This window comes from Tachyglossus aculeatus, chromosome X1 (assembly GCF_015852505.1).
Source record: "Tachyglossus aculeatus isolate mTacAcu1 chromosome X1, mTacAcu1.pri, whole genome shotgun sequence".
In the NCBI taxonomy this organism is placed as follows: domain Eukaryota; kingdom Metazoa; phylum Chordata; class Mammalia; order Monotremata; family Tachyglossidae; genus Tachyglossus; species Tachyglossus aculeatus.
In genome coordinates this window covers 117,358,134-117,500,336 of record NC_052101.1, presented here as the reverse complement: position 1 = coordinate 117,500,336, position 142,203 = coordinate 117,358,134, and the positions used below count along the sequence as shown (strand labels likewise).

Sequence of the window (142,203 nt, the reverse complement as noted above, 5' to 3'; positions counted from 1 at the left end):
GGCCCCAGCTTGAGTACGGGCACCCACTTCTAGGTTGCAGTGGCTGCTCCACTGGTAGAGACCCCTGTTTGACCCTCTGCAGGTGGCCAGAGGCACTGGGAGAGGGAGACCTGGGGACCGTAGCAGTGGTTTCCAGAGCAGCAGTGGCAGTCCTGCAGCCCTGGTTCCTTCTCTGCAAGCATGGCCATGCCAGTTTACCCCAGACATCCCTCCCTTTCCTCTTTGGTCTAGCATGGCAGCCCATTTTTGATTGCTGATGCAGTCCTAACCTTTTCTCACTGCCAAAGTGCCAGCTAGCTCCTCTCCCACAGAGGTCTGAGACTGGCTTGAGTCTACTCAAATGCTGATGTTGACAACTAACTGAAGGACCATGTGGAGAAACATAGGTCTCTTCACCTGTAGTGGTATTTCTGTGTAACTGTAGTTTACCAGATCATACCATGGAATGAGTTCCATCGTAGCCCTCATTCCCAGATCACCTCTAGCTCTCCTGCTGCCTGGGAACAGGGAGAGGGTGTTCCCATCCACGTATGTGGTCCTGCCCTTCTAATCAGCTGTGTCTCCTATGGTACAGGCCCCCATTTCATGATGCCAATGTCAGTCATGTCCAGAGAACACAAAGCCCAGGATTAATGGTACTGCAGTATTGGCTGCTGCTTGCCTGAACGGTCGGGGTGGTGGGTGGAAATTCTGTTCTAGTGCGATCCACACAACGTTTGAAAAGATTTCTCTAAAACTTACATTCCAAAAGCTCCTCCTTAGCTGTTTACTTGTTGGTATGTGAAGGAAACTCATGCCCTGTCTCTTAACATGGGTAATCAGCAGGGAGAAACCGATGGTTGGCCTGGTTAGTTGTTAAGGTCTCCCAGCCTGCTGGCTTTGCAAGGAGTAGGGTACAGTAGAGGGTGGGGTGTGGTCTATCCTATGTCCAGGTGAATAAAATATGAACTAACTAGATCCATTCGAGTAGACAAGAGAGATTAAATTGCTCTCAGCATATGGCCTTTGAGTTTGAGAAGGAGGGAGCGTTTTGGGAGAATGGGAGGAGAGCAGATTGAAGCCAGTGAGAAGGTAAAGGTCAGCTGCCAAGTGGGAGAGTGTAGTGGGTTTTCACTTGGTACTACTTATCAATACAGTGGTTCAAGAGCTTAAGTTCTGCAGTTCTTGATGCTGTGTAATGATTGTAGATTATTACTCTTTATTTTACTTGTACATATCTATTCTATTTTATTTTGTTAGTATGTTTGGTTTTGTTCTCTGTCTCCCCCTTCTAGACTGTGAGTCCACTGTTGGGTAGGGACTGTCTCTATATGTTGCCAACTTGTACTTCCCAAGCGCTTAGTACAGTGCTCTGCACACAGTAAGTGCTCAATAAATATGATTGATTGATTGATTAGACTTGTAACTTTGGTCTCTCCAATTAAGTTGTATGAGTTAGGTCTCCTTGAGTCAGTGCTTCTCTGCTGTGCCTCTCAAGAAGACATTTAAAGGGTCCCTGTCCAAATTATCCCTTGCAAGTGAATGTATACTTTTCTGTAGATTCAGAAAACAGTGAGTGTGCCCATTCACTTAATTTGGGTTATTCTGGTATTTGTTGTCTGGTACTCATTAAGTGCCTACTATGGGTCAAGCACTGTGCCAAGTGCTGGGATTGCTACAGATTGATCTGGTTGGATGCAGTCCCTGTCCCACATAAGGCGCACAGATAGTGGGTTCTCAGTGTCACACAGAGCTCTTTAGAGAGTTGAACTGGAGAATTTTTGAGCACCTCCCATCTCTCCCTTCCTTGATTCCTTGATTATGCTCCTTGTGGGCAGGGGTTGTATCTTCGAATGCTCTTGAATAATCCAAGCACTTAAGTACAGTCCTTTGTGCACAGATCCTCAGTGAATACTAATGAGTGGCTGTTTATTCATTAGCTGAGTACATGAAAGGTTTTCTCCCATTACCCCCACTGAAAGGGAAAGGACTGTGACCCCCTGTCCCCAGGTGCTTTCAGTAGTATTTATTGAGCAATTACTGAGTGCAGAGCACTGTACTAAGCACTTGGGAAAGTGTAACAGAAGCAAAACAAATCCTGTGCTCACAAGGAGCTTACATTCTAATGGGGAGTCAGATGTCCAAAATAATTTACAAATAGTGAGAGCTGGAGAAAGAACAAGGATAAAACTAGTAGCGTGACTGCGCCAGGATGAGATTGGGGGAGACCACCCAGCCTTACCATGGTAGAGCCACGGAATTGGAAACTGTGGGCAGGCCTCAGGAAAACAGTAAATAAATGAAAAGGCTGGGGCAGATAGACTATGCCTTGGGGAGCCAGGAATCCTGTGTTTCAGATGTCTCCAGTCAACAGGAAAGCTGATGGATTGGGATGGGATTTTGGGTGGCAATATGGAATCTGGACCAAAGTGGGAAAAACGTTTGAGGATGGGAGACCAGTGAGGAGACTGATTCAGTATGACAAGAGCCTGGACCAAGGGAGGTGGAGGCTTGGCAGGGGGCCGGGAAGGAGTGGATCTGGGAACTTGGGGGTGGGGGGGAGAATTGGCAAGGTTTGGCAGTTGATTGAATGGGAACACTCTAAGACAGGGCTCAAGGGTGGCGCTAAGGTTATGTGCTTCTGGGACATGAAGAATGATGGCGTTATCGACAGGTGAGAGTATTAGGAGAAAGAGAGGGTTTAGGAGGCATGCTGAAGATTTTAGACAGGTTGGGTTTTTTTGTTGTTTGTAGGGGAGGGAGGGTGCTAGCAGGACAGCCAAATAAAGATGTCCTGGGATTTTGAGCACTTGATTAGTCCTCTGGTGCTGCTTGTTACCCCCTTCACTGAGTGTTATTTCACCCGTGAACATGAAACTCCCTAAAGAAAGCCTTCAGGATGTACAGAAGATATTTACAGTGATTTTCTTGCCCTTCTTTGGCTTGAGAAATAAACTATTGAAGTTCTCCTCCGCCCCACCCCCCCTTTAGTAATTCTTTAACGTTTTCAAGAATTTTTACTTCCCCTAGTGTTGTTGATACTTAGATTTTAAACTATCGTAAGGGCTGCAATTCCCTCCTCATTGATTCTTGGTGATATCAAGCCGTGGGTGTAAATTGTGGATTTCTTGACCATTAAGCTTTTCCGAACTCTTTTAAAATTTGCCTGCAATAATTGAGACTCTACAAGGGTCTTTCCAGTTTCAAGAAAATGGTTCAGTCTTGTTTGACTTTGAATGCATAAGACTCCATTTTAAAGCTTGGCATGTGCAAAGTATTTGAGTGATACAAGATTGCCTAACTTTGAACAGTAATCAGCTGATACTCCTGTAATTGGATGCAAGTAAATCTGTTGTAGAATTACAGATTAAACAGTCCCATTTTTATGGATTGTTTTCCATCTCTTCTAGCCATATTTAGCAGTTATACTATGGTAGGAACTACAGCATAACGGTGAATGTGTGGCAGTTCCAAAGTTTCCTGCTGATTTTCATTGCTGATCACTGCTCACTAGAACCATACAGCAGGAATTTGATCCAAGTTGATTTATGGTAAAGGTGGAGGGGGGGAAGAGAAGGTGAGAATGGTATACAGGAGGGTAATAGTGAAGACTGAGGCAGCAGGTAATTTTAGATCAGGTGATTGGTTAGTTTCTCTGGACTCCCAGATCTCACATATAAGCACATCCCTATTTAAATATCAGAAAACAGACTAAGACCTACCTTGCTATTTTTTATATGAAATCACTCCTGGACAGCTTGCTGTGTTGTTCTGAAGTGTACCAAAAATGGTTCTTTGACAAAATGTTTCAGTTAATATAGGTTTGAGTGTTCATACCAGCTGGTGTGTGATCCTGCCATTCTAGGGATTTGTAGAAATTGAAAAACCTGGGATTGGAAGGCATCTGTTAGCTTGAAAATCCTTAATTTTTCATGTTTGGGTAAGTAGTGGAAGCATATTTATGGATATTTTAGAATTGCTTAGGAGTGAAGCCACAGATTATTAGGTAATTTGAGAGTAACTTCATGTGTGACTTCAGCAGGGTGCAAATTGCAAGATGTTGTCTGTCAGGTTTTGTAGACAGTGGGCTAAAAGCAAATAACTATGGCCACACAAGCCTTTGTCAGATGGTAGTGATTCTTGATACAGCAAGTTGCATTAAATTCATGCTAATGTCCTGGAGGCAGAAGCAGTTTTACCAGTTAGTCACTTTCTGTGCAGCAAATTGCATTTAAAAAATACAAGATAGCTTTTAAAGGAGTGTAAAGTTCTGTTCTCTTTGCCTCTATTTTTTTTTATGGTTGCTGCCAGAGCAGTTTCCCTTTTAATGAAGTCTTTACACTGGGGAGAGTTTCTAATATTGATGTTTTGTGGAGTGATTGTGTGTGTGTGTGTGTGTGTGTGTGTGTGTGTGTGTGTGAGAGAGAGAGAGAGAGAGAATTACTGAAGTGCTTGTCATTCCGAGCCATACTGAGTCAGACTAATGGTTCATCCAGCCCAGTAGTCTGTCTCCAACAATGGTACCAAAAGTTGCATGGAATGTGGTGTTATTGGTTGCTCTTCTTGACCCCCGTTCTTGTGGTTAGGGATCAGTGACCATTTCTCTGGATTTGCTGGAAATACATCACCAAAGAGGGGTGGCGGGGGGGACAACCGTAATTCATGCTTTTGTACATTCTCAAATTGCATAGAATTTAAATAGTTACATGTTCTCAAAAGTGCTCTTATACAAGTGACATTGGTAGAGGACTGCTCTGTGCCCATGCGTGGGTTTTGTGACTGAGCTCTCCTAGTCATCACTCGAGTTCCAGCTGTACGCATGCATGCCAGCACCAGTCATTGACCCACTTGAAGGCCATTTGATTACATTCCTAGCTCTGGCGGTCTGGTTACTGTGTTTATGCCAAGAGCAGGGAGGGAGCTAAGTTCTTGTCTCCTGCCCTGTTGTTGTGGGCTGGAGGCTCGGCACCTTTCCTGCTGGAACTCTGGGAGAGAGAGAAGCAGGTCCACACTTGAGAAACACCGGCCTCAAGGAAACTAGGAGTTCTGAGGAGTTGGTCATCAAAAATGACATTAAATACTAAGGCATCGATAACGGCTGAAATGGAGAGAGGCGTGCACTTCAAAAACGGACATTAATTCCAACATGGTGGCTTTCTGTAAGACAACACAGGCTCAGTATTTATCTTGTCTTTTATTGTTTGGTTACATTGGCATAGTCCTGTTTCATTACTCTACTTATGATCCTTGAGGTTGGGAACTGTGCATCTTCTGTTGTGTGTACAGTGCTCTCCACACAGAAGGGGCTCAGTAAATGCCATTAATAAGAGTAGAGGGATGGCAAAGGAGTATATGAATGTAGAAAGGTAAACATGAGTGTGGATTCCATTTCAGATTTAATGATGAAGCAGAGGAAACAAAACTTTGAGTTCAGCATTAGGGTGGAACACAAGAGAGGCAGAGATGAGCGGCACTGGGTGTGAGATATGAGGAAGCGAAGGGCCTGGGGCTGAGCTTTGATTAGGTCCCTATAGATAATAGGTGAAGACAGCTGAGAGGAGCCAGCAAAGGAGATTGATGTTTCTGATCCCAAACTGGGCATAGTACTAGCATGAAATGGGTAGAGATTTGAAGCTCTTTTGGGTGGCACAAGAGTGTACCTGCATACACCACCTGTTGCTTCAGGTTCTCTTCAAGGGTCTAGAGAGATGACATGGGTATTGAATTCAACACGGGGATAGAAATCTGAAAATTATCAGAGGGAAGGAGTGTGCCCTAGTGGAAAGAACCCAGGCCTGAGAGTCAGAGGACCTGGATTCTCATCCCAGCTCCACCACTTTTCTGCTACGTGACCTTGAGTGATTCTTTTAACTTTTCTGTGCCTCTCAGTTCCCTCATCTGCAAAATGGAAATTCAGTACCTGTTCTCCCTCTTACTTAGTCTGTGAGCCACATGTGGGGCGAGATGATCTTGTAGCTAGCCCAGCACTTAGTACAGTGCGTGGTATAAAGAAAGTAAGGATTTAACATTATTATTATTGGAGTATTAGCTAACCCTCTTTGTTTAGGGTGCTTGTGGATAGCCCCGTAGGAGAATTGTTTGGAGATGTCAGAAATTCACTCATTCATTCATCCCATTGTATTTATTGAATGCTTACCGTGTGCAGAGCACTGTACTAAGCACTTGGAAAGTACAATTCAGCAACAGACAATCCCTGTCCAAAATGGGCTGACAGTCTAGAAGTGGGGAGACAGGCATCAATAGCATCAGTATAAATGAATAGAATTATAGGTTCATTCATTCAATTGTATTTATTGAGCGCTTACTGTGTGCAGAGCTTAGTACACTAAATGCTTGGGAAGTACAAGTTGGCAACATATAGAGACAGTCCCTACTCAACAACGGGCTCATGGTCTAGAAGGGGGAGACAGACAACAAAACTATATACATCATTAATAGAATTATAAATATGTACATATACACATACAAGTGCTGTGTGGCGGGGAGGAGGGTAGAGCAGAGGGAGCAAGTGGGGTGATGGGGAAGGGAGGGGGAGCAGAGGAAAAGGGGGGCTAACTAGAAAGAAATGCTAACTGGCCCGCTGCTTTATCTAGTCCCCTTAAAATTCTTCTCCACTTCTCCTGTTAAACACATATATAAAGGTAAAATCCACTCACTAAGATTCCTGAATGGTGAAGCTGGGTGTGCCCATTAGCCAGGATGAGTTCTGGGGTTCTTCCAATAAAAAGCTGTATTGACGATTACTGGGAACCTGTATCTCACCCTGACATCACTGCAGCAGTAAATTAGAGAAAGTTGCCCTGCTCCCGGAGAGGACAAGGAGCACTAAGGAATAATAAATGACGCGATTACTCAGTATTGCACCATATGATCAGTCATGCTTTCTCAGGAGCAGCGTGGCCTAATGGAAAGAGCTAGGGCCTGAAAGTCACAGAACCTGGATTCTCATCCGGACTCTGCCCCCCCCCCCCCCCCCCCTTTGTTTTTAAAATGGTATTTAAGCACTTACTGTGTGCCAGGCACTGTTCTAAGCACTGGGGTAGATACAAAGTAATCAGGTCGGACACAGTTCCTGTCTTTCATGGGGCTCACAGTCTTAATCTGCATGCTACAGATGAGGGAACTGAGGCACAGAGAAGTTAGGTGACTTGCCCAAGGTCACAAAGCAGACAAGCAGCAGAGCTGGGATTAGAACCCAGGTCCTTCTGATCCCCAGCCCCGTGCTCTATCCACTAGGCCATGCCACTTCCCACTAGTCTAGGCCACTTCCCACTAGTCTGATCTGTGGCCATGGGCAGTTACTTCACTTCTCTGTACATCAAATTCCTTATCTGCAAAGTGGGGATTAAATCCTCCTCCCCCCAATTTAGACTGTGAGCCCCATGTGGGACAGGGACTGTGTCTAACTTGATACTCTTGTATCTACCACAGCCCTTAGTACAGTGTGTGGCACAGAGTAAGTGCTTAACAAGTATCATTAAAAAAAATGAGCAACTCTGGTTATTATGCAATATTACACCATATGATCATCATTTCTCGTGGTCAGTGGCATTGCTTGCCAAACCAAATTACCGGATTAGATTGAATAAGATGTTCCCATCATTGAATGTTCAGGCAGCCTTTCTTTAGGATGTGGTCTGACCCAGCCGCATGTGGATACAATGAAGTGAGAAAAATCCACTGAGAATTTGGACTTGTAGATAAAAAATTAGGAAAATTATTTCTATTAGAGTTGAAATGGGGTTACCTTAAAATTGCTATCCAACAGCTCCCTCACAGTTGGACTTCCTCAAATGTATATTCTTCTGCCTCTGTGATTCGCATCAGAACTGTGGTACCAATGCGGGTGCCAGAGGTGGACTTCAGGTGGGCTCTGAGGTCTTGAGCCACTCAACACCTCAAGAGCCCCACTGTCATCACCCCACTGCCAGTTGCAGGAGAGGAGAGTGATGGAAGAGGTGAATATTGGGGTAATTCTATTGGTTTAGCTGTTTATTGGAATGGGATCATCATCATCCTCCTCTGAAACATTTTGCCCAGTAACACTTATTTTCCAATGTGTCTTTTTATCCCTGCTCTCTTTCTTCCCCCACCAAGTACATAAATTCCCTGTAGTAATATTATGGTATTAAGTGCTTATTATATGCCAAGCACTGGAGTAGACAGAGGATAATCAGGTCCCACATGAGGCTCTCAGACTAACTTGGAGGGAGGACAGGTATTCAATCCCCATTTTACACACAGAGAAGTAAATTGACTTGCCTTAAGTCACCAAACAGGTAAGTGGCAGAGCTGGGATTAAAACCCAGAGCCTCTTTGACTTGGGCTCTTTCCACCAGTCCACGCTGCTTCTCACATGTCTTTCATTTTGTTTTTCTTGGTGTATTCTCAAACACCTAGCTCAGGGCCATCTCCTCTAATGTGGGAGTTGTGTAATTGAAGGAAAGAACCTCACGCTGTAGGAAACTTGTGTTGTAGTAACCATTGGTTAAGTAGGAAATAACGGCGTGGGGGAGCGGGGAGGAGGGCGGTTCACCAGTACCATACCATCAATACAAATTCCTGCACTGTCATTGAGTTCACATGTAGTAGAATGCTCTGCTCCTTTGCCGCTCACTGTTATTTAAGGCTGAAGCAGAGGCTGGGAAGCGTAGCAGTATCCCACCTTGACTGACCGCACACAACCGTTTCTTCCTACACCAGGTCTACTTCACATGAGTCTCCTTACACCAACTCGTGAATCGGGTTACACCAGAACAGACCCGTTTTGTGGGAAGGGCGGTACCTCATTCTTCCACCTTGTATCCCAGATGTGTAATGAAAGCCGATGGTTGTAGCAGAACTGAGGGTATGGTGTTATGTGTTTTATAGATGCTCATATATTTTTCATTTGCTGAAGTAATGTCTTGCTCTCTTACACTCTGCACTTGTTTTCCAAGTGGGGAGGGACATGACTTTCTGGAAGAGAAGAAATGGGAGTCACCGCTTCGGTGTGGATCACGACCCCTTGTTTCTCTTTTGGCAAGCAGGGCTTTCTATGGGAGGTGGTGGATAATGGCAGTCCTCACATGCTTCTGCAGACTGGGTCATTCCTGAACACAACCTCAGTGCCTAAAATCTCAACAAACCTTCCTTGTAGGATGAAAACTGATTGTGAGAGTGTAGGAGTTTTGAGTCAACGGTACCGATAATAGATGGCTGTGACTAGTGTGAGAAGTATCCAGCCTAGAGAATGGCTTACATGACTAATGGCTGTGTTAAAATAGAGCACCCATAATGCAATTGTGGTGACACGGACAGTTGAAATTTGCCAATTGATGTACAAGGATATCATTTTTATGTTGATAGCAACCTGAACTAAATACAATTTGAACAGCTATCCCCACGGTGAAAGAAGGTAGGTTAAGCAACTCACCCTCATAACAGACCTGAGGTAGGTACATTTTTCTTCCCAGTTCAGAAGATCCCTTTGGATTAAATGCCAATATGAATGAATAAATTAGTCATGGGTCTTGTTATTCCCTCCAGTGGCCTTTTAATTGACTATGTGAAAATCTTTTCACTGACACAAAATGAGGAACTGTATTTCTGTGATTTGGGGAGTTGAATTCGAAGGAGTCTCTCCCAGCCTGAGGGAACAACAAATGTTAGCTTAGTTTGCTTGTCAAACAAAAATAATCACCTCCTTGCTCAGTGAATGCCACAAGATTTACATGACCTTGGCAACTGCTTAGGGGAGGGACCCCCTTGAGAGTAGGGACAACTCTTCAAGGGGGCCTAAGGCAGAAAAACCAAAGTACCTGTGACCAGTCATTTATTCAACCGTATTTGAGTGCTGACTGTGTACAGAGCACTGTACTAAGCACTTGGGTAGTGGCTTAGTGGAAAGAGCACGGGCTTGGAAGTCAGATGTCATGGGTTTGAATCCTGATTGCCACTTAGCTGTGTGACTTTGGGCAAGTCACTTAACTTCTCTGTGCCTCAGTTACCTCATCTGTAAAATGGAGACTAAGATTATGAGCCCCACGTGGGACAACTTGATAACCTTGTATCTACCCCAGTGCTTAGAACAGTGCTTGGCACTTAGCACCTAACAAATACCATCATTATTATTAGTATTACAGTGTAATAGATGCATTCCCTGCCCACAACAAGCTTATAATCTAGAGACATCATTGCAGCAGAAACCAGTTACCCCCAACTTCAGTCACAACCTCACCCTGGGTGTAAAAACACACTTAGCCTTGCCATGGGAAGATTTTCATGTCTCCTTTGTAATTTTAGTTGATCCACCTTGCAGCTAACAGTGTGCTCAGTGGAGTCATGTAGCTAATTATCAGACAGTTTCTCTTAATATCTCTCTGAGCCAAAGCCAAGGTACAAGGGGTGGCTGCAGGGAAGAGCAAGTTGGGGCTGAAAGGGCAGCAGAGAAGACTCTTGGCTGGATGATGGTGATTATTTTAAGCGTTATCTCCTCCCTTGTGCGCCCCCCCACCCCCCCCCCCCAGTGTTTTTCTTTTTTTAATAATCACATAACCAGTGGTACTTACAGAGTGCTCACTGTGTGCAGAGCACTGTGCTAAGCACTTGGGAGGGTATAATACAAGAGAGTTGATAGACATGTTCCATATCCACAATGAGCTTACAATATAGAGCGGGTGATATTAGTGGAATAATAATTATGCTATTTGTTGAGTGCTTACTGTGTGCCAGGCACTGTACTAAGCGCTGAGGTGGATACAAGCAAATTGGGTTGGGCACAGTGCTTGTCCTACGTGGGGCTAGCAGCCTCAATCCCCATTTTGCAGATGAGGGAACTGAGACACAGAGAGGTTAGGTGATTTGCCCAAGGTCACACAGCAGACATGTAGCAGAGCCAGAATTAGAACCCACGAATGCCTGCCTCACAGGCCCGTGCTCTGTCCACTCCTCCAAGGCGCAGACATTACAGATTTAGGAGTTAAGAAACGGGCAACTTCTTTAGTGCTTTTCTGTTTTACGGAGATGCATTTCCTCTGTGAGATGCCATGCCTTCTGTTGAGCTAACTTGGCCTGCTTCATTGTTCATGCACTCTAATAATAATTGTGGTCTCTGTCTATCAATCAGCTGATTGATTGAGGGCTTACTCTGTGGCAGAGCACTGTAGTAAACATTTGAGGACAGTATGAGTCAATAGACATGTTCCCTATGTACTGAGTGCTACCACTCACGGTGAGGTGCAGCGAAGAGAACACAGAGACCCCAGATTTCTCTGTCAGGCATCTTTAATCTCCCTCCCAGGAGGGCTCAACACACAACCACCGTCCAGGCACTGAGCAGTCCAAGGACTGAGCGCAGGCCGCTTAACACAGGCCGGGTTTTAACGCATCCTCTCATTTGCGTCAGGTCGCCCCGCTGGCCCACACAGGCAGCTCCCCTCGGCCCTCGGGAAGATGCTCCCACCGGAGCAAACCTTCATCAGCCCCCTGGCTGGCTGTCGGGTTCCGCGGCTTCTCATTGGCGATTGAGCACCAGGTTGGCATCCCTCATTCTTCAATGGTACCCGTTCATCGCTCTTAATCCCTCCTCCAACGGTCTGTTGGTCTCCACCGGTCATCACCTTTAGTCCCTCCTCCAGTGGTCCGTCTTGGAGTCATGTGGCCTGGCCTGGGGGGAGCCGGGGGCGCCTCCCAAAATACCAAGGCGTTGGGGAAACATCAGGATCTGGGGTCAATCCTAAACTGTGATAAGGTGGGGGTCGGAGATACCCTGCAGCGGCTTCAGGAGCCACTACGGGCTGCACTCTGAAGGTTGGGGGACGTGCCGCGGCACCCTGATATTGGGGTGTGAGTGTGTGTGGGAAGAGGGTGACAGCCCTAGGCTTCTGGAGCTGGTCAGGCAGCAGAGCCGGGCCCTGGAACTGGTAGGGGATGGGAGGATCGCGGAGGTGCTCCAAAGTGGTGCCAGCTCAGGCTCTTGGCGGGCACCACAGACAAGAAGGGATGGGGGAAGGAAAGGGAGGGTCACTGTCAGCAGATCGGAGCCCCCTCTGTGTGCTGCGAGGCCACCTTGGATGACGGGAACAATAATGCTTGAATCTTCCTCCCCGCACAGCGGCAAGCTCAACCCAGCCCATGGTTTGGAGCCAGGGAGGAGAAAGAACCAGGGGGGAAAAACTGTCTCCCAGCCCCGGAGCCCAAGTCTGAGAAGGGCAAGGGGAATACTAAGCACCGATGGATTTGTCAATCAATCAGTGCTATTTATTGAGGGCTTACTCTCTGTGCAGAGCACTGTACTAAGCATTTGGGAAAGTACAGAATAGCAGAGTCAGTAGATATGTTCCCTATGCGCTAAGCACCAGGGTAGATATAAGATCATCAGGCCAGACACAGTCCCTGTCCTACATGGAGCTCACAGTCCTACTGGGAGGGAGAACAGGTATTGAATCCCCATTTTACTGATGGAAACTGAGGCCCAAAGAAGAGAAGCGCAGGTCACACAGCAGGCAAGTGGCAGAGCTTTGATTAGAACACAGGCCCTCGGACTCCCAGGCTTACGCCCTTTACTTCAAGCCTCGCTGCTTCTAGCACTGGATAGCAGAGTGAAGTGGAATAATGATTTAGATGTCTGTGGTGGATCAGTCAGCCATACTTAATGAAGCTCTCACCTGGTTAAATACAGACAAATAGCAGGTTACACCCACCCCACAGAGGTACATCATGTGCCAAGTGCTCCACACTGAAGTTCTGTCCAGTCACTGCTGGCCAATCAATTGTCTCTCCGCCCCTATCTCCCCTGAAGCCACTCCATTCCTGCTGTCCCTTTTTTGGAGCAGTTTTCCTCTTCTCTCTCCAGCTCCTGAACTCTCCCCTGCGCTCTTATAATAGTAATAATAATAATAATAATATTAAGTGCTTACTATGTGCAAAGCACTGTTCTAAGTGCTGGGAAGATACAAGGTAATCAGGTGAAGCAGCGTGGCTCAGTGGAAAGAGCCCGGGCTTGGGAGTCAGAAGTCATGGGTTCAAATACCGACTCTGCCAATTGTCAGCTGTGTGACTTTGGGCAAGTCACTTCACTTCTCTGGGCCTCAGTTACCTCATTTGGAAAATGGGGATGAAGACTGTGAGCCCCACGTGGGACAACCTGATCACCTTGTAACCTCCCCAGTGCTTAGAACAGTGTTTCAGCGCCTAGAACAGTGCTTTGCACATGGTAAGCGCTTAACAAATACCATCATTATTATTGTTATCAGGTTGTCCCACGTGGGGCTCACAGTCTTAATCCCCATTTTACAGATGAGGTAACTGAGGCCCAGAGAAGTTAAGTGACTTGTCCAAAGTCACACAGCTAAGTGGCGGAGCCGGGATTAGAACCCACCCCCTCTGACTCCCAAGCCCCGGGCTCTTTCCACGGAGCCATGCTACTTCTCGTCTCTCCAGGCCCCTATATCCCCTGTACCCAACCCAGTTTTTATTGATTTTTTTTTTTGTTGTTGGGGGAGTGGGGGGCTTGCTGCACTGCTCAAGACTCATATCGCTGCTGTCAGCAGGAAGAGGACAGGAAAATGTTGCAGGGGTCCTGGCTAGGACTCACCGGCTGGTCAGACGTTTGAATCCTTCCCTACCTTCTTGCCCCAAGTGGTGGGGAGCTGGCTCGGTTTTACCCGGTTGTCTCCCTTCTCATGGCTCTCCCCACACTGCTCCTCACCTTTCAACAGTTACACCCTAGAGCCTCCTTGGGCCGTTACAGCTACTCTTGCAACCCCTGGGTTCCCGAAAATCTCCAGTGCCTGGTGCAGCAGCCTGACATCACTTCTCCACCACCCCCCGCATGGAGTTTCCCCTTTGGCTGCTGCGAACTCTTGTGGGCTGATTCTGCTTCTGGTCTCCATGGCGATGGCATTGGCAGTTTGGCTCTGTTTTAGCAGGGAGTGTAGAGATGTGCATAGGGAAGGGAGCAGTAGGTGGGAGCTGGCCAGAGACTGGTGCAAGGAGCTCAGGAGCAGGCTAAATTCTCCCTGGGGCTTGGGGGAGGGAGTGGTGGCCAAAGCTTTGGGTGCCACTGCTGGGGCCTGCCCGGGGTCGGGGCTGGGAGGAAAGAAGCTTTGAAAGGGTAGAGCCTGGGTGTTCACGGTGGTGGCTAGCACAGGTCAGAGCTGATAGTGAACAGCGAGAGGGGAGGTAGCCGGACCACGCTGAACCCACTCCCTGCCTCTTGGCGCAAGGAAGCCAGGCCGGGACTAGGCATCTAGGCAGCAGTATTTTCCTGCTTCCTTTTTGCTGGTAGCAGCGGCATGGGGCCTTGGGGGCTCAGGTGGCTTACAGAACTCCCCCCAATACTGGGTGGGGTAAAGGGGAGCTGGGAAGACAGAGGTAGAGGATGCCATGTTTGGGGTGCATTGGGCAGTGGGGTTAGAATTTTTACTTAGCTGTAGGACTTGGTTGTTATGTGTCAGGGCTGGTTCTAGACTGTACGCGCGTTCTGAACTGTAAACTTATAGGCAGGGAACACGTTGGCCAACTCTGGTATTGTACTCTCTCGAGCACTTAGTACAGTGCTCTGCACAGAGTAAACATGGAATAAATACCATTGAGAGATTGCTTGATTGAAACCTAATTGCATGAAAGTCTATGGGAAGACATACCCCACGATACAGCCATCCTGGAATCTCAGGTCATAAGCTGGGATTGACATTAATTGTTACCTTGGGACAGTTTTTTCCGTAGTGCGTCACATAACCATTGACATATTTGAGTGCTTACTGTGTGCAGAACACTGTACTAAGCACTTGGGAGAATACAGTATCGCAATAAATAGATATTTCTTAACCATAACGAGTTTACAGTCTCATTTTCAGCGCTTAGAACAGTGCTTTGTACATAGTAAGTGCTTAACAAATGCCATTTATTATTATTATTATTATTATTATTAAAGTCCAGAGGGGGAGACAGACATTAATATAAATAGATTTCAGGTATGTACATAAGTGCTGTGGGGCTGGTAGGTGGGGATGAATGAAGAGAGCAAGTCAAGGTGATGCAGAAGGGAGAGGAGGAAGAGGAAAGAAGGACTTAGGGAAGGCCTCTTGGAGGGGATGTGGCTTCAATAAGACTTTGTAGGGGGGTAAGGAGGTCCAGGCCAGAGGTAGGACATGGGTAAGAGGTTGGCGGCGAGATAGGTGAGATTGAGGTACAGTTAGGTTAGCAGTAGAGGAGCGAAGTGTGTGGGCTGGGTTGTAGAAGGAGAGTAGTGAGGTGAGGTAGGAGGGGGCAAAGTGCTAGGGTGCATTAAAGACCAGAAATCTATATATATGGGCCCCAGGATTTTTTTTATTGATAATATTGGTGAAGTGCAGCATGTTAGCCATTCAAAGATATGTGTTTCTTTAGCAATAAAGTTTTTAATCAACTTCATAAGTGCAAAATCAGAGAGTTCTAAGCCTAGTGCTAGCCACTGATCAATTTGGATCATGAGTGAGAATGCTGGAATTCGACTGAAAAATTTTTGAACTATGGGTTGTATTCAGTCAGGTCACATCTCAATTCTGACCGGGTCCTATTGGCCTCATAGCTTGTTTATGCTAGCTAATTAGGTAAAGATAAAATTTACTTAAACTCTCAGGTGGGTCGTAGTCTGTAGGCTGTGAGTTGAATTCATTCATTCATTCAATTGTATTTATTGAGCGCTTACTGTGTGCAGAGCACTGTACTAAGCACTTGGGAAGTACAAATCGGCAACATGTAGAGATGGTCCTTACCCAACAGTGGGCTCACAGTCTAGAAGGGGGAGACAGACAACCAAACAAGTAGACAGGTGTCAATACCATCATAATAAATAGAAGTATAGTTATATACACATCATTGGTAAAATAAATTGAGTAATAAATATGTACAAATAAAACAGAGTAATATGTACAAATAAAATAGAGTAATAAATATGTACAAATATATATATGCTACTTGTATATATTTGTACATATATAAGTTGAATACTCCTGTCCTAGTAATAATAGTACTTATTAAGCACTTGTAAGCAGAGAACCTCTTTTTGTAATGGTATTTAAGGCACTGTTCAAAGCACTGGGCTAGACACAAGCTAATCAGGTTGGGCGCAGTCCCTATCCTACATGTGTCTCAGAGTCTTAACCCCCATTGTACAGTTAAGGTAAATGAGGCACAGTGAAGCAACTTGCCTAAGGTCACCCAGCAGACAAGTGGTGAAGCGTGGATTAGAACCCAGCACCTTTACCTAAACCCAGTGCTAGGAAAGAGTACACATAGGTGGGAATTAGACATGGACCCAGTCCCTTCCAGGGCTCACCATCTTTGAGCCCTAGAAGACTTGCTCCGCCAGGTTTCAATGAAAACTAAGTGTGGCTGATTCTGTTGTATTGTCGTCTCCCAAGTGTTTGGTACAGTGCTCTGCACATAGTAAGTGTTCAATAAATGCCATTTGATTGATTGACTACCACTCAATCTGCGCATCAGGCAGAAACTCCTCACCCTGGGCTTCAAGGCTCTCCATCACCTCGCCCCCTCCTACCTCACCTCCCTTCTCTCCTTCTACAGCCCAGCCCGCACCCTCCGCTCCTCCGCCGCTAATCTCCTCACTGTACCTCGCTCTCGCCTGTCCCGCCATCGACCCCCGGACCACGTCATCCCCCGGGCCTGGAATGCCCTCCCTCTGCCCATCTGCCAAGCTAGCTCTCTTCCTCCCTTCAAGGCCCTGCTGAGAGCTCACCTCCTCCAGGAGGCCTTCCCAGACTGAGCCCCTTCCCTCCTTTCCCCCTCGTCCCCCTCTCCATCCCCCCCATCTTACCTCCTTCCCTTCCCCACAGCACCTGTCTATATGTATATATGTTTGTACATATTTATTACTCTATTTATTTATTTTACTTGTACATATCTATTCTATTTATTTTATTTTGTTAGTATGTTTGGTTTTGTTCTCTGTCTCCCCCTTTTAGACTGTGAGCCCACTGTTGGGTAGGGACTGTCTCTATATGTTGCCAATTTGTACTTCCCAAGCGCTTAGTACAGTGCTCTGCACATAGTAAGTGCTCAATAAATACGATTGATGATGATGATTGACCCCCACCATTGAGCACCATGGGCCCAAACTGGATGAGGCTTGAAATTTTCCTGCAGATAGAATCATCGGTTGCTGGATTGCTTCATTGCCTGAACATCCTGATATGTTTATAAGGTGAGAGATATGCAGATTGAAGGGTTTCTTTCACGCTTTGGCCCAACTTTAATTTTACCATCTTTAATAATAATTGTGGTATTTGTTAAGCACTTTGTGCCAGGCACTGTACTATGCGCTAGAGTAGATAAATGCTAATCAGGTTGGACACGGTCCCTGTCCCACATGGGGCCTACAGTCTTAATCCCCATTTTATGGATGAGGGAACTGAGGCACAGAGAAGTGTAGTGACATGCCCAAAGTCATACAGCAGACAAGTGGCAGAGACAGGATTAGAACCCATGACCTGACTCCCAAGCCTGTGCTCTATCCACTACACCATGCTGCTGCTGTACTTTACTTCTTTACCAATGCGATAGAGTGTGGCAAGCAGTTCTCAATCAGGAGAAGACTATTATCATTATGCAGGTGGGAACAGAGTAGTGGCAGCTGCTGATCCCCTTACAGTTAGTGGGGTGGGTTTTTTTTTGTTGTTTTTTAAGGGGAGGCAGTGGAGCAAAGGAGGGGGGAGACTGGGGAGAAAAGAAATTGACTTTCCTATAATGCTTAGCTGTAACACCAGGGGCGGGGCTCAGGTATGCTGGAGTAAATCAGCAAATGGTGCATGACACATCCGTGAGTTGTACACAGTGGGGAGTGGCTGTTACTCAGGGTACGCCCGAAACTATATTTTGTCTGTCTTCTAGAGGGCAGTACGAGTCTATTACTGAGTGTGATATGGGGTTTACTGTTTTCAGCAGCAAAGTTTAAGGTAGAATAGTTGTGCTTCTCATTTCTCCATCTTTTTAGTTTCCTCCCAGTTGCACCCTCTCCTTTTCCCTCATTTGTGTGTGGGGCTTGCTGTGTACAAGTTGGTACAACTCCGGAATGCAAAGCAAGTTTACTATATGTATGTCACCTTGTGACCGTGCTGTCAGAATGTAACTACTGTGATAGAAGAATTTTTCAGGGGTCTGGAATATTCACATATAATAAATTTGTATCAGTGATTTCACTTGATCCTCACAACACCTAAGGAGGCCCAGAGAGGTTACTAAAACTTGCCTGAGTTTATATAACTGAAGCTAGAATCTAGGTCTCCTGCCGGCCCCCGCACCAAAGAAACGGCTGGATTTCTAGTAGTAACTTCAAGTATGGCTACATAGAATAGGTTAAACAAAAGAGGAATTATACAGCTGTTTCACTCTGCTGGTGTTGGGGGAAGTGGTATCAGATTCTGATGTGATTGAAGTAATTTTCGGATCTTGATAAACCTCTCCGAGCATCCAGACTACTTTTAGCAGCCACCAGAGCCCAGGATTCACTGATAGGTGTCAAATGACTTTGTAAGTTGGATGAATACCTCATTGCAGACCTTGATGCTTTTCATACTTAGGTATCTGTTTGCTGCGAACATCTTCCCACGGTGGTCTAAAGCCACGTTGGAATTTTGGGAGCATCTGGTTACTGTTTTTCAGAAGCTGATCCAAGAGCCCCCAGGCTACCATCTTACCAATAGTGGTGAGCAACTAAACTGATACCACCACTTCCCCAGTTAACTTTCATTTAATCTTTATTTTTGAAGAGGATGAAAGTGACTTGAATTTTGGGGTGGCTTTTTTTACCCTCAGTGCCATATGTGTTGAAGAAAAAGCGTGTGCAGACATCTGAGCAGTGTATCCCCTCTGCTGGTTATGCCATCAGGAGCTTTATCATTCTTCATGGTTTTTAACTTGTGGGCAGGGAATGTGTCTGTTTATATTGTTATATTGTACTCTCCCAAGCACTTAGTACAGTACTCTGCACACAGTGCTCAGTAAATAATAATAACTTTCCCTATTAGCACAGACTTGGGTATTTTTGCTGCAAAAATGCCAATAGCAGTTGCAACAAAGAGTCCATAATGTTAGTGCAGTGATTCCTTACACACACACACACACACACACACACACACACACACACACACACACACACACACACACACACACACACACACACACACACACACACACACCCCACACACATATATATATTTAAAGCCCACTGATTTGTGGTGCTAGGGGCCCACTTGGTTTTTGTGCTGAAGTCCACTTATTACTGTTTTTTCAGGGTTTGCTTAGAGATTACATCCAAGTTGAGATGCAGTTGTGGGGGAGAGGTAGGTGAAGGAAGGGAAATGAGCATTAGGCATTGTGTGTTAGCACCCTTTAGCCCAGTTTGCTTGGTCTTAGTCCTTCCTTCCAAGGGAGGAAGTACTTGAATTTGCATAGAGAGAAGTGAGGTGTGGCAGGATTCAGGGATTTGGCCAAGTAGTAGTAGGAAAGCTAGAAGTAATCCCTCAAAGTTGGATTGTACATATACCCTCATAGAGGTCCAGCCCAAAAGGGTAATTTATTAGGGCCCTCCTCCATGGATCCATGGTGTGGTGGATTGAATATTGGAAGCCTTTCCATCTCTTGTTTGAGATTTTTTTCAGGATCTGAGTTTGTGAAACAAGCCACTCCATATACTTGAAGGTGCCAGGTAACGGTGGGTTGCTTGGTATTATCAGCTGCAGTTAGGCTAGGAGTTTGAGGTGTTGATCCCAAGATCTGTGCAGTCACTCCATCACAGTCATTTTTGAATTGGTTACATTATGCAGTCCCGTGTTCAGCACTGGCAAGACTGCAAGGAAAGCTATTAAGAAGCCATTCCTGAAGGTAGTTCATAATCTGAGGCAGGCAAAAATGCAAATAAAATTAATGACTGGAAATTCAATGGGCCTGTCTGAACCTAGCTGGTGGTAGACAAGATGGGGAAATTCCTTCTCTCTGACCCTCTGGAGCTTCAGGCAGAGCACTCCCGATCAAAGTGGATGACAACTTCTCATCCATATAAAAGCGATGAGACATGCTGCAGTTTCTTCTTAAAGCCCCTGAGGGTCCAAGATTTTCTGAAAACAAAGGCTTTGGGATATGGGAGTGTAGGCTGTTTAGATTTTGTGTGTGTGTGTGTGTGTGTGTGTGTGTGTGTGTGTGTGTGTGTTTGAGGAAGCAGATGGCCCTTCAAAAAAAAGAAAAGAAAAACAAACTTTTCCTGGCCAGCTAAAGCCCCTGAAACCAAATACATAACACCCAGATAAGCCCCTGGGGTAAGTTCAGAGGAAGCTAATCCTCAGGGAGTCATTACTATGTTATTCATTTGTTAAGCATGTGCTGTGTGCAGAGCACTGTGCTGAGCTCTTTGCTGCATGTTTGGGAGAGTACAATTGAAGTAAAAGTCTGTGATCCTTCTCCTTGGAGTTTACAGTCTAGTGGAGGAGAGAATAAAGTGCTTTATTGATGGGAAGAAAAGTGGATTCTTCAGTGAGTGCTTAAATAACAGGGTACATATGAAAGAGTGCCAGATGATTGGGAGAACATAAGTGCCTGTTTGGTACAAAGTGCTGGGGTGGTAATTGGGATAAAATTGGGGGAGGGGAGAAATGAATCAGGGAAAGCGTTTTGGAGGAGATGAGATTTCAGAAGGGCTTTGAAGATGGGCTATTGGTCTGGTGGAGAAGTGGGAGGTAGTTCCTGGCAGGAGGAAGAGTTATGAGCAAGGGGTTGAAGGCAGGAGATGAGCGCAAGACATAGTAGGTTAGCATGAGAGGAATGGAAAGTAGGAGAAGAGAGTGACTAGCAGGAAGACTAGCAGGAAGAGAGCATTGTGTGTCTTAAAATCAGCCTTCAGGAGTTTCTGCTGGCGAAGGGGTAGATCAAAGAAGTATTATGGAGGGAAGAGATGGCAGAGTTTAGCAGCATATTGAATGTGAGAGTTTCAAAAGGTAGTGAAGAGTCTTCAAAAATCATCAAAAAGGGCTGATGGCCATATTAGGAGTGGGCCGGGGAGACAAGATGAAGAGTTGAGCCTTACACATGTTAAGAGTAAGTTGCTAGTGGGACTTCAAGCAAGAGGAAATCGTGGAGTTGTGGAACAGGAGAGAGGTTGGAGCTGGTGAGGTAGATTTGGGCCTCACCCACAGAGTAGTGGTACCTGAATTTGGGTGGGTGGATGAGCTCCTTCCAGAGAATGTCCAGCAAGGGAAAAATAGGGGACCATAGGCTTTAAAGCACTCAATCACCTTGCCCCCTCCTACCTTACCTCACTGATTTCCTGCTGCAACCCATCCCACACACTTGACTCTTCTAATGCCAACCTACTTGCTGTACCTTGATCTCGTCTCTCTCGCCGCCAATCTCTTGCCCACATCCGGCCTCTGGCCTGGAATGCCCTTCCTCTTCATATCTGACAGATGATCACTCTCCCCACCTTCGAAGCCTTGTTAAAAGCATATCTCCAAGAGGCCTTCCCCGACTAAACCCTCATTTCCCTCTTCTACCGATCCCTTTTGCCTCACCTTTCACTTGGATTTGCACCCTTAATTCACCCCTCCCAAAGTCCTTATCTGTAATTTGTTTGCATTAATGTCTGTCTCCCCCTCTAGACTATAAACTCGTTGAAGGCACGAAATATGTCTGATAACTGTTATAGTCTCTCAGGCTCTTAGTACAGTGCTCTATACACAGTAACCGCTCAGTGACTTTGGGCACCCCCCAAATTGAAGTAAACATGCAGAATATTTTAAAAAAACTTTTTTGGAAAGCTGACACATTGAGCTTATAAATTGGTGTAGTTACTTGTTCATGAGGACCTTGAACTCTTTCCCAATTTTTAGATGCAAGATGTTTGGGCTCTGAAAGGGTGGTGAAAATTAGGGTATTATCCCAATCCCTTTAATTTGGGGACCCATCCAATACAGGTTTTCCCAGATGGTCAGTCCTGATGTGCAGTAATGTCAAAGGCTGCTGTGCCCACATCCAGAAACGAGCAATCAAAATTAAAGGGAGTGGAAAATGCTTACTGTGAGGAAAAATGAACTGGTTAAGCATGGAAAAGAGAAAGCTAAGGAGGGCTTCACATAGTTGAAGGCAGCTTTTCTTTTTATTAGGGTAAATGTCGGTCAATGGTATTTTGAGTTACCTACTGTGCGAAAGACCACTGTAAGCACTTTGGTGAGTATCACAGAAGCACCCCTGCCCTCAAGGGACTTAGAATTTGTTCTTGAACATTTGCTCTCCCAACCCACCGAGAACCAAACAGAAAAAATGGGCTTAAAGCACAGAAGTACCTCTTGGTTATCAAGGTGACAAAACACTGAAAGGAGCAGCTTAGACGCTCCATCCTTAGAAAACTTTACAAAAAAAAAAAACAGTCATCTGTCTTCAACGGTTAGAGCATTGACCCGCTTGGAGGGAAGGACCAAATGATTCCTTCAAGTTCCGAGAAGCAGCGTGGCCTAGTGGATAAAGCCCGGGCCTGAGAGTCAGAAGGACCTAGACTCTAATCTTGACTCTGCCACTTGTCTTCTGTGTGACCTTGGGCAAGTCCCCTTAACTTCCATACCTCAGTTTTCTCATCTGCAAAATGGGGATTAAGGCTGAGCCCCATGTGGGACACGGACTGTGTCCAACCTGATTAGCTTGAATCTACCACAGTGCTCAGTACAGTACTGGGCACAGAGTAAGTGCTCAACAAATACCATAAAAAGAAAAGTTCTTTGTAGCCCTCTTGATTCTAGGTTTGCCTAGAATCAAGGCTCTGTTCTTAGAATCTTGCCTGTGTTCCTAGTTGTGCACGGGGCAGTGCGAGCCCCCTGACATGTCCCTGAGCATGCACGTTCCCCAGCCAGTGGTCTTGGGGAATGCAGGTACCTCAGACCATTCCTTTAGTCCTCAACGTGCCTCCCAGCAGTACCGATTGGGAAGCACAGTTCTAGAGAAGAGTTCCAGTCGACTAGCTTCTGAAAGCCACTTACAGTTGTGAACGAGGTGTTTTGAAAATTAAGTGGCCTGGTCCCAGCTCCCAAAAAACTACATTACTTGGTTGTCCCAAAACACTGACACTGTTGGTGGAGAGTCATCCCTTTTTTACCCCGGGATTCATCCTCAGCTCCACAGAGGAAAGGTTTGTTCCTACCCTGGATAGAACCAATCATCAAAGGAAAGTTCATGTGGTATCTAGTTCCCTTGACCCCATCTCTAAGTGCGTTGACCCAGAAGTTCACAGAGTTTCATAATCTAAATTCAGCAGCCAGAACTGCCAACTATCTGCCAACATGATAGAATACTAGCAGAAAATGCCAAACGTCATCAGACCATTTGTTCCCCTACCAGAAGAGGTCATTCCTGTTGGGTGTGGCACCATCAAGGGTTTGACAAATGGCTGCAAATACCAGTTTAGGGCAGTCAAGGACAGGGACACCACCTTTTCTCGGCCCCTGGCTTCCTGCCTGAAGTGAGCTACTCAAGCCAGATTGAAAAATCTGAACTCCAGTGGATGAGAGCCCTTCAGGAGGGCTGTCAGTCAGATCTTTTTCCCGGGGTGGATCGGGTAAGGAATGATATGTGATGATCTCCACCCCTTTTCCTGCCCTCAAATAGACACGAACCGAGTTTCAGTACTAATAGACCCACTTTGTTCTGGTAAGGATCCTTCCTTACCTCTTAATGTCTGTACATTTTAATATGTTCAGTCCTGGCTGCAAATAACACTTTTTAGCAATCCTGAAAAATGAGAGAATTGGTTTGAAATAATAATGGTAATAATTGTGCTATTTAAGCACTTACAATGTGCCAGGCGCTGCACTAAGCGCTGGGGTGGATACAAGCAAAATGAGAAGTTAGCTCTTGGTTTCCACTGTGCCACGACTCTGGTCTGTAGCCACATTATGATTGGGCAATCAAACCGTCAATATTTTCCAGTACCTTCTCCAGACAGGTTCTAACAAGGAACTGATCTTGCCCTAGCAGTGAAAGCAGTAATTTAAGCTTCTTCAAATTTAAAATCTCACGAAGGCTTTGGTTGTGAATGGGCCTCATCTGCACCCTGAGGTCCCAACTGATCCCTGTTTCCTCCCAACTTGTCAGAACCCGAGCATTGTCTTTTATATTGTTTTTTTTCCCCATGGTTGTTTGTCACCAAAACTTTTCCCTCCCTATTCTTCGATCAAAAGCTCCTGGAAGGTCAGGGATCATGTTGAACTCATTTTTATGTGCTTTTGTTCAAAGCACTACCCACAGTAAAGGCTTTCATAAATACAATTACTACTACTTCTAGCTTCCATTCTTCAGAGGTGCCGAGATCATGTGTGTGGGAACTGCTTTATGATGAGGTAAAGTTCTTGGTTTAGTGGCATAATTTTGGTTCTCTTCAGCTTTAGTTAGCATCCATTCACCTACTGCATGTGTTTTGCATGCAGCTTGTTTTTGCATGGCGTAATCTAGTTTTCCTTATCGCCTCCTTTTATTAGTTTGTGTGCGTGTAGGTATAGTTGGAGCCATGAGGTGTGCCTCGTTCTTGCCTGTCCCACCGTTAACGCCCGGCCCACGTCCTACCTCTGGCCTGGAATGCCTTTCCTCCTCAAATCCACAAAAAGGCTCACCTCCTCCAAGTGGCCTTCCCAGACTAAGCCCCGCTTTTCCTCAGCTCCCCCTCACCTCCGTGTCACCTCAACTTGCTCTCTTTGCTCTACCCTCCTCTTCCTGCCCCACAGCACTTATGTATATATGTATATATCCATAATTCTATTTATTTATATTGATGCCTATTTACTTGTTTTGATGTCTGTCTCCCCCCTTCTAGACTGTAAGCCCAATGTGGGCAGGGATTGTCTGTATTGCTGAATTGTACTTTCCAAGGACTTAGTACAGTGCTGTGCACACAGTAAGCACTCAAATGCAATTGAATGAATGAATGCTGCAAGGTGTCACTGCATTGGTTGTTTCGCTGCAGGTAGTTCTCTGACTCATTTCCATCAAACCAGTTTTGATGGCATTGATGTATCCCAGCTAGTGTCTGCTGCTTGGTAAACAAAATGACAGAGGAGCCCCAATTTGCTGTTTTCATTGGCACCTGTTGACTGGGTTCCCCGAAGGATTTTGTCGCTTTGGACATCTGTTTGTTCAAAACATGACTTTTTCTGACAGGCACTTATTTCATAAGAATTCACACTCGAATTTGGATACGTGAGTTCTGTGGGCAGCTTTGTTCTTCTGTTGTAGCAGGAAAGCTGGAAGTGGCCTGTGAGAATCGTGACTCCTCCTGTAGCAGGAAACTGGTTTAGATCAGTGGTGTTTCCGTGTTGGCCTTTAGTACAATCCATTCAGCGTCAATTCTGTGTCCCAGGAAGTCTCCCTTTGGGAACTATGGATGAGCCTCGGCAACAAGACTTATAATTATTCAGGCAGCTTTAGGTATCTCAGCACCTGGTATCCGAAGTAGCCAGCATTCCAGGGCAACCTCTTTCAGGCTGGATAGCTTTGTGGAGTTCCTACTGATGTTTGAATGACACTGCTTTTTTGAGAGCTTTTTCTAGCATTGTGCTTAGGGTCGTGTGTCAAACTAAAGTGATGCTAATTTCTCTCTGTGTCCCAGAAAGCAGTAATGTTTTATTAACCCAAAACTCACAAAGATGCTTTTTTGTATTCTGTTAATATAAAGCTGACTGCTTTAGAATGGGAACAGCCTCCAGAGTAGGAAAGACATGTCTGAAAGATCTGGTGTCAGGCCAGCACTTTGGGCATCTATGTCAATGTTTATTTTGTTTAATTTTGAAATATATTCCTTGAGGGCTATGGTTACTTTACTATGTAATGCTTTGTAGATCTGCTTGAAGTATTAAAAGGTGATTGGAAATATCATTTATAAGCATGAATTCGGCCCCCAAAATAGGGGTTCTCAAGTGTGTTATATAGTGATAACTTTTTTAAGGGTGTTTAAGTGTTTACTGTGCGCCAGGTGCTGTATTCATTCAGTTGTATTTATAAAGCATTTACTATGTGCAAAGCACTGTACTAAGCGCTTGAGCATGCAGTCTAACAGACACATTCCCTGCCCACAACAAGCTCACAGTCTAGAGACAAGCTAACCAGGTTGGACAGAGTCCATGTCCCACATAGAGAGCACCATCTTAATCCCCGTTTTACAGATGAGGTGATTGGGGCACAGAGAAGTTAAGTGACTTATTCAAGGTCACACAGCAGACAAGTGGTGGAGATGGGGTTAGACCCCAGGTACTTAGGACTCCCAGGCCTGTATTCTATCCAGTAGACCATGTTGCTTCTCTGAAAGGGACCTCCGGAGAACAATTCAGTCTCCTGCCTCCAGGAAGAGTGAAAGTGCCCACATTCTCCAGGCAGGACCAAGCCTGCTTAGGCTTCAAGATGAGAAAAGATGTGCTCACTCTGGCCAGTGAAGTGCTCTCAATAAGGGTCATTTGCCTGGCGCATAGTAAGCGCTTAACAAATACCATTAAAAAAAAAACCCTCCATAAGCAAGCGAGACATAGCCAGCTCCCAGTAATCTTGATGTGGGGTGGGTGGGGCTGAGTGAACATAAATGAAATCTAAACACCAAATTTGAAGCCACAAGTTTCAACTGTTTCCTTGTAAAACCATTTCCAAGGTACATTGATTTTTCACTCCTTCCTTTCCTGCTCATCCGTGGGCATAGGTGCTCATGAGTAGTGGGCAAAGCAGAACCTGGTCTGCTCTGCCCTGATAGATTATCTTAAGTTCTGCGACTTTTATCGGAAAAGTATGAGGGGGATGGTGGATGGTTTTGTGTGTCATGCAGGTTACATTGAATGAATGAAGAGTCCTTCAAGTCAGTCAGTGGTTTTTATTGCACGGCATAGAGCTCTTGGAAGAGCACAACAGAAGACACAAGTTCCCTGCCCACGAGGAGCTCATCATCGAATGGGAAAGACAGACAGAAATTGACAAATGGTGTGAATAGGAGGACAGAACAGGAATCAAAATGCCAATTCCATGGACAACAGTGAGAATACTGGCAATTCCTCACAGTTGTGGTAAATCAACTTGAGTTAATTTTGGCAGTGAATTTTTTTAAAAAAAGTACACATCACCATGATTTTTTTTTTTTTTAAGAATTGAACCAGGAGTGGAAATAAGGTGAAATTGGATAAAATCCTTAATATTCTGTAGGTGCAGTGTTTTCTGCTGTTGATGCTAGCTCTAGAACTATACATGTTCAGGAAGGGGAGGGAGGCAGAACTAAATGGAGTGGTCCAGGGCCTATTTCCACTTGGCAGGTGACATTATTGTTGGAGCCCTCATCCTGGAGACAGAGTTTGGTGTCCTTTTTGGGGGGGTTCTTGTTGGTGATTACCTCTGACAGGGCCAAGGTTTATTCTAAGCAAATTCCTTTCTGTTCTAATATAATGAATGGATTAATGGGTCCGTTTCATAATGTATATACAATTAACCAAGTGAGATACCGTTTCAAATTAATACTGTTACTTTAAACAGCTTCTAATCCCCAGGCAATGGGTAGGGTTTTCCTATTGCAATCGGGGGTTTAATATGAACTGTGGTTCATAATAATCAGTAATATCGGTAATCTTCTCCCCCCTCCAAAAAAAGGGAAGTTATTTTGTGTGCCTTCGCCCAAATGTGAGTCTAGATGAGGAATCAGTGAGAATTCTGGATTATCTGTCAGAGGGAAGGATGAGGCAAAATGACTTTGTAATTACCTCCTCCATTGACTGTTCTCTGAAGATGCAGTTAAACCCTCTAAAAAAGGTACAGTGATGAGAGTATTAGCAATTGCTTTGTTATGGTCTCAGTGTTCCTGCTTAAAGCAAGGACCAGGTCATTGCAAAGGTGAGAATACACTGTCCTTTTTGAAAGGTCCCCTGTAGCTCAGGGGATGTGGTGAAGCAGAGTGTAGGAACCAGGTAGGGGAGAGCAGCTTAGATGTGTAGCCAGGTAGAGTTGCAGGGCAGAGAGAGCTGCCGCTTTTTTTTGGTCCTTTCAGTCAGTCGTTTTTACAGAGCACTTACTGTGTGCAGAACACTGTACTAAGCACTTGGGAGAGTTCAGTACAATAGAGTTGGTAGATACATTCCCTGCCCACAACAAGGTCACAGTCTAAAGGGGGAGACACACCATTAATGTTAATAAGTAAATAACAGATATGTGCATAAGTGCTGTGGGGCTGCAGGAGGAGTGAATAAAGGGAACAAATCGTGGGAGTGGGAAAAGAGGAAATGAGGGCTTAGGGGAAGGCTTGTTGGAGGAGATGTGCCTTCAGTGAAGCTTTGAAGATGGGGAGAGTAATTGTCCATCGGATGTAAGGTGGGGAGAGTAATTGTCCGTTGGATGTAATGAGGAAGGACGTTCCAGGCCAGCGACAGGACATGGGTGAGAGGTCAGTGGTGAGATAGTTGAGATCGAGGTACAGTGAATAGGTTGGCATTAGAGGAGCATACTGTGCCAGCTGGGTTGTAGTAGGAAACCAGTGAGGTAAGATAAGAGGGGGCAAGGTGATTAAGTGGTTTAAAACTGATGGTAGGGAGTTTCTGTTTAATGCAGAGGTGGATGGGCAACTGCTGGAGGTTCTTGAAGAGTGAGGAAACATGGCCTGAATGTTTTTATAGAAAAATGATCCAGGCAACAGAGTGAAGTATGGACTGGCGTGGGGAGAGACAGGAAGCTGGGAGGTCAGCAAGGAAGCTGATACAGTAATCAAGATAGGATAGGATAAGTGCTTGGATTAACGTGGTAGCAGTTTGAATGGAGAGGAAAGTGTGGATTTTAGCAATGTTGTGAAGGTTGAACTGAACAGGATTTAGTTTCAGAAGCATTGGGGAAACCATGAGGCCAGACAGAATAGAGCTGGATGGACATGAGAAGTTGGACAGCTACCTGAGGAAAGAGTGACAGGTCAGCAGTTTTGACCGCCACCACAGAGGTATGCTTCTAGATAAAGTGGATTTCTCAGCAGACCTTTCTTTTGGAGGCAAGTGGAATAAAATGCAGAATATTCCTGCAGTGCAGAAGAGGATAATAATTATGGTATTAAGTGCTTACTATGTGTCAAACGCTGTTTTAAGCATTGGCATAGGTGCAGCATAATCAGGTGGGACAGAGTCCCTGGCCCACTTGAGGCTCACAGTTGAGCTCCTTAGAGAGTGTATTAAACACTAAGAGCAGAGAGCTTGGGTAATTACAAGGTAAACAGATTAGACCAGGTTCCTGCCCCACTCATCAGAAAGAGTAAACAGACTGGGAACAATGGTAGGGAAGTGGAAAACAACAACAAACTGCTCAATCTACAGTCCAGAATAAGTCAAGCTAAGTAACTCAAAACACACACATATATCCTCTCTCTCCCTCTCCCTCCCTCTCCTTCCCTCTCCCTCCCTCCTTTGAAAAGTTTTGTAGGAAGGCTTCCTTCCAGCTTTGTCCAGTAGCCGTCTGGTGGGAGGCAGCAAGGCTGGCCCTTGCTGGAAAAGCAAATAAGGAGCAACTGCAGGAATCGTGGTGGGTCGGACCACGTAGAGCTCTGCCTGGGCCCACCTGTGTGTTTCTGCAAGGCAGTGAGGCTTTTGTTCTTATTTTTTTGAAATTGTATTTAAACACTTATTATGAGGTTACTGAGGCACAGAGAAGTGACGTGACTTGCCCAAGGTCACACGCAGGCAAGTTGCAGAGTTGGGATTAGAACCCTCTGACACCCAGTCCCAGGCTCTTTCTACCCATCTGCGCAGTCCTGGTAGAGTTGCGAGGTGTGCTTCAATATTAGCCACCCCAAGTGGCAGTGGATGCTGAACTTATATATCTGGGCAGGGGGAGGACAACGAATTGGTAGTTTTTACTGAGCACCTGTTGTGTACAGAGTGCTGCACCAGATGTTTGAGGGACCATAATAGAAGACATAATCCCTGTCCACAAGGAGTTGTTAATTTAATTGGGAGACAGAGTTGACAAATAGGAGGAAGGGCTCAAATAAGGAGCTCAAATGTACAAAAATGGCACCCAACAGTAGTGACTGCATAAGTGCTAAGGTGGTGCAAAAATGCCGAGGTGATGATAGGAAGGATGTCACCTGTGAGGAAGAAAAGTTAATTTGGGAATGCTTCCTGGAGAAGAGGAGATTTCAGGATGGTTTGGAAAAGGGGGGAGAACTGAGGTCAGGCAGATTTGAAAGAGGGAAGGAATTGCAGGCAGCCAAGAGGGTGGAAGCCAGTGGCGGTGGGTGGGAGGAGGAGGACGAGGCGTAGAAGGAGAGGTGGAGAGTGCCCGCTGAGATGTAGAAGGAGAGGAGTGGATAGGTAAGGAGCAGTGAGCTGAGAGGGTGTCCCAAAGTCATTGGTCAGGAATTTCTGTTTCATTCAAAAATGAATGGGTAGCGACTGGAGGTTTCTGAGGAGTGGAGAGACCGGTCCAGAACAGTGTTTTAGAAAGATAATCCAAGCACTGGAGCTAAGAGTAAACTGCAGAGGAGAGAAATTAGAAGGCTGGGAAACTAGCGAGAGGTCTGATTCAGTAGTCAAGCCTATATGACAAGCACCTGAATTGGAGTGGTGCCCATTTGAATGTAGAGGAAAGAGTGGGTCCAGGAAAATGTTGTGGAGGGAAAAATTCATTCATTCAATCGTATTTATTGAGCGCTTACTGTGTGCAGAGCACTGTACTAAGCGCTTGGGAAGTACAAGTTGGCAGCATATAGAGACGGTCCCTACCCAACAGTGGGCTCACAGTCTAGAAGGGGGAGACAGAGAACAAAACATATTAACAAAATAAAATAAATAGAATAAATATGTACAAATAAAATAGAGTAATAAATACGTACAAACATATATACAGGTGCTGTGAGAAGGGGAAGGAGGTAAGGCCGGGGTGGGGGGGGAGGAGGGGGAGGGGGGTTCAGTCTGGGAAGGCCTCCTGGAGGAGATGGAGCGAAAGACAGTGAGGGATCAAGGTTAATTCTGAGGTCAGGAAGGATGGTGTTACTGTCAATAACAATAACTGTGGAATTATGTACTTACTGTATGCCAAGCCCTGGTACAGGTACAAGAAATCAGATTGTTTTCAGTCTGTCCCACATGGGGCTTACGGTCTGAGGTAAGGAGAGTGGGTAATTTTATCCCCATTTTACATCCTCAACACTTATGTTCATATCTAATTTCATGTGTCTCCCTCTCTAGGCTGTGAGCTCCTTATGAGCAGGGAATATGTCTACCAACTCTGTATTATCCTCTCCCAAGCACTTAGTACTGTGACCTGCACACAGTAACCACTCAGTAAATACCTTTGGTAGGTGAGTACACTGAAGTACCGAGAAGCAGAGCAACTTGCCCAAGGTCACACAGGGGGCAAGTGTTGGAGCCAGAATTAGAACATGAGTCTCCTGATTCCCAGTCCTGCCTGTGATATTTTTCATTGTGTTTTTTCCCCCCCACTGAGCCATCCTTGTTCCCCAACTGTCAAGTTGGGTGGCAATTTAAATGGAGGAGAGGATTTAGGAAGCATGGTGAGGAGTTCCATTTTTGACATTGAGCCTGAAGGGCCATGGGACGTCAATCCTTGGAGCCCTGAGTCCCACCGCTCAGCCCTCCCCTTCCCCCCCAATGCCACCTGGTATTTCTGTTGGGCCCTGCTCCAGCCAGACAGGTGAGGACACAGCGGCAGTCAGTGCTCATTCCCTATTTTCCAAATAGTGAGAGAGCTGTGACTTTTGAATTCCGAGGAGCAGAGGATCCTAAAACTCTTTTCATTGCAGTGCCCTATTGTTTGTCTTGCATTTATTTTTATCCTCATATTATCCTTCTCTCTTTATGATTTCAATCTATGGTGAGCCCCTCAGAGGCCTGGGACCATGTCTAATTCTCACCCTTGTATTTTTTTCCCTGGAGCTTAGCCCAGTGCTTTGCCCAATGTAGAGATGCTCAATCAACATTAGTGAATGAGACGAAAACCCAGTGGCCAACCGCTTCTACTTAATGGGGGGTCTTCCTGGTGGAGAGTTTGTGGGCTTTTCTCCAGTACCTCTGCCTGTTGTTGATGTCGATCTTCTCACCATTTGTTGGGCGAGGCGTAATGAAATGGGCCCAGCTCTGGCCATTTCTATTGTTGGCAGTCGTTCTGTGTGGATCAGAATGGGGCAATCAGCATTCGGCAGCATGCTCTGTTGCCGTGTCTGATATAGGTGGTAGCTGATGGAAAATGTAGCAGAGTCTCTCTTGCCACCGCTCTCCCCCCCCACCAACACACACATACACATGTGAACAGAGATCAAAGCCTCCTGCCCCTTGCCGGGAAGTTTTGTGTCTCTTGCTTTGCCAAGTGCTTCTGGAATGCCCCACTTCTGGGAAGAGGTACCCTAGTTCTCCCCAGCCAGTTGTGGGGCGCTTACAAGCTAAAAGGTTTTCTGTGTAGCTACACTGTTGACTCCATCTGGGATTTGAAGATGAAGCGGCACTCTTTCTACCTCTTACATCATCCCAAGTACTGAAAGTTCCGTAGTCAGAATGAGACCAGACCTCTCTAGCTTGGGGTTTTCTGTATTGGTAACCTGCGCTCTAGCTGGAAAGAGGAAAGTGTGATTGATTAAGACACCAGTACTACTGGCCCAGTGTCCCACTGATGTTAAAATGGAATAATATCCCTACTAAACTGTTTGATTCATAGGGCTATAACCCTGAAAAGGTACCATGGTTTTGCCATAATCCATAATTTAGTTCTGGGTTTATGAATGTGTATTAGGTGGGCTTTCTGAATGGGTAGCAGCAATTAATGAATCTTAAGAACTAACCAGGTCAAGGCATGCAGGAAAATTGTGAGCTCTTTAGATTTTGACCTCAACTCCCTCCTTCCTCCCCCCTTTCACCCCCAAATTCCTTCCTGGAGCCTGGGATTTTTTTTCCCCTGGTGGAATATGGTATGTGCATTTCTTGTTTTTAAATAGTTTATAATTGGTAAGTTCTTGGCCTGGCTGGTAGTCAAGAGGAACTGGATCAATTTGAAATGAAAAAGGAGTGATTGGTGTTTGATTCCGTAAATTCCTAGCTTTCTCAGCCACCTTCTTAGCATTTTCTCTTAATTGAAAAAAGAACACTATTTTAAAGAATCTATTTGTGTGTGTGTACAAAGTAATACTTTTAAAGATTATAATAGAAATTTCCAGAGTCCATATGCTCAGTCATCAGAACTTAGATTGTCCTTTGTTTCCCCAGTGTACCTGCCTCGAGGGACGAAGTTTGGGTTTTCGTAGTTAGGCATCAACAACTTATAATGCAATAACAGCCATTGTGTTCTTTTTCATGCCATAGTATTTCTAGTTTCAAAGTGCAAGCAGGGCTGTTTCAAGAAAAGCTGGGAGAGAAATGTTTCACCTAGTGCCGGTAATAATTATGAAATTCATGCATAAAACAGAAGTTCCTCACCATTGGCTTTAAAGCACCTAATCACCTTGCCCCTTCCTGCCTCACCTCGCTACTCTCCTACTACAACCTAGCCCACACACTTCGTTCCTCTAATTCATTCATTCAGTCGTATTTATTGAGCACTTATTGTGTGCAGAGCACTGCAGTAAGCACTTGGAAAGTACAATTTGGCAACAGAGACAATTCCTATCCAACAATGGGTTCACAGTCTAGCATTTTGAGGTTTGACAAACGTGTGCCTGGTGGGGCACCATGTTGATCACATGATGCAACATTAAGAATTAATGCGTAATCTTTGGAAAGTAGGTTTGAGGCTGTAAAACATGGCTGATAGAGTGATTGCCAAATCGAGGAATATATATGAGAAGCAGCGTGGCTCAGTGGAAGGAGCACGGGCTTTGGAGTCAGTGGTCCTGGGTTCAAATTCTGGCCCCCGCCAATTGTCAGCTGTGTGACTTTGGGCAAGTCATTTAACTTCTGTGCCTCAGTTACTTCATCTGTAAAATGGGGATTAAAACTGTGAGCTCCCCGTGGGACAACCTGACCTTATAACCTCCCCAGCGCTTAGTACAGTGCTTTGTACATAGTAATTGCTTAATAAATGCCATTATTATTATATGGATTCTGAAAAATCATAAGCAGTCATGTGTAAAACACACTGACCATAGTAGTTCAATACTGCTTGGGAACCAAAGATTCACGAGTTTTGTTCCCATTGCTTCAGGTGGCTGCTATGAAATAGACCGAAGGATCTGAGGGAGGGTTTGGGAAAGTGAGGAAAGAATATCTGCCATACTCACTTCCCCCACCAAGCCTGCAGGCTAATTTCATTACCAGTCCCGAGCGGACAGGAGCAGTCTCGTAATCCTGCTTTCTACTGTAGTAATAACGGTGGTATTTGTTAAGCGCTTATGATGTGGCGAGCGCTGTACTGGCTGCTGGGGTAGAGACAAGATCCTCAGGTCAGATTTAGTGCCTGTCCCACATGGGGCTCACAGTCTGCGTAGGAAGGAGAACAGGTATTGAATCCCCACTTTACAGAGGAGAAAATCAAAGGTCAAAGAAGTAGCTTACCCGAGGTTTGTCCCTGCCCACAGAAATCCCAAAAGCTAGGGATCCACACTGATCTCGGTTTCTCGGCTCTCTCGATTTTCTACATCGCCTTTGGAACATGAACCCAGAGGGGAGTTCACTGCAAAGCGGGCAACTACTTCAGTCCAAAGAAACGAATAGCAGTTATGTAAACAATGAAGGGTGGTGACCCAGTGCGCCGGCTGCTTCAAACTTGGCATGAAGGTACTGAGCATGATCAGAATCAATCGATCGTATTTATTGAGCGCTTACTGTGTGCAGAGCACTGTACTAAGCGCTTGGGAAGTACAAGTAGGCAACATATAGAGACGGTCCCTACCCAACAGTGGGCTCACAGTCTAGAAGGGTCCCAGTCAGAAGTCAGGGTAGAGGTGAGATTAGATAGGCTGCATTCCCCTGCCTCAGTTTGCCCCAATGTTTAAACCTTTCATATACCCACCCTGCTCCTGAGGGCTAGAAGGGAAGAGCAGCTTTATTTATTTATTTTTTAAACCTGATTGCCCCATTGCCTTTACTCGGGAAACCCTGCTTTGCTGCAGCTGTCTCTGATTGTCCTTTCCCACAGGTTGTCATCAATTTGCCACATGTTCTAGGTGGCTAAGATGTTGCATGCCTAGAAATAGGATGTGGGAACCTAATCCTGGAAGTATATAGCTGGGGAATCAGATATCAGTGGGAGGGCTTCACACTCCCTTACCTGTAGAGCAGCTTGGCTGGAGACTGCTTGGAGAAGGAGGAAAAGGAGCTAGGGGTTTTTTGTTTTGTTTTGTTTTTTTAAAATATTTGTTAAACCCTTTCCGTATGTCAGGAACTATACAGTATGGCTCAGTGGAAAGAGCACAGGCTTGGGAGTCAGAGGACATGCTTTCCAATCCCGGATCTGCCACTTGTCTGCTGTGTGATGCTGGGAAACCTCTAATGCTAACCTTCTCACTGTACCTCGATCTTGTCTATCTCACCACCGACCTCTCACCCACATCCTACCTCTGGCCTGGAACGCCCTCCCTCATATCAGACAGATAATTGCTCTCCCCCACTTCAAAGCCTTATTGAAGGCACATCTCCAAGAAGCTTTCCCTGACTAAGCCCTCCTTTCCTCTTCTTCCACTCCCTCTGCGCCACTCTTGCTCCTTCATTCATCCTTCCTCCCATCCCCACAGCACATATGTACATATCTGTATATATCTAATATATTTATTTATATTAATGTCCGTCTCCTCTAGACTGTGAGCTTGTTGTGGGCAGGAATGTGTCAGTTATATTGTATTCCCCCAAGTACAGTGCTTTGCACATAGTAAACACTCAATAAATATGATTGAATTGAGTAGGCGCCATGTAGATACATGATTGTCAGATAGGATACAGTTCCTGACCTACATGGGGTTTACTGTCTCACCCCCATTTTACAGATAAGAAAACTGAGGCCCAGAGAAGTTGTGATTTGCCCGAGGTCCCACAGTAAGCCAGTGGCTGAGCTGGGACTTGAACCCAGGGCTCCTGACTCGCAGTACGGTGCTCTTTCCTTTAGGCCTCCCTGTGTTTTTCCAGACGAGGCCAGGCTTACCATTTTTCCTGTGTGACAAAAGGGAGGGGAAGAGTGCACTAAAACTTTTTTGTTGACAGGGCGTTTTATGTAGTCAGTAAGCTAAGAGACATTACTCAATTCTTAATTTTCTGTACCCATATGTGTTTAATTTTGAACCAGCTTCTAATGAGTACTGCTTACTGCCAGTAAAAATGTCTTGTCGAGCTGCCTTTAAGAGGACATACCCCCACCCCAGAGCACAAAATTTCCTTATGTGGGTGTAGCCTATTTTCAGAGAACATGCTAGCGCTAGAGAAATTTTTACCTAAAACAGTTTCCCTTAGGCTGTGAGCCCCATGTGGGACGGGGACTGTCTCTAACCTGATTACATTGTACTTACCCCAGAGTTCAGCACAAGTGTAAGCACTTAACAAATACTACTGTTATTAGTATTTCACTCTATTTCCTCTGAAAAGTGTTTGCTTTACTATTTATTTCTCAAGCTGTCCCCTACTTGGAGAGTATTGATCCTTCAGTTATTATAAATGTTTCTCCAAATGGAGTAAGCTGGACAATGGGGTAAAACAGCTCAAATGGTTTTTGGGGGGCGGAGGGGGCGGGAATCAGCAGTAGCTTCCCTCCAAAAAAGGAGGTTCAGAATGTTTAAAGAAAATCAGATTCATTAGAAACAGGTAAATGTGTTTTCCTAAATGGCTAGTGTTGAATCACAAAGGATTTTGTGAGGATGCCCTAGATGGTTCTTCAGTCAATCAGTAGTATTTATTAAGCAGAGCACTATGTGCAGAGCCCTGAGGAAAGCGCTTGAGAGTATAATTCATCAGAAGTAGTAGGCACATTTCCTGCCCAATAACGAGCTTTTCGATGAGAAAGTTTCACCATTGCCATAAACAAGCACTCCTACGTCCGGTGGTTTCACCCCTTCCCTCCACCATCCCAGAGAGTTGCAGCTCAGATCTGGCTCAGTGGAAAGAGCATGGGCTTGGGAGTCAGAGGTCATGGATTCAAATTCCGGCTCCGCCGCTTGTCAGCTGTGTGGCTTTGGGCAAGTCACTTAACTTCTCTGTGCCTGTTACCTCATCTGTAAAATGGGGATTAAGATTGTGAGCCCCACATGGGACAACCTGATCACCTTGTATCCTCCCCAGTACTTAGAACAGTGCTTTTTGCACATAGTAAGCGCTTAACAAATACAAAAATTATTATTATCTGGGGATGGGGATGGTAAGATTGTAGAATATTACAGGTGAGTCGAAGGACCCATTGAAAAAATTTGGTTTAAATGGATTTCTTAACTTGATCAAGCTGGCAGTTATGGCCCTTTGAACACTCTGTTGCGGTCCCCTTTGCTTCTCAAAATACGGGCAACCTATGCAAACAAGCTGAGGAGAAGAATCATGTTCTTAATTAGTGCTTTAAAAATAGAAAAAATCCCCAGCTGCTACTGAAAGCCTGCAAAACCCTGGGGATTGTATAAAGCAATTCTGACTTGCTTTACAGGCAAGGCAGGAAACTACTGCCCAGAGGGTTTGGAATTCCATTGTAAGGGAGTAGTATTATGGCATCTATTGAGTATCCACTTGGCACACTGTATTGTACTAAGCGCCTGGGAAGTTGAAAACAAAGAAACGACAGGTTCCCTGCCCATATAGAGCTCACACGCAGAGACCGAAAGTGTCCTCCTTGGAAAATGCAGTTCTCTTAAAGACAGGCAAGGCACAGGTCAGATCCATCCACTTTTCTCTGAAGTGTGGGGTCTTTGTGCTGTCTTGGGCAGAGCTTTGAAAACTGGGAAGGGAATGAGCCAACCTCCGTAGGATCGGGGGAGGGGAGAGACCCACTTTATGGTCTCCCCCCTCGTTCTGTCATCCACATCCTCCCCTTGGCCTGGAATGCCTTCCCTCCTCGCCTTCCCTCCTCGTATCCACTTCAAAGCCTTATTGAAAGCACATCTCCAAGAAGCCTTCCCTGACTAAGTCTTCCTTTTCTCTTCTCCCACTCCATTCTGTGCCACTCTTATTTGCTCCTTCATTCATCCTCCCTCCCATCCCCATAGCACATACATATACATCTGTAATTTATTTTTTTATTTATATTGTCTGTCTCCCCCTCTAGACTGTGACCTCGTTGTCTGATGTTATATTGTACTCTCCCAACCGCTTAGTAAAGTGCTTTGCACCCAGTAAGTGCTCAGTAAATATGAACAAATGAATGAGTGGTCAACTGCTGATGCAGCCTAAATTTTTCAAGGAAGAGTTCTGAGATTATCCAGGGGTGGCTACTGGACAAGCAGCATGGCTTAGTGGGTAGAGCCTGAGAGTCAAAAGGACCTGGGCTCTAATCCCAGCTCCATCATTTGTCTGCGTCTGCTGTGTGACCATGGGCAAGTCACTTCACTTCTGTGCCTGTTACCTTATCTTTTTAAATGGAGATTAGGACTGTGAGCTCTATGTGGGACTCACATGGATGACTCTGTCCAAACTGATTTGCTTGTGTCTATCCAAGCACTTAGTACATTGCCTGACACATAGTAAGCGCTTAACAAATGCTACAGTTATTATAATTATTACTGGAGTCATCATCTGATGGGTGTCCACACGTCTAAAGAACTCAGGTATAACTAAAAAAAACCTTGTTCATTGTCCAATCACAACTTAATTATGGACACCCTAAATAACCATAGTTAAATTGTAAGTTTTGTGCAAGAAGCTCAGAATAATAGTGTCAATAATAGTATGATATTTATATAATATATATATTTATATAATATAATAATATATATAATAATGTGGTGTGTATTAAGCACTTTCTGTGTGGTAGATATAAGAGAATCGGGTTGGACACAGTCCCTGTCCCACATGGGGCTCATGGTCTAAGTAGGAGGAGAACGGATATTGAATCTCTGTTTTATAGAGGAGGTCATTGGGGCTAGTAGTGAAGTGACATACCCAAGGTCACACAGTCAACTGGCAGTGCCGGAATTAGAACCCAGGTCCTTTGAGGCCCAGGTTCTCCACTAGGCCACACTACTTCCCTTGGGCCAATTACTGGCTTCTGTCGTCCTTCTGGGTATGGAAAGGAGAGAAAGAGAGTGAGCGAGTGCATGAAGAGTCATCCCAGAGTCCTCAGAAAGGTGGTATTGGGAGGGGACAGGGAGAAGCAGAGTGACTTAGTGAAAATAGCTTGGTCCTGGGAGTCAGAGGACCTGGGTTCTAATCCCAGCTCTGCCACTTGTCTGCTGTGTGACCTCAGGCAAGTCAGTTAGGTTTTCTGTGCCTGTTCCCTCAATCTGCGAAATGGCGGAGTGAATGCCTGTTCCCCCTCCTGTTTAGGCTGAAAGCCCCATGTGGGAACTGATTATCTTGTATCTATCACCATGCTTGGCACATAGTAAGCGTTTAACCAGTACCTTAATTATTGTTATTACTCGGGGGCAGTCTTGCAGATGGTGAACAGGAAGAGTGTGTGTCTTTGGCTAGCACTTTAAAATGTGTATATTAAGGGTCTCTGGCCATTGCTACTTCTAGCAGTTTCACTTGCTGGCACCTCTTGTGCCTCACCCTCTTAGTCAAGGCTCTGTCCTGAGTCCTTTGCTGCTCTTGCACTCCACTTACTCTCTCAGAGAGGTCATCTGCTCTCATCTACCACTTACGTGCAGACGACTCCTAGCCTGCGATCCCATCTCTCTGATCATCTCCAGAAAACCTCCCCTTGGATCTCCTATAGGCACCTCAAGGATAATATGTCCAAACTCTTCATCCTTCTCCCTAATCCCACTTCTCAGTTTACCTTCTCAGTGGATGACGTCATCCTTGCTGTCCTTCAGCTCTCATATAGGCTAATACCAAATCTTGCCCCTTCTTCCAGACATCTTTCAGATCCACCCAAACAGCTACCACCCCCCTGGTCCCAGCTTCAGTCATATTGTGACTAGACTATTGTGTTAGTCCAAGTTGGTCTCCCTGCCTCCAAACACAATCTCTGCAACACATCGCTGCATGATTCGTCTTTTTTAAATGCTTCATGGCACACATTTCCGCCTCCCCTTGCTCACGCCGGGCACAGTGAGTCTAAGTCAAAGATGTGAAGCTGTTCGTGAAGGTGCCATAGAACACCTTTTCAGACCTCTTGCCATTCGGCTGAGCATTGCTCGGGCAGTAATGTCTAAGAGGGAAAAGGGAAATTCTCTGGCTGGCAGGACGTGCATTAGTATTTGCTGTCTTCCCCTTGCTCTTGTTTAGCCCCCCTTCTGCTGCACGAAGTGGCCCGTGTTGTGAGATGGCTGGACGGAAAGTTGGTTGTACGCAGGGAATATCTGTTTATTCATTATATTGTAATCTCCCAAGCACTTAGTACAGTGCTGTGCGCACAGTAAGTGCTCAATAAATGCGATTGAATGAATGGTGTAGGGAATGAGTGCAGGAATGAGTGTGGTCCCCCACAAAAGAATATCTCTTGAGACCCAACAGCAATAGGGATGACTTGACCATTTTCTTGTTTTTTGTTTTCCTCAAGAAATAAAGAGCAGCAGAAGACAGATGAAAGCTGGAGGATCAGAGCAGGGCGTGGCTCAATGGAAAGAGCCTGGGCTTTGGAGTCAGAGGTCATGGGTTCAAATCCCGGCTCCGCCAATTGTCAGCTGTGTGTCTTCGGGCAAGTCACTTAACTTCTCTGTGCCTCTGTTACCTCATCTGTAAAATAGAGATTAACACTGTGAGCCCCCCCCCGTGGGACAACCTGATCATCTTGTTACTTCCCCAGTGCTTAGAACAGTGCTTTGCACCTAGTAAGCGCTTAACAAATACCATCATTATTATTATTATTATATGCAGGCTAGGGTAGTTATTTTATGGTGTAGCGCTACCTCTGGGCAGATCCCAACAATTGTCTGACAAAACCCCTCCCCAACACCCACCCCTCGTCCCCGACTTCTTCAGTTTGAGAGTGGAGTGGGACAGAAAAAGCCCCTCCTTCACCCCAACCAGGAAGGCAGCAGCAGGGGAACTCCATTTTCCCATAAGCCCCTTTATTTGGATGAGGTCAGCGGAAGGGTGCACAAAAGGGAAATGGCTACCCTGCCTACCTCTCGCTATGTTGTCCAACAGAGTCGAGGGAGGCGCTCAATAGTAATGGTCTAAGTTGGTAGTGAGAAGGGAATTCAATAATGGAAGTGTTAGTTGCTGATAGAAACAAACAGATGACAGAAACAGCCAGGAGGCGAAGGGTACCCCTGTGTTCTCCCTGACCCAGAATAATCCCCTCCCGTTCCCACCCCCCCACCCCCCTTCTGGGTTAGGTCAGTGAAAAGACATAGACGTTGAAAGGCAAAACAGAGAAGTGGTTTATCCTGCTTGCCAAAGTCAACTTCATTAATGTACTGCTGCTTACTGATCCTTAAACCCGGGTATGTTCAACTCTTGCACATAGTCTGCGAATCCCTTGTTTACCGTTGTGATTGAGTGTCCCCCTTTATATGTCATGTGCCCATAAACTGTAAATTGGTAATCCTTTCGGAATTCTCCCCCTTTCCTTGGCAAGGTTCTTGCCATTAGGGGTGGCTACCTTGCCTCTGAAATATTGTGTTAGATTTGAACTAGGCCTGTATAATGTTTAATTCTTGTACTGGTGGGTTGCAAGCTTCATTTTATCTCCACTAAAAGCATTCGTTTAGTTGGTCTGTGGGAGAGCAGATGCCCCCTCCATACTGGAACCATGGGACTCTATTTTTCACCTTTGTTTTCTCACCAGCGGGATAACCCAACTACAGTCTGACCGAAATACGCTGACCACTTCGAACTTGAACAATAAGATTCAATGCAGGTGCAGCATAGTTTCCATAGATACTGAAGGGCCGTGAAGAGTTCCAGGGTAATTTTCTTGCTTAGAGGGCTCTGAAGTGGAGCTGTTTTAGATTAGAGGAGGTCAAGATTTCCTGCCCATTAATTGACTCAATTTCACCATTCACTGGCATTCCCTTATTCGGGAATACTACTAAATGTCTCATTAAACTGTGCAGACTCTGAGAGTGCTTTTCTTTTCTGGCACACTTTCTTTTCTTAACTGTAAATTTCATTGTGCGAGCCATAATGGGCCTTCTACATTTGGGTGAGAAGGGAGCCGCATTTTAATCTACCATGGCTGTACGGGAGGCATTTTTTTGTTGTTGTTGGTTTTTGGTTTTTTTTTTTTTTGCAATTCCTGTGTTTCTTCCCCACATGCCCCATTCTCCCCCCCCCCCCCACCCCCCCCCCCCCCCCCCGGGACTTGTCAAACAACATCCTCCATTTCCTTTGCTGCTGCCATGTATAGATGAAAACTCAGGTTGATTTGAGTCATGGCAGTTATGTGTCATTTCTCCATTGAGTTTTTTCCATGAACATGATTGTTCATTCATTCAGTCGTATTTATTGAGCGCTTACTGTGTGCAGAGCACTGTACTTGTTACAACAGATTGTTATCTGTTGTACTCTCCCAAGTGCTTAGTATGTGCTCTGCACATAATGAGTGCTCACTAAATACCATTGAATGAAAGCTGCAAATTTGAGGGCCACAATTTGAGATAAAAACAAGAGGCCTAATAAATGCACTGAAATGATCACTTTTGGTGACACCTTGAAATGGGGACACTTAAAAGTGTGTGTGCGTGTGGGAAGGAAATGTACTTTAATTGAAAAACCCAGTCTGGAACTTTTAATTTACCCAGTTAAGATGCCAGTGCTTGTGCTTCCAAGTCTGATAAGAACAATGGCATTTTATTTCAACTTTTGTTTTGTCTCGGTATCATGTTTTGGCTTTGTGTCAGCATATTATCCTGATTTAGACTGTAAGCCCTTCAGGCTGCGACTGTGTCCTTGTGTGACCTGCACAGTGCTCCGGGCAGCAGTGGTGCGGAAGAATTATTATTCCTTGGGGGTCCTGGTTGATGTACAGAGAGAAGAAAGGCCATGAAATTGTGGTATCACTTCCCAGTTATTTTCTTAGATCTGTAGGTCCCAAATGTTCTGCCCCAAACCTGTCCTTCCCTAAGTTTCAGGGGCCACTTTCCAATTTGCGGTCGTTTCTTTTCTTTTCACAAATGACCACCTGCGTTTGCTCCCATTCCAGTGCCTAGCCGGCATCTTCAAGAATATAAAACGTCTATAAGGTTCCAACTCCATGCTCAAATACCCAGTGTGGTTTCCAAAGTGTGGTCTAGGAACATAAGTTGCAGGAAGCAAAAAAAAAAAAAAAAAAGGCTGTTTTTCAAATGGAAAAAACCCAAGCTTCCTCAGGGCCACTGTTGTCCTGGGGGAAGGGAGAAGTAGCCACCCTTAGAGCAGGAATTTAATGACATGAGAGATTCCCCTTTGAGCAGTGACCCCAGGGGTCCATGGTGATGCTGAGAATAAAAAGGAAAATGCCCTGAAAACAAAGAGGTGGAATCCTGTAGGAAGTGTGGATGGGGAGGAAAGCTCTGTCCTAAACTGCATCACTGGACCAAGCTTCTTTCCTGAAATCCTCTGCCAGGGGGAGGCAGGAATTGGAAGGGGCTGGAGTCTGTTTCTACTGAGGATTGGCCTCCTGTGCTTCCTCCCTAGCAGCCTTTTGGCAGAGACTCTTCTGGAGGCATCTGGGAGTGAATACCAACTCTCCCCACCTCTCCCCATCTTCAAAGTCTTTCCTTAATTTGTTTCTAACCTTCCTAGGTTCACTCCTAGCTCCCCCCCCCACCCCCAACCCCGAATTGTCTCTTCAGCAGTTCAGCTCCACCGAGCACTTGTGAACTCACAATAAATAACCCGGAGCACTCATGTATATATTCTCTTTTCCTTCCTCCTCTCCACAAATTATTTGCAAACTCTTTGAGGGCAGGGATCATACTGCCAAGCACTTGCTCGCTTATAACAACGATCTGCCCCCAGGCACTCGGTAAATACTTGTAACCAAATGGATCCAGTGAAAGGAAATGGCTTTGAGGGAAAAGATTTCTTAGGGAATTTCTCCCCAGGCCATCCTTTGGCACACAATTTGGCACACACATTGAGCCACGGTGTTGCTGTATCCTGATGGCAGTTGTTTCCATGGGCACAAGAGTTTCCAATGGTTTCAGATGTTCATTTTAGGGACCAATGTTTGCTATTTGTCATTTAAAGGAAGCTAACCATGGTGAGTGACTAGTGCTTGAGGGTGGAGCAGTGGCTCGTTAACGCTGTGTACATGTGGTGAGAGCATATTGTGAGGCTGCAAGCATTGAGTGTTCTGGGGGAAATATGAGGGGCAATTGAGAGCTTTAAAAGGACAGGGCAACAAGGAAAGGATTTATGGACAAAGGAACAGGAGAAGCAGGAGCGAGGCATAAAAAGCAAGAAATCAATGATATTTATCGATCGCTTACAGTATTAAGCTCTTGGGGAGTGTACAGTATGACAGTTGGTAGGCATGTTCCCTACCCACAAAGAGCTTACAGTCTAGAAGGAAAGTGAGAAGTCGTCTAGGCATGGGGTGGGATAAGGGAGAGGGGTTCGGAAAATGAATATGTGAATCAAGCACAGATGTTGAGATTAGAGAAAATAAAATGGGTTATTTGTGGAAGAGAGTGGGCCCGGGAGGTTGTGTGAGATTCGTTCTTTTGGGGGCGTTTTAGACTTCTAATCTGCCTCCCAACCCTTCCGAATGGAGAAAGAGGTTTGAGTGGAAAACATATAACATGGCCCATCATTCTAATTCTCCACGTCCCATGCTCCTCCATGACATTCCCCCTCCTGCCAGCTTTTGCCTTATTTCATAGTGTTATAGAACTCTTAATAACAACTGGAGTAATTGAATTAGTTTTGCCAAATAGCAAACTGAGCCTTTTGCCTACATTTGCCGTTTCCCCGCCCCTCCAATCCTCCTTCAAGTCCTACTCCCTAAGACATTTGAATTCCTCCCCCTTTCCAAGGCCATTGAGTTAAAAACACTGCATTCTGTAGCCTGTTCAACTTCTGGCAGCTCAAAACCCATTGCAGTAAATACTAAGGCTTTTGCAGAAATTGAGCCAGTATCAGAAAGGGCTTAATGTTTGTACAGTGCTTGTTTTACCAAAAACCTATAGGAGAATCAATCAATCCTTAGAGCTTTTGCAAAACAAGAACATGTGGTGTGGGACAGGGCCCTTCATTGGCTGATGGATATCTTGCACTACTGCTGTCAAACCACGGTTTGCAAAATGGAATAAATGTCTGTGGTGTAAAACAGTTGGCTCTCCAGGGTGGGTGGGGGGATATGAGCAAATAATGGTAGAGAAATAGAAGGATCCCCAACCATGGAGATGGGTCTATTTAATTGGAGGAGGGGAGGGGGAGGAGAGGTAGGGGTCAAACTAGGGCTCCGCAGGTAATGATAGAGATCGGAATGTCCACAAGCCCCTGTGAATGAGGATTAAGGATTCTAATAGCAGACTCTTGCAGTATGACCATTGGATTTGTTCCAGACAATGCAGTCTGGCCGATGACATGAATACTGTTCTCACCAGCTGCTTAAATCAGTCAGATGGGAAAGTAATCCTATTTGTGCTTCCCCACTGACACAGATTGCATAATTAAAATAGGGAAGATCTGGCATGAATGTGAATTAGTTGGTTGTGTTTTGATTCTACTTCTTGAGGGCTATGAAGTTGAATGGGTAGCCTGATGTAGCTGTAACCGTCATAACCCTGCATTTCACCGGCAAAGAAGAATATTTCTGGTACAGCATGGGGTCTTCCAGGATGTGATGTGAGTTGACTGCAATACTAGAGAGGCTAGTTCTCTGTCCATAGCAGTCCACCGTTGTCTAAGGTTCAGGGTGGTCATGGACTTTTGGCGGTGGGGGGTCGGGGGGGTTCAATTCAACCATACCCACAGTCCCTCTTGAGAGAAGGGGCATAGTGGGAGACAAGCAGTGTTGGCTTAGTGGATAGAGCACAGGTCAGAAGGATCTAGGTTCTAATCCCAGTTCTGCCACTTGTCTGCTAAGTGACTCGGGCAAGTCACTTCACTTCTCTGTGCCTCAGTTACCTCACCTGTAAAATGGGGAGTAAGACCGTGAGCCCCATGAGGGACATGGACTGTATCCAACCTGATTATCACCTGTCACTCTCAGTGCAGAGAGTTGAGATTTGTCTTACCTTTCATACCTCAGTTCCAGGATTCGAGCAGGGATTACTGGAATGTATTATTAGCTCAAGTCTCAAACCACGGCTTGCTCCGTGTCTCATTATAAAAGGATTGCCAGATGCAGTGAGAGCTGTCTCCACTTGGTTTACAAGAACAGGAAACAGGATTTAACACGGCCCCAAAATGGTATTAAAACTCATTACTGGAACCGTACATTAAGACCTGGGGTGTGGGCCAGATGTCAGGGCTGTTCCTCGGGAAAGGCCAAACAGCTTTGACAGTCTCACTTTCCAAAAGTACTTTTAGTGTGGGGAGTGCGGGGGGGAAGGAAGGAGGGTGAGAGTCAAAATCTCAGGCATGGAGGTAACCACAAGAGAGAAGCAGTGTGTTGCGATGGCTACTTCACCATCAACAGCGTGGGTCGGAGGCCAACTGGGTGTAGAGCACTTTACCGTGCGCTTGGGCAAGCCCAGCAGGAGTAGAATAGAACATGTGTTCTCTGCTCTCAAGGTGCTTAAAGTCTATAGGAAGACTGACCCAAATTATTTTCAGGAGGGAGAGCAAGAAGACAGAAGGGTGAATATCAGGATAAAATAGCAGCATGAGTAAGCGGGATATGCCTTAGAGAAGCAGCGTGGCTCCGTGGAAAGAGCCCGGGCTTTGGAGTCAGAGGTCGTGGTTCAAATTTCGGCTCCGCCGTTTGTCAGCTGTGTGACTTTGGGCAAGTCACTTCACCTCTCTGTGCCTCAGTTCCCTCATCTGTAAAATGGGGATGAAGACTGTGAGCCCCCCGTGGGACAAGCTGATCACCTTGTACCCCCCTCCAGTGCTTAGAACAGTGCTTTGCACATAGTAAGTGCTTAATAAATGCCATCATTATTATTAGTAGTAGTAGTACAGAGCTCTGTAATAACAATAATAATAATGGCATTTATTAAGTGCCCAACAAAAAACCTCCCCCAGATTGACATCTCCATCCCCAATCCCTAGTACTGTAGTTTTTCTTCAGTTCCTATTTAGCATTATTTTTTTTTTCATTTGTACCTTTGACTAAGCAGTTTCCCAGTTTTATTTTGATGTTAATGCTATTTCCTTAGTCGCTATCTCACATGTATTCTCTTGGAAAAATTCAAACAGGGAAAAGATCCTGGAAATTTATTCCCCTGAAGTGGCAAGTGGAAAATACCAGACTGACAAGGGCATTCAGCCATTTTCTCAACTGAATCAGGAAGTAATTTCAGATGGTTTGTTTAGTTTCAGTGATTTGAAGGCAAGCAGCCAAGGAGATCTAGAAACTGAAACCCCACTTAGAACAGTTACTCTAGATGTTTTTTGGTATTTTGCCTTAACTTAAATGGGAAGAAATCACAGTACACCCCAATGACTAAATTAGAGACATTTTGACCTCTTCCATATAGGTTGCTCACTGAATGCAATGCAGCCACCACCCCAAAGAAAAGTAGTTATATCCTTTAGACCTGATGCGTGAGCTTAAAAGCAAACACTTTTGCTGGAGCAGGAAAGCCAATTTTACCAGTTCAACGAATCCCAACCAGTTGATAAATTTTAATGTGTGTAGCTCATCTTTAATGGTTTCTACTCATGCATGGGGTTAAATTTAAATTTGGGATGGGTTTGTTTACATTTTGGGTTCCTTGAGGGGTAGTTTTTTGGGGTTTTTTTGGTGGGGGATGGTGCGGGGTTGTGTTCAACTAGCGAATGATGCTGTAACCAAGATAAGTTTGGTCCAGGACTGCTGTAATGGTTTGGGCTGTCACATTGCCCCACATGTGATGGCCAGTTGGATGACCCACCCCCTTATATATACAGAGCCGCTCCCATTAGGAACCCACCTTGACAGTCTGAAGGGGTGCCCCTCAGTTCCGGTGGTGTTGGATTGGTGAACACTTCGGGGTTCTCTTCCTACCTGTCCTGATTTTGTAGGCTTCAGTCATGTCCCATCTTGTCTGGTGCCTTTCCAGACTGAAGAGTTTGAATCTTTCTCCGTCTGCCTTCATGTAGAAGCGCCCCAATCCTCTTGATTGTCCCCGTATGTCTATCCGCTCTGTTGTATTATTCTCTCCCACGCACCTAGTACAGTGCCTTGCACATGGTAAAGCGCTCAATAAATCCCACTGAGGAGTGGACATGTAACTATGACCACCTATAGCCCTAAGTGGGGGAAAAGAGGTTGGGCTTCTGGGAGACCTCCAGCCCGACTCTGCCTAGTTGGACCTCCGACCAAGTGGCTCTGCCAGCAGCTAATGTTGTACCACTCACACTGAGGGATTTTGGCTGACAGCTTGGTAACTGTTTCCAGACCACATGGAGCCAGGCACTCCTGTGCAACCAAGCCAGTTGAACCGACAGAGTGCCGCCTTTGTTCAGACAGATCTTGTTTCAACCTCTCCATCTTTTCTTCCTCCCTGTACCTGTGTGTAAGACTCATCTTAGCCTGCTTATTAGTCCCTGTGCTTTTGCATCAGATACCAGTTGTTGATCCACAGTTGAATAAAAGTATATAAATACACACACACATATCTTTCCATTAAAGCAGAGACCCAGAATGAGGCTTCTTGGCTGAAAATGAGCCAGGTTTGGCACAGGATCTGCCCGAGGTGTCAGTTTCCTCTATTGCGAGTTCTTCTAGTCAACCATATATTACCATTGCATTCAGGAAACAACTGTCCATATAATTCAAGGTGGCGGTCATATTGGTGTGTACCCACAAAACATATGTTGTGGCAGCCACCACTCTGGGTCCCTACAAAGTCAGAATCAAAGATGGCCATCCCGGGTCCTGCTGTAGCATCCTGTCTTAGTGCTTGTCCGTTATTTCCCCTAAGTTTGTCTGTGCCATATTTCTCCCAACTGCATTGTTAATCTGTTTTCACTTTCACCCAAAGAAAAGGAACAAATCCCTCTCCTGGAACAAGTTGGTCAGGCCACTAAGTACATTTCCCCATCTTCCCAGTATTAAAAGACCTCATCTACCCTTTCTCCTCTGAGGCTTGGACAGACCAGTTTCCCAGGAAGTGATAGACTGATGGACCCTAGCTCAATTCCCAGAGTACCACGATATTTTCTGCACAAGTCTCTCATTCTGAGTTAGCAAATATTTGCCAAATTTTCAACTCAGCAGAAGTTAAATGCAGGAGGGAAAGGCACAGAAGAGAAGTAGTGTGGTCTAGTGCGTAGAGCATAGAACTGGGAGTCCAGAAGAATTCATTCATTCAGGTGTATATGAGTGCTTACCTTGTGTGGAGGGAGCACTGTACTCAGCGCTTGGGGGAGTACAATACAATAATAAACAGACACGTTCCCTGCCCACAACGAGTTTACAATCTAGAGGATCTGGGTTCTAATCTCCAGGCCCGCTACTTGTCTGCTGTGTGACCTTGGGCAAGTCACTTAATTTCTCTGCGCCTGTTTCCTCATCTATATGGGAATTAAGACTGTGAGCACCATGTGTCCAATCTGATTAGCTTGTGCCTACCCCAGCGCTTAGTACCGTGCCAGGCACCTAGTAAGTGCCTAACAAATGCCATTTAAAATGGGGTGGTGGAGCAGAGGGTGTAGATTAAGATCCAGTTTACCTTTGAACAAGATCTTGAAAAGTGTTTAATATAATTAAATGGGATCTGGCCATAATGATACCGAGCCTGGAAAGGCTGGGGAAAGGGGGAGGTGACTTTTTTTTTTTAAATCACGGATGAGGAATGCTTAATTCGTTCCGTGGCCAGCTTTGTGCCTTTACCTTCTTCTCCCCCACATGTTTTTCTTGACTCAGGTAGGGCCCCATTGTAGTGGCGGCCTTTGCTGCGGAACGTGCGGGTCAGGTCCCCATCACGTTACCGCTCAGCTACTTCACCACATTCAAACTCTGAAGAGTGAAACCCCAGTAGCAGCCGCTGCCGCCTCTTTCTGGGGAAGGCGTCAGAGCAAGGCTGGGCAAACCATGGCCCAGTAGTCCCATCCTGCCTCCCCTCTCGCCCGTGTAAGTGCCTCGTTGCACATAAGTACACCAGAAAACACAGCTTTTTTAGTAGCACGTTTCGAAGTTTTCAAACACTGTGGAAGTGACCTGAAGAGGTTTTTATGCACCAAGCCCCATACTTGTATGGAGAGCTCTTGGGCCCCCCCGCCCAGATGATGGTCCACAATTGAGCCAGAAGCCTGTGGAAGGGTGCTTGTGTACTGTGGGAAGAAGCTGAGTACTTGCAAGTTTGGAAGTGGAAGGGAGAGGCTTAGAATATTTGAAGGCCACTTCAGGTGACCCAGCAGGCCCCATGCAAGTCTGCCTTCCTTGCTTCATCTTTATTGAAAACCTTCTCGGTATAGAGCACTGCACTTGGGAGAGGGCACTGAAAGTCAGTTACAAAGAGCTTACAAATCTTACAGGTTGACAAGAGCAGTGTGGCCAGGTGCTGAGGACCCGGGCCTGGGGGGGTCAGAGGACCTGGATTCTAATCCTGACTCTGCCATTTGCCTGTTGTGACACTGTGGCCAAGTCACTTCACTGCTCTGGGCCTCAGTTTCCTCATCTGGAAAATGGGGAAACAATGCCTTTTCTTTCCCCCCTACTTAGATTGAGAGCCCTGTGTGGGATAGGGACTGTGTCCAACCTGATAAATTGTATGAGTCAAGCTCTGGGGCAGATAATAAGCACTTAAACACCATAACAATAATAATAATGTAAGACAGTAGTTAGACTGTCTCTCTAAATTCCCTAAGAGATACTAGCTGTAGCGATCAGGGAAGCCAGTGTTAATAAGGCCAAGTTTTAGCCTGTTCCTACTCATGGAGGACACCAGCCTTTCTAACTGACTCAAACCGAAGAACCTGGGACCAGTGTATTTATTGAGTGTTTTCTGTGTGCGGGGTACTGGATTAAGCACTTGGGAGAGTACAGTACAATAAAGTTGGTAGACATGATCCCTACCCTCAGAGATTACCGATAAGCAGCCTCTGGGCAAATTTCCTGAGATCTTTCCACAAATCATTTTTTGGTGACTTTTTAGTTAGCCTGCTAGTCCCTTTAATACAAATCTTTGGACTCCATTAAGTTTCTCCACAGGCTTGGTTTTACAGCTACTTAGGGCAATGTCCCATGTCGATGCGTCACCCGGTTTTGCTGATGTATTCCGCCCTGCCCAGTTACCTGTTGACTCCCTCCCCCACAACTGCTTGACTCCAAACTGTCTGCCTGTAGAGTCCAAAAGTAATTGCCCACATCCTAAACTCTAGTGAGCCCTAATCTGGAGAATTACTTACACATCCATTCCCCCGCCTAACTTTGAAGTACTCCCTTTATTGTTTTGACTGAGGCCTACATGTTCATGTTGGAAATGCTTGGTGCTGCCTCCTGCCAGTGACCCTGATACATATCCCAGATGAGGATTTCCATTGTGTCCACCATCCCTGGACAGGTTGCTGATGCCAAGCTCACAAGAACTCTGAATCTTCTTCAGTTCCATGTTCCCAAGGCTGCAGGTAGGGTTGGTCCATCACCTCAACTGTCTCGGTTTGGGAAATATGGATGGGCCTCAGTGTCTTTTTGCACCTGTGTCCAATTCCTGAATCGCTGCTGCCTCTAGAGCTTCAAGATGATGTCCTAGAGGAGTGGGGGTGGGGGAAATTCCTTCGGTTCACATGAGAACCACAGTATCCAGGTAGAATAAATTGACCGTGACCTCGCCCACCCCAAAGCCCTATATTGCCCCGTTGGCAACGGGGAATGAGTCCAACAAGTTACCCTCAGCTCTGAAATGACCAGTCAGGCCATCACAGAGCAGACTTAACTATGAGGGACTTCTGGTTAGCCAAGTTAGCTAATCTACAGAGCCCAGTTACACTGACAGTCTGGGAAAACTGAGCAGAGGTCTTGGGTTGCTTCATGAATTCCTCCTGTATCTGACACACCACAAAGGTCGTCGTGTCCCACGATGACTTAAAATCATGTTGTGATTCCAAGCGAGTGCCTCCTTAACGATATTCTTCAGTGGTCCAAAAGGACTTTGTCTGGAATCTCGCCATCCGCAGAGAGCAGTTAGATGCCACAATAATCACCACAGTCTGGGCTCTTGCTTTTTGTATGCGAAGGTGGTGATTTTCGGGTCTCCAAGGGAGGTGTATCAGGGGGCCAAGGCAACAGATATTTATGCAGCAGTACTGGTTGTGTGGTGGCAAAGAACATCTTGATCACAGTCCATAGGGACCCATTTCTTCTCCTTCTTCCCCCTGCAGATCTTCCCATGGCACTGCTAATTGACCATCTCAGGTGTGGTTTATTCAAGTGTCTTTCCCCCCTGCTTTCCGTCATTTCCAGTGGAATGGGAAGATTACCGCGGTACAGGCTTGGAAACCCTGACTGAATTGGGGGCGGCAGGGAGTTCCATCCTGTCGGAATGACTACACTCTTAGTTGGCCCCAGGAGCATGTGCGTCGTGTTTTACTACCTAGCTGAGCTCAGAACCATGCCTGTGGCCCCTTTTGTTGCATTGAGAAAAGCACCGTGGTGACTGGCGCCTTCACTGCCGCCTTCCCTCTCGCCGCCAAGGGGCCCCGCCTATGGCATGCCCCGGTGTGCTCTCGGGTCCTTCCATCACCACAGAGCAAAGCACCATGTAACTACCCACTCTCGGCTTGCTCCCGTGTACTCTCCTCGGACTCCTCCATCACCACCGAGACTTTGAGCCTGTTTTGTCTGTTTTTCTGTCTGTCTGTCTCCAGTCCCTCCTCCCCACTTAAACTTTTAGTTGGTTGTATTTATTGAGCGCTTTCTGTGTGCTGAACACTGTACTACTCTCTTGGGAGAGTACACTATGACACACATTCCCTGCTCACAACAAGCTTATTGCAAGCCCTACGAGGGACCAGGACCGGGATTCATTTCCAGTGGTGTATTTTCTTGCAGTGCTTTGTACCCAATGAGCACTTAATAAACACTGTTATTACTCCTACTCCTAACTGGATCCCCACTTCTTTGGCCCAGAGTCCCCAACAGCGTTTCAGCGTTTCAAATACTGGGGGAAGGATCGTGTAAGTGCTTAAACTAGAGTGGCAGCTCCTCGAGAGCAGGGAGCTTGTTAATTGTATTGTGCTCTCACAAGTGCCTAGAACAATGCTCATCACACAGTAGTTGCTCAAAAAATGCTATTGATTGATTGATTAATTAAGCATTACCTCCCCTCCAGGCTCTGCCAAACATGAAGCCTTACAAAGCAGAGTCTACATGGCATCCCTGCCAAGACCTTCAGAGCCTGGAGGGGTGCTCAAAGTCTGAGGGCTGGGGAGGGGAGGGAGAATGCTTATTTCATTCCCATTTTACAGGTGAGGAATCGAGGTACATGTCCCAGGTCATACAGCAGCCAAATGGCAGAATTGGAACCCAGACCACCTGACTCCTCATCTTGCTCTGGCCGCTAGACCACACTGCTTCTCTTTCCCACCTAGTGTTTTTATTCCTTGTGAGCTTGTAGAGTAAATTCCAGTTTACCATCATGGCTTAATGGAAAGAGCACAGGCTTGGGAGTCAGAAGTTGTGGGTTCTAATCCCAGCTCTACCACTTGTTTGCTGTGTGACTTTGGGCAAGTCACTTAACTTCTCTGTGCCTCAGTTCCCTCATCTGTAAAATGGGGGTGAAGACTTTGAGCCCCATGTGGGACAACCTGATTACCTGGCATCTACCCCAGTGCTTAGAACAGTGCTTGGCACATAGTATGCCCTTAACAAATGCCGATATTTTTATTATTATTATCTCAAACGCATGACACTCTTCCCCTAGTATGGGCCTCTGGAGAAAGCAGCATATTTGTTGGGGGGAGAGACCTGTATTCCTTCTCTAATGAAAAATCACATTTCCTCCAAGGGGCCTTCCTTAAATAAGCCTTCATTTCCCCTACTCCCTCTCCCTTCTGTGTCACCTTTTGCAGTTGGTTCTGTACCCTTTAAGCCCTTGGTATTCACCCCACACTCAGCCCCACGGCACTTATGTATGTACCCGTAATTTATTTAGTCTCTAGAGTGTAAACTCCCTGTGGACGGGGAACGTGTCCATCGACGCTGTTGAGAAGCGGCGTGGCTCAGTGGAAAGAGCCCGGGCTTTGGAGTCAGAGGTCATGGGTTCAGATCCTGGCTCCTCCAATTGTCAGCCGTGTGACCTTGGGCAAGTCACTTCACTTCTGGGCCTCAGTTCCCTCATCTGTAAACTGGGGATGAAGACTGTGAGGCCCCCGTGGGACAACCTGATCACCTTGTAGCCTCCCCAGCGCTTAGAACAGTGCTTTGCACATAGCAAGCGCTTAATAAATGCCATTATTATTATTATTATTACTTTCCTAAGCACTTAGCACAGTGCTCTGCACACAGTAATTGATGGGGGAGAAGTTTGGCCCCTCTCCGTTGATTCTCACCAACTCTGCCAGTCAAGTAGAGGGTGTTCTCATCTGGGTTTAAGTTGTTCCGAACCAGCGATAACACAAATCAATGTCGCCCTCTCCCCCATCGTGTGTTTGTAGTGGGGGATTAACTCACCCTCCAGGAGGCGAATTTGCTCTTCCTAACACGTGGACCGGGCAGATTTCCTGTAATGTGCAGACTGATTTACTTGCAGTGACAGCTGCCTAATCTTCCTCCTTTAGAAGATGACCCCCCCAAAACCCGTTCTGTGTCATTCTGCAGTCCCCAGAGCCAGGCTCCTTGGCAGGCAGTGAGTCAGCACTTTGCCTGTGACTCATGTTAGTCACATGCCCTTACTGTAGAGGACAGCTGAGGGGAACAAAAGGCTTGCAGCCTGAGAAATGCGGTATGAAATCAGAGAACAAGCCAGTTTCCTGTTTACAAGGGGTTTAGAGAGCAGAGAGCAGGACTGAATCATTTCAGTGGATATTGTTTGTGTTTTCCTGGAGGTGCTCTTATTTTTTTTTATTCCCCTCTACCCCAGGGAGATGGTCACTGGTATTTTCCATTTTAGCTTGCAGTCTTGTTCAGGCCAACCTAGATGGAGAATTGTATTAAGCGTTTCCTTACTTGTGTGGGATGGCCTTGCAGGTGAATGTCGTCTCTTTCCTGTCCATGGAAATGCTCTTTTCCTCTGGCTCCTATTGTTGGAGAGTTAGATCTTCTAGCTAAGCCATGTCTGCTTGATTCGGAGAACTGCCAAAGAGGGGTGTGTTTAAATGGGCCAAAGTGGGGAAGGAAGGAGACATTGTCAAACTATAAGGAGAGTGGGTACGGGTTGGTTTGCTTCTTGGTTGGGGGGCGGGCCCCATGAATAAAAATCCATTTCCCCCATTTTCTCTTCCTCCACTTCTTTACCTCTGAATGCTTGTCCAGACACAAAACATCCATAGAGTGTAGAGCACTGAATGTTCAATTTAGGGTCCTAAGCACCAATTTACCTCCCCTCCTTTTCGGGGGGTGGGGGGGGGGGCTCAGTGGTTATGACTGCATACTGTTCTTAAACTAGCATTTTCTCTCATACTGTGTCCTAAGCAATTTTCAGATACAAACATTTTCCCAACTGGTGCGAATTTGAGTCAGATGGTGAGATGCTTAAAGGGTTTTAGAAGCGCCGACTCAAATGATCAGCTGATTCTGAATAAAGGAGATTGATTTAATTTGCCTGAATAAAATTTGCTAGTATAATAGTGAGCAAACTGTTTAATGCATAATCTAGGAAACATTTCTGGGCTCTCTTGCAGAAATAAATTAAGGCTATTTATGTAAAGGCGTTCATTTGTTAGTGTTACTTAAAACCTTGTGCTTTAGTGTTAAGTTGTTTTCCCCTGACAGAACCCCATTAAAACGTTGAAAAGATATTTTTAGCATATTGTCCAATTACCAGAAATGAAATGGGCAAGCAGGAATTAAGTACAGTCCCTTTTTTTTCCCTGTGCTACCGGATTTATTATCATATTCAATTCAAGGATGATGATAATTTGGAATATTTGAATGGCTATGCGACTGTCTTTTTGTGGGGGTGGTCTGGCTTTCATTTAATTTGAGGCAAGAGAGCTTGTTGTATGTACAGTCTCAATTTGGTCTTTTCTCTTGTCTCCTGAGGCTTCATTCTCAAACACTTGCCCACCAAATATTAGGCTTGCAGATTTTGTCTTAATCCTCCTGAAATTGCCTTGACGGTTGACCTTTCCTGAGCGCCCTTCAGATGACATTGTCTAAATAGGCTACAGACCGCCTGTCTTTTTTGCAGTATGACAGGAAATCTGTGTATTGTATTAAAATCACGATAAGGTTTAAACAAAGGCCAATTACAAGGGTATAATCATGAAAGCCCCTCTCAGGGTCTCACCTGGAGGATTTCCAGTACTCTACCTGTCTTGACCAGGGGAGGGAGAGTCAAGCAGAGGCATACCCAGTCCATTCCTAGATTGGTTAGTGGCTAGCGAGTGGAAGGCAATCTGCTACAAGTCAAACCTGTGCTGGGCAGCAGCAGCATGGGAGAGAGTTGAGGGAGGAGGCTCAAGTTGACTGCATGGAAGGAGGCAATGGTAAACCACTTCCGTATTTTTATCAGGGAAACTCTATGGATACACTACGAGAACGATTGTAAATGGAGGTGGGATTTTCTGGGAGAGCTGTGTCCATGGTGTTGCTATGGGTCGGAGATGACTACGGCATAAGACCAGAAAAATAATGGAAGCAATAATATAGGTGGGTGGTAGAGTACCAGCACAAGCCCCTCGGTTTCCCCTTTAAAATGTCTTTAACTTTGCTCTCTCCCCCTCCCTCCAGGCTCGCATCTCCTCCTGCCTTCAGGACATCTCCATCTGGATGTCCGCCCGCCACCTAAAGCTCAACATGTCCAAGACTGAGCTCCTTGTCTTCCCTCCCAAACCTTGTCCTCTCCCTGACTTTCCCATCTCTGTTGACGGCACTACCATCCTTCCCGTCTCACAAGCCCGCAACCTTGGTGTCATCCTCGACTCCGCTCTCTCATTCACCCCTCACATCCAAGCCGTCACCAAAACCTGCCGGTCTCAGCTCCGCAACATTGCCAAGATCCGCCCTTTCCTCTCCATCCAAACCGCTACCCTGCTAATTCAAGCTCTCATCCTATCCCGTCTGGACTACTGCACTAGCCTTCTCTCTGATCTCCCATCCTCGTGTCTCTCTCCACTTCAATCCATACTTCATGCTGCTGCCCGGATTATCTTTGTCCAGAAACGCTCTGGACATATTACTCCCCTCCTCAAAAACCTCCAATGGCTACCGATCAATCTGCGCATCAGGCAGAAACTCCTCACCCTGGGCTTCAAGGCTCTCCATCACCTCGCCCCCTCCTACCTCACCTCCCTTCTCTCCTTCTACTGCCCAGCCCGCACCCTCCGCTCCTCCACCACTAATCTCCTCACCGTACCTCGCTCTCGCCTGTCCCGCCATCGACCCCCGGCCCACGTCATCCCCCGGGCCTGGAATGCCCTCCCTCTGCCCATCCGCCAAGCTAGCTCTCTTCCTCCCTTCAAGGCCCTGCTGAGAGCTCACCTCCTCCAGGAGGCCTTCCCAGACTGAGCCCCTTCTTTCCTGTCCCCCTCGTCCCCCCTCCATCCCCCCATCTTACCTCCTTCCCTTCCCCACAGCACCTGTATATATGTATATATGGTTGTACATATTTATTACTCTATTTATTTATTTATTTATTTATTTTACTTGTACATTTCTAGCCTACTTATTTTATTTTGTTGGTATGTTTGGTTCTGTTCTCTGTCTCCCCCTTTTAGACTGTGAGCCCACTGTTGGGCAGGGACTGTCTCTATGTGATGCCAATTTGTACTTCCCAAGCGCTTAGTACAGTGCTCTGCACATAGTAAGCGCTCAATAAATACGATTGATTGATTGATTGATTGAAGGCCCAGCTCAGATAGAGCAGTTGAGTCAGGCAGCTCAGGGGACCTGCAGGGAGTGGCACCCATTTAGAAACAGGTGGTCAGGCATGCCTGAGCAGCCTCTTTTGCATTTAAGGAGTCAGAGGGTTGGGAGAGACTCTCAGATCATAGGCAAGAGTGAAAGTCTATTAAGCTAACATATACGGGCACTTTCATTTTTGGTGTCCACAGGCTTGGGCTGTTCGCCATTCTGAAAGTTGAGACTTTGGAGAAGAATCTCAGAAAAATGTCTCCCATTGAAAGGCGTATTTCAACACAAGATCCTTTGGGAATGGCAGGGAGAGTGTAGGGAACGGTTACACAGTGTTCATCCAGGATTTGTTCTACTTCAGGCAGTTGCAGAAGAAACTAAAATGAGGATTAAGACGGTGAGCCCCACGTGGAACAGGGACTGTGTCCAACCTAATTAACCTGTTTCTACCCCAGTGCTTCGAACAGTGCCTGGCACCTAGTTAGTGCTTAACAAATGCCACACACAAACAACAGCAACTGTCCAGAGAGCTAGTTTAAGACGTGCAAGTAAAGCAGTCTGATTCCAATGGAATTTCCCCCAAGAGAAATTTTTTCCTTGAGTGCAGTGCCGTCAGGCCATGCTGTCTGCTTTGGTACACGTTTTGAATAGAATGGTCGTTGGGGGAATCTGGGGATCATTCTTCCCCGGCATGCATCTTTCCATCCAGTCTCCCCCTCCCGACTCTCCCTGCTCGTGGGTGGGGAGCATGTCTACCAACTGTGCCTTATACTCTCAATCGATCAGTGGTATTCATTGAGCACTTACTATGTGCAGAGCACTATAGTAAGCACTTGGGAGAGGACAGTACAACAGAATAGAGAAGCAGCGTGGCTCAGTGGAAAGAGCACGGGCTTTGGAGTCAGAGGTCATGGGTTCAAATTCCGGCTCCGCCAATTGTTAGCTGTGTGACTTTGGGCAAGTCACTTAACTTCTCTGGGCCTCAGTTCCCTCATCTTTAAAATGGGGATGAAGACTGTGAGCCCCACGTAGGACAATCTGATCACCTTGTATCCCCCCCCAGTGCTTAGAACAGTGCTTTGCACATAGTAAGTGCTTAACAAATGTCATCATTATTATTATTATTAATTAGCAGAAACGTTCCCTGCCCCCAACGAACTTATAGTCTAGAGGGGGAGATGGCCATTAAATAATATTTGTTTCTATTGAGAAATTATTCTATTATTGAGTGCACCGTGCTCAGTCAATACTGTTGATGATAGAACGTGACCCAGTTTTGAAAGAAATGGTTATGCCCTGGCATATGGCATCAGTTTAACCTGTGAGTATGACAGTGCCATTTCTCCGCAAGTGAAGCTGTTTGACAACACAGGCGACGCATTACAGGAGCATGACTTGTATTCCGAAACTCCTTGTGTGTGCAGCCAAAATACCGATCCTGGCGGCATTGGCACTTGGTGCAAATTCAGTAACCGTGTCCTTTAGCACAAGCTTCATAAGACAGCTGTCCAAGCCAAGTAACTTGGGACCTCTGAGATTACTCCTATTTATTTCATAGTCACAAGAAAGCCAGAAAAACTCTCTCCTCTTGGAGAGGAGAAATGCAAAGTTAAAGTGCTTGGAGAAATGCAAGCTTTTCTGCCAGTGAATCACAATCACAAAACTAACTGGTCGACGTCTCTGTGGGACCTGAGCCTAAGTAGCCAAGCTGGGCCAGCGTATAGCCCAGTGCAGTCAGATCTGGATAGGTTTTGAGCACCCCTTCCGCCCCCCAAACCTACTGCCTCTCACTGCTTAATATTGTCAGATAAGGGTTGGCTAATGCACCCTTACGTGGTCTCTTCGTGTTCTGGCTTTATCTCTAAGTTGCCCCTTCAGTAAGGGGCCACCCCCTCTTGAAATATCAACCTTGAAAATTCCAGGGTTCGGGTGGGCAGGACCCCAGGTCATTGCCTATCGGACTGGGGAGGAGCTAGACTGGTTTGGCCCTAAGGACCCGTCGTGCCGAGCTAAATTATGGACTTATGTCTCCGCTGAGGTAGTTAGGCCTTCCTGGCATATATCTGACCCATAAACACAAGTGGCGCAACACAAAGTTATATGTAAGTGGGTTGACGGCTGGGAACCCAGTGTGCGGGTATCTGTTAAAGCATGATTGTTTAAGCTAAAGCCTATCACTCCAGAATGGGTAGGGACTGGGTCCCCAAGCTGTTCTGGAGGTGAATTTGAGTAAAGGGCTATTTTGTGGGTGCGGGGTGACCCATCTGGGAGTTTCATAAGAAGCAGCAGCTTCTTTGGGGTTAGATATGGGCAGGTGATGTCACCCCGAGCATAGAGGAGCAGGAAGGCATGGCAGTGAGCAAGGAGACTGCTTTCAGACGTAGAGGCACTCGGGGAAAAATGGATTTGACCACATTTCATCAACCGCCTCCCCCCACCCCCCACCCAATCAGTCTTGGATTGCAGTAGAATTTCCCATCTCCTCAGTACAGTTAGAACCCCGGGTTCCAGGAAAGCTGAAGGAGAATTTTAAATTCAGTTCTTATTGGCATCTTTGTTGCAGGTATGTCTTCATCCGGAAGGCTTGGCAGCTAAAGGTCACTGAAATTAGCAATGTGGAATCGTTTTTAAAAGTTGCGGGAGAGTTATTTGAATCACACTCAGCTCTTCTATGAAGTGGAGGTTACGTTCCTGACGAGCCCCACATTAAGGAGCCCCCTCCCCCCCAACTGTAATACGCCCACCCTAACCAGCACCGTGGGCATGCACACACAACTATGACTTCTGTCATTAGTACTTAAGTGCTTACTATGTACAGGGCACTGTACTACGTGCTTGGAAGAATACCGTACAACAGAGTTCGTAGAGATGTTCCCTTCCCCCAAGGATTCTAACCAGAGCGATGCGTGTTGTCGGAAGATCGTTCCCAAGTTCCCTAGCAAGGTTCTCCCCAAATCTTGTAGAAGAGAGCATGTGTTATGTCAGAACAGGATGCATCAGGTCTTCCCAACTTCAAGTCCACCCACTTAAGAACATTTCAACTGCTATAGAAGTGATTGCCAAATGTGGAGGCTGCCTAGTGAGGCTGCCTGCCTCTGTCAAACCACATGCCAAGGGCAAAGTAAAGGCTAAAATAACAAAAGGAGCACCAAAAGAAGTGGATTGTCTGTCACTTGGTGGATGTGTAACGATTGGAAATCTTTTTTTCTTTTTATGGCATTTGTTAAGCACTTACAATGTGCAAACACTGTTGTAAGCACTGGGGTAGATAGGAGTTAATCAGGTTGTGTTCCTCATGGGGCTCACAGTCGAAGCAGGAGGAAGAACAAGTTTGCAGTTTGGGTCTGACATAAGCAAGGATTCCAAGTTGAGATCAACTCCAGAAAAATAGAACCTCAGTAGATGTAGCCCATCTAGCAGTTGTCTTTTTTTGTTTGCTTGTTTTGTTGGGTTTTTAAAAGAAAGACAAATAGGATGGTCAGGAATCATTCAGTTGCTGCTACGTATTGAGCATTCGCTGAGCACTGGGCTTAAGCGCTTGGGAGCGTACAGTGCAGCAGACTTGGTAGACACATTCCCTGTCCTCAAAGAGTTTGCAGGCTAGAGAGATAGGTTAGTGCTGGCTGCAGTTATTTTGAAACTCACGTGCCCTTGTTTACTGTTCCGGGACGCGGGGGTGGAAATCAGCTGTTGTCCAACAGGTAACCCAAGGAGCTAGCCAACTGGCAGGATGAGCCAAAATCCCACCAGAAGAATTAAGTAACCGCTTGTGCGTTTGCCATTAGATAATGGAATTTTGGAAGTCTCCAAGGAGATCTCTTTCCAAATCACGTTGTCCAAGCAGTCGCAGTATTGAGTTGCTCTTCTTCCCATCTCATCTATTTGGTGAGGTGGGCTGCCTGAAGAGGTTTTCTCCCTCCATCCGACTTGGTCTCCTGGAATGGCCTTTTCCATTTCTGCTTTCATGACAGCATTGAGTCTCTTGAAATTTTCCATTTTTTGTTCTCTTTTGAGAGTGGGAAAAGTGAACCATTGTATGGTTACTGCCTCTACATTTCATTTGACTTGACTGGACCCCAAGAAAAAGGAAGCAGCGGTTGCTCAATGGAAAGAGCACAGGCTTTGGAGTCAGAGGTCATGGGTTCAAATCCCGGCTCTGCCACTTGTCAAGCTGTGTGACTTCGGGCAAGTCACTTAACTTTTCTGGGCCTCAGTTCCCTCATCTGTAAAATGGGGATTAAGGCTGAGCCCCACATGGGACAACCTGATCACCTTGTATCCCCCCAGCGCTTCGAACAGTACTTTGCACATAGTAAGTAAGTGCTTAACAAATATCATTATTATTATTATTACTACACTGTAGCAGAGTTGGCTGACATGCTCCTTGCTTTCCAGTCCTACTTGCCCTACAGTCCAGAGGAGGGGAAAGGCAAAATAAATTACAAATATTTTTGTGAGGGCTGTGGGACTGAGGACAGGGTGAATATAAAGTGCCTAAAGGGTGCAAGTGCAAGGGTGAAGCAGAAGGAAGAGTGGGTGGGGAAAGGGAGGGTTTAGTAGGGGAAAGTCTCTTGGAGGAGATGTGATTTCAATAAGGCTTTGAAGGAGGGGAGAGTCAGATATGAAACAGGGAAGGAGTTCCAGGCCAGAATTAAGGCGTGGGCGAGGGGTTGGCAGTGAGGTAGGCGAATGAGGTGCAATGAGTAGGTTGGCATTAGAGGAGCGAAGTGAGTATGCTGGGTTGTAGATCAGGGAGATAAGATGAGGAGGAGAGGTGATTGAGTGCTTTAAAGCCCAGTGGTAAGGAGTGAGTTTGTCGAGGTGGACAGGCAACCACTGGAGGCACCCGTGGAGTGGGGAAGCGTGGACTGAACTTTTTTAGGAAAAAAAAAAGTTGAACAGCACGGCCTAGTGGATAGAGCACAGGCCTAGGAGGCAGCAGGACCTGGGTTTGTCGTCCCAGCTCTGCCACTTGCCTGCTGGTGGGCAAATTACAGAACTTCCCTCTTCCTCAGTTGCCTCATCTGTAAAATGGTGATTAAGGCAGTGAGCCAGCCCCATGTGGGTCAGGGACTGGGTCCAACCGTTAATCTTGTATCTACCCCAGCACTCAGTTCAGTGCCTGGCGCATATACTGAGTGCTTTATCGAAAAAAGAAAAAAAGATCTTGTCAGCAGAGTGAAGTAAAAACCGGAGTGGGAAGAGACAAGAGGCAGGGAGGTCAGCAAGGAAGCCGATACAGTAATCAAGGCAGGATGGGCTAAAGTGCTTGGATTACCATTTGAATGGAGAGGGAAGAGTGGATTTTAGTGATGTTGTGAAGGTAGAACTGACAGGATTTGGTGACAGATTGAATATGTGAGTTGAATGAGAGACATAAGTTGAGGTTAATGCCAAGGGAATGGACTTGGGAGACAAGAGCATGGAGGTGCTGGATACAGTGATGGGAAAGTCAGGCGGGGGCCAGGAAGAAAGGAATTTGGAATTCCAAGCAGAACTGCACTATGTGAGAGCAGGTTATTCCGGGAAGAGTTGATGATGTCACTTGGCTATCTTACCGAGTGGATTTAATGATGATTGGCAAAGCTATCTGGTAAGATGTACTAATTAGGACCCATTAGAAGAAAAGATTTCTTGGTCCAAAAGACCTTAGGGAGTTAGGAAGGGCAGGGCCAAAGAGCGAAAGACTTTGCCCGCTTCAGCCCGGAGCCTTCTCCCCCTCCCCCACATCTGGAAACGTCGGTGATAAGTCTGCCGAGATGGTTGAAATTGCAGAGGAGCCATATTCTAGATGAGCAGACCAAACAGATAAAGGTTAACCCATGAATTTATTAGGGTTTGAAGGTGAGGGATGGTTGTTTTAGGAAGACATAGATGAGGAAAATAGTCTAAATAAAATTAGTGCCGAGAATCGAATCTCTGACTTCAGGAAGCAAGGTTAATAAGTAAATCACCTTTTTATTGATCCTCTTTGTTGTTTGCCTTTCCTTGGCCTGCTACTGTTAGGATCAGAAAACAGACAAATGGTTTGAAGAGAGAGCCAAGAGTCAGGCCCTCTAGGAGGGTCTCATCCTGGTTTTATTTTTGTCTTTACAGCATTCCTCTAATTTGTAGATATAATAGAGTGGATAATCTCTTATCTCCCCCCCTGAGACCTTTACCCCTGAAACACTGAAGTATTCCCTCCCTTTCCCCCTAACATTTAGCTACAGCTGTTTAAATTCAGTTGCTTCCCCCTACCTATAATTTGATTTAGGATCTTATCCACTAGATTGTCGGTCCTTGAATGCAAGGAGTTATTGTACTCTCCCAAGAAACTAGTAAGGACCTATTACTCACCTCCTTCCTCTCTACACAAGTACTCAATAATGATTAGTGTGTGTACTGTCACTCCTGAAGCAACAAGTTGGTTGGAAGAGGGCATGTATAATTGATGCCCTCCATGCCTGCCAGAAGAAACAGACTGAAGATAACTTTAACGTTAGGTTAAACAATGGAACAAGGAAGTGCAAAATTTTTTCTCCAAAAATCTGGAAAAATTAACCAGTTTGTAGGAGCTATGAAAACCTTGGTTTTGGAAGAACTGACTGCATAAATGCTGTAGGTTTGAATGATGTTGGAAATGGATCAGGGAAGGTTTTTTGGTAGGGAGTTAGATTTCAGGGGGGCTTTGAAGATGGTGTGGATGGTTGTAGGAAGGAGAGGAAAGAGGTGATGGAAGGATTTGGGGGAAGTTCAGGCCCATTGGTTTCTGTTTTACCAACAAAGTAGTTGCGGTGGGGTCAGGCAGGGAGTGGTGGGGGTTATGGATGTGGGAATCTGAGAGAGAAATAGGAAGTGTAGTTGAGCAGAAGAGGGACAAATTCTGTAGCAGGTCAGAATCGATTGGAGGTGATCAAAGTTGGCCTGGGGCCTTAATTTTCACCAGAAATGCTCAGCTGGAAGGGTGCTGGAGCAGACAGCATGATCCAGGCATGGGAGTTAGGGGTGTGCCTCATCGAGAGATAAGAAGGCACAGTAGTCAAGTTTGGTGAAGAGGTTGCTCACTTTTTGCATCGAAGCCCAAGGGGGATGTGATAGTCCAGAAGAGCTGGAGCTGGTCCAGAGCCTAGGGGCATGGCAGGTACCGAGGACAGAATTAGGGGGTGGGCAGGGGCTTGGGGGTTAAATGGCGTGTAGGGAAGTTACCGTTGGATAGTGTCAAGTCTGAGTTGTTGAGATTAGAAATGGGGCAGTGCCTGGAGTTAGAGAGAGCCTGGGTCTAGGCTGATTTGGAATGGAGCCAGGTGTTCAGCAGAGTTGAGTAACATGTGGAAATGGCTGGCTGGTGGGGTCACAGGGGTCAGCAAACCGGAGGTTGAGACTCCCCAAGGATGGGAGTAGGAAGGAAAGAGAGACATCAATCAGAAATGCAGCAGTGGGGCCAGGGTAGTTTACGGTGACCAGTCGCCGCAGTGGGTGGTAGAGCCCTGTAGAGGCAGATCGAAAGTGGTCTATCCTGGGGTGAAGGATTTAATGGGCTTTTCTGTATTAGGATCCACCTCTGCCTTTGTTGCAAATGCCTTAAGAAATCATTCCATCTCTGATCCAATTTGCTGATGGTACCAAACTAAGGAGAGCAGGGTAGAGTGAACCAGAAGCGTTCCTTTGGTGCGGGGGGGGGGGGCGCGGGGCGGTGTGAGAGAGAGAGAGACTATATGAATCCATAATGTGGTGGTGTTGCAGAATAAGAAATGAGTTCCCAAGAAGTTCTCTTGTGGTTATTTTGAAACAAGTTTCAGGTTATCACTTGGGAGAGGGCTGACTTTTTTTTTTGGCTTAATGATACTTTTCTCTTGCAGAGTGCCTAGTGAGAAATGCAATGGGATCAATAGCATGTCTATGGAGAGCGGCCCTGGAACGAGACTGAGAAATTTGCCAGGAATGGGGGATGGACTAGAAACTCCACAAATGTCTACCACGCAGGCCCAGGCCCAACCCCAGCAAGGCAATACTGCAGGCAGTAACCCCCCACCCCCTGAGACCTCCAACCCCAACAAGCCCAAGAGACAGACCAACCAACTGCAATATCTGCTCAAAGTGGTGCTCAAGACACTATGGAAACATCAGTTTGCGTGGCCTTTCCAGCAGCCTGTGGACGCTGTCAAGCTCAACCTCCCTGTAAGTAGCGTTTGATACGAGTCCTTATCACTCCGGTTCTTGTTGCTGGTTACAGGGGTCACTTGACCAAATTCTCAGTTGCTCGAGGTCCCTCCGTCTTCACGAGGGGCTCTCTTGGACAGTGTTTTCCGATGGGGTGTTGGTTGGTTTTGCTTTTTCCGGTTAAGCACCCCTGTGGACAATGGAAAGCGCTCAGCAGAGGAAGCGTGGGGAAGAGGGTTTTAGCATGCTGTAGGGGACAGGTGAATCGAGCTGCTCTTTCTGTTGCGGTTATTTTAGGGGGCTGATGGGAGCAGTGAGAGTTGTAAAAAAAGGGGGCTGCCTGAAGGTCGGGTAGTGAATGGCGGTTTAGGCATTGGGAGTTAAGTGGAAAGAATGGAAAAGACAAGGGTCAGAGAGCTGGGAAGAGCACCTAGAAGGTGGATTTTCTGTAGAAAACTACACTACCGGCCCCCACGTTTGCCTGAACTTGCCATGACTTTTTACACTTCCCTTTCCCAACCAGAAGCTCCTTATTAAGAACAAGCAAAAGGAAGGCAAGAAACCTCCTACTCTGGGGGTTTCTCCGTAGCCCCATTTATGTTTTGTTTTGAGCAACAAGACGCGTTTTCCCGGTGTGTCTCGGGGAAATGAGGAGAGAACCCTCTCATTCGAGTAAAATGCAGGCTGACGATGGTGATTTCCGTAGCGCTCAGAGGCGTGGGAGAACTCTTAAGCGCAACCGAAGAAGAGGGTGGAGGCGATAGACGGGTCCAGTGATCTGAGAGTACTTTGGGAGGAAAATAGTAGGGCCTGACCCCCGGATAGAAACTAGAGAGAGGTTAAAAGAGGAAGAAGCCCAGGAGTAGTGTGGGAAAGCAATCTTTTAAGCCATCTGGTGGTGGGGTTTTGAAGTGACTTGTGAGAGAGCCATGTTTGTGTGTACATATAGAAGGATGGCTGATTTGGGGGGATTGGGGGCCGGGGGGCACGTTGGCGGGGAGAGGGAGGGGCTGTCACGACTGGGAAATTGGAGGGATTAACCAGCGATCGCCTCCTGGAAGAGGTGGATTTTTAAGAAGGATTTTAAAGGAGGGGGAAGGGTGCGGTTTGGTAAAGTACTAACGGCCTTTTCTTTCATTCAACCCTCTATCATATCTTCAACTTTCTGTTTCGCAATTTCTCCATTTGCTGTATTCAAGCCGAATAAGCAGTTCTGAGGAGCAGAACACGCGGCTCAGTAGCATGGAGAGCCTGAGCGTGTGTGAGCGTGTGTGTGTGTGTGTGTGTGTGTGTGTGTGCGCGTGTGCGCTGTTGTTTTTTTGTTTTGTTTTTGTTTTGTTTTCCTTTCAGGTCTTAAGGAATCGTTGTTTTCAATATGCTACTACCAGCTCCCAGCAATCAGTCACTAGTTATTTTCTGATTTTTCTAGACCCTCTGAGGTATTTTGAAAAGAGTAAGGAGTGCAAACTGATATTTGACCGTTATGGTCGACCAGTCCAATTCTCGGCCTAATGAGGTACTGGTCAAACACCAGAATCTTAATTAGAAAGTGTACTTTTTGACAGGTGAAATGTACTCAAGGATTTGGGATGTGGTTCTGGTTCATAGAATGTGGGGATATTGAAGGGAGCTCAGTAGTTATATTAGGTGAATTCTCCCTCCTACCGTTGTAATGATAGATTCGGTCCGAAAAGTACAGTAGTGTTTGGCTTGCATTTGTGCCCTAACTCCTTCCATTCTAAGCTCTTGCTTTCTCTTAGCCAATTCTATTTTAAAGGGCAGGAGCAGTAAAAGGAAGAGGAAGGGCGCTTGAATCTTTCTACAAACCTCTTGAAAATGAATATTTGTAAACTGCAGCCCAAAATCTGAAGACTGGACCATCTTGAAATAAGGGTTGAGATGGGTAGATTCTCCAAAAGTGGATAAAGATGATCACTCTGGTAGCCGCTCCTGAATACCCTCTGGACTCGTCCTTGTAAAGTTTGAGGGGCTGCCTCCCCGGAGAGCAGGTCAAGCTTCGCTCCTCTCATGGTCCTAGAGAGGACGGCCCTTCTCCCCTCCAGTTTCCCTCCTGACACCTTGCTGTGACGACCTCAGACACTCACCTCAGGTAAGCTAATCTCAGCTTGGGCAGGTGGAGGATATTATATCCTCCCCACCCTTCCACCCGTTGGCACGACTAACAGGGTTCCCATTCCTTATCAGCCAGTAGGGCTCCAGAACTCCTGCGTTAGTGTCGGCCCCCCTTTTTACACCCCTGCGTATTGTGGGGTTGTCTGGGAGGAGAGTTCATTGTCTTCCCCCGAAGCCCACCCTGTCTGCCATCCCCCCACATTCCCAAAAAACAAACCTTTTAGTGGTCTCAGGGGAGTCTTCTCCTCCCTGCCCTTCCCCCTCCCCCCAACTTTTTTGAGCGCCCTTCCCCACCCCCCATGCGGTGTGCGGGGGCCGGGGGGGGGGCGTCGAGGGGGAGGGGGGCAGAGGAGAAGGTGAGAGGTCTGCTTCGTTAGAGCCGTCCTGCAGCACCTGTTTTAGTAGCCACAATCCTGCCACCTCCTTGGGATCAGTTATGGAGTTGTACCAGAGTGATCATCTGGCTTGTCCCATGGCTACCATTGGAGAAGCAAGGGTTACTTACCATAACCTAAGTTCTCTGAAGGTTTGTAGACATACCAGATGATCACGCCCGCCTCCTCCCCATCTCCCTTTCTCTCCCTCCTTTTCTTTTCTTTCTCTCTCTTTCTCTCTCTCTTTTTCTTTCTCTCGCTCTCCTCCCTCCCCCTCATCTCTCTCCCCCCCCCACTCTCTCTCACACGCTCTTGTGTGGTGCATTTTGCTCTGTGCTCTTTGACAGAGCTCTGACTCTGTCTGAGAAACTGGAGGGCAGAGGGGCCGGCCTACCTGGACCACGGAAGGGGGCAGAACGTGACCTTTTTCTGGTCAGGCTGCCTGTTATCCAGGGAGACAGCCCCTCGAGCTTTACAAGAACAGGTCCAGAGGGTTTCTGGGAGCACCTGCCAAATTGATCACTGGCATGTCTACAGGTAAGTAGCCTTTGTGTCTTGACACACCAGGGATTTGGTCATCAACAGGCCTTTATCGCCTTCCAATTGGCCAGTGGAGTTTGACATTTTTGTTGTCTAGTGCCTGAGTGAACAAATTACTAAGCGAGCACTGGCAAAGAGTGAAGTGAATTATTGGCTCTTCACTAATTCCTTCTGACAGGACAATTCTGAAGGTGTGCATTGTAGATTCAGGATTCAATGCTGGATTCTTTGAGATTCTTAAGTGGTTGTGACTGAGTTCCCGATATAATTTATATATATATATAGAGAGAGAGAGATAAAGATATCAATCAGGCGTATTTAAGGATATCCTTTGTGTTTCACAATCTATTTGTTCTTAATAGATTCCTTTCCGCAGTAGTCTCTTGCAATAAGACCTGGAAGTTCAGTGTCTTATTCTGGTGCAATTTTTGCAGTAAACTTTTTTGGGGGGATGGTGGATGGCTTTACTTCAGCTGTTACTTCCCACAAGTCAGTAAGATTGTCTGTGAACATCCAATACCCCTCCTCACAGGTTGTGACATTTCCTGGGGCCCGCAGCCTTAAACCCCAAGCCCCCGAGACACTTTTGGAGCGCTCAGACCCCGTTCAGACTCCGCTGGGTCCTGAAGTCCTCCAGTTCTTCCCTTCCAGGGGCTGCAGGATTTGGGAGATCTCTGCCTAGCATAACCCAATTCCTTGCACCCTTATTGCTGCCACTACTTCCCCCTTGTCTCAAGCCCAGGTCTTTCTGTGAAAGCAAAGGGACTAGCCTACAACCTCACCCCTGGGGGGGCCGGCCACAGGAAGCTCACAGCCCCCACCTCTCCCCGGCTTCTCCTCCGAGCCCCCCACCCCACCCCCCCCACCCCCAGCAGGCAGACTGCCTAAACGAGAGATCTCAATGCCATTTAACAGTCTTTTTGCAAGTGTTCTTAACTGGGTAACAAATGAACAGAAATCTGGTCCAAACCTCCTTTCCCCAGTTGTAAATATTTTCCCCCTCCAGGAGCCTTTCTACCTTCCTGTAAGTTTCCTGGGGCTCCCGTTCCACTGGTCCTTTCGCCTCTTCTCTCGGGGTGTCCCAGGTTCCAGTCTCACCCGTCCCTCAGATGCCAAGGCTGATCTGTGCCGCTTCTCCCTGCTCAGGTTCAGGAGCCTTGCCCTTCCAGAGTTCTAACCTCTGGACCCTGAAACTTTCCCAGTACCCCATATCCTCTGGGATCATCCCTGTGAATCCCTCTCTGCGCCCCTGTGTATTTCCCAGGTCGTGGCTCCGAGTCCACCCTCCTAGGATCACGGTGCAAAACCTCTCTCTTCCAAATGGCCAAGAGTTTTGTTCCCCAACTACCTGGCCCCACTAGGCCCTTCCCAGTCCTTTCCTGATCCGGCTCAACGCCAGGCTAATACCATATAAGGCATTATAGCTGCTTAATTAAATTTCCCTGCGGGGCAGGGGGAGGGCACACTTTAGGATTTCTGGGATCCTCTTACCCCTCCTGAACATGGGGGCCGCCACACGGTTTAACTCATGTTCATTTTAGCCAGGCTTGGAAAAAACTGTTCCCCCAGGACACTGTCCCCCTCAAATTGTCCTCGGGGTTAGTACTCCAGAGCTGTTGGGTGGGTATTTGTTACTCCCAGGATTGTTGGACTAAGTCTGTGCTTCCCAGACGGTCTTCTTTGGTGGGGGCACACCGAGCACACGAAGGAACAGTCTGTGGCCCCACCACCAACCTTCCCCTCTTGACATTTTGTCTCCCCCATCACCCCCTCTAGAAGAGAACCTTGGGGAACGGCAGGGAGGAAGTGCTCCCAGACCAGTTCCTATGGGATGTAAGGTTCCTGTTTTTCAAGGGTGGGTAGCCATCAGGTCCTTACTAGTGGATGAGCTGTGCCTCAGCTCTCCAGATCACGCCCAACCTCCCCGCTGGCTGCTGGGGCCGACGATCTCGGCGGGCAGAAGTGGCGGTGCGCCGTGTCCGTTCCGGCCACGGACCAATTGAAGAGGGCCACAGCCGTGCATGGGATTTAATGTGAATTTGGCTTGAGCTGTCTTCCTTTTCTGTTTTACTGGAGGAAGTATCTCCCCTCAAGAGACTCCTCCCTCCTCTCTCCTCGCTTTACAACTCATTTGTGTTTGTGATTTTGTTTTTCTCTGACTATGGTTTAGGGGTTAGATTTGACACTCATCTCGAGCCAGCAGAACAGCCTTCCTGCTGTCGAGCTCTGGTTGCTCATAGCAAAGGAGGCGGCGTTCTGGCACGGTTTAGGACAGCCCTTTAAGCAGCGCAGTCTTCAGTCGTTTCGAAGGCTCACACAAGGCAAAGAATAAATGAGCAAGATGACAGAATCCGACCAGGTCAGCACTGTTGTTCATCCACCAAATGGTATTTATTGAGCACTTACAATGTGCAGAGCGCTGTACTAAGCACTTGGGAGAGGACAGTGCAACAGAGTTGGTAGACACTGTCCCTGCCCATGAGGAACTCTCATCACCTTTTGTTTTCGGGGGAAACTTCTGGGTATGTCCCAAGAATTGGCCACTCTGTCGTCTTTAATGTCCCCAAGCGCTCAAAAGTGCTCCCACACAAATGGGGATGTCTGGGAGTACTCTTCCCCGCAAGCCCCACTTCTGTTGGCTGGGGCTAAGAGGATCTATCCCCAGTCAAAGTAACCAATCAGTCGTATTTTTTGAGCGCTTACTATGTGCAGAGCACTGTAGTAAGTGGTTGGGAGAGTACAATACAACAGAATTGTGTACAGTAGACACGTTGCCTATCAACAGCAAGCTTACAGTGTAGAGGGGGAGACAGACATCAGTACGAATAAAACATTGATATGAATAAAATAGCAGAGGTTGCTCTAATCTCTTGCCCGAGGAGTCTACCATTCTACCCGTTTTAGTCTTTCCTGTGTGAGTTCTTGGAGCTACTGAAGACTACTGTTCTGAAATCCATTGATTTGACCTTTTTTTTTTAATGGCACCTTTTCCTCCACCTAATTCAAGGTATACACACCGTGCACCTTTCATTAAAAGTGAGAGCAGGGAAGAATTTGGGAGTGGGAGAGAAGGGAAAGAGGTGGACAGGAGAAGGAGCAAAGGATTATTTCAGAGAACGGGCTGACAGACTATAAAACTGTGCCAGCAGCCGATCACGGCTTTTGTCCTTGGGGAAAGCTCCAAGGAAACCAGTTCCAACATGTCAGTGCCTCTGATGGTAGTAGAGGAGAATGAAGATTGGCTACTGTGCTGGGAAAAGGAAAAGAAAGTCCACTATTTAGGAGTATGCCAGTACTTGAGGGAGGGTTGGGTTGTTTTATGGCACCTCAAGACTTTGACCAGGGCAGGCTACTGCTCCATGATTGGTGTCGTGAGGCACAAGCCAACAAATCCACTTTTTAGGCCGGAGTTTCGAGATAGCTTTTCGATTGGGGCTTTTGTAACTGATGAGGAAACTAGCCCAGTTATCGTGGCATCATGGCTGCTAAGGCGAGTCGTGGTCTTGTCCACTAGACTTGGAGGGTGCCAGCCAGGTATACCCAGTTTCTCCTGGAGTAGGGGGGTGCCTTCCCGTAGAACCCCGGCCTGCTTTAAAGAAGCAGTCGCCCCGGGGCTGACATCCCACGCCTGAGCACAACGGTTTCTGATCACGCCATCGTACCATGTCCAGATAGATACCTGTTGTCAGAAAGATGCCCCCTAATTCTGCCCACCTCCACGTTCTGCCCAAAACTGGTTGTGAAAACACGCCCTGTGGCGGGACGGAATGGAGCCGTTAAGTAGGGCCGCCAACCCCTGCTCTTTCCCTCCCTTACTGAGATCACGCGTGTAGTACGGTGATCTGCCTGTATCCCGTAGACCCTCAGTATAGACTCGCTCACTGACTGTTGGGGGACTCTTGGGCTGTCTAGAAAGCTCTCTGAACTTCGGGGAAGAATAAAGCTTTGTACTGGCTGTGTTGTGATGTGTATGAATTAATACACTGTGCTGTGCTACTGTTTTCATCGACCTGTGTCTTTTTGCTCTCCACAGGATTATTATAAGATTATTAAAACTCCTATGGATATGGGAACAATAAAGAAGCGCTTGGAAAATAACTACTACTGGAATGCTCACGAATGTATCCAGGACTTCAATACAATGTTTACAAATTGTTACATCTACAATAAGGTAGGATTTCATTGACGAAGGCAGTCCCTGGCCTATCTCTTCCCTGGTTTCTCGAGGCACAGTACGTTTTCACCCAGATTTTTGAGGAAGCAAGACTTCAAGCTGTCAAGGACACAAGTAGACCATGCTTACTGTACCGGGCTGCCAGAGCTGCAAAGCCGTAGCTCTTCCTGGTGACTGAAACATCTCCAGTGTAGGCAAGAACACTAGGAAATCTGCAGGCTTGCCTACGATGCTGCCTAGGGAGAAGCAGCGTGGCCCAGTGGATAGAGCCCAGGCTGGCGAGTCAGAAGGACCTGGGTTCTAATCCCAGCTCTGTCATTTGTCTGCTGAGTGACCTTGAGCAAGTCCCTTAACTTTTTCTGGGCCTCAGCTTCCTCGTCCGTAGATTGGGGATTAAGACACAGTCCCATGTGGGACAGGGGCCATGTCCAACCTGATTAACTTGTATCTTCCCCCAGTGCTCAGTACAGTGCCTTGGCACATAGTAAGCGTTTTAACAACTACCGTAGGGGGGAAAATCACTGATGTGGCAATTTACAGTGCTGCTTGTGGCCCAGCTGAAGTCACTTCTTGAGCCATCTACAGGGAAGCTGGCAAAAATAGCAGCCATTAGAAATGGAGTAGGATGGGGATCTGTTTATTTGCACACACTACAGAGCGCTTGTGGTTTTGATCCTCTCTGAGCCGTAACTAGTTCAGGAGGAAAAACTGCCGTCCTTGAACTTCCAGCCCTTCAGGATGCTCTCATTAGGTCGAGTGAATGGGAAGAGTGATGAGGGAATCAGCCTGAAGAATCTATTTGAACAATGCAGCTTGTTACACGGGGACAGTCCCGAACCACTGTGGAATTACAGGAACATAACTGTCTAATGACGGGTGTTTAGTTGTAGAACAGTTATTAGCAGGCACTTTGGCAAGGAAGCAGTATTCCCTTGTCCTCTAACAGATGTGTAGAACTAAACATCTCATCTAGCCACCATCCAGTAAGTTCATACTGCCCGGTCCTGCTGTGAAGCAATAGACTTTGTTTATAGCTTTTGCTTCCATAGTGACAAACGAGACCCGTTTGGAAGTTTAACTTCTCTTCAGAATCGAGTAGAAGAACTCCAGGGAGAAACTGAAGGGAGCTTTTGGTGGTGACTTGGTAGAACAGAGGAAAAATCACCACTGAGACTCAGTGTCCCTTCTCTCCGTCCCTCTGTCTCCCTCTGCTAGCTTTCAAATCGAGTGTTTGATGTTCAGCTTCTCGTTTAAGGCTGACTCGCAAGGCAGGGATTGCAGCACCTGTCGTCTTTCTTTCAGAGGGTGAGCTGCCCGGGCATATTGAAACCATATATTTGCCGAATAGCCCCGTAGCAGATCGGAGCTCTGTGAAGGAAAAGAGAGATGATGGGATTACGTAAAGAGCCTGCGAACTGAGCCTTGGACTACTTACTGCGAGTTGCTTGGGGGGTGGGGACTCGATTACAGGAAGGGTATTGTTATCTGTGCTCAGAAAGCAAATGAAACAAGGAGTGTGGTTATTACATAGATTTGATATGTGTTTAGCGAGGAGAAAGTTGGCAATGATGTACAAAAAGTGAGGGGGAGAACAGCATAAGGTTGGTGGCTGAGGGGAAGCAACCTTCAGCAGGGTTACAAACTGCCACTTGAGATGCAGTGAGAAATTCCGGGCTGTACTTTTTCAACTTGGAAGTGCGTGCACAGGGCATTTAGAAGGGCCACAGTGGCTAGGTCCCGGGTCACGTGTCAAACATAAATAATGTGGTTATACTGCGGGTTCTGAATATCTAAGATGTTGGTCTTTCTGTTAGCATGTGGATTGTGCTGCCCAGCTAAACTGTGTGTCTTTTTCTCCAGCCAGGAGATGACATAGTCTTAATGGCAGAAGCTCTAGAGAAGCTCTTCCTGCAGAAGATCTCTGAATTGCCCTCAGAAGAAACCGAAATTGTTATAGTCCAGGCGAAAGGACGAGGACGTGGGAGGAAAGAAGCAGGTAGGGTAACGGAACGTTGATGGCCCCTTAAATTCATTTTCAGCCCCTAAGGGTCTTTCCAGGAACCAAAGGACCCCTACCTGGCTCTTGTTGTGTAGCTCTTTGGCTTTCCATTCCATTCCTTATAGCCATGTAAGAACTGAGAGACTTTTTTTGCTCCCCTGGCTCTTCTGAGTCACCCACGGTGCCTCCTTTCCAAGAACTTAATAGAAGGGAAAACCCGTGGTTGATAATGTAGAATGTGAGCAGAAATCTGGGAGAAGAATCTGAGCTAAATTAGGCATAGAGTGGAAACAATACTGCCATGTGGGCTCCCATTAGACAGGATAACCGATTAGATGGCACTTCTCCCCTGCCCCGAATTTTCCTGTAACCAGTAGTAAGTTTTTCGCCCCGAGGGTTGAAATTCTGTTCCCCCATTGAAGGATTCTCTGCTGTAGTACTTTAAAATGTTAGAAGGAAATATTTCGAGTAACTCTCTGTGATGGACATTTTAGAACTGACAAAATTTCACGGACATAGTCCACTCTGCACAGCCCCATTATAGAAGAAACTGCTATCTAGGTGGTTTGAAAGGTTCGCCTTAGGCTCCAAAGTGGGTCAGAAGCCAAGCTGTATTTGCAGCCGAGTTTTTTTTGCCTGGATTCCACTGAAGTCTATGGTTCCCCAGAGGGTAAACCAATAATGTGATGTGTACTTTGAAATATAGTGTTGTATAATGTCAGTGTGTTACCTGTTTTGCTTACATTTTTGTTTTTCTGAAATTGTCGCTTGCTTTTTCATTCCTTGGTTAAACCCAGGGTTTTAAGGTTTCCTGGTTTTGGACTGGGATGGGGAGGGGAGATGCATTCAGTCTAAAAAGTGTCCGTTGGTGCGTTTTGGCACCTCCTGCTAGCAGCCCTGTCCAATATATAGGTGGCAAGTGTGCCACTGTAGTTGGTGGCGTACTTTGCCGGCGAAATAATTTCCCCCTCAATATCAGCTGTTAATTTCTAGTAGAATTCCTGGGAAAGAGCTCTATGAGAGTGGGCTAAATCTAAGGGCGTTTAGAATGGCCATGTTTCCCGAATTCCTTCCAGTAGCCTTTTGGCGTTCCATTATCAACGTGAACTGATGAACCGTCCCATTTCACTCAGGTTGTTCTCCGAGGTTCTTTTCACCCCTGCGGTATATACCTCTCAGAGATTGTTCTGGGTGTTCTGAATTGAGAGAAGCGTGGTGCCCGGTCACCCTGTGAGTCAGCAGCAGAGCTGGCCCTCAGAGTGCGAGGGGTTTTTTTTTACATTCCTAATCAGATCCTCTGGTTTTGCTAACTCTGACTTGCTGTTACTATTCAGGACCGTGGCTTTCTTCCCCATTGGGTTTTTGATGTTGTGACCAGCAATGTGCTGCAATAACAAATGGGCCTTTGATGTATTTGTGCCCTAAGAAAGCCTGCCCCTTCCCTTTTCCCCTTCCTCTTCCTTTTCCTTGCCTTCCTTTCCTTCGCATGGGGAGCATTCCCTCTGTTGCTGACTGACAGAAGTGGGGGAAAGTTGGTCTTCCTGCCTGGGGTGATGGTCTTTCTCTTATCAAGAGTCCAGGAGACTTCTAGGCTGCAGATTTTGAAGTGCTGAGCGTGAAGACCTTAAAACCTAGGGCCGGTCTTCCACTCCTGTATTTCCTGATTGATAGACTTCTCTGAAACTGGTGGGCGAAAGCTGTTGAGAGCGGAATTAATTGTTAGTACGTTTGGTTTTGTTCTTTGTCTCCCCCTTTTAGACTGTGAGCCCACTGTTCGGTAGGGACTGTCTCTATATGTTGCCAACTTGTACTTCCCAAGCGCTTATTTCAGTGCTCTGCACACAGTAAGCGCTCAATAAATACGATTGATTGATTGATTGATTGAATTAAGGAAAGTCAGGTGCCCTTAAAATTGGAGCGTGTGTTACTTTTTAAAGGGAGGAACCTGATAGAGCAAATGTAATATTTAAGCTTATTCAAATGATATAAAGATGGCGGTGACCTGGGTTCTAAGCCCAGTTCCACCACTTGTCTGCTGTGTGACCTTGGGCAAGTCACTTAGCCACTCTGGGCCTCTGTTTCCTCATCTGGAAAATGGAGTTTTGATCCCTGTTCTCCCCCACTCCTAGTTGGTGAGCCCCGTATGGGATAGGGACTGCGTCTGATCTGTTTGTACTGTATCTACCCCAGCGCAGAGCCCGGTGCTTGGCCCAGAGTAAGTGCTTAACAAATACCTCTGCTGCTGCTGTTGTCGTTGTTGTTATGGGTGCAGAACCTAAGTTGCCGTGGATTCAGAAACTGATGGAAGCAAAATAGTTTGGCTGGAGGGCAGCATCTGCCAAGGGAAACGGGGAATCTCCCAATAAGGCAAAAACACAGACATAACACAAGATAAAATAATTGAGACGAAACTGAAGTCTACAAAAACAAGGCAAGCACAAAGCCACGTTCGGGGCCTATGCACTCTGCTTTGAGGAGCTTCCCCACTAAGTTGAGGGAAAATGCAATTGTAAGATGACAGCAGATACAAATGACCTCTTTCCCTCCCCTCCCTCCACCCCCACCATAAATCTGCGGACCGTGACCTTGAGAGTTAATAAAGGGAAACGCCTCCAACTCCTTTATCATCCGGGTGTTGTTAGCTTTTACGTTTGATAAGGCAGAAGGGAAAAAAAGCAGGGGCATGCAGTTATTGTGACCCACAGGCCATTTGTTTCTTTCGGCAAGCCCATGGGCTGGGGATGGGGAGGGCCGGGGGGCGGTGGCTAGACGACAGAAGAACAGTCATATCTGTTCTTCCAGGAATACATCCCGTTAGCCCCCAACACCTTTCGCTGGTATTGGCATTGCGATGTTGCCCAGGGGCCTTGAGCGATAGCTCGTTTGAAACAGAGCCAGATGAAATTGCACGGCGAGCCAGAATGTGGGTCGTATCTGGCTCACCCTTCGGTTAAAGGACTGGGGGCCGCCTAACCTAATGAAAAGAAAGACTTCAAGTATCCGGAGGGCTCTCACAGAGAGGACGCTCATTAGTCGGTCTCTGTCCGCCGAGGATTGAACAAGAGGAAGTGGGGATTATATGTGAGGAACGATTTGTTCATGATCAGGATGCCAAAAACTGGGAACGGGCCATCAAGTGAGGATCTTTAAAGAAAGATTAGGCGGCCATCTGTCCTGATAGACTCAGTAATTATTTTCCAAGGTGGGTACGCCATACACCGGCTGTTTTCTGATTCCCTCAGGACTTGTCCTTTAAAGCTTGAGGGGCTGGGTGGTAATAATAGTAATAATAATTGTGGTATTTAAGTGCTTAGTATGTGCCAGACACTGTACTAAGAGCTGGCGTGGATGCAGGCAAGTCAGGTTGGACCCAGTCCCTGTACCATGTGGAGCTCAGTCTCAATCCCCGTTTTACATATGAGGGAACTGAGGCATAGATAAATAAAATGACTTGCCCAAGGTCACGCAGCAGACAAGGGGCAGAGCTGGGTAGCAGGCAGCCGGGCCAGAAAGAGATCAGGCTCCACCAGATCTTGGGACCTGATGGTCCTAGGGAGGGGCTGGCGCTTCTCCCTTCCACCCCTCCATTTTCTCTTCCGATGCTTTGCTGGGAAGAACGCAGAGACTCACCCCAGGTAAATCATCTTACATTGAGCCGACGGAGGGTTAGTCCACCGCCTCTGTCTGCTCTTGTGTCCCGTCCCATCCGGATCTCTCTGATCTGATCTGATCTGATCTTCTAGACTGTGAGCCCGTTGTTGGTTAGGGACCGTCTCTATATGTTGCCGACTTGTACTTCCCAAGCCCTTAGTACAGTGCTCTGCACACAGTAAGCGCTCAATAAATACGATTGAATGAATGAGTGAATCTCTCCCTCCTTCCCACCCCCTGCAGGACCGACAAGGTTCTTGTGCCCTGATAATCCGCAGGACACCGGTGCCCCCTTCCCACACCTCAGGGTTGATGGGGAGGGGAACTCCCTCACCGAAGCTCCCTTGCTTAAGGGAGCTCCCTAGCACAGTCTGGTCAACCCATCCTCTCTCTCTCTTCTCTCTCCTCTCTCCCTTCTCTCCCCCCTCCCGGTAGGGCTCTTGGAGGAATTCCCAGACCTGCAGTGCCAGAAGACTAGGGGCCAGTTTTTAAAAATGGAAAATGAGGAGAGAGGTAAGGCCCATTAGCTCTCTTTAGAGAAAGTAAGGCCCCATAGGAGATTCAGTCCCCCCCGCCCCCCAACCTCCCCCAACCCCAATCCCTTCCTTTTCCTAGGGAGAAAACTCAGCCGAGGTACGGCCTAGCCCAGTGGGGTTGGCGGCCCCACATGAATCTTTCTACACGGTCAGGCCTCTCTCCATCCTCCCCTCCCCATCCAGCATATAAAGCCTTGCTGCCATGTAACAGCAGCAGCCTCCTTGGCTTTCAGGGTGGCATGTTCACTTGGCATATATCCTCATCCCAGGCGATCGTCTACACCCGTGACTTCCCTTCATGGCGGATCTTTCTCTCGCTCTCTATGGCTCCTTCTAGGTGGGCTTCAAGCATCAGTGTCTGTCTTGCTGAAAAAGGCTTCTCTTGATTCCCATCAACCCTCAAGCTATTGCCTCATCTCCCTCCTGCCTTTCCTGCACAGACTCCTTCAACGGGCTGCATACACTCTTCCTCTCCACCAACCTCTTGCGTTCTGGTTTTTTGCCCACTTGGCTCTCCTGGAGCCCTGCTCACTCGGGTCTCTGATGACTACCTTTTGGCCAAGTCAAATGGGCTGTGCTCTTAATCTTAGTCTTAATCTTCCTAGACAGCTGTTGATCCCTTCCTTCTCCTCTCTGTCTCTACCTCGGCTTTCTCTACTGACCGCCGCCCCCCCTTACACATGCACGCACGCACCCTGTAAATGTGACTGTCCCAAGATCGTGCTCTGGTTCGCCTACTCTGCGTGCTCCATGCTTTCTGTCTCAGTGGTGCTCTGTCGTTGACTTCCAAATCTACCTCACCTACTTTAGTCTTGCATTTCCTCCTGCCTCTGGGGCCGTGCTACATGCATGCCTTGCCTGCATCTTCAGCTCAACATGGCTAGAACTGAAGTCATCTCCTCACGAACCACCACCACTACCACCTCTTCCTCTTAACTTAGTCTCTCTCAGATGACACCACCATTTTCCTTCCCGTTCCATGAGCTTACAACCCTTGAATCATCTTTGACTTCTCTGTCTGCTTCTCACATTTAGTCTGTCTTTCTAAAGCCTCCCAGTTGCCCCTTATTCTCTGTCCTGGCTCAAGCTGTGGTCATTGCCTTACTGGTCTCCTGGCCTCCAGCCTCTCCCGTCTTCAGCATATTCTACCCTCTGCTGCCTAGACCATCTTCCTAAAACTCTGTTTGGAATACAGCTCTCCTGGCATCAGATACCTCCAACATCCAAAGGGTACCTGTTTCTCTCCCTGTCCCAGAGATGCCTGACCATTGGCTTAAAGGCCCTCTGCCAAATCTCTGTCCTTACCTTTCTGCTCCTGAAAAGTCTCCCCAGGGCAGGTCATCCCTCAGCACTTACCTCTGTATCGACTTATTTGGTTTTTGACTCACTTTTGCTGTTACCTGCTGCCTAGTTGTCTGTTCTTTCTCCTCTTCCCACTCTTTATGTAAGCGATTTGTCTGTGTGCCTCCCCCAATAGACTGTAAGCTCCTCGACAGCAGGGAACGTGTCTTGTATTCATATTGTATGTGCACAGGCACCTAGTTTGGTGCTCTGCATGCAGTTGGTGCCCAATAAATACTGCTGCTGAATGAATCAAACGGCCTCCTTTTGTGACCCTTCGATTCTCCCCCTCCTGGTGCCACAGCGTACTCTTTCTATGGTCACACTCCCCCAGCACCTCGCCAGAATTTCATTATTTTCTCACCAATTTGTTATCCAGGGTGTTTTCCCCCCTTGGGTTTCAGGAGCTGCAGTGCATGCTGTCCCCTCAGAGTCAGTCTGCTGACCGGGCCAAGTTCAGGGACTCCACTCCTTTGCTTTAAGCACTGGGCCATGCGCATTCAGTTAGGTGTCTCCCGTGGCCTGCATCGTGTCAGGATTGCTTGAACTGAGGTTCCAGCAGCCTCCCCCCTCCTTTACCAGTGTGGCTCAGTGGAAAAAGAGCGGACTTGGGAGTCAGAAGTCATGGGTTCTAATCCCAGCTCCGCCACTTAGCAGCTGTGTGACTTTGGGCAAGTCACTTAACTTCTCTGTGCCTGTTACCTCATCTGGAAAATGGGGATTGAGTGTGAGCCCCATGTGGGACAACCTGATGACCTTGTATCTCCAACAGTGCTTGGCACATAGTAAGCACTTAACAAATACCAAAATTATTATTATTACCAGAGTCTAAATCAGGGGACCACCCAGCAGGCAGCACCCCAACACCCATCCTGGGCAGTGAGGTTCCCCCAGTTCCACCTTTCCTGGCACCCACTTGGCGAGAATTGGCTGAAATTTCTAAAGCGGGGAAAACTGTGGCACAGGAAGCAGCGTGGTCTAGTGGATAGAGCCCAGACCTGAGAGTCAGAAGGACCTGGGTTCGAATTTCGGCTCTGCTACTTGTCTGCTCTGTGATCATGGGCAATTCCCTTCAGTTCTCCATGCCTGTTACCTCCTCTGTAAATCGGAGATTAATTAAGACCATGAGCCCCATTTGGCAAAGGGACTGTGTCCAACCTGATTTGCTTGTATCTACACCAGCGCTTAGTACAGTGCCTGGCACATAGTAGGTGCATAACAAATACCATAAAAATAAACAAACAAGTGTTGGGTTTTGTGAGCGGAGGCCACTCGAGCAGTGGCTTTTCAAAACGTGGTTTACTGTTCTGCTGCCAGTGTTTCCTCCGGAGGAGTATCCCTGAGCCTGCGCATCTGGCCTCGGGAGGCGGCCAGTCGAGCCGAGGCGTTAACTGGCCCCGTTCTGATGTGGAAGGTGACTTTTTGAACCTCTTCCTGAACATGAAGCGGAGGTAATTAAGCCGTTGCCTGAAGATCCTGAAGAGGAACCCCAGCTCTCCTGCTCTTAGAAGCTGACCGTCACCATTACGTGCACCCTCGTCCCTTGCCACACCAATTTCTCAGGGAAGCAGGCGTGCCTGCCTTTGGGAATCCGGGGCCTGCAAAACTTCATCAGTTACGGTGGATAAGTGGTTTCGTTTGGCACGGAATTCCTCTCGCTTCAATCTCAACCCCACAGAGTCAATGCATTCATTCCCTCCTTAGAGTCCCCCTCTTCTAGAAACGCTTGTGCTTTAGCTGGGCGCATCGATAAACTTGTAGAGATTTTTTTTTCATCTGCTCAATTCTCTGCCTGTGTGGTAGGAAAATCAGCAAAATAGGAGGGGCTGTCAGAGGCCATTCGTCCCTCCTACCAGAGGCAGCCTTTTTAGCTGGGCGAGAGACCCGTTAGGGCTAAGCCAGGGCCTGTGTGTTACCAGCTTCTGCGCAGTTCAAAATGTGGCTACGGCCAAGTCCGTCCTGGTCAACTCTCCAGCGTTTTACCAAGCACGTTAGTTGTTTTGCCAGTGGAAAATCTTTACTGAGGGAGACGACCGGATGACCTCCCAGAACAAGGAAAGCCCATCCCGGTACCCTAATCCCTGCTCTGACTTTCTGCTTTGCCCAAGTAGAGGTCATGGAGGAGGGATTCCAACTGGCTTCCACTAGCAGAATAATCAGGTCAACAGCCACCTCCGTGGCAGCCCAGTCAGGAGGTCGGGGACGGGGTCAGCCACTTAGAGTCAACAAAATTCCTAGTGGCACTTTTAGGAACGAGTTGCACTTCGACAGTCCCCGTCCCCGTCTCCCCCGCCCCTCGCCTCAGGGGACACGGTATCCTTTCTTTTGGATATGAGCCAATGTACATCGGCACCATCCTCCTCCCTTTCTGCTGGTCTCTGGCAGGACCGACTCTTACGAACAGCCCCTCAGGGGTGCTCAGAGCTTGCTTTGGAAACAGGCACTGGAGCCCCAGCTGGTCCCAGGGAGGCAAGGAGGACTGTTTGCCAAAACATTAGGTAGTGTACAGCTTGTTGTGGACTTCAGGGAACGAATTTGCACAGGAGAGGGGCTGGTGGGGTCCTGTCCCTGAGAGATCTTCTCTTTCACTTCAAGAGACTGGCTTACGCGCCCGTAACATCCGCGGCCCTAACCGCCTCGAGTCACAGAGTCCTCCATTTCTGCGGCAATGATTTTCCCACTGGCCGATGGAGTCCGTCTCTGAGTTGTCTGCCCTGCCGGTTTGGGAAGATCCCACGGTCCTGCTCCAAGTCCCGGCCCTCGAGCGGCATCCCAGTAGAAGGAATGTACAGAGCAGCCACACAGCCTACTGCGCTTAGATTCCTCAGCTACTACTGTTGGGATGCGACCGCTGGGCGAGGACAGTCGTCTCAGCAGAGCCACCCTGCAGTGCTGATTTCAGGAGCTTCCGACTATGAGATGGTCCCAGCATAGCCGGCTGGCGGCGTCCCCCCGTCCACCTCAGAAGTAGTAGTTTGAGTTGCTCTCACAAACCGGGGACTCTGGAAGGTTTAGAGCTGTATGTGTTTCACCTCTGGGTGCGTGGGCGGTTGAACGGCCCGATGCAGCGCCTGTTTCCGGAGCCACGGTCCCACCTCTTCCTTGGGATCCGTGTCAGAGGGCGATTGTCACCAGAGTGATCATCTGGCCTGTTCCTATCTAAGACTGCCTGTGGAGAAGCAAGGGTTACTTACCATAACCTGGGTTCTCTGAAGGTTTGCAGACACACCAGATGATCACAACCGCCCGCCGCCTCCCCCTTTCTCGAACGATGCTTTTTTTTGCTCTTTCCGTTCTCTTCGGCAGAGTTTTGACTCTGGAGACCTAAAAGGTTGTGGAGGAGGGGGCGCTGGCCTCCCTCAGACCGGGAGAAGAGCAGAGCCTGACCTCTTCCTGCTCAGGCTGCCTTGCTAACCAAGGAGGGAGCCCTTTAAGCTTTAAAAGTGGGGAGGAGGGAGGGGCAGCGCGGACTGAAGCCGCTGCCAGCACGATCCTCCTGCGGGTCTCTACCCCTCCAGAGAACTTGGGTTACGGTAAATAATCCTCGTCCACCTGCCCAGAGCAGAATCTTGCAACTCGATTCTGCGATTCTGGACTGATGGCCTGAGCGACCCTCCGAGTTTGCAGGCTTTGTGCCTTATGTCTTAAATGTGTGCACCTTTACATAGGTGCATATGCTTTTTTATTTTTTTTCCGTTCTCCCCCTCCCATGCATTAGAATCAGCATGGAGTAGCAGCATCCACGATTAAGATCAGGCTTCCGATCTAGGCGTGTTAGTGGAATCCCCCTTCTGTCGAAAGCGACTACCGACTGACCTCGGCTCCTGATAAAGATGGCCTTCACGCCCTGTCCCTCTGGGGATGGAGCTGTCAGGCCAAGCAGGGAGCAGCTGTGTCTTCCCTTTGATTAGGCCACACTTATCGACTCGCCCCGCTGTGTGGGCAGAGAGGGCACTCTCCTTACCCAGAAGCCACACTAGAGAGAGAAAGGGACAGGACCAAAAAACCGACGGTCTGAGCCTTGAGAGCAGTCCCCGCCTCTCCCCTTCCTCAGGTGCTGCTGCGGATCTTGCCGGAACCAGGCTGGCGGAGGGGTGACAGTGTGCCGGCTGGCCACAGCTCTTACCTTACCGCCGCTTGGGGTCTGTCCCATCTAGAAGCGCTGCTGTGGGAGGCTGCACTTCTGGGAACGGTGATGGCTCTTCCGGGACGAGCTGCCGAGGAAACGGTTCCACTTTCAAAGCAAGGCTGCTGCCAGCTGACTTTTTTTGCTCAGTTTCTTCATTGCGGGTCCCTCAGTGTCCAGACTGCCCGAGGGAGTTCAAGTAGCAAGTTGGAAAGGTGGCGCCTCTCTGGCTTCCCATGAGGGTTGCCTGGCCATACCGCTCTTGGAAGAAGGCCCATCCCATCCAACACGTTGATGTTATGTATAATATCCTGTGTGTGTCCCCACTCTCCCCCTCACCCCCACAGTTCAGGTTGACTTGTCTCCTACACTGGGCATGACATCTCTTCCCTTTTGTCTTTGACAGTAACAGCTAAACCTGGAGCCTCAACGGTACCAAACACAACTCAAGCATCAACCCCACCCCAGACACAGACCCCACAGCCGAATCTTCAGCCTGTGCCGACAACTCATTCCTTTCCCTCCGTCACCCCCGATCTTATCGTTCAGACGCCGATAATAACGGTGGTGTCTCCCCAGACTCTCCAAACTCCGCCGCCCCCCGCCGCCCCCTCCTCCGCCCCCTCCGCCCCCTGCTCCCCAGCCAATTCAGACCCATACACCTATTCTCACAACTGCAGCACAGCCCGTGAAGGTGAGTGGCCATGTTGGTTTGGTTGCCATTCTGTAAAATGGGGGCATTTGGGGATATGCTGTTGCCACCTCAGAAACCCCAGCAAATTGCAGTCACCCAGCGCTGAAGAGATCGATTTCTTCTTCAGAATCGAAACAGTCAGCAGGCCCCATTTGGGGATCGGGACTGGGTCTGGGCTTTCCGGCGGTTCCCCAGGAGGGCCACGCTGAGTTCCGAGAAACCCAGTTCGGGCTCGGCTCGCCTGCTTAGCCCTCTGAGCCCCCACTTAATTTTATTAAGCACCTTCCTCTCAGCGGTATCATAATCATCATCTTCCCGCTTCTAATTTAAGGTGGCCCATGTTTGCAGAGAACATCCAAGTAATCTGTGAGAGCTGGGCTCCCAGAACCACTTGAGGAACCCTTGGGCCTTCTGGATTTGGTGCTTACTTAAGATTAGGATTCTTTTTGTTTTACGAGGGTTTGGGGGAGGGTTTTTTTTTTTTTTGGTCTGTCGGACTTTTTAGTTTGGGGTTTTTGTTTTTCAAATTGCATTTGACCTGGAAATGAGCGATTTCCACTTCAGCCAGGCTCAAAAATAGCCATTTTCAGATCACTTGGATGTTTGTGGTTGTCTTCAGACGCGAGTTTCCTGCCGTCTCGAACGATGGTGCTTACTGCCGTGGTTGGTTGTGGCAGCCACTTGCAGAGCCGCCCCCCCCCCCCCCCCCATGGTTGGCAGGAGTTAAGGCCACAGACGGGTTTCCCTGGGCCTCCCTGACGCCACCAGCCCGTTACTGGGCCCCGTGCTCCGCTCTTCAGTGCTGTGGGAGAGGACCGCAGCCCCTGTAGCGCATCTCAGCCTCTCTCAGATGCCTGGGCAGCCGTTTAGTGGATCCCTCCCTCCACTGGGTCCAGGCTGCTGCTGCAGTGTCCTAAACCGACCCCTTGTGGTCCGAAAGAGTCAGTGCTCCTCTCTAGCATCAGGGAGTGAGCGACACTCTTGGGCTCCGCTTGGTAGCCAGAAAAGCCACCTCGGTCCCAGCGGACGTGGGGAAGAAGCGATTTGTACGGAGAGGAGGAGGCAAAAAAGGCGAGGCAGCTGAGGGGTGGAGGTAGTTTCCGGGGTCAGTGCTCTCCTTCCAATGTTCTCCTCCCTGTCTCATGTGTGAACAGACAAAAAAGGGGGTGAAGAGGAAAGCGGATACTACCACCCCCACCACCATGGATCCCATTCACGAATCGCCCTCACTCGCCGCCGAGCCGAAGTCTGCCAAGTTGGGCCCCCGCAGGGAGAGCAGCCGCCCCGTGAAGCCTCCGAAGAAGGACGTGCCCGACTCTCAGCAGCACGTGGTGGAAAAGAGTAACAAGATATCAGAGCAGTTGAAGTATTGCAGCGGCATCATCAAGGAGATGTTTGCCAAGAAGCACGCGGCCTATGCCTGGCCCTTCTACAAACCTGTGGATGTGGAAGCCCTGGGACTGCACGATTATTGCGATATCATCAAGCACCCCATGGACCTGAGCACAATCAAAGTAAGGCCGTTGGCTCTGTAGGGTGCATTGGGTGTGATGTGAAGTTTTGAGGAGTGACAAGTTTCGTGTAACCGAGCAGAGGTCTTCTGCCTTGGCCGCCGAACTCGCTACCCGAGGCAAACGTTTGGGGGCAGGTTTTGATTCCTTTTGGCCCCCACAGTCAGTTGGCGCTCTTAAGACTTCGGTCGTTTTCCGGCTTCTTTCTCACTTCCAGCTTGCTCAGAGGAATAGGCAGCTCCCCCCCAAGGTGGGACGCGTGGGAGGCTCCCGACTCTAGGCCAGCAGCGCAAAGCGTTGCCTGAAACCACACTGGCGTACCGATGCTAAGATCTTGTTTTTGTCATTAGGATTTTTTTTCCCCAAGTATTGGACATCAAGAAGCAAAGAGAAATCCTTTCCTTTCCTCCATGACACCAGCCAGCCCTTTCTCCTGTTCCGACCACGGAGTGGTTTGGTTGGGGGCTGGGGGGGGGGGTGTCCTCTTAACCGGTTCAGACCAGCAGGCGGGTTTTCTTGTGGGTTTTGTGAGCCCACTCTCTGAAGCATATGAGCTAAGTGCATCCACTGTACCCTTACCTCCCTTCCCTATGTTTGGTTTACTTGGAAAAACGGTCGGTTGGGAAGAAGGTCAAAACCACCAGCTGCGGAAAGGGGGTAGATTGGGTTCACTTGTCCGTGCAGTTATCCCAGGGAGTGGAGAAGTGGCTAACATAGGTTGGGGGTCTGCGGGAGAACGCAGTGTTGGTATCAACGGTATTCTGGCAGCACCTACTGTGTGCGGTGTGCTGCGCCAGCTCCCTCGGGTACCGTACGAAAGGGGGAAAGAGGCGATTCCCCCGCCCTTGAAGTTCACCGTTCAGTGGAGGAAGCGGTAGACCTGAACTAATGAATGTGCCGTGGTTAGGAATGAGGCGGAGTTCGGGGGAGGAAAGGGGAAAGGGGGCAGAGAGCAGGCACGGGAAAGGTGTCAGCAGTGGGTCAAAAAAGAGAGCGGAGGGTGAGAGTCAGGAGGTTCATTTGGGAGCAATGACGTCTACGAGGCTGGGGTTGAGTTGGAGGGAGCGAGAAAAGAGCAGATGAGGGAATTGGCAGATAGGGAGGCCTCGGAGACCTTCGAGGCACGGAATGGCTCTGGGCCTCTTTTTTTAAAAAAAAGGAAAAGACAGGCAGCAAAGTGTAGCCGCATATTAGAGAGGAAATCGTGAAGGAGGCTGCTCCGGGAGTTCGACAGGAGTGATGAGAGCTTGTACCAGAGTAGCAGTTGAAAGGGTGAAGAGAACGGAAGCGGGTTTGGGAAATGGTCAACTCTCACAACCTGGCGGGGAACGGGGGAGTCACGTTGTCAGAGAACCTCAGGTTATGGGAGAGCTGCTTTAGACTCGCATCCTGATCACCGTCCATCCACATGCACCAACCGTTTTTTTCATAATCAGCAGTACTCCCTAAGTACCTATCGTGTGCAGAGTACAATGGAATTAACAGGCCTGATTCCTGCCCTCCAAGATCTTAAAATCTCCAACATTATTCACCTCACCCTCTAGCCAGGTAGAGTAGGCTGCCAGAACACCACTCCCTAGTTCTCCAATACCCTTCTATCCCAAGCGGGGGGCGAAAACTGATCCTGCGTGGTAGAACCAGCGAGGGAAACTGAGAAGGAGAGATTAACACCAGGAGAGAATTGACTGTGGAGCCTTGGCAGCAGGGAATTTCTAAGAGGTGGTTGACGGGGCCACTTGCGACAGGTCAGAAAGGATCAGGCCGAGAAGCGGCCGCTAGTGTTTTCACCGAAGGAAGCCGGGAACCTTGATAGGTGCTGCCCCAGTAGAGTGGAGAGGGCAAAAATCGAGATTCTTGAGAGTCTAGAAGAGAGTTGGCAGGGAGCAAAGCAGATAGGGAGCGGTGTATACCGACCTGTTTGAGGGACGTTGCTAGAAGGGCGTTCCATGGTAAACTGAGTGTTACTGAAGACTGGGCAAAAAAACCCACCAAGCTGATGCCATGGGCAAGCTTTTCCTTTCAGCAGGCCTCTGCCACCTTTCTGGGTGTGGGTGTATATGCGTGCGCGCTATTAATTGGAGTACTTTGTTCTCTTTCTAGTCCAAACTAGAAAACCGGGAATACAGAGATGCTCAGGAATTTGCTGCGGACGTCCGATTGATGTTTTCAAATTGTTACAAGTACAACCCTCCCGACCACGAGGTGGTAGCCATGGCCCGTAAACTGCAGGTAAAGACTGGCATTAGGGGTGAACTTCTGTCTTCTGGCCTAAATTGGTGACTTCCCCAGGTCAGGTTAAGCAAAACGGCTAACTGCCGTTGTAAATCCATGAGGGTCTGAAGTTCTTGATGATGACGACGATGATGGTATTTATTAAATACTAACTCTGGGCCCCGCATCATGCTCGTCACTGGGGTAGATACAAGATAATCAGAGTGGTCTGAGGCACAGAGAAGCTAAACTAAGCCCAAGGTCACACACCAGTTGGGTGGCGGAGTCGGGACTAGCCGAGAGCCCGGGTGGGCTCAGCAGCCGTTTTTTTGCCAGTTTCCGCGCTCAACTGCCAGATGGGTCCGGTAGCACCGGCAGTATGCGACACGAGCGAATGAATAAGTCCGTGAGCGCTGATGTATAAGACGGTCTTTTACAAGATTTAACGTTTACCCCGTAGTCCTCTTCCTCAACAGTGCCCATAGAGTGCAAAGTAGGTGCCGGGGAACGGAGCACAGACGTTAAACCGTTAAACCGGGAACGGAGCATAGACATTAAACAACAGTCTCCTACCACCTAGTGGTGGAAGCCAGGGGTTTTAAGTTGCCGACCAAACACGAGGTAATAAAAGAAGAGATTTGAAGGATTGAAACACAAGCAAGCAATAAGTAAACCCGATAATAAATATTTGTGTGAGCTCTAGAAGGCAATGGGACCTGTAAGGTGGGGGTGAGTCAGAAAGTGACGTTTTAGGGGAGCTTTGAATGGGGGTGGGGGCGGGCGGGAGGGTGCAGAATCCATCGATCAGTGGTACGGATTGAGCGCTTACTGTGTGTGCAGAGCGCTGTACTCCAAGCCCTTGAGAGAGGACGGTCCAGGGGAGTTGGTAGACGCGATGTGGTGTGGCGAGACAGGCCGGGGGGCTGGGGGCAGCGTGAGCGAGGATCCAGAGGCAGGAGAGTTGAACAGAGTGCAAGCTTGGAGAAGAGTCAACTGGTGAGAGGGTGGCTGCCTTGAGGCCAGGGGTTAGGTTGAGTGTCCAGTTGAGGGAAGAAATGTGTTCCAGATGGGGTTTTAGACGCTAATGGGCAACCGACAATGGGACGTTCTGAAAAGGACGCGGTGACACCAAGGCACGTTGCGGAGAAGGGACCGGTGAGAAACCGAAGCCAAAATAAGAGTGGGAAATAGCATCGAGGAGTCAGATGATCCCGAGGTTGGGAGCTTGTGGGAATCTGCGGGACGGGGAGGATAGGAAAAGGAAGAGGATTAGGAGAGCGGGCAAGTGGAGGATTCTCCAACCAACAGTCCTCGTATTCTGTTGGCAGTTGGTGCAGGTGAGGTTCAACAGTTAAAACGTATTTGTTCCCTAGGAGAGACTGGAAAGCCCCCGAGCTCAAACTCACACGGGCAGGGATTCCCCCGTTGTAACACTCTTTCCGCATTTATCCTTGAACAGTCTTGAATTTTAATGGTGGTATTTCTTACTCTTGCTTCGTGCTAGTCAGTCAGTGGTATTTATTGAGTGCTTACTGTGGGCGGAGCGCTGCACTAAGCACTTGGAATACAGTAGTGCTCTGGTTTTGCCACCCGGGTGCTCTGTGCAGAGAATGTGACTTCTCTGGCATCATCAGTTAGTGGTATGTATTGAGCGCTTACTGTGTACAGAGCACTAAACGAAGCGCTTGGGAGCGTACAGTGAAACAGAATTGGTCGACATGTTCCCTGTCCACAAGGAGCTTACAGTCTAGAGGGAACGTATGCCCAGCATATGTTCCGTGTTGGGCATGTGTGGGCCCACTGCACAACCATCATGCATGCACACACACACATGTGCAGTGCGGTTGCTGGGTTGCCTACCCCCTCAAGTATATACAGTACGGTAAAACTACTCTCACCAGGTTAGGGCAGTAACCCCATAAGAGCCTGTGTGACCGTTAAGTGAAATGTGCTGACCTGTCTTGACTCAGGCGGGGTTCAAATTGACAAACGCAAAGCATTTGCTTTGGCGCTCTCTAGAAGGGCAATTCTGTAGAGGGTTTTTTCAGGTGTACTAGTGTTTTAACATTTGTTTCAATTCCACCTCTTTTATTATTGGTACGTATTTATGTTGCTGTTTTATCGGGCAAGTTAATGTTAATTATACCTAAAGTTGGGTCTTTCTGGTCTGTTACTTGAGACGTGTCAAACTCATTCGTGTCTATGGGCAACATTATTTGTATTATTATTTAGCACTTACTATGTGTCAAGCACCGTTCTAAGCCCTGGAGTAGATTCCAGTTAATCAGGCCAGTTACAGTTCCCGTAGCACATGGGGCTCACAGTCTAAGAGGGAGAATAGATATTGAATCCCCATTTTGCAGCTGAGGAAACTGAGGCCCAGTGAAGTGACTTACCGAAGGTCACACGGACAAAGTGGCAGGTTTGGGATTAGAACCCAGGTCCTCCGACTCCCAGCCCCGGGCTCTCTCCTCCAGGCCACACTGCTCCCCAGGACTGTGCTCTACCCACCAGACCAACAGCAGGGTGAGATCGGGGCAAGGCACCGTGCGTAGTTGATTTGAGAGGAATGAAGAGGATGAGTTGGAGCGTAGTGGGAGACCGTGGTTAGGCAGGTGAGATCTGCTCTCGTGGGACACAGCTGAGAAGGAAGAGTGTGGAGGCCTTGAGGGAGGGGATGGCGACTTTTAGGGAACTTCAATCTGATAGCCTCTATTTTGTGAACAACATGGTTTGCTGAGTCATTGGAGGTTAGGAAGGGAGGAGGTCTGGGGACTGGAGGCATCAGAAAGTAAGCCTATGATTCTCCTCTATTTGTGTTGCAAAAACCTAAAAAAAAAAAGCTTAGAGCAAATGTCCTCCGAATAATTGTTGGATCCTATATTAGCACCCAAGAATCTTTGTCAAAATTCAGTCGCCCTGTTTGCCTTGGATATTTTTTTAATTAACAAAGAGAGCCCGCCTGCATTCCTGACCCACAAGGTGCTTTGTAAATATTGGTGTGGCTTACAGAAGGTAGAAGTACAGCACTCAATGTTGAAACTTCACTATTCCCTGGAAGTGTTTGTTTACCTTCCCATGCCTCAGATCCATTAATCTGGGGTAACCCTCTTCATTCATTCCTTCCTCCCTGGGCTGGAGGTGGCAGGCCAGCCACTGAATCCAGTCATGCTCTCTACCACTCACACCAAACCTGCCCTCAAAGACCAGAGTTCACTCCTCTAATCCTCACTCTTTAGTAGTTGTAAGAGTAATATGTCTGAGAACCTACAGAAAGCAACGTTTAGTGTACTAAGCGCTTGAAGTACAACTGACAGGCATGGGAGGACACACGAGACCCGTAGAAGCAGCACTTCAGTGCTCTGCACACAGTAAGTGCTCAATAAATACGACTGAATGAATGGATAGAGCCCGGGCCTGGGAATCAGGAGGTCATGGGTTCTAATCCCAGCTCTGCCACATGCCTTCTGTGTGACCTTGGGCAAGCCACTTCACTTCTCTGCATGTTACCTCATCCGTGTAATGAGGATTGAGACTGTGAGCCCCACGTGGGACAGGGACCGTGTCCAACCCGATTTACTTGTATCCGACCCAGCACTTAGTGCTGTGCTTGGCATATAGTAAGCGCTTAACAAATACCATAGTCGTCATTAATTATTACTCCTTGCTCACCAGGAGCTTATATTCTAGTCGGGGGTAGACATAGAAATATTTATCAGAGTAAGAATAATGAGATAGGAAAAAAAAGCACCAGTGAAAGTCGTGGAATTGAGGATTAGTCGGGGAAGGCTTTTTTTTATCAGCCGGGAAGGACTTGGAAGTTGGGGAGGGTTGAGGTCCGGTGGATGGTGAGAGGGAGGAAGTTCCTGGCCCTGGGAGCAGTGTAAGCACGTGGTCAGAGGCAGGTGAGAGTAGGACTGGGGTCCAGCTGGGAGTTGGGCTTGTGGGGGAGGGCGAAGAGTGTAAGCAGAGCCATTGAGGAAGACGGAGGGAAATGGTGGAGCCCCTTGAAGCCAAGGGTAAGGAGTCTTTGCTTGGTGAGGATCGAGATGGGCAACCAGCGAAGGCATATGAAAAGGGGTCTGCAGAGCAGTGGTTCAGGAAGATGATCTGGGCAGCCACATGGACTGAAATGGGAAGAAGCAGCAGCAGAGGAAGGGGTGGGCCCGGGAAATGTCTCCGAGGGGAAATGGACAGGTTTTAGTGGGAGACTGGGTGTGAGAGCAGAATGACAGAAGTCAGGTGATACCGCTGTTGGAAGCTCGGGTTTAAGGGAGGATGGCAGTGCTGTCAACAGAGATGGAGAAGTTGGGAGAGGAGGAGGGTTAAGAGGGAAGACGGGAGGTGTCGGCCAATCCAGTGGAGGTCTGGCGGCTGCAAGGGGAGATCTGGGCTTGGATCACGGGGATTGGCTCTCTTCCCAAGAGGGTGAGGGTAGAGGGAGAAGAGCACAGAGTTTTGTGAGCGGCAAAGGAGTCGAAAGGAGGCGTAGGAGAACCAGGAGAGTGCCACGTCAGGAGAAGCAAGAACAGAAAGCGTTTTGGGGTGAAGGGGGCAGGTGGGCCCCATCAGAGTTATTCTTTGTACAAAAAGAACCTCCTGGATCACAGTGCATCCCATTTTCTACCTGGAAAAAGCACCCACTGGAAAACTTTGAATTGCCTCAGAGACTTTGCTCTTACCGTAAGCCAAGCCCGCCCACAGTGGGTTCTTGACATTTACTTGGAATTTTTTTTTCCTCTTCTTAATTTCCCTCCATTTGTCTTAAGATTCTGACCCTTATCCCAAGTACAAATTGGTCCCCTCCCTCTGTAGTGCGTACCTTTTCAAATATTAGTAGACTGTTATCTCGCTCCCTTCCTTAGTTGTAAAGCAGCCAAGCTCTCCAGGGTAAGCTCACTTGGCCTCTCCTCAGAAGCAGTTTCAGCTTTTCTGCTGATTTCAGTGCTCCGGTGTCCCAGGTGCACTCCCCCTGTGAAGAGGAAGTGTTCGCTTGCTGTTCTGTGACCCCACCCCCTTACCCCCACCAGCCATGTTGCCGAGTCTGATTGATGGGTTGACTCGCCCTCCGTTCTCCCAGCAAGAGTGTGGCCTAGCGGAAGCCCCAAGTTCTAATCCTGACCCCACCACTTGCCTGCCGTTTGACCTTGGACAGGTCACTTCACTTCTGGGCCTCCATTTCCTCATGTGTGAGGTGGGGATTCAACACCCATTCTCCCTCCCGCTTAGTGAACCCCATGTGGCACAAGGGACTGTATCCAACCTGATTATCCTGTCACTACCCCAGCAGTTAGTACATAGTAAGCACTCAACAAATGCCACAGTGGTGATTACTGTTCCTTCTTGACCTCTTTTTCTGTCCCAGAATTTCTAGTTTAACTGAAATTAATTAAACTGAACTAATTTCTAGTTTAGCTGTATGCGGTCAATGGCAAGTTGTAGAGAGGAACATGTTCAAGAAGCTGCACAGACAGCAGCTTGCCATTGACCACTTTCAGCTAGCTTGTTATTCATTGGATTCTTGGTTTCTACTCAATTCGGACCTATTTTTCAATCGAGAATTTGACGTTACTAGAACATTTGCTCGCATCCCTCGCTTGACATTTATTCAAACAGTGTTAAACGTGAACTGTAGCACATTAAATGAATTACTTTCACCCAGTGTATTTTCACTTCTGTTCCCCAGTGTAGTCAGGCTGAGCTGCTCCTTTAGTTTCCTAGTCCCCTAGATTTTTTTATGTGGTATTCGTTAAGCGCTTACTATGTGCCAGGCACTAGTAAGCGCTGGGGTTGATGCAAACTAATCAGGTTGGACAGTCTTAATCCCCATTTTACGGATGAGGTAACTAAGGTGCAGAGAAGTTGTGGCTTGCCCACGGTCAAACAGCAGTGTCGGGATATTTGTTCTTTACTTGTGATGTTAAACCTATGCCATGGCAGTTCCCCAAAATGACTTTTCCATTCGTTCTCCCTGCAGATGTCACCACATTCGCAGCTTTGTAGGCTATCAGTTACCAGAGGCTGCCCAGGTAGAGATTGGTAAATCCGAGGTTAAGGAAACAGCTTTCAGCCCTTTTTTCAAAAGCGCCCCGTGGGGAGGTGTGTTATTTTTCTCCTTCAGAGTACTTTCAAACAGGCCAACGCATTAACGTGGTTATCGCTCCTTGGAAATATGTTAAGCATTCAGCAAGTGACCATAAATTCGGCTGCCATCTAAGAGTGAGGATTTAGATTTACTGGGCTGGCCAGCTGGAGGAAATGGCTCCTTCCTTCTTTTTAAAGCCAAAACCCGTTTTCTGCATTTCGGTTAAAAGCAAGCTCCAGTGCTTTTCCTAGTTCCAGTAGAGGGCTCCACGGAAACCTCAAGAGCGTCCAATTGCCTTCCCTTTGGAATAAGATTCCCCCCATCCCCTTTTTTTTCCCTTTTAAACCCCTGTGCTGGTGCTCGCCCATGTTTGGATTACTGAGGTCATTTTATGTAGCTTCTTCCGAAATGTTCCGTAGAGACCGAGCATCAGCCTGTGATGTCATATTAGACGTTTCCCTGGAGAGGAGTCGATCGCCCTTTCTGCCCGCCAAACTTGGCGGGCCAGGCCTTACCTCCATCTCACTCGCCTTGGGTGAGGCGGCTCTGTCGACGGAAACAACTTCCAGTCCCATAAAAATCTCCGCCTAGTTGCGGGTGTTTCAGAATTGGCCCGATTTCCCTGGGTGAGATTTTGGGATTTGTGATTAGGCTTTCTCCAGGTTGGTGTGTGAGTAGAAGAAGAAATGGAAACGGCAGCCTGTGACTTTTCCGTAGAAGAAATTGAAGGTGGTGAGGTGGCGGGGGGCGGTTTGGTGGTTTTTTGGTCCAGGATTGGTGAGGGGAACCCGTCAGAGACAGTGAACTAACTTCCAGCTGCCCGTCCTGGAATCTCTCCTCCACTTTTGCACAGAGAGAGCTTTACTCCGTTAGACAAATTCTTCTGGGAAAGGAGTAGCTGCAGTAGAGCTTCTTGCCCGACCTCTGCCACCATCCAAGATAAATATTTAGTCATTCGTGTTGGGTGACAGTGCCTCCACTGACCCCTTTTTTTTTTTAAACATTCGGCTCCCTTACGTTCTCAGACTGTCTGGTGTGAACAATTGTGTGCTCTTGGCCATTGGAATTTCCCGTGGGGTGTCTGGACAAACCAGCATGCGCAGAACGGGGCTGCAGTGTTTCTGAACTTCCTTCCTTGGTTGTCCCTGAATGGAAAGCAAAGAGGGCCTTTCATTGTTCTCGCTCGTCCCAGCCCCACAGTGGGTTGTGGGCGTTGGGGGACAGCTTCCTCCCCCTGCTTGCTTAGTAATAAGTCGACAGTTTCTTACCACACGGGCTTCTTCCTGCTGCCTTGGCCAAGTCCCCGGTGGCCTTGCACCTCAGTGACGGGGGCCAAGCCCCAGCGGCCCCCTCGGCTCACATGAGTACACCCCCAAAAGAGATGCTCTGTTTTTGCCCAAGCGCTTAGTGCAGTGCTCTGCACACAGTGATCGCTCAGTAAATACGATTGAATGAATGAATGCCCGTGCATCCTTTATCCGTTAGCTCAAGCACTGTGTGAAGGTGGGGCCCTGATAAGCCCTGGTGGGTGGGAGCTTTGATCGTGCTCTGCTTTGTTCAGTTGGGATTGGTCCCTTGCCCTACCTGGTGTTTGGGAAGAGGTGATCCTAAATATTATTATTAATTATCATAGCAAGTGCTTGCTATGTGTCTAGCACTGTTCTCGCAGTGTGGTAGTTATAAGCTCATCACTCCGTGGTCATCCTGGGGCTTCCTCATCCCTTTCTCTAAGAAATGAGCTGAGGAACCCTTATGGAGCATCGTGACCAGCCTCCCTGAGGCAGTTCCTCCAAGGGGCATATATGTATTCCACAATCCGCTTCTCCCACTCCTCGCCTGAGCCCAAAGGCGCTGCTGCCGGAAATCGAGACATCAGGCTAGACCTGGTCCACCTCGGGCTCCTCCTCCCCAACTCTGTCTGCCCTCTCTTCCGCCTGGCAACAGTACTTCTCCATCCTTATTGACTCCCATGCCCACTGTCTGCAGCATCTGTTTCAAACCTTCAACTGCCTCGAACCCCCTGCCGTGTCATTCCCTTCCCAGTTTCTTGCCCCATCTTTTGTTCCTAAAGCCCTCGCCATGGATTTCATTGACAAAATTGAAACCGCTAGGCGTGACCTTCTTAAAACCTCCCCTGGACCTCCACCCTCCTCAGCCCTCTCTTTGACTCTCCCATCCTTATCTCAAGAGGAGATCTCCCACCTCCCCCCTTGACCTGTGTCTCAGACCCCTCCCTTCACATTTTATTAAAGCGCTTGGGAGTCCTTCAGTGGCTCATTTCTGAGTCCCCTGGAAAGTTCATTCTCTCCCACAGCTTCAACTACCATCTCTGTACGGATGATTCCCAAATCTCCCTCTCCAGCCTCTACCTCGCTTCTCTGCAGTCTTGCATTTCCTCCTGCCTTGAAGACATCTCTGTGAGCCCCCTGTGGGACATCCTGATCACCTTGTAACCTCCCCAGTGCTTAGAACAGTGCTTTGCACATAGTAGGCGCTTAATAAATGCCATCATTATTATTATCATCTGTAAAATGGGGGTTCAGTGCATGGTCTCCCTCCTACTTAAAGTGTGAGCCCCATAGAGGGGACCTGATTATTTCATATCTACCCCCGTGCTTAGTACAATACTTGGCAGATAGTAAGTGCGTAACAAATACCATTATTAAAATATTGTCATTATTATTATTAATACTACTAACACCACTGTCCTGTCTCACAAGCCTGCAACTTTGGTGGTATCCTCCACTCCTCTCTTTCATCATTCAACCCACATAGTCGGTCACCCCATCCTGTCGATTCTCCATCTAGAATCCACCCTTTCCTCTCCATTCGAACTGCTACCGGTTAGATTGTGAGGCCCACGGGGAAGAGACTGTGTTTAACTCCCATCTGTGCTTTTTCTTCCAACATTTAGCACAGTGCTCTGCACGTAGTAAGCACTTAATAAATACCATTACCACTACCACGTTGATCCAAGCACTTAAGCCGCCTTGCCTACTGCACCAACCTCCTCACTGACCTCCCTGCCTCTCACCTCTCCAGACCATACTTCACCCTGCTGCCCGAATCATTTTTCTTGAAGATAATAATAATAATGATGGCATTTGTCAAGCGCTTACTATATGCCAAGCACTGTTCTAAGCACTCGGGGGGGGGGGGATACAAGGTAATCAGGTTGTCCCACGTGGGGCTCACAGTCTTAATCCCCATTTTACAGATGAGGTAACTGAGGCACAGAGAAGTGAAGTGACTTGCCCAAAATCACCCAGCTGACAAGTGGTGGGGCCGGGATTAGACTCCAAAACCCGTGTTCTTTCCAGTGAACCACAAACGGCTCAGGCTACATCTCCCCACTCTGGAAAGGCCTCTGATGGTTGCCCATCCATCTCTGCAGCAAGCAAACTCCTTACCGTAGACTTTAGAGCCCTCAATCAGCTCACGCCCTCCTACGTTACCACAGTGCTCTCCTACTAAAACCCAGCCTACCTACTCACCTAGCTCGATCTCATCTGCGTCGCCACCAACCCCTGACCCACGTCCTCCCTCCGGTCTGGTACTCCCTTCACCTTCATATCGGGCAGACCACCATTCTCTCCACTTTTAAAGACCTCAAAAGTTGCGTCTTCAAGAGGCCTTCTCCATCTAAGCCCTCATTTCCCCTATTCTCCCTCCTTTCTGCGTCATCTCTGCATTTGCATCTGTACCCCTTAAGCACTTGATATCCGCCTCAGCCCTTATGTCCACATCTTTATACTCTGCCATTACCATTTTCTTAAATTTACTTTATTCTTCACCAACCTCCCTTCTCCCCCCACCCCACCCAGTCTGTAATCTCCCGGTGGTCAGGGAACATGTCTACAACCTGGCTGTATCATCTCTCCCAAGCACTTAGTAAGTACAGTGCTCTGCACACAGTGAGAGCTCAATAAATGCCATTCTATTGATGGGATTGCAAGGCTAAAGATCAGAGCAGGAGAAAAGTCTGTTAGCCGAGCTAAAATTTGGTCTGATTGAGACCCGTGGGAGAGGCACCCTGTACCTTGTGTGTATTTGCCAGTTATAGAATAGCCAAGTGCAATGCAAACCACTTCAGTCCTTGGAGTTGTTTCAGAGACTCCCTCTCCCAAGAAGGTAGCTTGGGTTGGGAAGAACAAGATAGAGAGCTCGCTCCTCGATTGTGAACTCCCAGATCAGATGGCGGGGCTGGGTCCCGTCCTGTTTATCTTGTGCTTACCGCAGCGCTTACCAAAGAGCATAGCAAAAATCAAAGAATTGGAAATAGAGTTGGAAGGGCGAGGCTTGCGGGCAGCGGGTCCCGGGAAGGCGAGCCGGTTAAGATCCATCAGCACTGATCACCTTGGCACTGGCTGCCTCGCTCAGGGAAGCCCCCAGCCCCTCCTCAAAGCGTGCTTCCCCTTGGACACCCTCTGAGGGTCTTAGCTCTCCTGGGCATCTGTGGGTCTTGGGTGCTTATTGAGACCGGTGGCACAGGCCCTATGTCACCCAGTCAGTCAATCGTATTTGAGTGCTAGGCACTTGGCAGAGTACGGTATAGCTGATAGATTCCCTGCCCACCACGAGCTTACAGTCTAGACTCGCTGTTGTGGATGCTCAGCTGGGCCCGGGATGGGGCCCAAGTGAGCAGCTTAAGAGACTTTGTCTTGGACTAGCTGCCTTTAGTGCAGGCTTGCGAGAGACCTGAAGGGCAGGAAGGCATATTGGGCCCTCCTGTCGTGTGGGCTGAACTCCGTCCTTCCCCTTAGTCCAGGTGGGCCCTGGTGGTTAAATCTGTCACCCTGGCCAGGGGCCCATCTTTCCAGTCTCATGAGTTCAGTAGGCACGAAAAGCTTTAAGTTGGAGTTGGGAATTTTCATTGTATCCTTGCCATTGGCGGGCCTGTTTCCGGTTGGTAAGTGATGCCGCCCACCTGCTCCCTCCCTGATTCATTCGTCCTCTGGGGCACTTAGACCTAAATTTAAGATGTATTTCACCTCCACTCACTGAACAAAGCTCGGGGGGCCTGAGGCCAGCGGGGAGGCTGTGGAACTGTTGTCTTGGCCTGCCCAGAATGGGAGCAACTGAGGCCCCTGTAGCAATGGGGAGCCCCGTCATCAGTGACCCATAGAAGCCCTTTCTGGCGCCGTTGGCTCTGCCAGAAGCCAAACCGAAACTCGAAAGGCCCTCAGGCTGAACCAGGTAGAACCAGGACCATTTCGGATAGACTTGTCAGACGTTCTGATGCCCATCTCCCCTTCTGTACTGTCAGCTCCTTGTCGGGGCAGGGAATCGCGTCGACCGACTCTGTTGTATTGGACTAAGCCCCCCTTTCCTCTTCTCCCACTCCCTTCTGCATCACCCTGACTTGCTCCCTTTATTCATCCTCTCTCCCAGCTCCATAGCACTTACGTACATATCTGTAGTTTATATTAATGTCGGTCTCCCCCTCTAGACTGTAAGCTCATTATGGCAGGAAATGTGTCTGTTTATTGTTACATTGTACTCTCCTAAGCGCTTAGTACAGTGCTCTGCAGACAGTAAACACTTGATAAATTCAACTAAATGAATGAATGACACTTTCCAAGTGCTCAGTCCAGGGCTCAGCACACACTAAGTGCTAAATCAGTAGCATTGATTGGAATAGCATGCCAGCTTCCTGTGGAGGACTGGAGCCAGCTATCAGAGTCAGAGCCTTTGGGCATTTGAGGTCATCGCCTGAAGTCTGCTTCAGTCATAGGCTTGATGTCTCCTGCGGCAATGCCCGAGGGGTGCCTCTACGGTTTAAGCCACTTCAAAATCAGCCCCAGGCCTCCCTCCCCGTACCACTTTCTTTTCCTGGGTGTAGCGGACACTTCAGCCGGGTTTCAGTGGCAGGGCCGTTGCTTGAGAATAGGCAAGCGTAGGGCAGAACGGAGTTTGCAGCTCAGCTGTCAGGCACATTATTTCGGCAGGAGCACGTTTGGTTAGAGACAGCAAGATGTGGTTGGATCGCGGGGTACGGAGACGTGGATAGTCTCAATTTGGAGCCATTTCAAAGCCTCTGGAAAAGCAGTAGGCAATTTCTTTGGGTGCTGCATCCAGGAATGTTATGCATCCAGGAATGTTATGCGTCACTAAACTGTTGTTTAGTCTTCTGTGAATTCATGGAAAGCAAAACATCACAATTTGAAGTGAGGAGTTGTGGTATGATTTAAGTCTTTGCTGGAGGCAGCTGAAGTAGAAACCTGCTCGGTGCCAGTCAGACTTTTCAACTAGGGAAGTAGCGTGACCCAGTGGAAGGAGCCAGGGCTGGTAGTCAGAGGACCTGGGTCCTCATCCCCATCTCTGCCACCTATTTGCTGTGTGGCCTTGGGCAAGTCACTTCTCTGAGCCTCCGTTTCCTCATTTGTAAAATAGGGATTCAGTGCCTGTTCTCCATCCTACTTAGACTGAGAGTCCCTGGTGGGACAGGGATTGTTTGCAAACTGATTTATCTTACATCTACCTCAGCATTTAGTATGGTGCCTGGCTCTTAGTTAAGCGCTTTTCAAGAATCATTTTTAAAAAAACCAATAGAATTGGGAGGCACAGTCCCTGCTCAGAATGAAATGTTCAGACTAGAAGGGGAGCCAATCAAGGATAATGCTAGGATTTCTGGCCGTGAAAATCCACCCCAAACTGCGGTCAGAGCTTCCCCCAAGATCCATTCATTGCATAATCTCAGTCCATTAAGGGGAAGGGGGATGAGAAGGATTCTCCTTGCTGTGGTGGACCCATTCCGGGGGAATGACATCAAGCGGGGGGAGTCTCTCCTTGGGGCAGATTGGAGTCTACAGGTTATCAGGAGGAATCTTTTTACAGGTCCCAGATTTTAAATTGAGCAATGTGATGTTTTAGGGAGTTGAATGAATATGGAATTATATTTGTAGGACGTTTGTGACCTCTGTGTCACGGGTAAGAGTCAGAGTTAAAGGGCCAGGCAGAAGGAAGCCCTGTGGTTATGTCCAGGGTGCCCTTAGGTTTATGTCTTTGCAGCAATCAGAGCGAGGCGGTGGACCATCAAAATGGTTGGCTGAGAAGCAGTTGTAATGGAAGGAAGATGGGTAATTTAGGCAGTTTTACGGACCGAATCTCTGTTTACCATGTGGTGCTTCCAAGGAGCCATGTAGGACTTGCCAGGATTTTATTATCAAAGCCAGTTAAAGTGATCCAGATTTTCTCTATCTAGTAAAAGACAAAACAAACACAAAAAAAGGAAGTTGGAAAAACCTGGTGCCAATTGAGATCTTGGAAAGACACATGAGGTAGAGAGCAGGAGCAAGAAAGGGTAGTCTTGGGGGAGTAAACAGCCATTTCTTTGTGAGAAGAATCAATCTCCATGCCACCTTTAAAGAAACTCCTGTGGTGGTGATGATGATGTTGGTATTTGTTAAGCGCTTAGTATGTGCCAAGCACTGCTCTAAGCGCTGGGGTAGATACAAGGTAATCAGGTTGTCCCACGTGGGGCTCACGGTCTCAATCCCCATTTTACAGATGAGGTAACTGAGGCACAGGGAAGTGAAGTGATTTGCCCAAAGCCACACAGCTGACAAGTGGCGGAGCTGAGATTAAAACCCACGACCTCTGACTCCCAAGCCCTTGCTCTTTCCACTAAATCCAGTTTGCTTCTTGCAAATCCCAATCGGTGGCTTTGGGTGCTATTTTAGGAGAGCAGCTCGCAGGCCATTGTTTTCACATTCTTTTTCAAGATGCTTATTGCATTCAGAGCAGTGGACTTAATACTGGCAAACTATCCATTAGTCAGTAGTATGTATGGCTCGCCTGCTGAGTGCGGAGCAGTGGACTAAGCACTTGGGAGAGGGCAAAAGAGTTAGATCCAATCCCTGCCCTCAAGGATCTTACAGTTCAGCAGGGGAGAGAGATACTCAAATTACAACTAAGAGGGGGATACGTACATAAGCTAGTGCATACGTAATGGGATGTTAGGTCCAAAGGTGCTTTGGGAGGTTGAGAGTGGTCAACTGATTAGGTGGCCCGGTGATCCTGAAGTGGAACTTGGTGGGGATGTAAACTGGGAAGATTAGAAATTCATCGGGGAAGGCTTCCTGGAGGAGGGCTCTGAAGGTGGGGGATGGGAGTTGGAGGCAGCGGGGAGCGGGTGAGCAAGAAGCAACAGAAGAGTTGAGAGCAAGACAAATGAGTAGGTTAGTGGGACAGAGAAACGAACAGGGATAAGAAGAGTAATGGTATTTGTAAGGTACGTACCAGGTGTCAAGTATCATTAAAAAGTGCTGGAGTAGGTACATCATCAGATGGACCTTTAATCTGGCCCTTTAATTCCAGTCTCTGCCCCTTGTGGGGTCACAGTCGAAGTAGGAGGGAGAACAGGTATCGAGTCCCTGTTTGACGGATGAGACTAAGGAGGCTCCAGAAAAGTGAAGGGACTTGGCCCAAGGTGCAGCAGGCAAGTGGCGGAGCCGGGATGAGAATTCAGGTCCTCTAACTCCCAGGCTCTTTCCACTAGGCTCGCTAGACTGTACGATCATTATGGGCAGGGAATGTGTCCACTAATTCTGTTGTATCGTACTCTCCCAGGCACTTAGTACAGTGCTCTGCACATAGTAAACACTCAATAAATACCATTGATTGATTGGTAGGCCGTGCTGCTTCCCTTTTATACTTCAGACTCATTCCCTGACACCCCACCCTGGGGGCCGGGCAGGGAGGAATGTGAGCAGGGGGGCAGCGGCTGGAGAGAGAGAAAGAAGCCTAGATCATAGGTTAGCTGGAGAGAGAACGGCCCAAGGGTGAGACTTGAGACAGTCCTGTGGGTAGGGAACAGAACATATCACTTCTTGACCCTGTCTTCCCAAGCATCTCTTCAGTGCACCACACCAAGTGGGTGCTTGATAAAGGCCACCGCTGCCTCAGTCCAAGGACCCCAAAGCGTTTACAGCCCAACAGCTCCACATCTTCTCATGGTTACTGTCCTCCATCTTGTTGCCTTGGAGGCTCCATTCCCGCCCTGTTAATAGTAACCGCTTTCCCCTGCCCAGGATGTATTTGAGATGCGTTTTGCAAAGATGCCTGATGAGCCCGAAGAACCAGTGGTGGCCGTGTCCTCTCCTGTGCTGCCGCCCCCCACCAAGGTCGCGGCTCCCCCGTCGTCCAGCGACAGCAGCAGTGACAGCTCCTCCGACAGCGACAGCTCATCTGACGACTCGGAGGAGGAGCGCGCCCAGCGCCTGGCCGAGCTTCAGGAACAGGTATCCGGGAGCGATAGATAGGGCGGGCCATCGACCCCGGCGCCTTGATCGGGGACCGCCGGCCCGTGATCGATTCCGGGAGGTCGTCTAGGAGTCTTCCAAGTGTGCCGAATATTGCACGAGGCAGCATTGCAAATGCTCTACGTCAGTCCCCCTCTGGCTGTTACACCTGGCTGCTGAGTCCATTTGGAACAAGCCAAGGCATTCGGGAATTTGTGGAGCGGGGGAGACTGTCATGGTTTGGGTCGAGGCTTCCCTATCCCTTCCGGTCCCTAGAAGGAGCTGGCTAGGTCGAGAGGCCCTCCGGCCCTGCTGCCTGCAGTGGCCCAGTGTAATCCTCGTCGGGGAGGGGCAGGAGGAAGAGGCAGCGGTCCAGGGAATTATTGATGTTGATCTATTCCATCCGTCTCCTAGCTCAAGGCAGTACATGAGCAACTTGCTGCTCTCTCCCAGCCTCAACAGAACAAACCAAAGAAAAAGGAGAAAGACAAGAAAGAAAAGAAAAAGGAGAAGCACAAAAAGAAAGAGGACGTCGAGGACAACAAGAAAAGCAAAGTCAAGGAACCACCTCCCAAGAAGGCCAAGAAAAGTAACAACAACAACAACAGTAATGCCAGGTCTGTGCATCATACCCTTCTGGAGTGGGGAAGGGAGGCGGGGAGATCCTCTCTGCACTCAGAAATGTCTGCTGACATATCAAAGTTTCTTTTCTGGGGAGGCGCCACCCTAGCAGCTTTTCCACAAAGGGGAAGCCCGCGCCTCTGAGTCAGGGTCAGATGAGTTAGCGCTTCAAGAGGTCTAGCTAGAAGAACCCAAAGTGATTCTTTATCTCCTCCCTGCAGCAATGGGATTATGTCTTGGGTTTTCAAGGCCCTTTTTTTCCCCCAAAGGCTCAGGGTCATTCTCTCTCTCATATTCCTTCATCTCCCCCATGGGAGATAGGGAGGAAACTGAGGACATCATCCAGAAGGGGAAAACAGAGAGCAAGGGTGGGAGGGGGCACATCCGGTTCCTTGCCGGTATTCACCTGGCAAATCCGGGCCAGAACCAGATTCCAGGTGTGCCATCCCTCTCTGCTAAGGGAGATTAGACTGGCAACATTCCCTGGCTTCATCAGAGAAGGGAAGGACGAGGAAAGGGGCATGACAGTGGAGGAGGAGGAGGATGAGAGGGAGCGATTGCCTGGCATCAACCTGAGATGGGGCCAGGAAATTCCTCTGCCTCCCACTTTCCCCTCCTCCCCTAGACCTTGAGAAGGTGGTTAACTCCTCTACCAGTTACCCAGGGCAACCCCCTCAAGGCTGTTTGAGGGCGGAGGGGCCCCAAACCTTGCTCACATGTAAATGATTGTCTAACCGCTGCTTTTCCATGTACCTGTGCCTTCTTCATCCTTCAATGGTATCTGTAATTGTTCTTAAGTAGTAAGAAGGAGCCCATGCCCGTGAAGAATAAGCCCCCTCCTGCCTATGAGTCAGAGGAGGAAGACAAGTGTAAGCCAATGTCCTACGAGGAGAAGAGGCAACTGAGCTTGGACATTAACAAACTTCCCGGAGAGAAACTAGGCCGGGTGGTCCATATCATCCAGTCACGAGAACCCTCGCTGAAAAACTCCAACCCTGATGAAATCGAAATTGACTTTGAGACCTTGAAGCCCTCCACCTTGCGGGAGCTGGAGCGATATGTCACCTCGTGTTTGCGGAAAAAGAGGAAACCCCAAGGTACCTTTCTGCCTCTCTGCAGTCCCTTTCCCATTAGGGGAGTTAGGCGCGTAGAGAGAGCCGGGTGCCCCCCCGGGCAGCTTCCTTTTTAGAGCCGTGGTGAACAAAGGTGGGCTTGGCCAAGGGCGTTTAGTTCCCCCCCCCTCCCCCGCCCCCTCCACCAGCCTGGTGTTTTGGAGTGTCTGGAGCGCAGTGTCCTCGGACTCTGACCCCAGCCGTAACTTCCCTCTTCCACTTTCAAACACTCTCCTGTCTGCCGTGAGACTACTAGTCAGGCATTAAAGACGATCTTCGGCGGTTACTTTCTTCTGCCGGCCCCCTTCCCCTCCTCCCACGGTTGAGATCGACCTCCTTTCCCCGGGCAAGAGACGCCTCTCCAGCAGTGGGCAGGCCACACCGCTTTAGCAAGTCCACTTGAACGGAGGAAAGTAGCTGTTGGGTTTGGGTATCCTTCCACCAGAACCCTCCACCGATCTGCTTTGGGCTGGATTAACCCGCTAGTGCCTTCTATCCAGCAAGCCACAGGAACTCAGAAACTGCCTCGCCTGACCTTTGGGCGGGGGGCTCCAACATGGGCCCGGTGGGGGGCCTGTGGCCCCCGAGTCTCTGATGGTGGCAGGTGTTGAGAATCAGCACTCCCTGGCTTCAGGGGCTCCCTGAAGCTGGGCTCACAGCAGGGCTTAAAAATCGACTCCCAGGGAAACCGGACACCGCACATCAACATTCCTTTACGAGATTTTCTCAGTGGTGGGGGAGACAGGGGGTTGAAAAAGTAGATCCTCAGCATTTTGATAGAGCCATCTTATTGTCCTGGATCAGAGCTCTTGCTTTTAGGTCGAGAGAACAAACTGGAGGGGAGGGCGGGGGAGAAAATCTCGCCTTAGATCCAGGTCAAGGTTCACCACACACAAGCCTCCTTTGTAACAGCCTGGCGTGGATGAAGCTGGACGCTTCCAAAGTTGCAAAGTTCAAATCCGAACCGAGATAAGAGTCACAAAGGCTTGGTTTGAGCGCTCGGCCTTCCCTTTGCAGAGCGATTCAGGTCCTCTGTAGTTTTCCAGCCTTGAGTCCTGGACTCTCTCTTATCATTTTCAGGGTAGGAGGGCCCCCAAAGTTTCAGATGCGTGCCAGAGAGGAGGTTTGCCCAAGCAGAAATTTTGCAGCCTAGGCATTCCTGGGCTAGACCTAGACCACGTCCATGCCGAATCTGGAGCCGTCCCTCAACCTCTTTCTCGTTTTGAAAGCGCCCGGGGAAAACTTCAAGGAGTTAACTCCATAGCTAGGAAAGAGTACTTATGAGGGGTAGGTCAAACGAGAGGTTTCATTTCCTAGTATTAATTGTAGAGAACAGCTGTTTGCTCTTCTTGGGGTATTTGACGTCAGCTGATGAAGTGAGAGAAGGTCCTTAAACACCAGCGTGAAGTGAGGTTGTGGCTTCTGCTCTATCTCCAGCAACATAAGCTCCTCCCCTACAATTCCTAAGTCCTGAACCAGCATGATTGGGAAAGGGATCCCTGGGTGTGTTGAGCCCCAACAGAAGCAACCAAGTCCAGTTAGTTGTATTTATTGAGCGCTTGCTGTGTGCAGAGCAGTGTACTAAGTGCTTGGGAGAGGACAACATAACAATACATTGTCGTATTTATTGAGCACTTCCTGTGTGCAGAGCACTGTAAGCACTTGAGAGAGTACAGTATAACACTAAACAGACACATTCCCTGCCCACAACGAGCTAACAGTCTAGAGGGACTGCTAGGTGGACTGCTGACCTCAGTGCGTGCCCCAAAGAAATTTGGGAGCCAGAAATACCGGGGACCCCGAGAATCGAGGCGGCTCTTAGCCTGAGTAACTAAGGTTTTTACACGACACGAGAGCAGCCTTTTCAAGCGACAGCTCCACTCCGTCATCAGCAGGCAAAGGCAGGGTAGCAGCGGCCGTCACGTCTGCTGATGTTTTCCCATTCTGTTGGTGGTAGGTGGTAGGATTGCCCGGCCTCCTGTATCCCTTGGCCCGAGTGGGTTGTCGTCCTCCTTTTCTGCACTCGGCCCCCCAGGTGCCCCTCAGGAGAGGAGTGTGCATTTAGCCACTAGGAGACCCACGAGACAGAGCCCCCTTGCCACGTACACCCCTTTGATGCTGTTGTGCTGTTGTCTCCTTGCAGCCGAGAAAGTGGACGTGATCGCCGGCTCCTCTAAAATGAAGGGCTTCTCGTCCTCAGAGTCTGAGAGCACCAGTGAGTCAAGCTCCTCTGACAGCGAAGACTCAGAAACAGGTTAGACGCAGCTTATTTAAAGACTCCATCCTATTCCGTGCCTGTTTCCTGTGCGAATAAATTTGTTTTCAGTCCTGACTTGGTCTTCAATTTTTGGGCATGGAGAGAGCAGGGGTCAATTCCTGAGAGTTTCCCCATTGCCTATGTGATCACCACCTTCCTTGGGGGAGACGGAAAGGGGTAAGTCGGGATCTGATGTTCTCAGTCTGACCTGACCTGGCCGTGAACTTCTAGCAAATGGCCTGGTGTTCGGTTTAAGGAAATGTCTTTTATTGGCCCTGGCTTTCCTTCTCCCCCAGGAAAGTCATGGCACTGGAGCTGCAACACTTCAGTGTAATAACGAAGGTGCACGTTGTAATGGTGAAAGAAAAGACTTGGGCACCGGGTGTTGGCTCGGAAGAAAATGGGACAGGAGAGTCTTTCTACTTGCTTGGCTGTGCCGTCGCATACAGCACTGCTTTGATTGATCTGACCTGGGTGAAGTGAGAGGGTGAGAGCCCGGGAAGAAGTAATCTTCAGTGGTTTCTCCAAACCATTAACACTGCTTTCTTAGGCTGTGCTCTGTGCTCTCTGCTGCCTCTTATTCCACGTCTCTCAACCTGAGGGTAGCAAAGGTTTTCCCAAAGAGGATGCAGTCTCTCAAACGGGGGGTGGGGGTAGATACTTGGATTTCCAAAATGGCAGTTACGTAGAAGAGGAACTTGTAAGCCCGCCGTTTCTGAGGGCTTAAATCTCAGTTGAAATCATTTTGAGTGTGAGAAGCTGGGTGCGATCTCGTGGCTAAGCCATCAGAGAGGAGATTTTGGGAACCTTGGCTTATTGTACCTAAAACCTCTTGTGTTGTGCCTCAGTTTCCCCACGCATGATGACGCGTAACCCCTTTGCTCTTCAGTCTAGTGCTTTCTGTCGGAGAATTCCCAAGCCACCTGAATTGTAATAAATTCATCCCAGCTGGGGTCAGTTTTGAAACTGAAGTGATCATAGAGGAGTCCTGCCTTTACCTGGGGAGTGTGGACTGGCCTCAAGTGCTAAAGAATCCTTTGGATGAAGGAAGGAATGTAAATGCAGCCACATGGGAACCTTTGCACAGATGATGCAATTCCAAATGTACATCCTTTTTTTCTTTTTTTTTTTTTTGGTTGTTGGCTCTGGGTAACCCTCCTGTTCTGGAAAGTTTCAAAGGCCTGGCTTGCCTGGAAAGTTGCATTGTAATATATTGAAAAACACTTCCTGGAAAAACTTTGGAATGGATGGGGACCTGAGTTTCGGATTTGCTTTTTCAAGGCTACGGGCTACTCAGTTAACGAGGAGTTCGCTTCCTGGCCTGTTGTTTAGCCCATACTACCCCCCTTAAGTGACAATAATTTCCAGCATGTTTTAGAGTATCCTTTCATTTGAACTCACCTGACTCCGGAACCTGGTATTTTGGCGTCTTGTGTGGGAGCTACAACCAACTCTCAATTTTTTGGGTGCCGGTGATCGAATCAGTCGTCCAGTTGTATATATTGAGTGTTTTCCGTGTGCGCAGCACTGGACTAAGCGCTTGGGAGAGGACAGGAGAAGGAGACACGATCCTTGCCCTTGAGGAGCTTACCATCTAGCAGGGGAGGCAGGCAATTAAAATACAGGAAGGGAAGTGACCAGGCAGTCGATCAGTGGTGCCTGTTGAGCACTTAGTACACACAAAGCCCCATGTACTAAGCGCTTGGTAGAGAACGATAGAGGAAATACCCGATCCCTGCCTTCGAGGAGCATGTAGTCTAGTGGGGAAGCCCAGTGACAAAAGAAGTCACAGCTAGGGAGAACAACCAAATATGAAGATACGTACGTGAATGGTGAGGGTGAGTACCTTAAGTACTTAAAGAGTACTGACTCGAATAAGGAGGGGGAAACAGGGTGGGAAGATGAGAGGTTAGGCAGGGAAGACTTTCTGGAGGAGATATCATTTTAGGGGGACTCTGAAGCTTAGGGGGCGGAGTTGTCCATCAGATCTGAAGTGGATGGGAGTTCCAGGCAGGAAGGAGGGCATGAGCAAGGGGTCAGTGAGAGACAGAAGAGCAGAGCACTGTGAATCGGTTGATGTTAGAAGAGCAAAGTGTGTGGGCTTGCATTGGAGAGGGAGAGGAGAAAGGGAAAGGACTGATGGACTGCCTTTAAGACGGTGGCAAGGAGTTTCTGCTTGCTGCCGTGATGGATGGGAAAAGGCTGGAGGTTTTTGAGGAGGGGGGAAGACTCGCGCAGAATGATGTTTTAGAAAGCGTATCCGACAGTGAGTGAAGTGTGGACTGGAGAGGGACGAGGCTGAAGGCAGGGAGTTCAACCAGGCAGCTGAGGCGGTAGACCAGTAGGGAGATGGCGAGTGGTTGGACCAGCAGGGAAGCTGTTTGGATGGAAAGGAAGGAACGTGTTCTGGAGATGGTACGAAGATGGAACCGGCAGGATTTGGTGACTGAGTGAATATGCATTCGCTCACATGGCTTCAACTACCACTGCGAGTGCCTCCCAAAGCTACATCTCCAGCCTTGATCTCTCTTCCTCTCTGCAGTCTCACGTTTCCTCCTGCCTTCAAGACATCTCTACTCAGACGTCCTGCTGTCACCTCAAACTTAACATGTCAAAAACAGAACAACTTACCTTCGCACCCAAACCCCGTCCTTCCCGACTTTCCCATCACCATCCTTCCTGTTTCACAAGCCTGTCTTGGCATTAGAGGACATGCCTGGGAGGCAGTAGGACCTGGGTTCTAATCTTGGCTTTGCCAGGTGCCTGTTGTGTGACCTTGGGCAAGTCACTTGTCTTCTCTGTGCCTCAGTTACCTCGTCTGTAAAATGGGGAGAAGTGTGAGCCCCATATGGCACAGGGACTGTGTCCAACCTGATCAACTTGTATCTACCCCAGCTCTTAGAACAATGCTTGGCACATAGTAAGTGCTTAACAAGTACCATAATTATTATTGTTAATATTTATTATTATCCCTGTCTCTTCTCACTCATTCAACCCACGTATTCATTCTATCACTGAATCCTGTCGGTTCAACTGCCACAACATCACTAAAATGCATCCTGTCTTCTCCATCCAGACTGCTACCACGTTAATCCAAGCACTCATCCTGTCCTGCCTTGATAACTGTATCAGCCTTCTTGCTGACCTCCCTGCCTCCTATCTCTCCCGACTCTAGTCCGTTCTAACACTCTGCTACCTGGATCATTTTTCTACAAAAACATTCAGTCCACGTTTGCCCACTCTTCAAGAACCTCCAGTGGTTGCCCATCCACCTCTTCATCAAACAGAAACTCCTTTCAGTCGGCTTCAATCACTTCGCTGCTCTCCTACTACAACCCAGCTCACGGGCATGTCGTTCTTTGAATGCCAACCTACTCACTGTACCTAGGTCTCATCTATCTCGCCGCCGACCTCTGGCCCACGTCCTGCCTCCAGCCTGGAATGCCCTCCGTCTTCATATCCGACAGATAGTCTCCTCCTCTTCAAAGCTTTATTGACGCCACATCTCCTCCAAGAGACCTTCCCTGACTAAGCCCTCTTCCCCTTTTCTTCCACTCTCTTCTGCGTCTCCCTGACTTGCTCCCTTTATTCTTCCCCCCTCCCAGCCGCACAGCACTTAGGTACATATCCGTAACTTATATTAATATCTGTCTATCCCACTAGACTAAGCTCGTTGTGGACCGGGAATGTGTCACTGTATCACTGTATTGTACTTTTCCAAGCACTTAGTCCAGTGCTCTGCAGACAGTAAGCACTCAATAAATAAGACTGATTGAAAAGTCAAGGAGAATATTGAGGTAGTGGACTTGAGAGATGGGGAGGAGGGAAGATGAGGAGTTCTGTTGAGTTTGAGGTGTCGGCGGGATGTATGAATAGAGGTATCCTGGAGGCAGGAAGAGGTGTGAGGTGGCAGAGCAGAGAGGTAGATTTGGAAGTTGTTCGTGTAGAGCTGGAAGCGGAAGCCATAGGAGCAGTTGAGCTCCCCGAGGGTGATGTCGAGTCGGTGTATGTCCAGTTTGAGGGGGATTTTCCCTTCTGCTGTTGGCCGCCTTATTTCTCCACGTATCCACCGATAGTTGCTCCGCTCGAGAGTTTGGGATGAGAGGCTGAAACCGAGACTAAAATTGAGTTGGAGACTAATAATAATAATAGTTTTTGTTAAGCGCTTGCTATGTGCCAGGCGCTAAGCACTGGGGTAGATACAAGCAAATCAGGTTGGACACAGTCCTTGTCCCACATGGGGCTCACCGTCTTAATCCCCATTTTACAGACGAGGTAACCGAGGCGGAGAAGTATAAGCGACCTGTCCATGGTTGTACAACAGACAAGCGGCAGAGCCGGGATTAGAACCCAGGTCCTTCTGACTCCGAAGCCCGGGCTTTATCGACTCTCAATCAATCAATCAATCGTATTTATTGAGCACTTACTGTGTGCAGAGCACTGTACTGAGCGCTTGGGAAGTACAAGTTGGTCCACTAGACCATGCTGCTTCTCCAAAGTGGTACGTTTATCTTGAAATTTATCTAAAGTGATAAATTTCATTTATTCAGCTTAGATCTGTCCCAGCGCTTAGCATGGGTGCATAGTCAGCACTTCTATTTAATAAATACCATCATCGATTACTTCAGATAATGGAGGATTGATTGACTGTCCTAGGAATGGCCCAGTCCAAAAGAAGTTGAGGCTAGGAAGTGTAGGGTTGGAATGAAGATGTTTGTGTTCCACAAGATTTGCCGGGTGGGTTTTTTTTTTTTTTTTAAATAAGCGAAAGTAGAATAATTAAAGCGTGCGCAGACTTTTGTCATCAGTACCATTCCAATCGCATCATGCCCAGAGGGGACGGCGGTGAGCGGAAGCCCCCAACCCGCCCATTCGCCACACCTAGTCCCTTTCCGCCTCCTTGGGGCCGTAGGAGCAGCAGGTCGAGGGGCAGTGCCCACCCTTGTGGGGCAACCTGATCACCTTGTATCCCCCCCCAGCGCTTAGAACAGTGCTTTGCACATAGTAAGCGCTTAACAAATACCACTACTATTATTATTATTATCCTCAGGCGGAATCGCCCAAAGTACAGGCTGAGCCGTCTGGCCAGCAGATGGTGCCTTGGTCAGTCGAAGGCCGGCGGGTGGCGGCCACAGGGTCCCTTCGCCTCGGCACTAGTTGGGAAATCGAACCGCCGGTTGATCGTCCTCCGAGACGTCCGCCTTTTCTTTTCCAAGCCCAGTGTTGGGTCCGTCTTGATTCTCCCACTTGGCGCGTCTTGGCCGGCGTCTTCCAGGGGCTAACAAGCTCCCACCCTCCCGTAGCCGCGGCGCCGCATCTTCCTTTCGGGGTTCCCGGCGACCAAAAAGCCAAATAAGCTACCAACAGCGGGGCACCTGGTCGTAAAACTGCAGAAGGGACAGTTGGGTGTAGAGGAGCTGTCGGTAATACTTTGGAACCGGATCGGGCGCCTTATCTAGACTATAAAAGCTGTATCCTAATTTGTGGCTTCTTCTTATAGTGTTGCTTTTGTTCTGCACTCTGGAGAGTCTTTGGGGCGAAGCTTTGTTTCTGGATGGTAAATTAATTATACCGTGCTTCCCGTGAACTGTAATGGTCTCAGACACTAGTGCAGTGGTTGTGTATTGTTTAAGTTCTTGCCATAATTACTATCTCGGTCCATTTGTAAGCTTCTTATCCCCCTGGAGGATGATGTTTGCCACTTTTCCAGTGCACTGCTACAACTGTTGCAATTTTGGGGTGGTTTCTTTAAAAGAAAAATAATTGCAGCGCCCAGAGTAATCTGAGAATCCTGGGAACAGCTGTCCTGGCTCTCAGGAGAGAATGAGATTTACAATCTTACAGTTATCTTGAAAACTCAAACAGCGTCAGCTCTGACACACTGACTGCCTCTCGATCCAGCCTTTCCCTCTCCGCAGCTCTCGCCTTTTAGGTTTCACTTGGCTTCCTTTTGTCTTGTTCCCTTGGCCTCGCTTTGGCTGACCGCGCTGCCTGTTGGAGAGCTTTTTTCTTGTGTGCGTTCCGGGCGTTTGAGATCATGGGCAGTTCTGAAACAACTGGCAAACTTAGTTTTTTGTCTTCCTGGGGGCTTTTTAAAATTTATTTATTGTAAAGCCTCTTGCATGTGATTAGTCTCGGGCAGCCAGCTCAAATACTGTTAATCCCACGGCAGCATTCAATTTGTGTATGAGCTGTATCGAGTACCCACGTAACACCCGCATCACACCGAGATCACAATACAGGTTTCACCTTAGTCTATCCAAGTTCCTTTCCCAGGTTTCTACTCCACATGCAGCCTGGTAATGAATAGAAAGTCTAGTGAGCTTGCTTCTTTCCAACTTCTGTGACTAGTTTATGAAGCGTTGGGGCGGGGGGGGGGGGGGGGGGGGCGGGGGGTGTGTGTCTGTGTGTGTGCGCGCGCGCACGTGCATGTGTATCCCGGAGACCTCCTTTTGTTGCTTAAGTCTCCATCTGGACCGGAGCCGAAATTCCTGAAAAAGAATATTTTGTCGCTTGGACTAGGGGTCGGCTCTCAGGCCCGGCCCCTGAAAGACGGATCATTACATTAAGCAGAACAGAGACCCAGAATGAAGGGGAGAGCGGTGTTGAACTCCTCTTTTGGCAGAGGCAGACGAGAGTGCCGCAGGATTAATCAGTGCAGTGAAAGACGGATTCCTTTCCTATCCAAGTTCCAATCTGGGATTGAGAAACCCACACACAGAGGCCACACAGGGCTAGTGGGAAGTTCCTTTCCCCCTCTTCCACCCAATTCCTCCTCCTAGCAGAATGAAATGTAGTCAACGGACTCCACCAGATCATTTATGAACCCGGTCGTCATTTGGTTTCTCCTCATCCATTCAGCCTCAACAGCCCAGGGTCCTCCCTGGGCTCAAAATTGGAGGGAGAAATGGAAGCTGGGCCATTCTGGGTCTCCTAGCTCGTGCATTCAGACAGGTTTGCGGGGTGTCCTCACCCTTGGCTGCAGAAGGCTTCGTGTTGAGGAAGCCAAGACAGCTTGAGGGCTTCTGTGTTGCCTGGCACTTCATCTGACAGTCCCCTCAACCTTAATGTGTTCAGGCTTTGGGGAGGAAAGAATCATGAGAAGCAGGGTGGCCTAGTGGAAAGAGCACAGGCCTGGGAGCCAGAGGACCTTTTTTTTTTAATGGTATTTAAGTGCTTACTGTCCGCCAGGAGCTGTTCTAAGCGCCGGGGTAGTGCAGGCTAAGAGGTTGGACAACAATCCATGTCCCACACGAGACTCACAGTCTTAATCCCCAGCTAATCCCGGATCCACCAGTTGCCTGCTGTGAGACCTTGGGCAAGTCACTTCATTTCTCTGGGCCTCAGTTTCCTTAACTGTAAAAGGGGGGTTAAATCTTACTCCCTCCCACTTAGACTGTGAGCCCCATGTGGAACTGGGACCGTGTCCAATCCGATAGAGTTGTATTTACCCAGTGCTTAGAACAGTGCTTGACACAATAAGCGCTCAAATACCATTTTTTTAAAACCTGTGCTTGAAAACTCAGGTGTTTACTTGTTTTTACCTCTTCCGGGGGGCGGGGGGAGATTAAGGGAATCTCTCTATCTCTCTCCCCCCCCCCCCCCCCCGCCCGCTTCACCCCTGTCTGAAACATTGCTCTTTGTACTTCTCCAGGCCTCCCCTCCTGACTTATTCACTCTTCCACGCCCATTAAGAGCGATGCCACCCTCAGTGACTGGCAAGCCCTGGTGAGCCACGGAAGCGCCCCACGTTTGGCGCAGTCTCCTCTTTCCACCCCCCTGTTTTTTCCCCAAAGCCCCCCAAGGACTAGAGTGAGCCTCAAGCACCCTTCTACTTCCCACAGGAGCTTGGCGTTCAGGGAAAGAGGAGGAAATTTTCTCTGGATTTTTATTGTTGAGGGGCTAGGGCAAGCCGGCTATTTTAGTCTCCCGATTTCCTTTTCCCACGACCCGAGTGTGTGGGTGTTTTTTAATAGCTCGGGGGGGAAAATGGAATGCTTGATGTTTTGGAAAGAGTTGAGCTGAAAGTGCAGCAAGAGGACATGATGCGTAGTTACTAAAAACACATCAGGAGCTCCGCACCAGCCTGAGGGGTGTGGAATGGCGCTTCCTCTCCCCCCCCCCCCCCCACCCCCAACTAACCGCCCCCTCAACCCCCCAGCCCTGTGTGCATGTGCATGTGTGTGCATGCATGCGCAGTTGTGTGCAGGCATGCTTTACTCGGCCTTCAAGTGGGGAATGAGGCCCACATATGGGTAGGCTCTGCCCTTTTCCTGACAACTTGAGTCTTTACAACCGGACTGACCAATGTGTTCTTGCCTGCAAAGCCAGAGGGAGCTGCAGCCCGCGCTTGCGGAAACAGCAGGGCCTTTGTTTTGTGCTGGGGTGGCACCAAAAACTTCCTCATCCCGGGGGATTCACCGCTCTTTTTAAGACAGCCCCGTCTCGGAGCCTCCTGAACTTTGACTCTCCCAGCCGAGTTCCCCGAGGGTCTTTGGGAGAGCTCAGGAGGGCCCCTGCTGCATTGAATTTGGCCCTGCAGGAGAGGCCCTGGGTTTTATTTCAAGCCTGATAGGTGGGTCTCTGTAAGTCCCAGCATTGTTAGAGCATTTTTCCTCCAATACATTCCTGTTTGGTTAATTTTGATGGTGTGAAAAAAGAAGCGGAGGGGGGTGCTGCTTGGAGGTCAGGGGATTGGTTTTTCTTTTTTCCAATTCAGTGTGTAACTGCGATTCTCCAACTGTAATTCTAGATTTTCTGCCGAAATACAAATGACCCACCAGCAGTGCCTAATCATCCCTTCTGTAGTTGTTACGGTCAAATATAAAATCACTTGAATTGCATTTATCCTCTAAAAGTACCCAGCCTCTACAGATGTGTGTTTTATATATTTTTACCGCATGCATTTTAAGTCATGTAACCAGTCTTTCTTTTTTTAAAAAAAAAAATGTATATAGTGCTTTTATAGTTTTTGTTTAAATAAAAAATAAAGTGCTGGATTCGTTCCAGAAACTGTTGCTCTTGTATAATCGTGGGCTTGTGTGGAGGGCGGGGGTGGCCACTCTCCCCCCCACACACCCCATATCCTGGCTTCAAGACCCTCCCTCTCAGTATGTAGAGTCTGAATTTTTCCTGTGGCCACCCGCTGTGACCCTGCCTCAACTCCAGCCTTCTAGCAGGAACTTGAACGAACTAACCAAACTCTGTGTCTCCCTCTGGATTTCCGGACCCCCTCCCAGCAAGCAGGTCCTTCTTATTTGGTCACTGGGCGACCTGCCGGTTGAAAGAGAAGCTTTCGTGATCGGTTGTTGCCGCCCAGGTGGTGGTGCCCCCACTGTAGTGTTACCCTACTAGTGTATCATAAATCCATTTCCTTCTTTGGAGTGGACAGGACCCCTTTCAAGCTCTGAAACCCTCCAAATCCTACCCCGTTGCAGGTGGGCCAGCATTTGGCCTGACATCCGAGGGTAGATTGGGGAAACCTGACCAGCCGGGAGGCACTTCCCCCTTGGAGAAAAGTGCAGGTGGCCCCATCGGTCTCCTTCCCCCTGCCACCGGTGTGAAGTCTTCTTGGATATCAGCTCTCATCCCGGGGCTCCCCGGGCTCTGTCATCTCAGTGTCCAGAGAACCCTTCCTGCCCGAACTGTCGCACCAGGCTGCTCCACTCTTGGGGCTCTCTGTTTGGGCCATCCCCTCCCTTCTTCCCCCTTGGCCTCATCTCAGGACGGGACACATGGCAGTCTTTATCAGGGGCATCGATTTGAGCTTAATTTCTCCTTGGATGAGTTAATTCCCCTCTTCCGCCTCGGTGCCCCCCCCCCCCCCCCCCCCCCCCCAAACATCTGTGTTCTCTGCCTCTGGCCTTTCATCCTGAAACAACTCCTCCTCCATTCCTACAGCTTCCTTCCGGATCTCTTCCCGGGATCTTAGGAGTGGGACGGGGCATCTTATTTCTTTCCACTTGGGCCGGGGGATGTCCCACAATGCTTAGGCACCGTCTGCTTTAGCACTGGAGTGGAGGGGAGAAAATCATTTTTCCAGGTGGGCGGCGGCGGCGGCAGCCTAAGCTGTACTATCAATCAGTGGTGTTTATTGAGCGCTGCCTGTGAACAGTGCACTGTACTAAGCACTTGGGAGAGTACCCTCGATCACTGGTATCTGTTGTGCGCTTACTGGGGGCAGAGCACCGTGCCGAGCGCTTGGGAGAGTACAACAGAAGTGGTAGGCACTTTCCCTGCCCACCAGGAGCTTACAGTCTAGAGGACTAGAGTGCTGTAGTTGCGCACCTGTCTTCAGTTCTTTCCTCTTGGTCTCAACTCAAAGGCAAGTTACTAGTGGGGTCCAGGGGTGGAGAGCCTCTTAGTTTGAGGCAGGGCAAAGGCGACCTTTGGTATTCTTCTCAAAATAAATATTGGCCCGTGTTTGGTCACGAATCCCAATGTTGAATTAGAAAAGCAGCGTAGCCTAGTGAAAAGGGTACGGGCCTGGGAATCAGGGGACCTGGGTTCTAATCCCAGCTCTATCCCATGCCTCTTGCGTGACCTTGGGCAGCTCACTTCTTTGTGCCTCAGTTACCTCACCTGTAAAACGGGGATTAAATCCTACTCCCTCCTACTTCGGCTGTGAGCACCATGACGGACAGGGACCGAGTCCAACCTGATGAACTTGCATCTACCCCAGCGCTTAGCCCAGTACTTGACACATAGTAAGAGCTTAATAAGTACTATGACTGCTATTATTAATGAATAGGAAAGTGTTCAGTGTCGCATGCGGCAAGGCCTCTGGGGGCTGGAATCTGCACGTATTTTGAAAGAAGCATCTGGTTGCCCGGGTGCCATCGTTCTCTGGCCGTGTTTCCTGGGCATTCTGGAATTTGCCATTGCCCCGCTCCCAGAGACCCGGGGTTTTCTGTTCGCCGGGGAAGGTACCGAGCAGAAGGATTGCACGGGTTGAGCCAGTTGTGCAACGTGGTAGCTCAGACTGCCACACAGGCCCTTTTTTCTTCCGGTTCATTTCCTCTTTGGGGAGGGGAGGGGGCGGCGGGCCGGGTTTGGGGTGTGAGTGTGTGTGTGTGTGTGTGTGTGTGCGTGCGTGCTTGTGGATGGATGTGTTTTTAATAAGAGTCTGAACTGCATAGAACCATGTTTATGTTTCGGGCTCCAGACTCCCGACACCAAACTCTGGCGTTTCCTGATTCCTCGGGTTCTTGGAGCAGCAGTAAGTTGGCGGCTCTGCCTGCGTCTCGTGTTACAGAACCCAACTTAAGCCGAGTGGCCGTTTCAATGAGGAACTTGTTGTTTTTCCCGGTTGCTCGGCCTGTGAGTTACGAAGCGTCGGCGCTGCGTCCGCCTGAGCTTTTGCACCACCAACTCTCGGTCAACAGGCCGGCTCCTCACCTGGGTTTCTGAAACCCCAGCCCACAGCGGTTGTTTCCCGTCCGTGCTCCTTCTGGGACGCAGGCTATTTTAAGAACCCGCCTTTGGTTGCCCTTTGCCTTGGGACTAGCATATTCCCACCACAGCTCCGGAGGGGGGAATGAGCTCGTTCCAAAAAGATTCCCACGGATGGGCTCTGTATAGAAAGCAGTAGCTGGAGGATTCATTCATTCAGTCATATTTACTGAGCGCTTACTGTGTGCAGAGCACTACGCTATGCGCTTGGGAGGTACAAGTTGGCAACATATAGAGACGGTCCCTACCCAACAGCAGGCTCACAGTCTATATGTTGGCCTTTATCGTGTATTAGTGTAGAAGACATGCCTCTCTCCAGAAAGGCAAGTTTTACATCGGAGATCCCTCTGACCCCTTGTGCCTGATAGGCCGGCTGACAGCACTGCTTTGGGGCCTTTCTCTTCCCACACCGTTTGGGGAGCCGCCGTCTTCCTTGGCATTGGGCCGGGTCTCTGGCAGAGATGTCTCCAGAGTCTAGTCTTCCTCCTGCCCGTCAAAGCTGGAGAATGGAGAGTAGAACCATTTCCCAGAGATCTCTAGTTGGGTGCCCAGCAATGGCAGGGTGGGAACCTGGTTTTTCAGGGCTAATCAGGAGTGGTGGGCGAGTCCACCCGACCCCACTGGTCCGACTGAACCCAGTTTGTGTTGGGCCCAGGGCCCAGAAGGCACTCGGTGATGGTTGCTAGTAGCTTCCCTCCTCCAAGGATGGGAAAACAAACTTGTTTTGTTGGTTTCCAGACCAATCTGAATGGGAGTCGTTAAGCCTGGGGGTTTTCTCTCTCTTTCTTTCTCCCTCTCTCTCTCTCTCTCCCCCTCCTCCCCCCACCCCCCAGCCCAGCTCAGTGGTGGGGGCGGGGGGCATTCAAACCCAGCAGAGTCTGGCTCCCTCTGAGTCTGGAGGGACTTGGAGAGGGAAACATTGGGTTTGCGGCCGGAGCGCACCACGGTCTCCGAGCCCTCGAAGGCAACCCTCGGAGCAGCTGGAGAACGGGGCTCAGGAACAGCTGGAGAAGGGGCAGAGTAACAGGACTTGGAGGGCTTTGGGCTCCGTTTTCCAAGGTAGACAGAATTGAAGAATGCCGAGCCGAAATTTCCGGTTTGAAGGCCAGGGAGCCCGTGGCCAGGTCAGGTCTAGAGCTTTGGCTCTTCCTGGAATCTGAGGTGTTCAGGTCTGATTTGCTCACCAAAAACACCTTGGGTAGCTAGGTGAAGGGAGGGATGTACGTGGGAAGACGGGCTCTTCAAGGGAACAGGCGGCAGGGACACAGACCTATCACGGGCAGGCGACAAACGGGGAACCGGTTGCCATCTTGCCCTCTGGGGACAACCTTCCTGTGGAGTAGCCCTACTTGAGTCTGAACGGGCCCTAATTTGTGGCTCATCCTTTGCCAACCCAGTGCTGTGTGACCCTGGGCAAGCCACTTATTTGTGCCTGAGTTTCCTCATCTGTAAAATGGGGATTAAGACTGTAAGCCGCACATGGAGCAACCTGATTACCTTGTATATACCCCAGCACTTAGAACAGTGCTTGGCACATAGTAAGCGCTTAACAAATACCATCCTTATTATTATTGTTATTCTTATTATTTTGATCGTCAGGCGGGTCTTTGCCGCCCACAACCGTTGCCGGCTTCTTTTGGGGGACCGGAGCCGCTGCAGGGTCCCACAAGCCTGCTTCTTTGCCCAGGCGAGCCGTCCCCCGAGCTTCCAGGGCAATTTGGAAGCAGGAAGCGGCAGATACCTATCAGAGGGACTTCCTTTCCCAGGTTAGATGTGGAAAGGTAAAGCTCACTCCTGGGCGACTGGGCAGTCAGGAGAGGCTGGGGGAGGGGGGTGCACGGGGAAAATGACCTTGGGCTCTGGCAGAGGCTGCTGAGCTCCAACCGCCGAGGGAACGCCTGGGCTCACGTGAGTGAGTGTCCGTCCTGACATTGCCGCTGCCTCGCAGCGCTAGTGGCCAGGTCCCTAGTTCTCCCAAGGCCAAAGAGAAGGATGTCTAGTGTCTGGCAAGTGACTTGCAAGCAGGCCGCGCGGTAAGAACCGGCTAATGGAGCGTCCTGAGATGATCCAGACTTCCAGCCACTACTGCTCTGCGAGCTTGAAGACCCCCCCAGAACCTCACCCTCTTTTCTTCTTCTCCACAGAAATGGCACCAAAATCTAAGAAGAAGGGTCACCCTGGGCGGGAGCAGAAGAAGGTGAGCCCCGCCGGTGCTCCTGCTAAGCAAACGAGAAGGGGGGTCAGGGGACTGGTGGGGGGGCGCGGGGAGTCCGAGCCTGGTGACTTCTCTGACCTCTTTCCTCTGCTGTCTCCTCAGCATCACCACCACCATCAGCCTGTGCAGCCGGTGCAGCCGCCTCCGCCCCTGCAGCAGCTGCCGCAGCAGCCGCCACCCCCGCCCTCGATGTCTCAGCAGGCGCCGCCTCCCCCCAAGTCCCCTCCTCCCCCCTTCATTGCGGCCCAGGTGGCTGGCCTAGAGCACGCGCTCCCAGGGAATGTCTTCGATTCCATCCCCCATTTCCCCCAGCCCATCCTGCATATCCCTCAGCCTGAGCTGCCTCCTCACCTCCCCCAGCCTCCTGAGCACAGCACTCCACCTCATCTAAACCAGCATGCGGTGGTATCTCCTCCAGGTGAGCAGCAGAAAGGGTAGGTGGGTGCCGTCTTTTTTGGCGAGGGATTCCGAGGGCCCCAGTTGCCCGCCCTGCAGCCGTTTTTCAACCCACCCTCAGCCCCACGGGACTTACGTCCATATCGGTAATTGAGTTTCGCGGCTGTCTCCCCGCGCCCGTAGGCTGTAAGCTCCTCGCGGGCAGGGAACGTGACCACCAGCTCCGTCGTATCGCCCGCTCCCGAGCGCTTGGGTACGGTGCTTGGAGGGTGGCCGGAGAAAGTTGGGGAGGATTCCTGGAACGCCTCCCTCCCCCATCCGGCCCAGCCCGTCAGCCGGTGGTATCTGTTGAGCGCCTCAGCGGGACGTTTGCTCCTCTCTTTCAGCTTTGCACAACGCTCTGCCCCAGCAGCCATCGAGACCCAGCAACCGAGCCGCCGCCCTGCCTCCCAAACCGACCCGCCCCCCGGCCGTGTCGCCCGCACTCTCCCAGCAGCCCCTTCTCCCTCAGCCGCCCTTGCCCCAGCCGCCCCAGGTCCTGCTGGAGGATGAAGAGCCCCCCGCCCCGCCCCTAACCTCCATCCAGATGCAGCTGTATCTGCAGCAGTTGCAGAAGGTGCAGCCGTCCACACCTCTCCTCCCTTCCGTGAAGGTGCAGTCCCAGCCCCCGCCGCCTCTCCCCCCGCCCACCCATCCCTCAGTGCCGCAGCTGCAGCAGCACCAGCCCCCGCCGCGGCCCGTCCACATGCCGTTCCCCCCGCATATTCAGCAGCAGCAGCAGCCGCCACCGCCGCCGCCACCGCCGCCGCCTGCCCCCCAGCAGCCTTCTCACCCACCCCAGGGGCAGCAGCCGCCCCCACCACAGCCAGCCAAACCTCAGCAAGTCATTCAACACCACCCCTCGCCCCGACACCACAAATCTGACCCCTACTCGACGGGTGAGTAGCCGCGGCCTTCAGCTGGAGGAAAGTGGCTCCGGCCTGCGGGCTGGGAGGGTTCGCGTCGGGGGCTGAGAGAGAGTGTGGTGTTTCTCGATCTTCCTCACGGAGAATTTAGCCTTCTCGGAGGGTCATTGCGGGGTTCCGTCTTGTGCGCTTGTCTCGGGCTCTTGTCTCCGAACCTGGGGCTTTTCTGGATTCCACATCCTTCTGCTCTGTTGGGCCATCTGATCCAGGCAGTCACTTGCCTACAGGCAGCCCCTCGCTCTGGTCCCTGCTGGCCTCTAGCCACGTGGCTCTCTAGTTGCAGACAGACTGAACCCCAGACTTTCTGCCTGCCTCAGTGCATTCCAGCGCTTAGAACAGTGCCTTGCATATAGTAAGTGCTTAATAAATACCATAATTATTATTATATTCCGGCCATCTCCAGAGTCCAGAGACTCTGAGAGCCGAATTTCTTTTGGCCCCGTGACGTCAGAATCCTCGTCCTGCTGTGACGTGCGGGCTCTTTCCTCCACGATCCTGTTGGAATGCGGTCAGGGATTTGGGCCGTGTTCCTCCGACATCAGGAACCTGTCTGGGTGTGGCATTCATTCATTGTCGTATTTATTGAGCGCTTACTGTGTGCAGAGCACTGGACTAAGCGCTTGGGAGTGTCGTCCCATGGTGTCGGAAGAAATGGACTTCATGTGGATGTGTGGTCTCCTAACGCAGGGTTTTGCAGGACCGAGCCACTCTCCCCCACCCCCCACCCCCACCCACAGGGGATGAGAACTGGAGTGGGGGGTGGGGAGGACGGTGTTTGGGGCTTTGGAAAGAGAGGCAAGGCTCTCATCTGACACTTCAGCGGGGCAGATGCCCTAAGCGCAGCCTTCTTTGCTGCCGAAGCAAATGGAAAACTGCCCAGGGTGAAGGAAATAGTCCGGAGTCAACAGGCTATTTCAAGATTAGAACAGCAGAGAGAGTGGCCTCGGTAAGACATGAGCTATCCAGGCATGGACCCGAGCGTGGCCAACGGTGAACAAAGCGGACATCCTGCTGGACAGCTCAGAGTGAGTGGTACCGGGCCTGTCATCTCGCCAGCAGAGCTAGTCATGGGTCTCGTGGCTCCAAATCGTACAGAGAGGAATTAGTGACCATTTGATCCTCTGAACCTTCAAAGATGAAGAAACTCATAGCGACTGTCCCAACCTGTGCTTTTCCACTCATACCTGGGGGTTTCAGTTCAGTGGTCCCCTCCTCTCTTCCGCGCCCACCCCCCCCACCCATCCCCCAGCACAAAGACATCGCCAGTCCTCGTGGAACTGGAAAACTCAGCAATTGCAGAGGTTCGGCGACCGCGCCAGCATCATCCGCCCAATTACCGGCACTGATCTTCTGCCCTCTGAGCGAGAGAGATAGAAACTCACAAATGGCTTCGCGATTCATCAAAAGAAATGGAAGAGCATTTGGGCTAACGTGCTTAATGACACCAAGTCATCGACCTCCCTGGCACCGGGACAGATGTAAGATTGCAAGATGGCAGTCCAAATTTCTGGACCGTTCAGTGTGGGGCTGCAGGAAGCCCCACACCTGAGACACTTGGTTGTTATTTTGGCAGCTGCCTTGAATCAGGCCAACCCTGGCTGGGAGTGGGGGTAAGAACAGCCTCCTGAGCTGAGCAGCCATGAGCCCTGAAACCCGACACTTCCAGGACTCGTTTGGCGAGATCAACTGTGAGATGGGGAAGGCTGCTTGTGGCAGAGCAAGTCGTACGTTGCCAATAAGTTGAAGGGTTTCGACATCCAGGCACCCAAAAGGGCCCTTCTTGGAAGGCTGGGTCGTGACACGCCAGTCAAGTGGAGGAGCCCTTCGTTGACAGCTGGCGGGGTGCGCGAGCCTCGGGACCCCAGGGCTGAACCGCCCGGGCCAAGCTGAAGGCCCACCTCGCACAGCCCCGGGGAAGCGTGAAGAAGGTTCCAGCGTTGAGGCCGTGGAGACTGCCCCGAGGAGATGGCCCCCCAAGCCTTCTTCGGTGATTTTCTTCCAGCAGCACAGCAGCAAAGCTCGGGTCCAATTCTGGTCTCGACCCCAGCTCCTAAGGAAGCTCGTGTTGTAGTCGGAGCCGTACAAGGATTTTCGGGCAAACCGTCAAGGGGAGGGGCCGTTCAGACAACAGCAAAGGGTCTCCCTGATGTGGTGGGGTTGCCACGAGGTTGCAGGGCTTGCCCTCTATCTCTCGTCCAAGAAAGGCAGGTGAGTAAGCACCAGAGATCACAGGAGGGCAGCGGGGCACCTGGGGCTTTCCGTCGCCAGCAGGGTTCTGGCCAGAGCTGCCCTGGCCCAGCGACTGCACTTGGAGGAAAGCCTGCACCTGCAGAAGAGCAGCGTGGCTTTAGCCCCAACGCAGCCCCCCGCTAGACATGACCTCTGCCGCCTGGCAAGTAAGAGGTCTACAGAGGCCTCTGGGTCGAGTCGACCTCACAGGGGTGTTGGCGCCCGACGACGATTCGGCGAGTGTGGCTTCCCAGAGGAACGAGCCCGGAGTCCCGAGGCCCCCGGGCGCCAGCCGAGGCGAAGTGGGCGCTCGGCTCTCGAGGCTGAGCCGCAGACAAGGGCGGGTAGCCTTGCCTGCCCTGGCTCTAGGCCCTGGGCTCTGTGATATCCAAAGTGCTGACCCAGCACCCTTCCCGTTCTCCCCCTTCCCCCAAACCCCGGTTTTCCTTCCTTAAAAATGCTCTCGCTGCCCCGGCATCCGGGTCCTGGGCCAGTGGTGCCCAGGGCCCGATCCGGTCCCCGGTGTCACTGTTCCATGTCGAGAGGCCAGGCTCGCGGCGTCTGAGCCCGGAACTGAGTGGCCCCGGGTTGTGGCTGGAGCTTTGCTGGCAGATCTGTGTGTGGCTCCTCATTGACTTGCTTATCTCTCCCCTGTGGCAGGTCACCTGCGGGAAGCTCCGTCCCCTCTCATGATACATTCCCCCCAGATGCCCCAGTTCCAGGGCCTGGTCCAACAGTCACCGCCTCAGCAGAGTGTCCAGACAAAGAAGCAGGTAAAGGGGGAGGGGCGCCACCGGAGCAGGTGCCGGCGGCGAGGGAGTGGGCCGCGGAGGTCCGGGCTCCGATCGCCCTTCCGGCGATGTCGTCGCGGGGGTCCGGGCCCTGACGGCCCTTCTGGCGATGTCGTTGCAGGAGCTCCGGGCAGCCTCAGTGGTGCAGCCCCAGCCCCTGGTGGTCCAGGTGAAGGAGGAAAAGACCCACTCGCCCATCATCCGCCACGAGCCCTTCAGCACCTCTCTACGGCAGGAGCCCCCCAAACACCCAGAGGGCATCAAGGCCCCGGCGCACATCCCCCAGCGTGAGTGCCCTTCCCTCCTGCCACCGTCCCGGGGGCCAACGGCGCTCACGCCATCTGAGGGCCGGCCTCCCGAGCCTCGCCTTTGCCTTGCAGGGCCCGACATGAAGCCACTGGACAGCGGGAAGCCCGTTATACGCCCTCCGGAGCAAGGCGGCCCGCCGCCCGGAGGCCAGGACAAAGACAAGCAGAAGCAGGAACCCAAGACCCCCGTCGCTCCCAAAAAGGTACACGGGCAGCCCCCGCTCTCTGCAGGCCCCCGGGGGGGACATCAGTCCCAGGCCCCCGGGGGCCTCCCTGGAGTTACCGGGCGTGAGCTGAGCAGAGCTGAACAGGGCAGGCGGCCCGGAGACCCAACGCAGCGCTTTCTCCCTGCCAGGATTTGAAGATCAAGAACATGGGCTCTTGGGCTAGCCTGGTCCAGAAACATCCCACCACCCCCTCCTCCTCGGCCAAGTCGTCCAGCGACAGCTTCGAGCAGTTCCGCCGGGCCGCACGGGAGAAGGAAGAGCGCGAGAAGGCGCTCAAGGCCCAGGCGGAGCAAGCAGAGAAGGAGAAGGAGAGGCTGCGGAGGGAGCAAGAGAGAATGCGGTAAGAGGGGCGGTGCCTGGTGGGGGCAGGGGAGGATGGGGAGCCCAGATCCTGGGGCGTCCCACCCTGACGGGGTCCTTGGCTCTCGGCAGGAGCCGCGAAGACGAGGACGCTCTGGAGCAAGCCCGGCGGGTGCACGAGGAGGTGAGGCGGCGCCAGGAGCATCAGCATCAGCAGCAGCAGCCGCCGCCGCCGCCCCAACAGCAACAGCAGCAGCAGCAAGTGGCTGCAGCAGCCTCTGCTCCCCAAGCACAGAGCTCCCATCCCCAGGCCTCTCAGTCTATGCTGGACCACCAGAGAGAGATGGCCAGGAAACGAGAACAGGAGAGAAGGCGAAGGGAAGCGGTGAGTAGGGTCCGGTGGGTGGGGTGGGGGTGGGCGGAAGGGAGAGCGGGGGGCGGAACATGGTGCCTGCAGGGCTGTTTGTTTTTCATTTTTTCCCCCCCTTTTCCACGGAAATAGGAGCGACTGAGCTGTTGGTGAGGCCCACTTTTCTAATTTTTCCTTTGTGTTTCCCTCTCTCTCCTCCTCCCCCCCCCCGTCCCCCCCGCCCCCTCAGATGACAGCTACCATTGACATGAATTTCCAGAGTGATCTGTTGGCAATATTTGAAGAGAATCTTTTCTGATAGCGCCTGGGTTTCTTCTGACTCTATTTTCCGGCAAAACTTTGACTCTTCATAGTGTTATCGGCGGCTGGGAGGGGGCGTTCCTGGGGCACGGCCCTCCTGCATGCTATGCCCAATGCCGATCTTCCAGCCGAGGCTCCGGAAGATCAGCAGAGTCTGCCTTACAGTTGGACTTCCCTCCACACAACCCCCTCCTCTACCTGCCCCCGCGCCCCTCTCCCCCAGTCCCATCCTGTGCCCTCCCCATCACACACTGAAGTCAGATCTGACCCCCTCAAGGAACCAGCGCCGGACCAGGTCGTGCTTGGGGGCAAGGCCCTTCTGTATGCCAAACGTATTCACAGTATATCCAGAACGTCACGTTCTTTATGAGTTTTCCGACCATGAGAGTTCCAAGGTAGTGACCCACAAGCAGCCCCGTCACTCCTGCGGCAGCCACCGTAGCTCAGGACTAGGAGGCCCCGGGCGTGAGGAGGGGAGCCCTAAAAGCGGGAGCGGGGGGCCGCCTGGCGCGGGAGGCCAGGGGTAGGAGGGAGGGGGGCATGCTCGGGGCAAACCGGGACCAGTCGCCAGCCATCTCCGGTCCACCGTCACTGACTCCGCCTTGACCAGAACTCCCCCCTGCAAGCCTTGAGCCCAGAGCCGTTCTCTGTGAGTGTGTTCGCTTGTGAAAAAGGGAATAATAGTTCAGTGGAGGTGTGTGTGTCCATGGCGATTTTGGAGTGAGGTGGTTGTCGTAGCACGCGTGTATGTGTGTGGAGGTCTCGCCCTAGCAATGGGATTACCAACCAAAGTCATTTTCTTTCCACCTCGTTTTTGGTTTTCTTTTTGTCTTTTTTTTTTTCCTTTCTCTCTCTAAATTTTTTTCTCCCCCCCCCCAGACACAATGGCACTGCTTAACTCGAAATGGGTGTTGTCGTCTCTCTTCATTGAGTGGTGGCGTAGGGGAGCAGGGGGAGCCGCCGCCACACTGTGGGTAGTGTGTGACCGTGGCTGTATTGTATAGTGAATATAGTTGGCATATATTTGTTTGAGGTTTGTTGGTGATTTCACCAAACTTGGTGTTAAAAAAAAGCAAACAAAAAGACAAAATGCAAAAAAAAAAAATCCTGCTTATATTTTACTCAATTTAAAACTTTTATTAGTCTATATTTTTAAGTGTAAAACCGGAAAGCTGCATTTTTTTTTTTGTTTTGGGTTTTTTAATGTCAAATCTGTTGTTTTTGTTACCTGGGAAGGCGCCGTGGCCAGGGTGGGAGCAGGGGTGGGAGCGGACACCGCAGCTCACCACTCTCTGCGCTGGCAGCAACCCCACCCCTCAGCCCAGGGCGTTTGTTCTTTCCTTTTTTTTTTTTTTTTTTTAATTTTATAATTTGAACCCTTCACAAAGGTTATGTGCCATGAGTACCCACTATACAGTACAATACTGGTGCCTCAGTATTGGCCAAACTCTGGAGTAATAACAACTGGTTTGACTTTAATACGGTGAATATGCATTTGGTCTGTACTGATCATGGAATAAACTCATCTCTTTTTTTTAAAGCTGGTGTCTTACTGACATTTCTTTTGAACTCTCCCCTGGGACGGGTCCAGTAGAGTCAGCCCGTTTGGCCTTTTTCCCGGCACACAGACTTTTTCAGACAGAACTTGCCCTGGAGCTGGAGCCGTAGGACACGACCACCGCAGCGATGGTGGCTGACGCAGGCACCACAGTCAGCCGGGTCTCCCGATCCTGCAGTCTTCTCCTTCACCCCCACCTCGAGCTGCCTCCCATTCTCCCCATCCTCCCCGCAAACGCACACACAGACACACCACACACACACACACACACACACACACACATACACGTTCGCACTGACTCCCAAGTAGTCAACACTGTAAAGTTAAGCCAGAGAGGTGGGGACCCTGAGCCTTATCTGGCCACTTTTCCCCAGCTCTCCAGGTTGGAGGAGGAATATGGAACGGGGGATAGGGGATCAGGGCAGGGGGAAAGTCAGCCCCCAGCTGTTCTCCGGGGAAGGGGGGCTGTCTGCTGCCTGATGAGGGTGGAGAAAGAGGCCCACGGGGGTCTGAGCGGCCCCGAGCCGAGGCTGTCTCCACCTCGGATGCCATCGCCGTCCCCCTCATTCATTCAATCATATTGAGCGCTTACTGTGTGCAGAGCACTCTACTAAGCTGGAGGAGCTGCGAGCGGGGCAAGGCCTCAGGGTGCACCAGGCAGACGGGGCTAACGGCCAGGCGGGCAGCCCTGGGGAGCCGAAGGCGGGTACCCCCTTTCTCGGAGTTATCGGGGTTAGTCACTTCAGAGACAGCAGCGGAGACCCCCAGTCTCCCTCCCTGATGGAGGGAGGGGACTTAAAGGCAATCCCCATCGCCAAAGCTCCGCATGCAAGGGGGCTTGGCCGCGTCCATCCCCTTGGGATGGGTGGCTCTAGTGAGGAAAAAGGGACTCAGTTAAGGCTCCTGGGTCCCAAGATTGGCAGCAGAGGCAGCCCTGGTCCCCTAGACTGGGCATTAGGGAGTCGAGTTGTTCTGTCACTTCCAACCTGCAGATAGGGAATCCCACCTTCACCCCTGGGCTCTTAGGGCCACGGAGTCGATGCCACAGACAGTTGGGCAGTATTCCTCTTCCTCCCTCTCTCCTTGTGAAAGCACTTTGGATGTTTCCTCTTCCTCTCTCTTCCTTCTTCCTTTAATTTTAAGCTCAGGGTTTACCAGGTACTCTTACCAGGTACATCAGCTGTAAGACTGACCCTCTTGCCCCTTCCCAACCCACATCCCAGCCCCAAGAGATTGTATATATATATACGCCATCACATTGAGGAACACGCAAATACACACATGCAAGCACGTACATACACACACACACACACACACACACACACCCCCAACCAAAAAGGTTGGGATGCCACTCGAAACGTACCCTAGGATGTAAAAATAGAAATTTTAAAATATTATATAATTTATATGTATGCAAAGAAAAACTGTATTAAGTCCGTAGCGCTATTTAGTCCCTTTTTGTACACACAACTTTAACCCTTTCTCTTGCATTTGGGATTCGCCAAACGTAGCGGGCACGAAGGCTTAATGCAGTAGTGGTTGTAGCCAGGGGTGTGATGATGTGCTGCTCCCCGTTCATGACTTGCAAACCCACCTGGTAAAGTGTTACCAAGGTTGGGATTTTTTTCTTTTTTTTTCTTTGTTTTAAATCAGCTTCGACTCTCTCAACTGTCTGTTCTTTTCCCTTGTGGGTTTGTGTTCAGGTTTTTCCATTTTTTTTTTCCACTTTGACCCCTCACAGGCCAGGTGGCACAGTTGTAGAATGTGTAGCAGGAGAAATAGTTATTGTTCTGCCAAAGGTATTGCTCTCCTTATGTTATTTTTTCCCGTTTGACTCGTTTGTGTGTTTATAATTGGGTTGTAATTCTGATGGATCCACTATTTAATTTGTTCTCTTCCTTCCCTCTGCAAACCACTGCCCCCGCCTATGATTTTTACCGTTCTGGTGATGCCCCAGTGGGGACCCTTCCTTTCCCCTGCTCTAGAAATCTAGTCAACATGATGTACTCCTGGTTCTTCTCCCCACCCCCCAACCTCCCCCCTTCTCTTAGTCCTGTACAAAAGAATAAAAGACTTGTACAATCTCCCACTGTACTTTATGCACGGATCGCTTGGCCAATAATTGTCAGTGAATTTGAGACTTGTATTAAACACTTTAGACATTTGTAGAAGGGAATTCATAGAATTTTCACTTATATACTAAAGGTTTTTTGTGCAGTTCTCATTGCAAAAATAAACATTTGTACTGAATATAAAGTTACCCCCTTTTGTGGTGGCTGCTGTTTCTGGGGAGAGGGCCCCCGGGGAACTGGAGGGGTGGGCGACTGCGAGTTGGCTTCCTCCCCAAGTCACCTCGGCCTCGGTCGGCAGGCACCCCGCACTAGGGTGGGTGCCCCTAGACCCCCTCGATGTCTGGGGGTCCTGGCAACATTTCGGCCCCACCTGACTTCCGTGACCCCGCGGCCAACGGTGGCAGCCGGGGCCCCGCCGTTCTCAAGTCCCCCTTCTATCAATCAATCAATCAATTGTATTTATTGAGCGCTTACTGTGTGCAGAGCACTGTACTAAGCGCTTGGGAAGTCCAAGTTGGCAACATATAGAGACAGTCCCTACCCAACAGTGGGCTCACAGTCTAAAAGTTAAATGTAGATTGCAAAACACATCACGCCCCAACAGGGACTTGAACCCTGGACCCTCAGATTAAAAGTCTGATGCTCTACCGACTGAGCTATCCGTCAATGAGCTATCAATCAATTGTATTTATTGAGCGCTTCCTGTGTGCAGAGCACTGGACTAAGCGCTTGGGAAGTCCAAGTTGGCAACATCTAGACAGTCCCTACCCAACAGTGGGCTCACAGTCTAGAAGGGGGAGACAGAGAACAAAACCAAACATATTAACATATTATTCTAGACCGTCTCTCGATGTTGCCAACTTGGACTTCCCAAGCGCTTAGTCCAGTACCCTGCACACAGTAAGCGCTCAATAAATACGATTGAATGAATGACTCAATGAAGTGGGGAGGTGGCCGCCGATTGGCTGGCGGAGGCAGGGTCCCGCCCCTGGCGAGCGCCCATTGGCTCCTTCCCCGGTCCCGCCGGAGTGACCTTTTCCCCAGTTCTCAGCTGGGCCCCGCCGCCTAATCAGAAGAGAGGAAAGCCGGAGGAAGGCGGGGCTTGGCGGCGGCGCCGTCCAATCAGTGCTCGGAGAAGGGGAAACGGGGGAACCGAGTCGAAGGGGAGCGGCGAGGGAGAGAGCCCCGCTGCGCCCCCTAGGGGCCGGAGAAGCCGAGGTGGGGTGAACAGCCCCGAGATCCCACCGACTAAGGAAAAGGTGAGGCGGCTGCTCGAGGAGATGGAGTTGGGGGGAGGTGTCCCAGCAGCTGCAACCCTTCCCAGCTGGGTCAACCCTAGCCACATCTGCTGCGCCCGGGGCCCCACCCCCTCTGCACCCCGAGGCCCCACCCCCTGCACCCTACCTCCTCTCCCTGTTCCCCAGAGGCTCACAGGTGGGGTGGAGGCTCAGTGCTGAGCTACATCCTTCCCTACAGGAGCTGGAACAGGAACTCTGGGGCTCTCAGACCCAAGCCAGCCTTCCTCCCCACCTCCCTCACCCCAGCCTGGAGCCCCTGAGCCGCTGCTCCCCCAGCCCGGGGCCCCCGCCATGCCCAACTTAATGATCTCGGCGCTGCTGGCGCCATCCCGCCTGACGCTGAAGCTTCTCCGAGTCCTCATGTGGACTCTAGTGTACTGGGCGGCCTGCTTGACCGCCGTGGTCTACAGCTTCATAGCCCTGGGCCACTTTCTGCGGCACCCCCAGCGGGGCTGCTGCGGGCAACCACACGGAACACCCCCGGCCTGCCTCTCCGACAGCGCCTGTGGGGAGCACCGCTATCTTTCCCTAAAGGTGAGCCGGGGGATAGGGCTGGTGGCTGTGTTGGCAGGGCTAGGGCGGGAGAGAGGGTGACTGGGGAAGGCTGAGCCTCAACCGGCAGAAAGATGACTGGCGTTAAGGGGCCCTAAGTGACTGGGCCAAGGGCACGGGGCAGAGTCGCAAGAGAGCCAGGAACGGTCCAGAAGGCCCGACTCCCAGCCCACGTTCGACCCACTTGGAGCCCTAGGCCTTGCAAACGGACTCCTGACGTCCGGGCCTGGGATGGCCCTCTCCGCCGGCCCCCGTGCCTCCTCAGATCCGACTCCACGGGGACGAGGGTCTGAGTTCTGTCCCTGGCTGAGCGCATCATGGGTAGTGAATCAACAGCCCTCGGTGGTGATGGGGCGGGGAAGGGGACTTGAGGCTGAACAAACGTTCCCTGGAGAGTCGGACCTCATCCTGACAGCGTCCTTCTCCCCAGAGCTCTGGACTGCGTCTGCACTGCGTCTCGGCTGGCGAGGGCAATGGGCCGCTGATGCTCTTCCTTCACGGCTTCCCTGAGAACTGGTATGTGGCCGAGGTCTCTAGGGCCACGCTCCTCACTCCCCGGGTCGTCAGCTCCCTCTCCCTACACACCCGGATCCCAGGACCCGGAGCCCTTCCACTCTCAGGGCCCAATGGTTACCTATCTCTCCGGCCTCTCGGCGCCAAGGGGATCCTGTCCCGAACCCCAGAGGTCTCTCCCGGGTTTCTCCCTTGGGGTGAGGGGGCGAGGCCCCCACCGACCCACTCCACTGGGAAATCCCGAGCCGAGCCGGAGTGGCTCAGGGTGGGGCCCCGGCCTGGAGTTGGCCCCTCCTGCTCCAGTCGGGCCAGTCCCATGGGGGTGGGGGGCGCGGGCCAGGGAGTGACTCAGGCCCGGCTCACCCTGCAGGTTCTCCTGGCGCCACCAGCTGCAGGAATTCCAAAGTCATTTCCATGTAGTGGCGCTGGATCTAAGGGGTTATGGGAGCTCGGATGCCCCTTCCAACCTAGACTGCTACACTCTAGAGGCCCTGACGATCGATATCAAGGACACCATTGAGGCGCTAGGTACCATGGAGAGTGGGGTGGGGGCGATGGCCTGTATCCCTCTCCCCTCTGGATGCCAGCCCTCCCCCACCGGCCGGATGCTGGCTGGAGAGCGGATTGCCCTAAAGATGCCCTGGACCTCGCCCTGGCCACCTGCACTTTGGGGTGATGACGGGAGAGGGTTTCACTGGCTGGATGTCTCCTCAGCCTAGGGTCCCTTAACCACCACCACCACCACCACCCCCACTGCAGGTTACTCTAAGTGCATCCTAGTAGCTCACGACTGGGGCGGAATCCTGGCGTGGAATTTCTCCATCTATCACCCGGGGCTGCTGGACCGGATGGTGGTGGTGAGCGCCGCCCCCATGTCTGTGTACCAAGGTACGGGGGTGGGGAAGGAATGGCCTGGCGGGAGAGGGGATCTGGCCAAGCTCCCCCGCCCCATTTTTGAGCCTCAGGTGACCCTTCCCATCCCCACTCCCCTCTGCCCCCTCAGAGTATGCCCTGCACCACTGGAGCCAGCTGTTTCACTCCAGCTACATGTTCCTGTTCCAGCTGCCCTGGCTTCCTGAGAAGCTGCTCTCCATCTCCGACTTCCAGGTCAGGGATGTGGAGCTGGGAGCAGGGTGGACCTCGAGTCCCTTTGTGAGGCAAGGAGGTGGAGAGGGGAGGGGGGGGGATGGCCTGGCTGCTGGAAGAGGAGAAGAGACCTCCTCAGAAGCGTGTCCCAGAGAGAGGTCTGGTTTAGATTCGCGATTCGAAGGGCTGGAGGGAGACGGGGAGACGGTGCAGAGTTCCTGGGTCGTGGCCAGTCGCAGGCAGGCTAGGGACCGAGGTGTGACTGCACAGATCCTGAAGACCACCTTGGCACACCGCAAGACCGGGATCCCAAACTTGACCCCGGAGGAGATGGAGGCTTTCATCTACGGCTTTTCCCAACGCCGGGCCCTCATCGGCCCCCTCAACTACTACCGCAATCTCTTCAGGTAAACTCCAACGTGGGCCTCTGGTAGCTTCCTCTCCCTGTTCCCCCACCCCCTCCCCCGACTAAAGTCGCCCTAGAGAAGTGGAGGGTGGGGGGTGGGATGGAGGAGATAATTGGCCATCCGGGAGTAGAGGTCTGACCCCGAGTTGCAGGGAGGTGTTGGGGGCAAAGGGAATCTGACCCCCAGGAGTGAAAAGTGTAGATTCCCCTGTCTCCCTTTCCCCAAAGGCAATTCCCTCTGGAGCCCCAGGAGCTGCTGATACCAACACTGCTGCTGTGGGGAGACAAAGACCCCTATCTGGAGGCTGGGCTGGTCTCTAGCATCAGCAGCCGTTTCATCCCCGGCCGGCTGCAGGCACACGTACTGCCTGGTGAGGGACACTGGATCCCACAGTCTTGTCCTGAGCTGATGAACCAGTACATGTGGGCTTTTCTGCAGGAGCCCCAGGACTGAAGGCATTTGTTTGTTCCCTGGCCTCCCCTCACCCCTGCCTGCCCTTCTTCCTCCTCCTCTGCCTCCCTCCGCCTAAACGGTCCAAGGGCAAGGGGAGAAGGGATCCCAGCCCACCCTTTTCTTCCTGGGAAGGACCCCACCCCCTTTGGGCAAGATGCCAAACATGGAGCTCAATTAGCTCGTCGGCCCAGCTCAGCCAGAACTCGGTGCCCTTCTCTCCCACCGCATCTCTTAAACCCCCTCATTCACTCATTCAATCGTATTTATTGAGCACTTACTGTGTGCAGAGCACTGTACTAAGCGCTTGGGAAGTACAAATTGGCAACGTATAGAGTCGGCCCCTACCCAACAGTGTGCTCACAGTCTAGAAGGGGGAGACAGAGAACAAAACATATTCACAAAGTAAAATAAATAGAATAAATGTGTACAAATAAAATAGAGTAATAAATACGTACAAACATATATACATATATACAGGCGCTGTGGGGAGGGGAAGGAGGTAAGGCGCGGGGGAGGCCCATTTCCCCTGGCCTCTGGAGAGATTCCCTCCCCACCCAGTTGTGCGGAGGGCAAACTGAGGCACCAAGATTGGCTGAAAGAAAGGAACTGAATCAGGGCTATTCTATGAAAAGCAAGACATTATTAGGCCTTTGCCAAGACCCCAGATTGCCTGCCTCCTTAGCGCCCTCCCCCCCCACCTCCCTGTTCTAGCTCTATGTTCCTTTCCTCCTCTCCCTCCCCCCTCATCTCCCTGGGCTGATGGGCTGATGCCTCCAGGGGCACAAATAACTGGCCCCACCCACCCCCCACCCCCCGGCTGGCAGGACACAGTCTGCCCACGTTGCACTGCGGGCCTTGGCTTGGACCCTTCCCCTCCAGGGATACCAACCCTCTGCCCTACTGCCCTTCCCCAATCCTCCAGTCCATCCCCCGCTGGCAGTGCCCAGCCCACTTCCCCAAAATGCAACAAACCAGCAAGGACTCTGCCCCCCTCCCACACCGTGAGCGCCTGATGATTGGGGCCACCTCCTCCTCTCGCGGAAGAAATAAAGCCCCTTCTCCTCTTGATGTGGTGGCTCTTGCTCCTTCCTTCTGGGATATCAATTCTGGGAAGCTCTCCCCTGGGACCTGGTTCAGCACGGGTTTCGATCCCCCCCCCACCCCCGTCCCATCCCGTCCCCCCTCCCCCCCAGGAACAGCCACCTCCTCCCTTGCCCTGGCTCCGTGCCCTGGCCTTCAGTCAGCCCTGGGAAACATCTTCAAGAAGCCAGACTGAGGCTTTTCTTAGCTGCCCCCTGCCCTCCCTACGCGGGCACATTTTTCCACTGGGCCAGACCCCAGAATCATCACCCGGGCTATTTCGGCTCTTCCTCGTCTCTTGTGAGCCCAGCCAGCTCCCTATGGGAGAACCCCGCCTGGATGATGGAGGCATCTTGGTTTTTGCCAATGATTTGGGAGTGATGGAGAACTGTGGGACCCCCTTGGAATCCAGGGCTGACTTTGTCCCAGATTTCTTCCCCACGTCACCTCAGCTGCACCTGGACTCTGGAAAACACTATTAGATTCTGCTTGGACCCCACTCTGGCAATATTTGGGGTGTCCTGAGCAACCCTATTAGGGTATGGAGTAGCCCCATTCGGCCACGGTGCATAGGTGCTCAGCCAACTAAAACTTCCTAGGGAGGAAGTCAGCTGGGCATGATGGAAAATGAGAGACAGAGAGAGGTCTGAAGCTAGAGGGAGTGAGGAGATGGTCAGGAAAAAGGCAAGACGGAAAAGAAGAGACAAGGTTTAGATAGAGGGAAAGGAGGGTGAGGGAGAGACCTAAAGTGGGGCAACAGTTGGGCCAGGAGTTGGGGAGATGGGGCGGGTAAGAGGTAAGAAGTTGAGGAAGTGTGGGGGGGGGAGTGGAGGGTAGAAGAAAGTGGAGGAATGGGGAGGGTGGCGACAGAGTGGGTGATGGGGTTGGCCATTCGTCGTGAAATGAGGGGGGTTTGGGGTGACAGCCAGTGGAGAGTGAGGTGAAGATAGGGGGTTAGGGTGAGGGTGATTAAATGGAGCCTCCCACCTCCCCAAGCACCCCGTTCCTCTCCCTGCCACCTTATTCTCGTGAGGGCCCTCACCTTTGGGACACTCCCCTCCGCCTGCCCTAAGGGTTCTTCATCCTGGCAGTGCGGCCACCTGGCCTGCTACTATCCCTGAGCAGGGGCTCCCAGACCCTCTGGAGAGGGGACCCCCCCACCCGCTCCATCTAAAGCCCAGCAGGCTTCTCCTTTCCCACTTGTCCTGACAATCCTCGCCCAGCCTCCTCTTCCTACAAACCTCTCCTAGCTCCTCTCCACCGGCCCAGCTCCTAGCCCCCAGAGACGCTGCCTCCCAGCCACCCTATTCATTCAATCGTATTTCTTGAGAGCTTACTGTGTGCAGAGCACGGTACTAAGCGCTTGGGAAAGTACAATACAGGGCAGTTGTTCCCTCCTGTCCGGGCCCCCAGCTTTGGATGGGGCAGACCTAGAGCCGGGAAGGCGGGAGAGGCTGGGCCTGGTGATCCCCAAGGTCACCCCTCTCTCCCCCATCCAAACAGAATTGAGTGTGCCCTCCCATCCAGCTCCACCCCACCCTGGCTCCTTGAACTCTGACCCGGAGAACCCTAGCTGGGTTGCGTGGGGGCAGAGCGGGCTTTAGGAGCCAGTGATTTAGCTCGGTGGGGGACGGGAGACTAATGATTACTACTGTCATTAGTGGAAACTGTGATTACCCCCACAGTTAATAACTCCTTTGGCCATTCCTGCCGCCTCCCTCCGACTTCGAACTCGCCCAAGATTGGCTCTCGCCCCTCAGGGGTGTCAGGGTTTGGGCTCGGAAACGCGGAGGAAGGGCGAAGTGGTTCGTCCCGGGACAGTGGGGCCTGACCCTCGTTCAAGGAAAGTGGGAGGGACGGGACACCTGGCTTCTCTTCGCAGGGGCTGCCAGGGAACTGGTGGGGATGGCGGTAGGAAATGAAGATATCTCGGTTTGGGATGGAGCCACGGGGAGTTATTTGGGAGGCAGGAATCCTGGCTCCCATCTCGGCCGCTGCCCTGGAATTTCAGAGGCCGGGACCGAGAGGGAGAAGGCCGCGGCCCCGCATGGGGAGTCAAGCGGGAAAAGAAAGGCCCCGGGCCAGCTGGGAAAAGGGGCCGGGGGGCTTCTAGTCTCTTCTCAGTGACCTCATCTGTAAAATGGGGATTAAGCCTGTGAGCCCGCCGTGGGCCAACCAGATCACCTTGTAACCTCCCCAGCGCTTAGAACAGTGCTTTGCACCTGGTAAGCGCTTACTAAATGCCATCATTCTGTATTATCGACCAGGAGCGGAGGGCAGGCGTCCGTTTGGGCTAGGGCCCTTTCCCAGAAGCTCCCCTCGCCCCCCTCCCCTGCCCCCTCCGGAGCGTGTCTAACCCTTCGGGCTCGGAGCCTTGGGCTCCAGCCGGGCCGGGCCTCCGGGAGACAATAGGCGCCTTAGATGGGGCTGGCAGCGCCCCCCCCCCCCCCCCCCCCGCCGGCCCCCTCGCCCCCTCCCCGAGCCTGGCTCCCGCCCCAACCCCCAGCTGCCGGGCTCGGGGCGAAGCTCGCCCTGCTCTCCCTCCTCTCCCATGTCCCGGAGGCCCCCTTCTTCCCAGGCCTCGCTCCTTCCTTCTCTCGGGACCCTTGAGAGGGAGAATCAATCAATCAATCAATCAATCAATCGTATTTATTGAGCGCTTACTATGTGCAGAGCACTGTACTAAGCGCTTGGGAAGTACAAATTGGCAACATCTAGAGACAGTCCCCACCCAACAGTGGGTTCACAGTCTAAAAGAGAAGAGCGGGGAAGAGGCGACTGGGCCACGGCGGGCCTCAGTTTCCACCAATACAACGCGATAGGAGGAAACCACCTGCCCTCTCTTCCCTCCCTCCCTCTTCCCAGAGTTAGGGGTGCGGCGCCTGGGAAAATGTCCTGGACTCGTTGCTGCCCGCCGTTCCCCAGCTCCTCCCCAGATGCAGCTCACTTTGATCTTTCCTAGGCTCCCTAGGCAAGGGGGCCTGAGGGCCGGGCCGGGTTACTTCTGCTCCTCGCCCCTCCCTGTCTAGCCCCCTCGCCCCCCACCCCCTTTCCTTCTCTCTTCGCCCCAGCAGCTGCTGCTTGGCCCAGTCCCAGGCTCTGAGCCGCCCGGGCGAAGAGCCGCGGTTCGGGGTCCCTGGGGGCTGAGCTCATGGAGGAGAAATGCAGCAGCCAACGAAAAGGCCCCCCCCCCCCAACCCCCCCAAAGGCCCCTCCGTTCGCTCGGGGCATCTCTTTCTACCCCGCCCTCGGCCTCGGGCGAGGTTTTAGGGGAAGAGGAGGCAATGGGGACCGGGGCCGGGACTCGGAGGGCCTAGGCCTGACCCCCAGAGCCCCCGAGAGAGAGAGCCGGGGCCGTGGGAACCGCTAGCTGGAATGTCCCGCCGGCTCGGCTCGGGGAGCAAGAAGGGAGCCTGCTGTCCCCCACCCCCCGCCCCTGCAGCTTCTCTCCCTTGAAGCTGTTTCCCCCCTCGACTTTCACCCTTCTCCATCTCTCCTCTCGGCCACCCAGCCTCTCTCCTCTCGGCTTCTCTTCTGCTCGGCCTGGATTCCCAGTCCTTTTGTGGAAGGTCAATAACCAGTCAAGCGATGGGATGTCTTGGGCGCCTACTGTGCGCAGAGCACTGGACTAAGCCCTTGGGAGAGGACGATACAAGAGAGTTGCTAGACACGATCGTAATAGATGCTCCTCTTAATGTCAAGGCTCATTTTGCACTCTTCTCCTGCAATTGGATCTAGATTGGCCTCTTATCCTTTATTCCCAATTGACAACATCACCATCCTCCCTGTCTCCGACGCCTGCAAGCCTTAGCATTATCCTGACTCTTCCCTCACCCTGCCTGTCTCCAGATCCTGGCCGTTCCTCCCCCAGGATCTGCCCCTTTCTCTCCATCCAAACGGCTACCATGCTGGTCCAGGCACTGGTCATATCCCGGCTGAACTACTGCACCCGCCTCCTCGCTGATGGTCTCCAGCCTCTCCCCACTTCGGTCCATATCTCGCTCTGCTACCCAGATCATTTTGCTGGAACATCAATTTGCACACATCTTTCCACTCCTCAAGCACCTCGATTCATTCATTCATTCATTCAATTTATTGAGCACTTACTGTGTGCAGAGCACTGTACTAAGTGCTTGGGAAGTACAAGTTGGCAACATATAGAGATGGTCCCTACCCAACAGCGGGCTCACAGTCTAGAAGAGGATGGTTGATCACCTCGCCCCCTCCTACCTCACCTCCCTTCTCTCCTTCTACAGCCCAGGCTGCACCCTCCGCTCCTCTGCCACTAACCTCCTCACTGGGCCTCGTTCTCGCCTGTCCCACCGTCAATCCCCGGCCCACGTCCTCCCCCTGGCCCGGAATGCCCTCCCTCCGCACATCCGCCAAGCTAGCTCTCTTCCTCCCTTCAAAGCCCTACTGAAAGCTCACCTCCTCCAGGAGGCCTTCCCAGACTGAGCCCCCCTTTTTCCTCTCCCCCTCCCCATCCCCCCGTCCTACCTCCTTCCCCGCCCCACAGCACCTGTATACATTTGTACAGATTTATTACTCTATTTATTTTACTTGTACACATTTACTATTCGATTTTGTTAGAGATGTGCATCTAGCTTTACTTCTATTTATTCTGATGACTTGACACCTGTTCACATGTTTTGTTTTTTTGTCTGTCTCCCCCTTCTAGACTGTGAGCCCGTTGTTGGGTAAGGACCATCTCTATATGTTGCCGACTTGTACTTCCCAAGTGCTTAGTACAGTGCTCTGCACACAGTAAGTGCTCAATATATATGATTGAATGAATGGTTGCCCAGTCCTCTCTGCATC

The 142,203-nt window shown here is 49.7% G+C and overlaps 2 protein-coding genes across 2 annotated transcripts; both read left to right on the top strand.

The window, feature by feature from the left end:
- The first annotated feature begins 65,940 nt into the window (after nucleotides 1-65,940).
- On the top strand, nucleotides 65,941-128,364 carry BRD4 (bromodomain containing 4). The gene is given in 20 exon segments (XM_038740571.1): nucleotides 65,941-66,225; nucleotides 73,288-73,425; nucleotides 75,289-75,424; nucleotides 85,488-85,678; nucleotides 85,680-85,775; nucleotides 86,930-87,289; nucleotides 89,387-89,515; nucleotides 104,615-104,824; nucleotides 105,239-105,441; nucleotides 106,247-106,542; nucleotides 108,701-108,811; nucleotides 122,410-122,462; nucleotides 122,583-122,898; nucleotides 123,263-123,814; nucleotides 126,731-126,843; nucleotides 126,983-127,148; nucleotides 127,242-127,372; nucleotides 127,525-127,736; nucleotides 127,829-128,081; nucleotides 128,296-128,364. Coding segments are annotated over 20 exon segments (4,020 nt in total).
- A 4,822-nt stretch (nucleotides 128,365-133,186) lies between these two features.
- On the top strand, nucleotides 133,187-136,574 carry EPHX3 (epoxide hydrolase 3). The gene is made up of 8 exons (XM_038740209.1): nucleotides 133,187-133,255; nucleotides 133,473-133,828; nucleotides 134,277-134,362; nucleotides 134,730-134,887; nucleotides 135,119-135,247; nucleotides 135,363-135,466; nucleotides 135,716-135,852; nucleotides 136,080-136,574. The coding sequence occupies exons 2-8, from the start codon at nucleotides 133,586-133,588 to the stop codon at nucleotides 136,303-136,305; spliced, it is 1,083 nt and encodes a 360-aa protein (XP_038596137.1). The 5' UTR covers nucleotides 133,187-133,255; nucleotides 133,473-133,585; the 3' UTR covers nucleotides 136,306-136,574.
- Nucleotides 136,575-142,203: the final 5,629 nt, after the last annotated feature.

Bases quoted from the DNA above. Each gene is read 5' to 3' on its own strand.
- EPHX3 (XM_038740209.1), top strand. From the start codon at position 133,586: ATGCCCAACTTAATGATCTCGGCGCTGCTGGCGCCATCCCGCCTGACG. The intron at 134,888-135,118 runs GTACCATGGAGA...CCCCCACTGCAG, and splicing joins GGACACCATTGAGGCGCTAG to GTTACTCTAAGTGCATCCTA. The intron at 135,248-135,362 runs GTACGGGGGTGG...CTGCCCCCTCAG, and splicing joins CCCCATGTCTGTGTACCAAG to AGTATGCCCTGCACCACTGG.